General features: G+C 42.3%; 14 protein-coding genes and 1 pseudogene across 22 annotated transcripts in view; 9 read left to right on the top strand and 6 right to left on the bottom strand.

Annotated features, from left to right (window-relative positions):
• Positions 1–2,652: 2,652 nt before the first annotated feature.
• LOC311140696 (SH3 domain-binding protein 5-like) lies at positions 2,653–10,313 on the bottom strand. The gene is made up of 6 exons (XM_084175880.1): positions 9,603–10,313; positions 8,668–8,730; positions 8,323–8,451; positions 7,924–8,088; positions 7,069–7,242; positions 2,653–4,620 (listed from the first exon to the last, which is right to left on the bottom strand). The coding sequence occupies exons 1-6, from the start codon at positions 9,855–9,857 to the stop codon at positions 4,045–4,047; spliced, it is 1,362 nt and encodes a 453-aa protein (XP_084032006.1). The 5' UTR covers positions 9,858–10,313; the 3' UTR covers positions 2,653–4,044.
• Positions 10,314–11,005: 692 nt separating this feature from the next.
• On the bottom strand, positions 11,006–13,995 carry LOC311139915 (alpha-1,3-mannosyl-glycoprotein 2-beta-N-acetylglucosaminyltransferase-like). Of its 2 annotated transcripts, none has more exons than XM_084174912.1 (3): positions 13,762–13,995; positions 12,484–13,416; positions 11,006–12,332 (listed from the first exon to the last, which is right to left on the bottom strand). In XM_084174912.1, exons 2-3 carry the CDS (start codon positions 13,192–13,194, stop codon positions 11,634–11,636), a joined length of 1,410 nt encoding a protein of 469 aa, XP_084031038.1. In that variant the 5' UTR covers positions 13,195–13,416; positions 13,762–13,995; the 3' UTR covers positions 11,006–11,633. The 2 variants fall into 2 exon arrangements, with proteins under 2 accessions (XP_084031038.1, XP_084031039.1); XM_084174913.1 differs by having other exon boundaries at positions 13,826–13,964.
• A 3,480-nt stretch (positions 13,996–17,475) lies between these two features.
• On the bottom strand, positions 17,476–21,141 carry LOC311139153 (uncharacterized protein). The gene is made up of 2 exons (XM_084174044.1): positions 20,917–21,141; positions 17,476–20,348 (listed from the first exon to the last, which is right to left on the bottom strand). Exon 2 carries the CDS (start codon positions 20,237–20,239, stop codon positions 19,310–19,312), a length of 930 nt encoding a protein of 309 aa, XP_084030170.1. The 5' UTR covers positions 20,240–20,348; positions 20,917–21,141; the 3' UTR covers positions 17,476–19,309.
• Positions 21,142–22,551: 1,410 nt separating this feature from the next.
• LOC311140242 (pre-mRNA-splicing factor ATP-dependent RNA helicase DHX16-like) lies at positions 22,552–38,467 on the bottom strand. The gene is made up of 21 exons (XM_084175198.1): positions 38,189–38,467; positions 36,663–36,865; positions 36,328–36,560; positions 35,821–35,989; positions 35,653–35,709; positions 35,239–35,493; positions 34,812–35,048; positions 34,332–34,517; positions 33,952–34,062; positions 33,726–33,841; positions 33,339–33,549; positions 32,838–32,936; positions 31,416–31,568; positions 30,907–31,047; positions 30,519–30,681; positions 30,152–30,270; positions 28,012–28,079; positions 27,586–27,748; positions 26,633–26,794; positions 23,907–24,080; positions 22,552–23,637 (listed from the first exon to the last, which is right to left on the bottom strand). Exons 2-21 carry the CDS (start codon positions 36,858–36,860, stop codon positions 23,509–23,511), a joined length of 3,144 nt encoding a protein of 1,047 aa, XP_084031324.1. The 5' UTR covers positions 36,861–36,865; positions 38,189–38,467; the 3' UTR covers positions 22,552–23,508.
• A 573-nt stretch (positions 38,468–39,040) lies between these two features.
• Positions 39,041–42,210, top strand: LOC311139482 (lysosomal thioesterase PPT2-A-like; the record flags this gene model as incomplete). Its single annotated transcript, XM_084174365.1, has 8 exons — positions 39,041–39,190; positions 40,363–40,516; positions 40,608–40,703; positions 40,970–41,077; positions 41,225–41,308; positions 41,657–41,741; positions 41,905–41,959; positions 42,067–42,210. The coding sequence occupies 8 exons, from the start codon at positions 39,041–39,043 to the stop codon at positions 42,208–42,210; spliced, it is 876 nt and encodes a 291-aa protein (XP_084030491.1).
• A 981-nt stretch (positions 42,211–43,191) lies between these two features.
• On the top strand, positions 43,192–56,940 carry LOC311140856 (uncharacterized protein). Of its 2 annotated transcripts, XM_084176127.1 has the most exons (11): positions 43,192–43,261; positions 44,319–44,546; positions 44,620–45,623; positions 45,987–46,139; positions 47,642–47,719; positions 49,766–49,882; positions 50,086–50,232; positions 50,462–50,629; positions 55,117–55,308; positions 55,573–55,764; positions 55,874–56,940. In XM_084176127.1, the coding sequence occupies exons 2-11, from the start codon at positions 44,375–44,377 to the stop codon at positions 55,976–55,978; spliced, it is 2,328 nt and encodes a 775-aa protein (XP_084032253.1). In that variant the 5' UTR covers positions 43,192–43,261; positions 44,319–44,374; the 3' UTR covers positions 55,979–56,940. The 2 variants fall into 2 exon arrangements, with proteins under 2 accessions (XP_084032253.1, XP_084032254.1); XM_084176128.1 differs by lacking the exons at positions 43,192–43,261; positions 44,319–44,546 and having other exon boundaries at positions 44,633–44,719.
• Positions 56,941–57,459: 519 nt separating this feature from the next.
• On the top strand, positions 57,460–60,318 carry tektl1 (tektin like 1; the record flags this gene model as incomplete). Its single annotated transcript, XM_084174045.1, has 8 exons — positions 57,460–57,723; positions 57,955–58,239; positions 58,422–58,526; positions 58,763–58,928; positions 59,280–59,446; positions 59,520–59,615; positions 59,813–59,926; positions 60,121–60,318. The coding sequence occupies 8 exons, from the start codon at positions 57,460–57,462 to the stop codon at positions 60,316–60,318; spliced, it is 1,395 nt and encodes a 464-aa protein (XP_084030171.1).
• A 5,459-nt stretch (positions 60,319–65,777) lies between these two features.
• On the top strand, positions 65,778–66,591 carry LOC311139991 (uncharacterized protein; the record flags this gene model as incomplete). Its single annotated transcript, XM_084174972.1, has 3 exons — positions 65,778–65,829; positions 66,146–66,265; positions 66,383–66,591. The coding sequence occupies 3 exons, from the start codon at positions 65,778–65,780 to the stop codon at positions 66,589–66,591; spliced, it is 381 nt and encodes a 126-aa protein (XP_084031098.1).
• A 906-nt stretch (positions 66,592–67,497) lies between these two features.
• Positions 67,498–71,006, top strand: LOC311139703 (zona pellucida sperm-binding protein 3-like; annotated as a pseudogene). Its single transcript has 8 exons — positions 67,498–67,968; positions 68,075–68,190; positions 68,370–68,470; positions 68,588–68,763; positions 69,166–69,277; positions 69,477–69,591; positions 69,724–69,797; positions 70,771–71,006. The product of its transcript is annotated as a zona pellucida sperm-binding protein 3-like (transcript).
• Positions 71,007–71,126: 120 nt separating this feature from the next.
• Positions 71,127–85,006, bottom strand: LOC311139916 (Friend leukemia integration 1 transcription factor-like). Of its 3 annotated transcripts, none has more exons than XM_084174914.1 (10): positions 84,846–84,972; positions 79,703–79,908; positions 78,925–79,094; positions 77,746–77,949; positions 77,554–77,628; positions 75,144–75,215; positions 74,801–74,863; positions 74,620–74,667; positions 74,199–74,282; positions 71,127–73,579 (listed from the first exon to the last, which is right to left on the bottom strand). In XM_084174914.1, the coding sequence occupies exons 1-10, from the start codon at positions 84,861–84,863 to the stop codon at positions 73,056–73,058; spliced, it is 1,464 nt and encodes a 487-aa protein (XP_084031040.1). In that variant the 5' UTR covers positions 84,864–84,972; the 3' UTR covers positions 71,127–73,055. The 3 variants fall into 3 exon arrangements, with proteins under 3 accessions (XP_084031040.1, XP_084031042.1, XP_084031041.1); XM_084174916.1 differs by lacking the exon at positions 84,846–84,972 and adding an exon at positions 84,288–84,435; XM_084174915.1 differs by lacking the exon at positions 74,199–74,282 and having other exon boundaries at positions 84,846–85,006.
• Positions 85,007–87,555: 2,549 nt separating this feature from the next.
• LOC311140173 (uncharacterized protein) lies at positions 87,556–91,766 on the top strand. 4 transcript variants are annotated; one of them, XM_084175117.1, is made up of 8 exons: positions 87,556–87,671; positions 87,876–87,957; positions 89,028–89,144; positions 89,314–89,388; positions 89,534–89,734; positions 90,002–90,265; positions 90,523–90,641; positions 90,782–91,766. In XM_084175117.1, exons 1-8 carry the CDS (start codon positions 87,606–87,608, stop codon positions 91,061–91,063), a joined length of 1,206 nt encoding a protein of 401 aa, XP_084031243.1. In that variant the 5' UTR covers positions 87,556–87,605; the 3' UTR covers positions 91,064–91,766. The 4 variants fall into 4 exon arrangements, with proteins under 4 accessions (XP_084031243.1, XP_084031245.1, XP_084031246.1 ...); XM_084175119.1 differs by having other exon boundaries at positions 89,618–89,734; XM_084175120.1 differs by having other exon boundaries at positions 89,061–89,144; positions 89,618–89,734.
• Positions 91,767–93,158: 1,392 nt separating this feature from the next.
• LOC311139155 (apoptosis-associated speck-like protein containing a CARD) lies at positions 93,159–94,839 on the top strand. The gene is made up of 3 exons (XM_084174046.1): positions 93,159–93,553; positions 93,970–94,038; positions 94,447–94,839. Exons 1-3 carry the CDS (start codon positions 93,289–93,291, stop codon positions 94,704–94,706), a joined length of 594 nt encoding a protein of 197 aa, XP_084030172.1. The 5' UTR covers positions 93,159–93,288; the 3' UTR covers positions 94,707–94,839.
• A 6,154-nt stretch (positions 94,840–100,993) lies between these two features.
• Positions 100,994–103,455, top strand: LOC311139109 (dnaJ homolog subfamily C member 28-like). The gene is made up of 2 exons (XM_084173998.1): positions 100,994–101,139; positions 101,683–103,455. Exon 2 carries the CDS (start codon positions 101,712–101,714, stop codon positions 102,882–102,884), a length of 1,173 nt encoding a protein of 390 aa, XP_084030124.1. The 5' UTR covers positions 100,994–101,139; positions 101,683–101,711; the 3' UTR covers positions 102,885–103,455.
• Positions 103,456–105,981: 2,526 nt separating this feature from the next.
• On the bottom strand, positions 105,982–109,485 carry LOC311139440 (sodium channel regulatory subunit beta-1-like). Its single transcript, XM_084174317.1, has 5 exons — positions 109,287–109,485; positions 108,769–109,006; positions 106,588–106,762; positions 106,300–106,357; positions 105,982–106,091 (listed from the first exon to the last, which is right to left on the bottom strand). The coding sequence occupies exons 1-4, from the start codon at positions 109,413–109,415 to the stop codon at positions 106,312–106,314; spliced, it is 588 nt and encodes a 195-aa protein (XP_084030443.1). The 5' UTR covers positions 109,416–109,485; the 3' UTR covers positions 105,982–106,091; positions 106,300–106,311.
• A 7,296-nt stretch (positions 109,486–116,781) lies between these two features.
• LOC311139992 (uncharacterized protein) overlaps positions 116,782–131,396 on the top strand; it is a 17,984-nt gene continuing 3,369 nt past the window's right edge. Inside the window, exons 1-7 of the mRNA XM_084174973.1 lie at positions 116,782–117,337; positions 125,076–125,304; positions 126,978–126,998; positions 127,831–127,915; positions 128,138–128,241; positions 128,611–128,706; positions 130,727–130,854. Coding sequence (XP_084031099.1) covers positions 116,862–117,337; positions 125,076–125,304; positions 126,978–126,998; positions 127,831–127,915; positions 128,138–128,241; positions 128,611–128,706; positions 130,727–130,854 — 1,139 coding nt within the window. The 5' untranslated portion in view covers positions 116,782–116,861. The remainder of the gene's footprint in view (positions 117,338–125,075; positions 125,305–126,977; positions 126,999–127,830; positions 127,916–128,137; positions 128,242–128,610; positions 128,707–130,726; positions 130,855–131,396) is intronic.

Consider the following 131,396-nt stretch of genomic DNA (forward strand, 5'->3'; position numbering starts at 1 on the left):
CTAAACAGTGACCAAACAATGACATAGACCAACCTTCATATGTACACTATTCATCTAGTAACAAAAACCTCACCTAAAGCAGTTCAGTGAGTAGTGCTTCTGCCACTAAAGACCAGTGCATTAGTTGTTACTAATATGTACTGGCTCCATGCGCTGTATAGGGACAGTATGAGAGCAGAACTTACTCTGCCATAACCTGTGCATAATGTACAGATTTATGAGCTCTTCCCACAGTGGAGTGGGATAGGTCAAGATCACTCACTCAGTCCAACAGTGTGCTCTCAGTGCTAACACAGCCAACACAGCAGCCATACAAGTGTGTACTAAAGTATAAATACACCTAAATATAGCCACTCATTTGCTGCGCTGAATAATGAATGCAACTTCATCATGTTGTCACACAGAGAGATGGAGAGAGAAAGACAGAGAGAGAGGAGGGGAGAGAAAGAGAGAGAGAGGACAGGGTGTAACAAAGCTCCACGGTGAGACAGATGGTGGGAAGGAAGGGAAGGGTAGTGGAGGAAGATAGACAGACACTGTTGGATACTTCATTAGCATGATGGTGTATTTATAGAGCACTAACAAGAGCATGCAGGAGGAGACAGACACGGAGAAAGAGAAAGAGAGAAAAAGTGGGGGAAACAATGAAAATGGTGTGTTTGTGTGTGAGACAGAGAGAGAGAGAGAGAGAGAGAGAGAGAGAGAGAGAGAGAGAGAGAGAGAGAGAGAGAGAGGGGGGGAGGGGGGAGGGGGGGAGAGAGAGAGAGAGAGCACAGTGGGAGACACTCCTCACATACTGGGATACATAAAAGCAAACTGTGTGAGCATGGTATGGATCAGAGCTTAAAATATATCAAGCTAGCCAGCTTCATAAATATTATGGTAATGTCAGTGGCCTATTTAAATCAACAAGCTGCGCTATAGCTTTAGGTGCAGCAAAACTAATTTCAGCACCATGGACAGCGGATGTATCTGAACAAAAGATTCCAACTGGGACGAGCGTAGAGAAACAGATATTTCTGGACCGTAGACAGCAGCACCCGCGACAACACAGATACGTATCTAAGCCAAAACCAAAACGTAGATAATGTATTAAGCAAGCCACATCTGACATGCTATTAGAAAACTGATAAAACAATGCAAAAATAGCCATATGTTTACAATGGTGTCCAGGTGGATTTAAATATCGAGACACGTGCACTGGACTGATATCGTCTACAAACGCTTTAATAAGGGTCGCTCTGAGGTTGCCACCAACAGTAGGCTACCGGTAGTTGCTGGTCGTGTTGACGGCCGGGAATCCTTAACGGCTTATCGAGGAAGGCCAGCCCTATATCCGTTTGCACAATTCAGATTTGAGAAGTTCAGATTTCATGTCAATTCTAGCATGCCATTAATTCCCACAGCCTAAATAAATTCACTGAAAACGTGCAAAATATATCTAAAGATAAACTCACGTCATTAATAGGTGGGACTGTGTGTTATATTATGCTCGATAATAAAAAACAATGTAAAGTAATTTACGAGAATACAATTTGCATAGGCTAGAGTAGGCCTGTCATCTGAATACAAATATAATACAGTCAAATCTATGCAAGCTTGCTTCCTTAGAATTATATACGATTGTTTAGGTTGCACACTGAGTAAGAGATTGTAGCATGTAATCATGTGTACTTACAAATACTTTCGACGCGCTCAATCAAGATGACCGAATGTCCGTCGGTTGCGACTCGTTTGCGAACACCCAAATGTCGAATTATTTGGGGAAATGTGCTTCTCTGCAACGTATTGTATGGCTATGTTTTTATGGCTATAAATGTGCAACCCGGTCCCCATGCATAGGCTATACATTAAATGTGAAAAACAACCGTATTAATCAGTCTATTGCCATCTACTTCAAATTCGTATGGTGAAAAGTCAGAAACGAAAAATATACATATAAATACACGCACTATATACAATCGCTTCCCCATGTACGACTAAACACAGATTCCTCACACTCCCTCCCTTTTTTTCTCCCTCCCTACAATCTCCAGCTCATTCACGACGTCATGATGGAGAGACGTACGTTTTCTCACGCACAAATCTCCTTTTCCCAGATGTATGTTCAGGTATTGGCCCACACCAGCAAATCGTGATCATGGCAAATCTTAGAGCTTAAATTTTTTGATAAGCGTTATGGAGTTATTCTAATCGGTGAGTATTTATACAAAAAAAGCAATATGGAAGATTCCCAATATATGCACTTTTTAAAGCCAGAATTAAGCCTTTGTAAAGCCTTCAGATCCTAGGTCAATGAAGCAGGCATAAGTCGATTTTACAACGTTGAGCCTCTATTTTCAGCGTTAGTAAACACAGAGATGTTCTTATACTACAGGCTTTGGTACCCCTCTCCCTCACCCTCCTCCTGACTTCTATTCCGAGAGCACCCGTCTCCTTCATATTTATATCCCCGTTGAATAATTGAAGCAGGGGGATAAAAGATAACTCATCTCTTTTCCTGTCTCCTCCCAACGCTCTAGCTTTTTCTGCAAACCCCACATTCTCCTCTTCTTCTAAATCTGTAATTTAGTATCACATCTTCATCCTTAGATAGTGTTGAAGTACAGTATGAATATAAGACAGATATATTGGGTCTAATAATGGCAAAAATTCAAGATTCCTCTTATTTTATTGTTTAACTGTATGATATTGCATACATGTAAATAACAACAGTGAATTGTACTATATAGCTGGGTGACATTACACTACTGCACCAGAGACTTTACGAATGAGCGGGACAGAGAGGTCAGATCAGGAATACAGAAGATAACCAGCATTAAATAAGATCCCTTTAAAATAACTATACAAAGACGTTCTCAAATATTCAAATAAATCTGTAAATGTCATTATTTTCTCTATAATGTTGTAATTATACACAAACTTACATTTCATCTCTTGAATACATTTCTTGTACCCTCCACTTTGCCAAAGCAGTACACAGACAACATTCAAATTAATAAAAAAATAAAACAAGTCTAGGCAAAACAGTGTTAGGATGAATCATATATTATTCAAATTTCAAATTAATCATATGGTCAAAAGCATGTCCTTCATGGGAGTATTTCTCATTTGTTGACCAGTTTAATACTGTATACACAGATCTGAACAGTATGCTGTTGCAGCCAGTGCTATACTGTCTGTCTGTGTCGTACTGTGTCAAGGGCAAGGCACACTTCAGTTTACGACCCAAGAGGCTCTAAAGAAAAAATATATTCTTGGGAAATTATTTTCTTTTAAAAATACAAAACAAAGGATCTTAAAATTATGGGCTTAAAATGTTAACAAGTAAAACATAATATTATGTCAGCGTGATCTTTTAGCCCTGAATCCTAGTACACAATAAATAGTCTGGAGTGCTTTCTGTCATCAAGCAAGTTGTCAGAAGGGAGTTTGTAACCCTCTTTAGTTTGTTTTGGGTTCCTGTTGATTCAAACCCTGAAACCAGGTTTCCAGAATAAGTAAAAAACCTTATTCTTCTTGCACTTTTTGCAATACGCGTTTGAATTTATGTACTAAAATAATATTTACAGTGCGAAACTAATAACAAATGGTGACGTGCATATGAATTCACACTTACTTTCCTGTTGCACAAGAAGAACATACTTGCACCATAAATTCAGTCATGTCCGTTGTAGTCTCTTACTTAGATTGTTCCTTCATGCACTAGGACATACGTGTCTAAGGTTTCCTTATTGCCAGAATAAGGGAAGTAAAGCAGCTAATCTCAGAGGCATGTACGGTCTAGGAGTTTCCGTAGTGTTGTAATATGATGCAAAACCTGTCAGGCTCCTTATATTGTCAGGTCTTATTTGCCAACGTACCTGTGCTTTGTTAATACTGAGTATCATACACCCCTGTTTAAATGTGTTACTTTAGTTACAGCAGATCTGATTTTCATCATATATTTTATATCATATATTTAGCTATTTTGCCAGGATAATGAGCTAGCTAGACCGGACACTTTCTTTTCAATTGATAAACTATAAGCGATGAAGACAGCTCTCACAAGCTGAAGCTCCTGTGATGTTGCTTCAGGAAGTGCTGTTGGCGCTGCATTTGCCCTTCCCTTCTTTCTCTTTCCCTCCCTCCCCCTCTCTCCTCCCTCTCATTCTCTCCATCCTCCCCAGGCAGACTGCCCACATCGCTAAATTCCCCGAGGTGTTCGATGGAATCACATTTCTCCAGGTCGGAAGCGATGGTCTGCAGACTGAAGACGGAGAGGGAATCTGACCCTGCTCTCTCTCCATGTGTCTCGGGCCTCTCTCGCCCGTTCTCCCTGTATTTCTCCACCAGCCCAATTTTCTTATACGCCACTCCACTTCTGTCCACCCTGTCAGTCTCTATTGCCCCTCCTCCACATGCCCCACCTTCGGCACCACACACCCCACTGTCCGACTCCGCCCCAATAGGGGGACTCCGCCCACCACAGGCCGTGGTTTGTCCACCTTCAGTTTGGCCCCGCCCCCGCTGAGCGTGGATGGCCTCACTAATTTGCTCCAGGTTGCGCAGGGCGACAGAGTAGCGGTTTTTCACTTTGGTCACATGCTCCTCCAGCTGCATCACTTTGGTTTTGTGCTCCTGAAGTCACAGAAAACCCAATATGATGGAGGGAAAAGACAGAGCAACATACAACATTACTTCCTCCTTGGTTTGAGGCCAAAGAGGGAACAATAACCGACAGGAGCGATCATGGATGGACATGACAGCTCTGTATCAATCATTTCCCTGCTTTTCTTACAATAACAGTTTGAAATTACATATATATTAATTGCAACATATATTATATATCACAGGAGGTTGGTGGCACCTTTATTGTGGAGGACGGGCTCGTGGTAGTGGCTGGAGTGGAATGGTATCAAATATACCAAACACATGGTTTCCATGTGTTTGATGCCATTCCATTTGCTCCGTTCCAGCCATTATGATGAGCCGTCCACCCCTCAGCAGCCTCCACTGTTATATATCATATACAGTCCATTCGGAAAGTATACAGACCAATTGACTTTTTCCACATTTTGTTTTGTTACAGCCTTATTCTAAAATGGAATGAATTGTTTTTGTTTTAATCTACACACAATACCCCATAATGACAAAGCAAAAACAGGTTTAGAAATGTTTGCAAATGTATTACAAATAAAAAACGGAAATATCACATTTACATAAGTATTCAGACCCTTTACTCAGTACTATGTTGAAGCACCCTCGGCAGCATTTACAGCCTCGAGTCTTCTTGGGTATGACGCTACAAGCTTGGCACACCTGTATTGGTTGCATCACCGCCTGGTATGGCAACTGCTCGGCCTCCGGCCGCAAGACACTACAGAGGGTAGTGCATACAGCCTAGTAAATCACTGGGGCCAAGCTTCCTGTCATCCAGGACCTCTATACCAGGCGGTGTCTGAGGAAGGCCCTAAAAATAGTCCAGCCACCCTAGTCATAGACTGTTCTCTCTGGTACCGCACAGCAAGCGGTACCGGAGCGCCAAGTCTAGGTCCAAAAGGCTTCTACCCCCAAGCCATAAGACTCAAATGGCTACCCGGACTATTTGCATTGTCTCCCCCCCCCACCCCCCCTCTCTTTTTAACCTGCTGCTACTCTCTGTTTATTATCGATGCATAGTCACTTTACCTCTACATACATATACATATTACCTCGACTAACCTGTGCCCCTCACATTGACTCTGTACCGACACCCCCTGTATATAGCCTCGCTACTGTTATTTTACTGTTGCTCTTTAATTATTCGTTTTTTTATTTTTACTTATCACTTACTTTTCTTAAAACTGCATTGTTGGTTAAGGGCTTGTAAGTAAGCATTTCACTGTAAGGTCTACACCTGATGTATTCGGGGCAAGTGACAAATACAATTTGATTTGGGGAGTTTTCCCCGATTTTTCTCTGCAGATCCTCTCAAGCTCTGTCAGGTTGGATGGGGAGCGTCACTGCACAGCTATTTTCAGGTCTCTACAGAGATGTTCAATCGGGTTCAAGTCTGGGCTCTGGCTGGGCCACTCAAGGACTTCAGAGACTTGTCCCGAAGCCACTCCTCCATTGTCTTGGATGTGTGCTTAGGGTCGTTGTCCTGTTGGAAAGAGAACCTTCGCCCCAGTCTGAGGTCCTGAGCGTTCTGGAGCAGGTGTTCATCAAGGATCTCTCTGTACTTTTCTCTGTTCATCTTTCCCTTGATCCTGACTAGTCTACCAGTCCCTGCCACTGAAAAACATCCCCACAGCATGATGCTGCTACCACCATGCTTCACCGTAGGGATGATGCCAGGTTTCCTCCAGACGTGATGCTTGGCATTCAGGCCAAAGAGTTCAATCTTGGTTTCATCAGACCAGAGAATCTTGTTTTTCATGGTCTGAGAGTCCTTTAGGTGCCTTTTGGCAAACTCCAAGCGGGCTGTCATGTGCCTTTTACTGAGGAGTGGCTTCCGTCTGGCCACTCTACCATAAAGGCCTGATTGGTGGAGTGCTGCAGAAATGGTTTTCCTTATGGAAGGTTCTCCCGTCTCCACAGAGGAACTCTGGAGCTCTGTCAGAGTAACCATTGGGTTCTTGGTCACCTCCCTGACCAAGGCTCTTCTCCCCCGATTGCTCGGTTTGTAGAGTCTTGGTGGTTTCAAACTTCTTCCATTTAAGACTGACGGAGGCCATTGTGTTCTTGGGGACCTTCAATGCTGCAGACATTTTTTGGTACCCTTCCCCAGATCTGTGCCGCGACACAATCCTGTCTCGGAGCTCTACGGAGAATTCCTTCGACCTCATGGCTTGGTTTTTGCTCTGACATGCACTGTCAACTGTGGGACCGTATATAGACAGGTGTGTGCCTATTTCTGTTTTTAATTTTTAATAAAATGTACAAAAATGTACAAAAACATGTTTTCGCTTTGTCATTATGGGGTATTGTGTGTAGAATTAATTAACTTAATCCATTTTAGAATAAGGCTGTAAAGTAACAAAATGTGGAAAAAGTCAAGGGGTCTGAATACTTTCCGAATGCACTGTATATTAAATATCTATGAACCTCAAGTATGTAGTTGAACTGGGCCTTGAGCTCGAAGTAAGGCTTGGATTTAACGATGGCCCTCTTGAGAGATTTCTGCAGGGTCTGGACTCGAGCCTCTGCTGTCTGACAAGAGTGGGTGACACGCATGTGCTCCCGTTCGCTGCGTAGGCGCTCCTCCTCTGCCTCGTTCACCTTGAACACACAACAACACAAATGTTTAGATGGGAAAACACCCCAATCAGTATCCTAACCCCCAACCAACCTAACAAAACGAACTGCCTAACTAATTGAAACCAATCCAATTCAAAACAGAGTTTAGGCACAGGAGAAAATAGCTACCCGGGGGGTGGGGGAATGGTAAGGAAAATACCGATTCAATGTATACCGTATCAGCCACCTCAAATAGCCTACACATTGATCACGTTTGATGCAATGATACAATATAATATAATAATAATATGCCATTTAGCAGACGCTTTTATCCAAAGCGACTTACAGTCATGCGTGCATACATTATTTATTTTTTTGTGTATGGGTAGTCCCGGGGATCGAACCCACTACCTTGGCGTTACAAGCACCGTGCTCTACCAGCTGAGCTACAGAGGACCACGATGATACAGAATGCAACATATAACCTGGAATATTGCTTACACTGGCAGCTGGGGTTGCCAAACAAGGCTAACTGCCAAACTAATTTAAACCAATTTTTGTCATGGGGGAACATAGCTACTTGGCGGTGGGGTGGGGATTATAAGGGAAATACTGATTAAATGAATACCATATCAGCTCGCTCACATACTAGCTGATGAACACATTTAGCATTTGATTTTGTATTGATGCAGTTATAGCGGTAGCTGGGGTTTCCCCTGTTACCTTGGAGGTAGCATGGTTGAGCATCTCCTGCCAGGTGGGGTCCAGGGTGTTCTTGCCGTCGGCCATGAGGCCCTGCTCTGCCACGTAAACCATCTCCCTGGCAGCCGTGTGCATGGAGACGGCCCGCTCGTAGCTCAGCGCCGCCTTCTGGGTCTCCTGCTGAGCCTGTGGGAGGGACAGCCAATCAGATACTGAGAAAACAGGGCATGCAGTTGCACAGCAACCAATCACGTGGGACAAACAATTAAACTGTTGTTGAGATTTGAGAAAAGTGGGACAAGCAGGTGAATGGCAAATACTGCATCGATTTCCATATTTTGATTCAGTGATAAAGATGAACTCTTGAAATGTGTTGTTGCAAATGCCATAAAATCCCACACAGTGCATGTACAACAGTACCTCCTTGGCAAGTCGACGAGCCTCATAGTAGGGCCTGGCCTTCTCGATGCAGGTACCAAGCTGGGAGCTGTGGGCGTTCAGTTTTCTGGCCGAGTCTGTGAGGATCTTCCTGTAACCCGATCTGGCATCCTACACATGTACAAAAGGAATTCCTAATCAGATTTCATTGTAATGGGCATTTCTGCTAATCTAAAGCATATTTTCCAGATTAAGAATGGGTTTAAAGCATGTTATGGGAATTGAAAATGAACTGACGATTGATTCTTTGGAAAAACCTGATCAATATGGAAAGGGGTGATGTATTGGGACAGATTTATCATGGGAGAGGTGATGATATCTATTTACATCCAAGTGCAGTTCTAGTTGGTTGATTTCTACACTGGCCTCGTTGAGGTGTTCCAACTCCTCCTGGAAACAGAAAATATATGAGGGAGCACAGGAGAAGGCAGATACTTTTAATAGTTGGTTTGTAACAACACAATCAGTTAATATTAGCTCTCTTGGCACCACTGTTACATTTGGTGGATAATCCCTGTTGATTTCAACATAGATTAATCACATCATGATATCAGAAAGAGTGGCATGGGGCCTCCCGAGTGGCGCAGCAGTCTAAGGCACTGCATCGCAGTGTTGCGGCGTCACTACAGCCTGAGGTTCGATCATTACCGGCCGTGACCGGGAGTCCCATAGGGCGGTGGACAATTGGCCCAGCTTCGTCCGGGTTAGGTGAGGGTTTGGCCTGGGGGGCTTTACTTGGCTCATCGCGCTCTAGCGATTCCTTGTGGCGGACTGGGCGCCTACAGGCTGATTTCGGTCGTCAGTTGAACGGTGTTTCCTCAGACACATTGGTGCAGCTGGCTTCCGGGTTAAGCGAGCAGGTGTTAAGAAGCATGGTTTGGCGGGTCATGTTTAGGAGGACGCATGACTCGACCTTCGCCTCTCCCGAGGCCGTTGGGGAGTTGCAGCGATGAGACAAGATCGAAATCACGAAATTGAGGAGAAAAGGGGAGTAAATATTATAACAACTAAAAAATATTTTAAAAAGAAAGAGTGGCATGTGCACAAACATTCATTTAATTCTCCTGAATTAGCCATTATGGACTGAGCAAAACATCACTCCCCTGTTGAATGATCAACAGTAGGCTAATTGACCATACAAGACTGCAGTTTATCTACTCATGCATGCAACTCATTTTGTAAACCTTTAGCTATGTAGCATAGACCAGGAAACCCCATTGAGATTAAAATCTATTATAAGGGTTCGGCCAATCTTTCCTCACCTGAATTCTGGGATCCAATTCCTCTTCATATGGGCTGTGTAGTTCACCTTCGTTCTTCTCTTTCTCTGTATACTCTTCTCCCTCGCAGGTTTCTTTCTCTTTGAGCACCGTTTCAGCTGTATCTCCATCAATTTCCTTGTCATTTGGTTCCCCGCCCTTCACCTCGGCATCCCCACCAGGGGTCTCTTCCCTCCATTCACCCACTTCGGGGTCTCCGGAGCCTGCTGGGCTCACACGCAAATCACCTGGCTCCATTCCAGGCCCAGTTAGCAAGCTAACGTTAGCTAACTTAGTTGACCAAATAACGGTACCTTTGCTTTTTAGCCAACTTTGCTCTTTTTAGCCAACTAGCTATGTGTTCTACACAGTTACTAACTGCGTTTTGTATGTGTGAGAATTTGTTTAGTACCATAGGGAAAAAACTATTTTGACAGAGAGCAAAACCAGACTATCATTCAATCCCGCTAGTTTAGCCACAGGAGGCGAACGTGACGATACTACCTGTACAGTAGCTAGCTCTACAGCTAGCTAACGTTAGCACGTTGCATGAAAACAAAACATTATTTAAAAGGGAATTGACTGAAAATAATGGACATTGAAATTAAATCTAATTGCCAATAAATAATTATGTTTTTTCATCACCAGTAGTCTCTCCTCCATCTCTCCCACCTAGCTTTCCCTCCACCGCTTGCTTGCTAGCTAGCTAGCTAACCTCGGCTCTGCTCTGCTCTTAGCTAGCAAAACAAAAGGTAAATAGAGAACGCTTACCTCTTTCTTTGGTTTGAACTCTTAAGGGTTCCGTAGCCATACCTCGTCTTTTGGTTTGAACTCATAAGGCTTCCGTAGCCACAACTTGCTTTTAGAAGTCTCCAACCTGGGCAAGCTTTTTGCAGAAGCAGTCGGTAAACATTTTGTTTATAGGTTAATGTCTACCCTAATAACAAATTAAGTAATTAATTCATTTTAAATGGTAAACCATTAGACATATGTACGGGATACACATGGTATGCACCATCCAACGAAATGCTTACCTGCAGGTTCCTTCTCGACAATGCAACAATAAGAAATAATACAAGATAAGAATACGACCATAAAGTACATGGCTAAGTAGAATATAATAAATATTTTAGCATAAGTATAATACAGGAAGGCACAATTTATAGTCCAATATTTACGTGTTTTGGGGGGGATTGGGGGGGAAGGGGGGATTGGGTGGGCAATTGTTTAAATTGTTCAGTATTTAGTAGCCTTATGTGAGGTGGTCATTAATTTAAAAAAAGATATACACTGGGTATACCAAACATTAGGAACACTTTCCTAATATTGAGTTGTTTTGTATACTCAGTGTCTATATTAATATGGTAAAGGAACCTAGGCACAAACAAATATGTCACAAACAGCAGTTGATTGGTAGAATTTAATTCCGAAAGTACATAACATACAGAATTTGTGATGAGTGTCTTGCATTTAAATAAATACACACTTCAGTAGCTGTCTCTTTGGGAAAAACATTAAGCACTATTCTAACCAGCTTAAAATATTGTCAAAACAGTTCTCCAAAATATGAAATGTTTTTTATTGTGAAGCAATTATACTTTAGGACAAATCACTAGTAGACCACCACCATTATTGACCACACCACAGATCATATATTTTTAATCTGAAATAGATTAGTAACATAAATTGCATACAAGATTGAGAATAATCAAAGTGGATGTTGCATTGAATTTCATGTGCATGATTAGAGTATATAAAAAATATCTGAAAATAATGACATATCTCTACCTACCTTACTATCCCAACCCCACATTGCAAAAATATATTTATTTGAGCGTATGAAAAAACCTGAGAAGTATGGGGAGAAAATCAAACATCAGAAATGGAAGAGAGAGGATAGGCATCTGTCATAACGATCTCACTATAGCTTAAAGTCATAGGTCCACATCTGGTATTCTTTGGTCTCACTTCCATTGCCATAATACTAGATGTAATGTGCAGAGCCCTTTCCTCTTCAGTCCTTTGTGTTTGTCATCAACTCCAGGTTGGGTCATATTTGCTCCATCCCGGAGGGGGCGCCAGGAAGATTCTCCTTCCCCTTGACAGGAAACTGACCACTCCCCGATACCCTGTCCGCGGGACCCCTGACTTCAAGTCCTCCATCACGCCCAGGTTTTTGGCCAACACTTTGAAACCATCTTTGCTTGAGTAGTGCAGACAAAATGGACCTGCTCCTTTTAACTGTCCCTGTTGGACCTCTTCATATTTGACCAAAGGCGCACTGTAAACCTGCTTCTCAAAGATCTCCTTGTATTTCTCCTCCTTCAAGTAAGACAGATCCAGCTTGGTGAAAGGCACAAATTCACTATTCAGTTTAATGTAGCGTAGGTATTTGTCATAAAATTGGCCAAGGCTCACACCTTTCCGTCCAAAGGTTAAAGTTCTGGATATTTCGGGTCGAATACAGGCTCGATCAGTGCGCTGCTCTGGCTGACGCATCCAGTCGTCCCAGAATGCACCAGGCCACTTGGGCTCCAGCTCTTCCCAGAGTTCCTTGAGCATCATCCAGCCCAGCCCAGGGAAGAAGTCTGTCCTGTACAGGAGGTCTGCTTTACCAGGGTCGACGTAGCCTTCCCGACCGTTGTCATTCCAAGCAGACACACACCACAGCGACGGGTCAGATTTCAGGATCGGGTGAAGGGATCTGAAGTACTCAAAGAAGTCTGGTGCCACCTAGTGAAAGAATGGAAAACAATGTTTTTTTAGTTGTTCAACTGGCAACTAGAGAGGATGTAAACAATGATGAGCACAAAACAAGTGGATTTAACATTTCACTTTATCACATTCAATGCATATTTCAAGTAAGAGTAGATTAAATTATTACCTCCAAATCATCTTCCACAATAACAACAGAGGAATGTGAAAGAGAGTTGAACACTTGGTTGAGAGCCCAGCGATAGTGCCTGGAGATTTTGTAGTATCCCTGGAACTTCTTGTGTTCTGGTCTCACGGCAATATCTGACAGGTCTGGTTGTTTCAGGTGAGTTACCTGACTGCCATAAGAACCAATCACCAGTGCAGTCTCCGCATGCCCACAGTCCTGGCTGACTATAATTGGGTAGAGTTCAGCTGAGGGGCGGTACTCTATGAGTTTGTCCAGGCAGCGTTTGACAGTAACCCTGTTACAGGCTATAACCAAGATGGGAATGACCATTTGAGTGGGGCCACCTCTGCTGGCGCCATTCTCATTGGGTTGTTCCCATTGTGACCGATGACCCTGTATCTGAAGCAGGATTTTTCTCTGCATTTCAAGCTCTGCCTCAAAGGCTTCTGCCATGTGGATCACATCCCCAGCCAAATCAGCCCCTCCTCGTCCTCCATCCATCTCCCTCTCCTCTCGACCAGACAGGGGTCGGCCCCACAGATAGAGGACCACGATGGCATTCCAGGCGACAAAGAGAAAAGCACCACAGAGAATGGCAGAACCTCTCTTACGGAGCATGGCCCAACAACTTAGGAGGGAAAGGAAGTCAGGAGGACTGGGTTTGTAAAAAAATAAGTAGCGCCAAAGGAATGCAGAACGCAAAAAGGACATGTGGAGAGGTTACTTGGTTAATTTAAATCTTATTGTATTAAAGTAATGAAGACATAAGCAGGTTAACAGAATGAGGTAAAGCCAGAGTCAAAAAAAGACAAGGAAAATGTATAAGGTATGAGGGAAAAATTGAGGGAGAGCTGGATTCATCTTGGACAGGAGGTAGGTGAGCTGGTTAGAGGATGAAAGCGCTGGTCTTCAGTTCATACCATCCATGTCAATCTGATAATAAAATGATAAAATGGATATACATAAAACACAGGGTTCAAGAGAGTCATTTAACAAAGTCACCGTCACTTACATTAATCGAGTATAAAAGTATGAACTATAGGCCCACTGTAGATAGTTGAAGGGAAAGGCATATTGGAAAGGTGACATTCACAGGCTAATCGATTTGTATATCACCTGTAGCTAGCTCTCGTCACGCACCCCCGAAATGCGACACTTTCTTTTCTGAGTAACTCATCCATTGTTTGATAACCATATTGGACCTTGGTAATCTTTCGACCGAATTGCTTGGCAGCTAATGTTAGACAGAACATTTCATTCCCAGAAATTAGCACTTACCTCCAGCTTCCTAACGTAGAACACATTCGGTCTCTGTAGCCATTTCTTAATTCGTTTCACTAACCTCTTCGATGACAATATGCAGGATCAATAAGCAAGTGAAGAGGAAATAATGTATCGTCGTTGTCACACTTTGATTTTGATTGTTTTTATTATCAAATCAACTTAATTTCGACAGTTTCCTTCTTGCCATTTGTTTTCTCAAGATACAAGCGTGCAGACTTCCGGATAGCTAATTTTCACCGGAAGTCCCGCCTTAACCGTCACCTTGAGAATTTATCCAACTGGACCAAGTAGGGTTGTCCAAATACAGTAAAATTCATAGTCATCAAACTGTATCACCCTGTGTACTAGTCTTAAGCCTATCTTAGATACATGTATTTTGGAGAAAGGTTTTCTGTCATGTTCTTAATGTTCATTTATTTTCCCCAAAAATATTTATATTCCAGATATTTTCATATTTCATGAGTGTCTTACATGGTAAAAATAATCCTTTATTTTTACAGGAGTTTTTCCTGTTTACAAATGCTAAAATACTGCATTCAGCACAAGGGCTGTAGGCCTTTATTGATCATAGGCCTACTTACCATTGCATTTCCAGTAACTAATGGAAACAACAAGCAGTCAATTGTCATACATTTCAGGATCATCTAAATTTGCATAGGCTATTACATTCTAGATCACAAAATATGCCATTATTCTTGGTTATTCAGCAAAAAGGCAAAATGTGGCTTCAGGCCAATAAAGATAAATATCATGTTACTATACAATCACAGTTGACACCTGTCTAGAATCAACAGAAGAAAGTTGTCACTGGGCCTATATCTCATTCTTGTAAGGCAACCTGGCATCATTATGTAACGTGATAGGCTTACATAGCCTATCACACACCCATTTCATAGCCTATCACACACCCATTTGTTTGCACCTTTAGTCGTTTGATAATAGATTCCTAACTCCTTTGTGTCCGTGATAATACATGGAACATTTTGTATTTCATAAGGGGTGAAATTATACACTGAGTGTACAAAACATTAGGAACACCTGCTCTTTCCATGACATAGACACTTGTTAAATCCACTTCAATCAGTGTAGATGAAGGGGAGGAGACAGGTTAAAGAAGGATTTTTAAGCCTTGAGACAATTGAGACATGGATTGTGTATGTGTTCCATTCAGAGTGTGAATGGGCAAGACAAAAGATTTAAGTGCCTTTGAACAGGGTATGGTAGTAGGTGCCAGGCACACCGGTTTGAGTGTGTCAAGAACTGCAATCACAGTTTCCCGTGTGTATCAAAAGTGGTCCACCACCCAAAGGACAACCAGCCAACTTGACACAACTGTGGGAAGCATTGGGGTCAACATGGGCCAGCATCTCTCTGGAACGCTTTCGACACCTTGTAGTCCATGCCCCGACTAATTGAGGCTGTTCTGAGGGCAAAAGGGGGTGCAAATCAATATTAGGAAGGTGTTCCTAATATTCTGTACACTCAGTGTACATACAACGCAACCTGCGGATCAATAAAAGACCACAAACAATTTCAAGTATCAGGTTAAATCAAAAGGGTGTTAGATTTATTTGATGGAGTTTATAGCATGATTATTCCCTGAACAATATTGAAAAATTCTGTCAGATTTTTGGTTTATTTCTAATAATCATCAGAGCTAACAGAGATCTTTGGCTTTCATACAGCAAAGCAATTGTCAAAACAACTGAGTGACTTATCAACTGATAAGAAAACATGTCATCATGCAGCGTGTCTCAAAGTCAGGTGCTTACAGTTCATCGCCTTTATGGAAGTCAGTTCCCCATACAAAGTGCTTTGAAAATATTAAAACAGCATGTACACTACAGTGTGTTTTCACATTCCACTCTGGGGCCTGGGAGAGTCGCCTATGCATATGTGTGTGTGTGTGTGTGTGTGTGTGTGTGTGTGTGTGTGTGCACTGGTGTTCAGGCCCTAAGTTGTGCCTGCCCTCAGGTTCTTTGTTCAGGAGACTGGGAGGTGTCAATCAAAAGCTGTTCATCAAAGGGATTTCCACTTTGTCCATTCAATGACTCACCCTGCAAAATGGAACAAAAATAGGCTACAGTTTGATGCATATTGTTTTGGACATATGTGTCATTTCATCAGGGTATGGTTTTCATTGGGTATGGTGTACTTGTCAGCACACCACTTGTCAGTGGTTCAGGCACAGTAGTCGATGGAAGAGGCTTAATTAGTAGTCTATGGCAGAGGTTTAATTATGAAATCTCATTGTTCTTCACTCACCTGTTGAACAGTACAGTAGGTGCTTTTTCCTCTGATCAGGTGTGTGGTCTGTTCCACCCTGGCAGCTTCACCTACATCATTTGGCCTGGACCTACAGAACACTCCCAGTTTCCCATGCATTATTTCGGACACAAATAGGGTGAAAAATAAGCATCTGTTCTTCAGAGTAGACCAACAGTTTTGAATAAAATCAGGGATCATATTTTCCTCTATTTCCTTATTATGCAAAGTTATGGACACATTCATAACGCCAGGGGAGGTTTCTCTGATTTTGTCCAAAAATATGTTCTCATAGTTCCTACGAGTAATGTCATTTTTAAATTCTTTCATTTTGGGCAATCTTTCATTTTGGCCATTTGACACATTCATGGAGCTCCTGGCGCGCAAATTCTTGGCTCCGAAATCTTTGCTTGATAGGTATAATGTATAGACTCATAATCTCTCGTCTTGCCGTTCGACTCAGGTTTATATGCCACAGACACTCCATTTCCAAACGCAAGTAGTTGTTCTTGAAAAAATGATTTCCATATTGAGGGAGTTCGTTTTGGCCGCACGGAGTCATATACCGCTCCGCAAGCCAGTCCTAGGCTGTATCCCGAGGTGCCAGGCCGCTTCTTGTTTGCTTGATTCCTGGCTAGGATATTCCCACGACACCGTAGAACAGCGGACAAAGCAGAAGCAGAAGGGGTAGAAGCCATCGTTGTCGATATTCTAGTGGTGACTCTGTCCGCAACGTTAATTATATTCAGTCACATATCTACCATAAACTTATGCAAGCACTGTAATTCAAGAGGAAAACATATCCATGTTTGGCGACATAGCTATTCAACCTGAACACTCGCACGGTTAGGCCTATATCCAGTTTGCGTCAGGGGTCTTTCTGGACCGGGGTCTGGTTCACCCAAGCAAAAGCTCCGTCCGGGCCGGGGTCGTGAGTGGACTTTGCCAATGAGGGTGGGTCAATGTCCAGAAAATGCATAGGCTTCAAACTTTTTTGAGAGGAATGGGAACGAGGTTTGGTCCCCGCACGGAATTGAAATAGATTGCATAAAACGGTTTTAAATGTATTATAATAAAATAGCCTATGGATAATTGACACACACACACACACACACACACACACACACACACACACACACACAGAGAGAGAGAGAGAACAATGCTATGTAATTACAATGTACCTGCCTACAGTATGTGCATGTAATTACTTTCTTTAGCATTACTAAATAGGCCTATAAAGTGGGAACCAATAATTAATGTGTTTACCATAAGAATAATGTACCATAATTCATTTACCATAAAAACATCAAATTAAATACAGGTTGGGATATTTACATAGGCTGGTGAACAGTGGTTGAAATAGACTTATGTCAATGCCAACACCTGCTTGTAAAAAAGGCGAAGATATACTTGCATAGCCAGATTAGGTCATGAAGTCGCCCTAGCATCAGCAAAGTTTTTATTGTTTCTGCCCTCACCACAATATTAACTTTTAGGTAACCATTCAAATTTTATATTTTAATGATTAAGAGCATATTCCTTAAACAATTAATAAAAAGCTTGTATGTTTTACAACACATGCAGTTAGTCATGCTTTCAAATGTCACCGCCTACTTTCCATTATGAATTACTTGCATGCAAGGTGCACTGAAAGACAGGTTTGTCTGTCACACTGACAACCATATATTGGAAAAAATAGTTACTACAACCAGAACTAATCATGAGTGACACTGTTTCACTGACAGATACACTGAGTATACCAAACATTAGGAACACCTTCCTAACATTGAGTTGTACCCCTTTTGCCCTCAGAACAGCCTCAATTCGTCGGGGACATGGACTCTACAAGGTGTCGAAAGTGTTCCACATGGATGCTGGCCCATGTTGATGCCAATGCTTCACACAGTTGTGTTAAGTTGGCTGGATGTCCTTTGGGTGGTGGACCATTCTTGAAACACACAGGAAACTGTTGAGCGTGAAAGACCCAGCAGCGTTGCAGTTCTTGAAACAAACCGGCGTGCCTGGCACCTACTACCATACCCAGTTCAAAGGCACTTAAATGATTTTGTCTTGCCCAATCACCCTCTGAATGGCACGCATTCACAATCCATGTCTCAATTGTCTCAAGGCTTAAAAATGATTATTTAACCCATCTCCTCCCCTTCATCTACACTGATTGAAGTGGATTTAACAAGTGACATCAATAAGGGATCATAGATTTCACCTGGTCAGTCTGTCATGGAAAGAGCAGGTGTTTTTAATGTTTTGTATACTCAGTGTAGCTTTCAGTAAAACATTAAAACAGTACACACACACACACTGAACTGGTCAGGAAATAGTGTATTAAATAAAAAGAAAAGAAAACTAAAAGAAAATGATTTTCTAATGGGACTAAAAGAGGAAGTTGCGACCAAGTTGCACATGCCATAGAACGTTCCGCCAGGCAAAGATCTTATCAGAAATCAAATCAGCACATTTGGATTTACTGTAAGGCAACGGCATGTAACATGGCCCTGGTCCTATTGGACATGTCATTCATTTCAAGGTGGTAGGATACCCCTGCTATGGCAAAAGAGACTTATTCCATTTTATTTTATTTTAACAAATGTATAATTCTTATTTGAACTCTATATGAATATTCATATTGTTTATGTAAATATTCATTAGTTAGACATTTATGAATGTAAAACAAAAATCTTCAGCGGACATTTTTTACTTTGCAATGTAAAGAATAAGAGAATGCTCAGTGTAATCAAATAATCTCTAACTTGTAATAATTCTCCAAGGCAGACTTCAGTGTAAATACATGGTCCATGACTTTATAATGAATTACATTTCCCCAGACAATGTTAATTGTCCTCTCTAACTTCACTGCAATAGCTGTCCCGTTTACATTTAGGGTAAATGTTCCATGTTCATGTTGTGTATACTGCAGGAAGGAAGACAAAATGGTGGATAAAAAATAACTCTTGCTTCACTTTTCCCATGAGTATTTCTTGTGCATCTGTCATTCATAAACAACATGGTCCTTTATTTCCTCATTAATCAGTTTGTCACAGCATGTTATGTATTGATCCCAGTTGAGTGTGCTCTAGTGCTTTCAGGTTCACCTTTCTTTTCAGTTCATTCATATTTTCTTCGTAACTGAGTATCAGTAAAGAAAATGAAATGACCGATATTTGGATCACTGACAATCACTGTCCTCTCAAAACATCTGAGTGATTCTCTCCTTCTCTGTTCTTACTTCCTTTCATCCCACCACCATCCCCTCTTTTCCTCAGGGTTGACTGGTCGGTGGTTGGTTGGAATTCCCTTGCTGCGGTTTTTTGCCGTTGAGGACCACGTTGGGCATGACCACGAAGGCCAGGATGCCCATCAGCATCAGCGCCACAGTGATGGTGATGATGGACGCCATCACGGTGTAGTAGCACTGGTCTGTGCGGAACATCCTGCGCAGGCGACCTCTGACCCTGCTAGGGGGGCGACCCACATCCACGACAGTGGGGAGGCCCTGATCCATGGTGCCCAGCTGGAGGTCACTGGAGGCCTGCCGGTCCTGCTTCTTGGGAGTGGGCAAGGTGAGGCTGGACTTGGCCAGGCTAGTAGTACCAGGAGGGGGCTTCTTGACGACCAGCTTGCCCTTGCTGCGCTTGAAGCGCACGGACAGCGCCCTCTGCATTTCTGGAGGGAGTTTGCGGAAGATGTCCTGGTTGTTGCCCAGCTGGGGCAGGTTGCGGCCGTGGGGCAGGTTGGTGAGCTCTCGACACACAGGGCAGGAAAGAGACTTGAGCTCTGAGGAGGTCACATTGATCCGGGCCAGGCACTCCAGACAGAAAGTGTGCCCACAGGAGAGCAGCTTGGGGGTTTTAAAGACGTTGTCGTATTTGCAGAAGCACACCACGCACTCAGTGTCCTCCATGTCATTTTTGTGGGGGTCAGACTCCTTCTGGTTGCTGTCATCTCCATCCCTGTCTTGTCTCTTGTTCTCCTCGCTCCTACCGCGCTCCCTCCTCGACCTGTCTCTCTTTCTCTCCCTCCTTCTCCCAGATCCCCCTCCTCTCTCAGAGTCAGTGCTCATGGACCTACGCACCTGGGTAGATTTCTCTCTTTTCTCCTTCTTGATGCTGTCAGGTTTGGGTTTGACATTGGGCGGCTGTTTGGCCCCGCAGCCTCCATCGGCACCCTGTCTTTCCCTGTCGTCACTCATGGTGGACAGAGGCAGGCGGACGTGCTGTGGTAGTTGTAGCTGTGATGGCTGGAGTCAGATGGAGAGTGACGTCAGTGAAGTTCTGGTTTTTCACGTCTCTCCAGAGGAGCTGTGGAGGAATGTGGTTGTCGGTTAGATCATTTGTTTGTCACAGAGTGCTAATTTAGTTCAGACAACAGAAAGAGTATAGGGATTCATTTCTAGCCATGACACAACAAAAAGTACCTCTTGTCGATCTCAAATAGGTAAAGACAGGGAAATATAGTTTAGTTTATGAATATACTGTAACTCATTACTTGCCATACAATCTATTGACTAGAATTCCATTTACACAACAAGCCAGTGCTATTTTTAAGTTGTCATGGTAGGTTCCATGCCGTCTGTTTGCTTGTGGATGTGGATGAGCCATCAACAAACAAGACATAGCCAATGGTCTGTACGACTTATTGACCAGGAACATGTTCAGTCTTGGTGTTCTGAAATGTAGAGCTGAAAATGCTGAGCTACTGAAATGTTAAATTCACATACTTTAACACATTATCTAGTAGAGTCACAATGGCATTTTGTATCAGTTACTCAACAAAAGTTGCATTAGTTGTAACAGTCATCAACAACATTGCAAACTATGTGCAAATAGTGATACGAATCACCAGTTCATCATGACCCTGAACACTTACCTGTGGAGGTAGCTGACATGTACCAGTCCGTCAGAGATGGTCCTTCATAGAGTACTTTCCCAGTGGAGAATATCCCATTCAGTGAGTCCACTGCATTCCCATTGAGACACACTGAGACACTAACATGCCAAGTGGACCTTAATCCTCGTGTTCTCATCTCTTCCTGGTTTCCCCCTCTTCTCTTAGCTGTTTATGGCTCTCCTTTCCCTCTATCTGTACATCTGTGGAAGGTATTTCCTCCTCTTTATTTTCCTCCCTCATACCTCCCTTTTCCATCTGCGGTCTGTCACTCCCTCTCGTCTGACCAGTCGGACCAGTTTAAGTAGTATTTAAACCACTGCTTCAGTGTCTGTGGAAAGTGAGGGTCAACTCAATACTGTTATCGTGGGATGTGTTTGTATCTCATTGTGTGTATTTGTAGTTTCTTGTACCTGTAGAACTACAATGTGGGTAGTCTGGGTTCCGCTGCCAGATAGTGTTTTCCATGTCTGCATGTGTAAACATTCAAATCTTTCATGACATGTCAATCTTTACATAAACTGTATTAAAATGTCCTTAATGCTCATTTATTTCAAATGGCCACTACAGTTGTTTATCATCTAACTTTAACTCCCATATTCCAAATTACTGTTTAAAATTCTACAGACTAGAATGTGGAATGTGTTTGTTTCCTTGTCTGCTGTAGGACAAGGAAGTGACCAGCTGCATGGAAAACTCCACTAGGGTCTTGAAGCAGTGCACCGACCAGTACACTGCACTGCAACTCATGTCAGGATGCTTACTTGTCATACCTACAGTGTTTTTTGTGGCATTAGACTAAAGCTTCAAATGCAGGTTTACCATTATGACAAGATGAACAGGATCCACCCAAAAGCACTCAAGGCTATCTGCAATGATTCAGCAACACCATTATGCGGTTTATATGAAAACATTGAGTTCCAATTAACCTCACCCAGAACTAAAAATGTGTAAATAATTTCATTCACAAAGCTCTTTTAGGTAAACTAATGTTTAAAGGGTTGAAAAATCAGCCAAAGAAGTGCACGTAATCCTGATTTCTCATTTCATTTAGCAAACTTCACAGAAAATACTAAACAACCCACTAACTACAGCAGATGAAACTTCTGCGGTTTCTATGACATTATGTTTAAAAGTCCCATGAACATCAGCCAGATTGTTAGTGTTCTAAATAATTCAGTTTAAAACACTCTCAAAGCCACTATAGTCAAACTAATGTGCACATAATCCTGAGATCCTATCATGCTTCAGTTGTTTGAAATGCATATACTGTAACCAAATAGTATTTGTTATATCCTTTGGCTGATCCCAGAAAATACTAACAACCCATAAAACATACATTTCAACTAACAAACCCTGATCCCAGGATGTACATGTTACTGGTAGAAAAACAGTATCCTGTGCCATTCAACAGGCAAAGCAGCAGCCTAAATATAGCCCTGATACTCTGAACTTCCTCATACAAGGAAATCAAAGGCCAGAAGAAGTAGGCTTTTTCTATGTATGGCCTATCATACTGTTAATGAATACATGGGGACAGGCAATGACAAATGTTTGTGTTAGCAACTATGTAAACTGTCATACACTCCCATGTTAATAAAAACACATACTTAGTGCCTAAGCTAGTCACAGGACAAGTGCCTGTAAAACGTTTATTCCAATAGAAAAAAAGAGGAGGAGATAGTGGAACCACACTGAAGTCAAACACACACAGCATTGTTGGCTGTCAGTCTGTTAGGTGTAATTGGGACAAAAAAGACATTTACAACCCCAACAACACCCAGACATTGGGCAAAACAGTTAACTATTTAGGGAAAGTAAATAGGCAAACTCTCTGGTAGTCACGGGCCATTACATACAAAACAGTAGCCCCTGTCATTTGGAGTAGTCATTTGTTTTGATCTGTCTTGCCTCGCTTGCTGCTGTTTCTGCATCGTGGAGTAGGTAGTTACCCCTAGACGCTGATATTGGGTCAGTTTTCCATTTCCCCCACTAATGGTTAGGACATGGGGAGGGGAAGCTGATCCTAGATCTGTACTTAGGGAAAACTTCACCCCGGACCCTGCATCATACCAGACACAGAAAACTCAGTGACAGTCCAAGTGCAAAACATTTCCTTATCATCAAGCTAGTCTAGCTCTGATAGGTGGTTTATGATAAATAAGCCCACAAACATGTGAGTTTTTATCCAGTTCCTTTTGTTGTTGTTGCTCAAGGGCCCCTAACGATTTGATTTCAGTTCCTTATGGCAGCCCTGCTTGGCTGTCTATCTCTGAGGGCAGAAAGTCTCTGTCTTTTCTAGTTCCTGTCTTAGCCCAGCTCTTCCTTGGTCTTGCCCTATCCTTAGCCCAGCTCTTCCTTGGTCTTGCCCTATCCTTAGCCCAGCTCTTCCTTGGTCTTGCCCTATCCTTAGCCCAGCTCTTCCTTGGTCTTGCCCTATCCTTAGCCCAGCTCTTCCTTGGCCTTGCCCTATCCTTAGCCCAGCTCTTCCTTGGCCTTGCCCTATCCTTAGCCCAGCTCTTCCTTGGCCTTGCCCTATCCTTAGCCCAGCTCTTCCTTGGCCTTGCCCTATCCTTAGCCCAGCTCTTCCTTGGCCTTGCCCTGTTTGCGAGGCATCTTCTTGCTGCTGCTGTCCTCCAGCTCCTTGTTCTTGTAGTAGTGGGGAGCCACCTCCAGCAGCCAGCCGCTGTCTATCTCAATCACCTTGAGAGGCAGAGAAAGAGGTTTAAATAAAAGGGGGGGAAAATCTTTACATTCATTCAAAGTAATGTAAGAATAACAGCACGGCCCTTCCCCTTAAATCGTATTCAGTCTGCCAACAACAACAAGTGGCAAGACGGCAACAACTCTCCCCTAAAGTTTTACTTTGTCCTTCACGGTGGTGGATTGATTCCATCTGACTCCAGGTCTGCCTCACACGGAGAAAAATACACACAAACATGACCACAAGTCTACTAGTACTGATCCCAGACCTGTCTCATGAACTCCTTGGTGGTGAAGACCAGCTCGTGGTAGATGAGCCAGCGGGGCTGCTCCTCGAACAGGGAGCTGTTGGGGTGGACGTAGACCGTCTGCTGGTGCTTCACCGTCTTGTAGCCCCCCTTGCTGAGCCGTGCCGTGTGGTAGAAATACCCTGCCGTCACTGCCTGAGAGAGGGAGAGATAATTTATTTAACCTTTATTTGACATGGTTGTCCCATTGAGGTCAAAAGACATATTTTTATATGAAGTATCAGTGAGAGAGAGGATGTATGAGTGATTGTGTGTGTACACTGTGAGAGAGAGTATGAGTGAGAGTGATGATGTTGTTACTGAGATGGTGAGAAGGGTGTAGCACAGGGGTCTCCAATTACATTCAGCCGTGGGCCGATTTTTCTTTGAGCGGATGGTCGGGGGGCCGGAACATAGTTATAAATAATAAATCATTTGTAATAAATAATTGTTGTTATTAAATAAATAATTTGTACACTGAACATTGACCGCAAGAATCCCAAACAGATATAGTATGACAAAAACAGAATCATTTCAAACCTTGATTACACTGGGATACGATCACATATGCCTCTCTATTTATGTGTGGGAATACTTGGGAACAGATTTCCTAACTAATCCCATCACCTATAAAGGGTCCATTCAGTCCCTCAGATCCAGTGTGAAGTGACAGGCTTGCATCTCCATTGAATACTGCTGCTAGCGCAGTGCTATCTAAATCTGCACAGTCAGTGGTTTAAAGGGGCATTCACACAGATGTAGTGTGAAGCATATTCACACATTGGCTACACATGTAACAAAGAGCTTGGTGTCAGGTAAGTGTTCACACAGCAAATTAGAAGTGCAACAAAGTGGTCTCGGTCAGTGTTTCCCAGCTTCGGTCCTCAAGTACCCCCAACAGCACACTTTTAGTTGTAGCCCCAGACAAAAACACCTGATTCAACATGGAGGGCTTGATGTTAAGTTGACAAGTAGAATCTGCTGTGCTGTTTGGGAGTACCCGACGACTGGAGTTGGGAAACACTGGTCTACACTCTAGGAGGGTGTTTAAAAAAATACATGGTTAACTAGATGAAGCGGTTTTATTGTGTGTTCATGGTCAAGTGGTTTTAAGGTGTGTTTATGGTTTAGCGGTTTTAAGGTGTGTTTATGGTCATGAGGTTGATGGGTTCTTACTTCTAAATTGGAAATATGAAATATCCTTATTCATGTTACTGAGGGAGAGAGGGGAATGCAGAGGGTTTACATTCTGTCAGAACATGTTATTGTTCGACATCAGGTTTCCTATGGAGAGAAGGGCCACAGTGGGGTTTCAGTTGTTGGGTTGTAATTGGAAATACTTGCTACACCAGAAGTTAATGGTTATATGTAGTAGGAATGTACAGTTGAAGTCGGAAGTTTACATACACCTTAGACAAATACATTTAAACTCAGTTTTTCACAATTACTGACATTTAATCCTAGTAAAGATTCCCTGTCTTAGGTCAGTTAGGATCACCACTTTATTTTAAGAATGTGAAATGTCAGTAGAGAGAATGATTTATTTCAGCTTTTATTTAATTCATCACATTCCTAGTGGGTCAGAAGTTTACATACACTCAATTAGTATTTGGTAGCATTGCCTTTAAATTGTTTAACTTGGGTCAAATGTTTCTTGTTGCCTTCCACAAGCTTCCCACAATAAGTTGGGTGAATTTAGGCCCATTCCTCCTGACAGAGCTGGTGTAACTGAGTCAGGTTTGTAGGCCTCCTTGCTCGCACACGCATTTTCAGTTCTGCCCACACATTTTCTATAGGATTGAGGTCAGGGCTTTGATGGCCATTCCAATACCTTGACTTTGTTGTCCTTAAGCCATTTTGCCACAACTTTGGAAGTATGCTTGGGGTCATTGTCCATTTGGAAGACCCATTTGCGACCAAGCTTTAACTTCCTGACTTATTAGGGTTAAGTGCCTTGCTCAAGGGCACATCGACAGATTTTTCACCTAGTCGGCTCGGGGATTAGAACCAGCGACCTTTCGGTTACTGGCACAACGCTCTTAACCACTAAGCTACGTGCCAATTGACTCAAATGATGTCAATTAGCCTATCAAAAGCTTCTAAAGCCATGACTTCATTTTCTGGAATTTCCAAGCTGTTTAAAGGCACAGTCAATTTAGTGTATGTAAAGTTCTGACCCACTGGAATTGTGATACAGTGAATTATAAGGGAAATAATCTGTCTGTAAACAATTGTTGGAAAAATTACTTGTGTCATGCACAAAGTAGATGTCCTAACCGACTTGCCAAAACTATAGTTTGTTAACAAGAAATTTGTGGAGTGGTTGAAAAACGAGTTTTAATGACTCCAACCTAAGTGTATGTAAACTTCTGACTTCAACTATATATGGTGGGGTCAGATAAGGGTGGATTAGTGAGGAATGGCCGCCGAGGTCAGGTCAGGTCACATGAAGGGGAAGGAACAGTTTATTACCCACATAATTTAACTTCCTGCCTAGCAATAAAGATGTAATGTTTAGAGAACGGGAGGAGACACCACCTAAAGTGGGATACATATACACTTGTGCTGGTGGGAACATGTATTTGTCTTTTCAGCTGATTGACCCATTGGGTGAATAAACTTGGTTTGAGCTTTTCCTAGTTGTCCGTTAGTTTTTACTCTGTTTTGTCAGAATCTAACAAGGTTAAGGTGCGTTCAGTCACACTGACCTTGCGGATGGGCACAATGTCTCCGCCTGAGCTGCACACCTCCACCTCGATCCTGTCCATCAGGCCCTCCAGCTGCTCCCTGACATCCCGCGCCCGCTTCATGGAGCGGAACTGGATGAAGTTCTCGTAGCACCACTGGGTGGAGTAGCCACTCTCCAGCCACTGAGGGACAAATAATGCAGTCAAGATCACAGACTGACAACAAAACATAGAACAGCGTTTCCCAAACTCTGTCCTGGGGACCCCAAGGGGTGCACGTTTTGGTTTTTGCCCTAACGCTACACAGCTGATTCAAATGATCAAAGCTTGATGATTAGTTGATTATTTGAATCAGCTGTGTAATGCTAGGGCAAACACCTTGGGGTCCCGAGGACCGAGTTTGGGAAACCCTGACATAGAACTTTGAGTTTTGCTCCAAATCAGGACAAAACAGGGTTTTATTCATTAGGGCAGGGGGGCTTTTCGGCCCCCCAAATATTGTGTAAGTTTTTTTAGGATTTTAGTTTTTGGTCAAAAAATACTAAATTCACCAGGGATTCAGGAGACGTGATCATGCCTCAATGTAATCAAGGTATGAAATTATTATTATTTTCAAATACAACCTCTTTTTGGGCTTAGTTGTTTTCAATTTGCAGTGTACAAATAATTATAATTATGTTCCGGCCCACTGACCAGCCACTCCGACAAAAATCAGCCCGCTGCTGAACCTAGTTGCCTTCCTCTGCATTAGGGCATTACCACAGCAAAATGGTTGGCAACAGAAAAACAAAAATGAAGTTCTTATTGGACAAGTTCAGGTAGCCCCTGCATGTTTCAATCCGTTTTTGTACAGTTGGTGCCAAATGAATATGACCCAGAACTGCTACCCTGAAACCTTACATGAAACAAGTGGAAACAACAAAGTGGGGTAGTATCACATTTTTATCCTAACTATCAAACCCAATCCTCCTGACCTGTGTGTAGACGTTGAGCAGCACCATATGGTCTCCTCCGGGCACCACAAAGTTCTGCCTGGCGTTGTCGGCGTGAACCACCTTGTCTTTGGGCCGGTAGAAGATGGAGTTGTTCACAGACAGCATGGCCGCGATGGTCAACACCTCCTCAGAACACTTATACCTGTGGAGAGACAGAGGAAGATGGGAATGTTCAGTGAAATACATAAAAGGTATTTAATGTCCTGTTGAATAATTGGCACTCAATAATATTGAGTGAGAGAGGGAAAGGGTAAGAAATAGTGAAAAAAAGAGAAAGGAGAAAGAGGGGAATGATGAGCAAGGTAACAGAATAATAATAATAATAATAATAATAATAATAATAATAATTTATTCCAGGATGATCATTTATTCCAGGCCAGTGCCAGGATCGCCATAGAGACTCACTGTTCTGAGGCCAGGATCATCTTGCTCAGCATGGGGTCCACCGGCAGCTCAGCCATCCTGCGGCCCAACTGGAACACAACACACATTACATGACCTTTCACATCAAATATTCTCACCTTTCTAAGGTATTAGAACAAAGACATTCACCTGTCTCATGGTGATGGAATAGATTTGACCTATTATATATCCTCCCTTCATTCCCAGAGGTAATTTTCACTTTTAGGTTTTATTTTTCGTACCAAAGAATAAAAGGGAAAGACAAAACAGTACAGATAAAAATAAAACAGAAAAAAAAAAGAATATGTGCAGGTGAGGTTGGAAACCACAAAAACCAATACACAAATAGAAGTACAAAAAAAGTTTGTTCAATCAGTTAAGCAAAGCATACTAATTATAACTGTACATGATATAGTCAGTATACAAGAAAAAACATGTTTGATTATGTGAGAGAGAGAGAGAGAGAGAGTTAGGCTACATGGAGGAGACTACTGGGTAGTTTGGTTCATCAGGCTGACCCCTAATCTACGCTTGAAGTTATTGAGGGATGATGATGTTGTTTTGGCAATGTGAAGATAGGAATTCCAGAGTACTATGTGAGGTGCGGCAGTGGGGAGGGTGACGGTTATCACAGTGTCTTGTGTTGTATGCATGGATTTGGGAATTAACCTGAATTAACCATTGAAGGGTTTAGGTAGGCTGTCTGGGAGGTATGTGTATTTGTAGATGAAGGTGCATAATTGGAGTAGATTAATGTTGTAGATAGACAATATATGGAGTTTCTTAAAAAGAGGGACAGTTGGAGCCAAGTAGTTAGAGGAGGTGGCTAGTCTTGTACATTTATTTTGTGTGATGAGTCATTTGTGTAGGTAGGAAGCATATGTACTGGCCCAGACAATATTGCAGTAAATGAGATCTGGGTAAATGAAGCTGTAGTATAGAGTTAGGAAGCAAGCCTGATGAACCAAACAGGAAGCAAGCCTGATGAACCAAACCACTCATCTTTCTGATGATACCAAAGGACTTCACTTTGCTGCACACAAAGTGAATATCATCTTTCCAGGACAACTTTTCATCAACTAGATCACCTAGGAATCTAGTGGATGAAACCTGCTCCATTTCATTCCCACCAATTGAGATTCTGGCTCTTAAAAAAATAAATAAAATAAAAAATAAAAATATATATATATATATATATATTTCTTATTCTTACCAGTAAATACAATGAAGTTGGATTTATTTTTACATTTAAAGATCATTTGTTTATCTGGAATCATTCAGAGAATTTGTCCATGCCTGAGTTGGCTTCGTTGATCAGTGAATTGAAATTCTTGTGTGATAAAACCTACCTCTTTAAGGAATACCTGGAATAGTATAAAGCAATCCTTCTACCCCCACTCCCCCACCCCCCCCCCATAAAAAAAGAATAAAAAAAGTGGTTGTCCCACTTGCTATCATAAGTTGAATGCACCAATTTGTAAGTCGCTCTGGATAAGAGCGTCTGCTAAATGATGTAAATGTAAATGTAAATAAAATGAAGTTGGTACCCTCAGCCAAAACAATGGGAAGTATGGTAGAAGACAGAGCAGCAAGGTCATTGACATAGATTAGGAATAACAAAGGTCTAAGGATGGAACGCCACAGGATATCTTGGCCCTTTTAGATGAACAACCATTTGCATATACAACTTGTTCTCTATCATAAACATAATTATACAGCCATTTATATGTATAATCATGAAAACCGTAATAATTTAATTTAGGAAGTCATATTTCATGATTTCCGTGACAAACACTTTGGATAAATCTAGAAAAATGTCAAGAGCGTATTCATTGTTGTTCAGAAGAGCCACATTTGTGGAGTAGTTTTACAAAAAACATATTGGTGCTCATATAATTAGAATACAGTGTTGGTTTAAATGTTTCAACATTATTAGATTTACATGAATCATTGAAGTTATTAGATTAACATGTAAACATCAGGATCACTATAGGTCTTATTTCCAACATTACATTGAGATGGGATAGCTGTAGAAGCCTTATTCAACTGATCTAACAAGGAAGGGAGGAGGGAACGGTGACAATGCGATTTAAAAGTATTGTAATGGTGCTGTTGTTTCGATAGACAGTCAGACGTTGGTTACCTTGGTGAGCTCTCCGAGGTGGTTGAGAGCACCCAGTGCGTACAGCTGCTCCAGGGCTAGCACCAGGGTCTCGTGAGGGGGCGGGTCCATGAAGTCAAAGTGGATGAGGTCATTAATTCCTGTCGGGTAAAAAAAGATATGCGACTCTAATTTAAAAATAAATCGACACGTGGGTTTGCTACACTCACAATGAGGCCCAGGCCCTTTGCTCCACTAGGAGCTCAAAGGAATAAGTCAAGTCAGTCAAACTCATAATAGTGAACTACAGACTATACTTAAGTGGATTACTTCAAGAGGACTTCGGTGCTTTTTAAAACATGTTTTCTGATTTATCACTAACATATTTTATAAAGCGTTTGTTCCATACCCAAGCTCTTGAGCAGTAGCACTACATTGCCCAGGTTGGTTCTCTGGATCTCAGGCACGGTGGACTCCTCCATCTCGTGTTTGAACGCCCACGCAGTGTAGAGACGGAAACACTTCCCAGCAGCCACTCTGCCTGCACGACCTGCTCGCTGATTGGCTGAGGCCTGTGGTGGATCAAAACACAGATGGAGTCAGCAAATGATCTGAATGTTGTCCAGAGAACAAACATAAAATCTACAAAAAGACAGTCAAAGAAACGGGTGTTTGAAATACTGGCAAGAGGCATCTTCCACAACTACAGTACAATAACCCCGATAAGAGCCACATAAATGACACTTTCTCTGACAATAACAAAATGGCTTGTTTGAAAACCAAAGCTAGTATGTTACCCGTGAGCAAGGAGTGACAATCAGAGATTCCATCCCAGTGCGGGCGTTATAGCTCTTCTGCTTGCAGAAGCCTGGATCTATGACATATATGATCCCATCGATGGTTAGAGAGGTCTCTGCAATGTTAGTGGCCACCACCACCTAAGGACACAGAGAGAGGACACTTTGTACATCAGATAATGTGTTTGTACATAACAACACAAGAGAATGAGAAACATGGAGGCAGGAATCTGAAGAATAATGTCTGAAGTGATCAAATTACATAATAGTAGAATAGAATCTACTACATTGACATAAGTGTAGCATGAAATCTACAATAACCCAGATTGGATTGGATTTCCATTTGGGTAAAGAAAATAATGCATACATATTTTTAAACATTATTTGATCACAGAGGATAAAACATATTTTTTATTTTATTTATATTTCCAAAGTGGTCCTTGAGCTTTGTTGGGAGTAGAGCACCCCCTAGTGGCCCAAATTGAAATGGACAGAAGAGGTCCTCTCACCTTGCGTGAGCCAGGGGGTGTGGGGCTGAAGATCTTGGCCTGCATGTCTGAGGGTAGGTTGGCGTAGATGGGAAGCACCAGGAGCTCAGAGATCTTAGAACCCAGACGCCTGCATCTCTCCTGCAGCAGCTCACAGCAAGTCTCAATCTCCTCCTGTGGAAAGAGACGGAAGAGCGGTAAGGACATTCACTTTGGCAGAAATGTATGTGACATTTATTGATTTTACCAGGTAAGTTGACCGAGAACACATTCTCATTTACAGCAACGACCTGGGGAATGGTTACTGGGGAGGGGAGATGAATGAGCCAATTGGAAGCTGGGGATGATTAGGTGGCCATGATGAGGGCCAGATTGGAAATTTAGCCAGGACACCGGGGTTAACACCCCTACTCTTACGATAAGTGACAGGGGATCTTTTAGTGACCACAGAGTCAGGACACCCGTTTAACGTCCCATTCGAAAGACGGCACCCTGCACATTAAAGAGCTGCATACAGAATGAATAGACTTAAGATGGATGCTGACGTAGTGTGATTTAGCAGATGTAGTGTGATTTAGTACATGAAGTGTGATTTAGCAGATGTAGTGTGATTTAGTACATGTAGTGTGATTTAGCAGATGATGTGATTTAGCTGATGTAGTGTGTTTTAGTACATGTAGTGTATTTTAGCAGATGTAGTGTGATTTAGTAGATGTAGTGTGATTTAGCAGATGTAGTGTGATTTAGCAGATGTAGTGTGATTTAGCAGATGTAGTGTGATTTAGCAGATGTAGTGTGATTTAGCAGATGTAGTGTGCTTTAGCAGATGTAGTGTGCTTTAGCAGATGTAGTGTGCTTTAGCAGATGTAGTGTGATTTAGCAGATGTAGTGTGATTTAGCAGATGTAGTGTGTTTTAGCAGATGTAGTGTGTTTTAGCAGATGTAGTGTGTTTTAGCAGATGTAGTGTGATTTAGTAGATGTAGTGTGATTTAGCAGATGTAGTGTGATTTAGCAGATGTAGTGTGATTTAGCAGATGTAGTGTGATTTAGCAGATGTAGTGTGATTTAGCAGATGTAGTGTGATTTAGCAGATGTAGTGTGATTTAGCAGATGTAGTGTGCTTTAGCAGACGTAGTGTGCTTTAGCAGACGTAGTGTGATTTAGCAGACGTAGTGTGATTTAGCAGATGTAGTGTGATTTAGCAGATGTAGTGTGATTTAGCAGATGTAGTGTGATTTAGCAGATGTAGTGTGATTTAGCAGATGTAGTGTGATTTAGCAGATGTAGTGTGATATGTAGTCGGCCTAGCTAATGTGCAGTGACTGATGTAGGATCTGATGTTGTGTGAGAGCAGATGTAATGTGACGTAGTAGCCGAGGTAGATGATGTAGTAGCTGATATAATGTGAATGTCAGTGTTGAGGCGAGGCGAGTGTGTCAGACCTGTCCAGTGAGGAAGACCAGACAGTCTCCGGGGGGCTGTGTGACGTGGATCTGCAGCACCGACACAACACAGGCCTCCAGGTAGTCTGCCTCAGGAGCCTGAGTGAGAGAGGGGAGCGAGAGAGAGGGGAATACTAAACAAACGATACCAGAGAGCATAGAGTACAAAAAAATAACAGATATTTGGCCTACATCTTTCACGTACATTAGTATCATCCAGCACTTCTCACGAGTGAAATGATTCACATTCTAAAGGTATTTATATTCATTACAAGTTATGCCTTTGGCTGCGTTCCGTTTCTTCCGACTTGTCTCAAAGAGCGCACTTGCTCACTTCCTTTCACAGATTTAAAGGCTCTAGACTGGTTTAAACATTGACTGGAGGGAGTTTTCATGTTAAATCCATGGTTGGAAGTGCACATTTCGGGAGAAGGGTGGAGAATGGGAATGCAACCTTTTGTCCTGAGGCCATTCCACTATACAGATTGTCAGCAGTGGTACCTTCGTGTAGAAGATGTCCACAGGGAACCTCCTGCCAGGGATTCTGAAGACCGGCGCGTCGTCGAAGAAGCAGGAGAAGCGCTCTGTGTCCAGGGTGGCGCTGGCCACCAGCACCTTCAGGTCCGGACGGAACCGGGCAATGTCCTTGATCAGGCCAAACAGGATGTCCGTGTGCAGTGTCCGCTCGTGGGCCTCATCAATGATGACCACACTGAGAAAGAGAGAGGGATCATTGATCATTTCTTATTCATACTGACCATAAACAATATGGCAGGGAATTGTTTCATTTCTTATTTTTCTAAAACATCATATACCACTTTTAAACATAAACCTCTACATATGGAAAACATGCCTAAAGATAAGGACAGACGGGGCATAGAGTGGTACCTGTAGCTGGCCAGATCAGGCTCTGTGAGGAACTCTCTGAGCAGCATTCCGTCAGTCATGTATTTGAGGACCGTCCTCTCTGACGTACAGTCCTCAAAACGGATACTGTAGCCTACCTGAGGAAGGAAAGGGTGGTTGGACAAACAAGGTGAGTTTATGTTTTCTACCATATACAGTAAGAATGATTTATGCTTCATCGGAGTGAGAGAGAGCGAGAGATATTCACCTCATTACCCAGCTTGACGCCCACTTCTTGTGCCACCCTGGATGCTACGGACATGGCTGCCACTCTGCGGGGCTGGGTACAGCCAATCTTCATGCCTCCATCATTGTAGCCCTAGGAGATGTAAAGCCAGACCACAGGTCAACAAAGCTAACATACACAGAAAAACATAATGACAAAAATGGATCAGGGTGGAAAACGACAATTCTTATTTTTTTTAAGTGAAAAGAGTGAATAAACATTGAAGATTTAAGATTACTTTACTGACTGTCAAACGCACTAAAAACGTCCAGTGGAAATGTGTCTTCTGCTTTATTCCAACCCCTTTGAAATGTGCCCATAATAATGTTTATGGACGTGGCCCTTGAGTAATGTGTACCCACCGACTCCATGAGGTACTGGGGGATCTGGGTGGTCTTGCCAGAGCCCGTCTCTCCCTCCACGACCAGGATCTGGTGCTGCTGGATAGCCAGGAGCAGGTCTTCTCTGTAGGGGAACACGGGCAGGCTGCGTCTCACCTCCTGGATGGACTGCTTCTGGACCTCAGCCTGGGACAGGGCTGCTTGCTCCTGGAGACACACACACAGCATACAGAGATGAAGACAATATTTGAATTGTACTTTATTGTTCATTGTGAAACGGAAATGTGTTATTTGCACATTTAGAAATGCTACAGAAGCTCAGGTGTGTATTGGTTGATTGCTATTGATTATGTTTGGAATGTAAAATATTTTATGAATTTGAATCATTGCAATATTTTGTTCGACTAGCCTTTAGACACAATATCCATCATTATAGCTCTATTCCTTGCAACCGATCAGAAACAAATGCTTTAACGATAAAACTTAGTGTCAACAACACACCTTCTCATCCTGGGTTCCCTTCATGATGACGGCACTGCTGACAAAGTTGATCATCTCATCCTCCTCCAGGATCAGCTGGTACTTCTCCCTTTCTGCCTTCAACCCTTTCTCCCTCTCCTTCTTGGCCCCGAAGCTGAGCGAGGCGGTCTTCAACCTCTCCTCCTCCCAGCGGCCCTGCTCTCCTCCACCCTCCATCGGCATCTCCAAGTCCAGCTCCATGTCCCTCTGAGGAATATCCTGGAGAGATGGAAAGAGGGAGGTAGAGAGAGGGGAGAGATAGAGGCAGGGATAGAGGAAGAGGGAAATAGAGAGTGAGCAAGATATGTATAATCAAGCCCCGGATCCTAGTGTTTTACATATCTCCATTTCAACAAGAGTACTGGCTATCCATGGCAGGACCATTACCATCCAACTATCTCCTCCTTACTTTACTCCTCTTCTCCTCTGGCATGTAGTATCTGTTCTTCCTCTCCTCCTTCTCCTTGGCGCCAGCTTTCTTGTAGTCCTTGGCCAGGTCTCTGAGGTTGCGCTTGTACTCCAGCTCCTTCCGCTCCCTCTCCGTCAGCGCGTCCGTGGAGAACAGGTACTCCTCGTCGGCTATCTCTGCCTCCAGGTCCTCCAGCTTCTCAGCCTCTCTCTTGGACAAGTAGTTCCTGCGAGACTCCTTCCTCAACTCTGGCAGCTATAGAGAAGAGGAGAAGATAGGTGGTGACCATAGAAATATAATGAGTCTGAGGGTCTCTGCCTGTTCTAGTAATTCTATTTCTACGGTGTATTTCTATACCTAGACGATAGTCTATTATACGATAACAGTTACTGGGCATTTTAATCATGTGCTCACGATTTTCTTGTGATCCTCCTCTGCCATCTTTAGTCTTTTCTGAGCCTCCTCATAGCCCTGGTGAAAAGGTCATGGTAAAACATTTAGCCAACAGTCAAAACACACCTACAAGTACACTAGTAAGTAAAATAGACTGGGTTGGGTTCCATCATTGATAGTTAATCCCACCTTCTTGTCTGTTCTCTCCATGATGTTCCTCGTCTTGTCTTTGTCCTTCAGTTTCATTCGTTCGGCAAAGGCATCCCTCTCCTCCAGATCCAGTACGCGTTCTCTCTCTTCCTTCTCCCACTCCTCCTCCTCCTCTTCATCCTTCTGGTCGCCATGGCCCAGTTTACCACTGAGAAAGGGAAAGGGCCTTTTAGAAACTCAAATCACACAATCTAAGTGGAGGCTTGTTCAAGCAGGCATTGAAGCCACAGAGGAGTGGCAGCTGAAAAATGAATACTACACAGCATGAAAGCAATCAAAATACTCTAGGGTAACTGGCTTCATTGTTGTAATGTATTTATGGTTGTAATTCAGTTAACGAGACCATAGACTCCCGAAGCTGAATCCTATCTCCCTGAAGTCCATGGCGACAGTTCAAATGCAACAGCTAAAAAGCAACACAAGAGAGAAAAGCAGGTAGAATGTGTAACAAGCAAGCAACATGAAACCCCATTCCATGTTGATTACCTTTTAGGGGTCTCCTCTTCACTAGATGATTGACTCGCCTCTCTTTTCCTGAGGTGCTTTCTCTTATCGCCTCGGTCTTTAATTTTCTTCTTCTCTTTCTCCCTCTCTCTCACTGCCTCTCCGTCGCTCTCGCTGTCCGACAGTAGGGTGTAAGTTCGATTCTTCCTCTCAATCTCCATGACATGTCGCTCTATCGCTCTGGCTGGCTTTTCAACCACTTGTTTACGAGGAATCTGAAACACATAGATGAAAGTCATTACTAGACGCTTATAATAACCACGGTCAAAATTAGAAACAAGCACGCAGTTAAATACAAAGAAAGCAAATCATTTGACCTTTTCATACAGTTCCTGTGCAAAGGCGATCACTCTCTGATTAATGTCGATGGTGCCCGTCGACTTGAGGTGGGCCACAAAGTCTTGAGAGCTCGAGGATTTACGTGCGGAGCCGATCATGAACTGGGCAACATATCTGTCACTCAGGCCGAGGATGTCGTGCAGACTGTCGCTCACCCATTGCTCTAGGTTTGCCATGTTGCCTAATTGGGAGACAAAATCAGTTAGTTACGGTATAGACGTAGAGTTGCATAGTACTAGGTATCACAGGAGGCTGCTGAGGGGAAAACGGCTCATAATAATGGCTTATCCCACTCCAGCCATTACCACGAGCCCGTTCTCCCCAATTAAGGTGCCACCAGCCTCCTGTGCTAGGTACAGTTGATGTCGGAAGTTTACATACACCTTAGCCAAATACATTTAAACTCAGTTTTTCACAATTCCTGACATTTAATCCTAGTAAGAATTCCCTGTCTTAGGTCAGTTAGGATCACCACTTTATTTTAAGAATGTGAAATGTCAGAATAATAGTAGAGAGAATGATTTATTTTAGCTTTTATTTCTTTCATCACATTCCCAGTGGGTCAGAAGTTTACATACACTCAGTTAGTATTTGGTAGCATTGCCTTTAAATTGTTTCACTTGGGTCAAATGTTTCGGGTCGCCTTCCACAAGCTTCCCACAATAAGTTGGGTGAATTTTGGCCCATTCCTCCTGACAGAGCTGGTGTAACGGAGTCAGGTTTGTAGGCCTCCTTGCTAGCACACGCTTTTTCAGTTCTGCCCACAAATCTTCTATAGGATTGAGGTCAGGGCTCCAAAACCTTGACTTTGTTGTCCTTAAGCCATTTTGCCACAACTTTGGAAGTATGCTTGGGGTCATTGTCCATTTGGAAGACCCATTTGCGACCAAGCTTTAACTTCCTGACTGATGTCTTGAGATGTTGCTTCAATATATCCACATCATTTTACTTCCTCATGATGCCTTCTTTTTTGTGAAGTGCACCAGTCCCTCCTGCAGCAAAGCACCCCCACAGCATGATGCTGCCACCCCTGTGCTTCACGGTTGGGATGGTGTTCTTCGGCTTGCAAGCTGCCCCCTTTTCCTCCAAACCAACGTTTAATGGGTAGTAAAAATAAATGTTTTATCAAACCCGTGGTATATGGTCTGATGTCCCACAGGTATGACAAAACATAAATATTTACTGCTCGAAGTTTATAACAGCAATAAGGCACCTCGGGTGCTTGAGGTATATGGCCAATATACCACGACTAAGGGCTGTATCCAGGCACTTCGCGTTGTGTCGTGCCTAAGAACAGCCCTTAGCCATGGAATATTGGCCATATACCACACCCCCTCGTACATTATTGCTTAATTATAAAAATGAATAGATTCACTGCATGATCTCAAGACATAACATTCGAAACAATAGCCCTCTAGCTTTTTTTCCCCTCCTTTATTTGCTCTTTGAAGATCTGAAGAGAAAACTATTCATAACATAGATGGTAGCTAGCTAGCCACCTTACCTTGTTTTCAAACCTTCACGCAATGAACATGGGATGGGGTGATATATGAAAACAGCACAACACGCAGCAGCTAGCAAGCTTAGCAAAAAACGAGCTCAGTTTAGGTTAATTTGCTTCACGCCTGGCTAATAAATGGACGTTTAACTAACGAGCGAAGTTAAAATTAGCTCTCTCAATACTAACAACAATCATGTTGGTTTGAACGACACTTATTATGCAAAACATATCCACAACTTTTTGCTAGCTGATCATTACATCCATGGTGCGATAACCGGAAGCGGAATTACGTATTTCAATAAGTCTCTGGTCGGATTCTGCATTCTGGCCCCTGGTGGCTGGTGTTCAGAACAACTCAATCAGAACAAGTGTGCACTGCGTATTTAGTTTGTCCTAATGATGGTACATTTGCATCTGAATGAAGTGCCTGCATTATAAACATATTGTAACGACCCAGTATTGTGTTCTGTGTTCGTGGGTATGTTATTGTCTCATGGGTGCTAGCAGGGGTTAAATATGCCAGGACAGACGGAAAGGTTGGGGGGGTATGATGGGTAATCCCGCGGGGTTTTGAAATGCATATATCACAGTGATTTAAATTGATGGCACCAAACATTAAAAGTCAAGTGAGGCTAGCATGCACCTGACATTGAATTAAGATGATAAAGGAGGAAGAAGGAGTGTCTTCTTCCGCGATCCCCACAACAGATGTGTAATAATGAAAGTAGGTAAACATAGTAAACTGGAACTTAAATGTCCGTTTCAATTTGAATTTATGCTAGGGTGATGCAACCAATTGTTCTCTCCTGCACGCTGAAGGAATCAAACTTTTATTTATCGGTGGTTTAATTGAAAATGAGAGCATCGTTGGACATCAATGTACTTCTGCTGCTCTTGTGTGGAGTTAACCTGGCGGACACGCTTGGGTACAAACCTGTCATCATTGTTCACGGCCTCTTTGACGGCCCTAAACAATTCCTTATGATGAGTCGTTTGATACAAGAGGTACGTTTCAAAATGCAGAGAGCCCAAGCCTCTACAACACACGTTGAACCGTAATTATATACTTATTAAACAGAAAAGAAAACAACTATGATGTAATTTGAGACTGATTAGATGATTGAGATGTATGTGGGGAAAAAAAGAAATTGAGGGTACTTTATACAGTCTATGAGTGATAAAATATAGTTTTTGGGCCACCAAAATGTTTTACACGTAGTAACTCATAAATAATAAATATTCATATTAAAATGTTATCCATAAATAAAAGCACTAAGAAGGCAAAAAAGTATCCATGGAAACAGTTTCACATGAAGTAAGAATGTTATAAGATCCTGTTTTAGTGCACCTGTGATACAAATGTATATCATACATAACATTCTATTCCTCTAAAAACCTGTGGCCATTGTCCTGTTAAACATTCTCCAGAGAGAAAAAAGCAGATGTTCAAGTCATCCATCCATCATTTCCCCAATACCAAGAGCAAACACAACGTTTTCAGCCTATAATATTGGCCCATCATATCATTATACTTAAGCAATAAGGCCCGAGAGGGTGTGGTATATGGCCAATATACCATGGCTAAGGGCTGTTCTTATGGATGACACAATGTGGAGTGCCTGGATACAGCAACGTGGAGTGCCTGGATACAGCCCTTAGCCGTGGTATATTGGCAATATACCACAAACACCCGAGGTGCCTTATTGTTATTATAAACTGCTTACTAACATAATTAGAGCAATACAAATAGATGTTTTTTCATACCCGTGGTATATGGTCTGATATACCACGTATTTTAGCCAATCAGCATTCAGGGCTCGAACCACCCAGTTTATAATGTATGTTATAATATGATAAGATATAAAAACAAAGAGAGTCGCACACTCCATATGTATAACCTTAAATTTATTGGGTAAAGAAGGCACAATGATGCCGAAACGTTGGTGTTTTTTTACCCAATAAATTACTGGGAGGTTCTACATATGGCGTGTGCGACTCTCTTTGTTTTTATAGCTTACAGTTTATTCCACGTTAGTCAGCACCTCTACACTAAATATTTTTATCTGGGTGTGCGCCAGCTCATACTTTTTAGTAGAATAATATGATAGGATAAAATGTTTCAGGTACATTGTTTTTTCTTGTATTTTGCAATATAAGCTGATGTATTCTTTTGACAGGCCCATCCAGGTACCAACGTGTCAGTGATAGATCTGTATGATAACATGGCCAGCCTGAAGCCACTGTGGGTGCAGGTGCAGGGCTTCAAAAAGGCGCTCTATCCAATCATGCAGGAGGCAGAGAACGGCGTCCATCTTATCTGCTTCTCACAAGGTCTTTCTATCTCTGTTATTTTGCATTTTTGGAACAATACATAGAGATATAGCTCTGTCCGCTTAATGTTGTCTTCCCCTGCTTCTCCTAGGTGGTCTGATATGTCGAGGACTTCTTTCTACACTTCCTGACCATAATGTCCAGTCCTTCATCTCCCTCTCATCACCACAGGCTGGCCAGTATGGAGGTCAGTGATGGTCACTTTCTTCTCGGAAGTCATATTTGATCAGGCAAGGCCTGCGTATAGGTCTTGTTTTTATTATTTTCCCCAATAAATTCGAACACAATGAAGTTTTGCTTTTTGTCATGCAACAAAGTTTCATTTTTTCTATCAATATCTCACATTTCAAATAAAAAGTGAAACTTTGCAAGCTGTGTGAAAACTTGGAACACATGATATGTTCCACACACCTCACACATTTTACTAGCCTTTTCCTTGTGCTTCTTCCACAGACACAGAAATTCTGAAATGGGTTTTTCCTCACTATCTGAAGGCCAGTCTTTTTCACGTGTGTTACTCTTTAGTAGGACAGAAATGGTCCATCTGCAACTTCTGGAATGGTAAGAGAGAATTGGGTTGTTAAAGGGGAACTTCAGTGTCAAACAAATAGAGAACCAGAACATTTGTTTGTAGATGTGTGTCTGAGTACAGTAAAGAGGCTTATGACTGTTCCTTTGTGCTTGCACCAAAATGTTTTGTCCTACCAGACCCACACCAAAGAGAACGCTTCCTGAAGAGCAGCAATTATCTGGCCCTTCTGAATGGAGAGAGACCGCACAGTGAAATGACAGGTACTGAAATTCAATCCTACTGCAGATGTCTCAGCATCCAAAACTGAAAACCTAGATTAGATTAGTCATCATTGACTGATAAGGGCCAGACAAAATCTCCAGCAAAGTTCCTTACTTCTCCTTTCACACTGCCTTGTCTGCATAATGAACAAAACTATACATTTTGTAGCAATAGGCCTATTTAGTTTGGCTTCCATTTATTTCTCAATATATATTTGATAAAACTGCAGATTCAGTCTGGCCCTACTGACACTGTTGGCCTAAGTAGTTTTAAATTCGATAAAATGTGGAGAGACATAGTTACTCTCAATCTCAGAACAAATAAATGTATCTCTCTCTAATCATCAGAGTGGAGGAAGAACTTCCTGCGAATCAACAAGCTGGTGTTGATTGGAGGACCAGATGATGGAGTGATTACACCATGGGAGTCCAGGTATCCATGGTCACCATCACCACCATTATTTTACACTAAATTAATTGCCCTGTTGTATATCCTGCATTCTTACAAACACATTGGTTTCATCTGTGAGACGTGAGCTGGACACTAGTGACACTCTATACCTATTGCACTAACCATATCTGTTCTCTCCAATCAGTCACTTTGGATTTTATGACATTAACGAAACCATTGTTGAGATGAAGAACCAGGAAGTAAGTTACTTTAATGGTACCATCTACCATCATTGATAATGTTCCTAATGTTCATGTCATAATGTGATGGGTAACTATGTGCTTCTCTGTCTCTCTCATTTGAATAGTGGTACGTTAGGGATTCGTTTGGGCTGAAGACACTGCATGCTCGTGGAGACCTGGCTGTGTATGTGCTCTCAGGAGTGAAACACAGTTATTGGCATTCTAATGAGACGGTGTTCAGAGGCTGCATAGAGGAGTGGCTGACATGAACACGCGCACACACACATTCACGCTGAATATAATGTTAATAGAAACAGCCATAAAAGGTTATGCAAGTTGTCTTTGATTGACATATCATAGTTGTATGTAGTGCCTATTTTATAGTTTTATACAGTATTGTTTGTCTGTGATTATGAAACAGCGGAATCAAGTGTTTTTTTGTAAAGTAATAGGAAATACACACCGAATTTTCCTGAATTTCACATGATGTGTTCTTGCACAATGCTTTCACTCTACTCCTGGTGAATCAGACTTGTTTCTCTCTTGGAATAAATCTGTGTGATTGATGATAGTGTATAATCTTTATATTTGACTGAATCTTCAAAATGATTACCAAACATTGGACTACAATCGCCCAAGCATGCACATTTCCCAGTTCCATAGATTACCATAGATTACAATGATCTGAGCAGAAATGAAAAACAGTAGACTAAATGTGTTCAGGGATCAGTTGGGGGGGGGGGGGGGGGGCTATATTCTGGGAATGATTGCCATCAGAATCAGAAGTAACCTATAATGTTGCATAAACTTAAATACATTTACATTTTAGTCATTTAGCAGACGCTCTTATCCAGAGCGATTTACAGGAGCAATTAGGGTTAAGTGCCTTGCTCAATGGCTCATCGACAGATGTGCTCGGGGATTAGAACCAGCGATCTTTCGGTTACTGGCACAACGCTCTTAACCACTAAACTACCTGCCGCCCAATTACATTCCATTGTAGCTATTAGTTGAGGGAGGAGCTCTGGCACTGTACATTACCAATGAAAAGTGTGTCTATGAAAATAATCCAATGGACTGCTGACATTCGGCCATTTACTTCTCAGAACGGGTGTAATCATTAGTCCAAACAGAGATTTTCTATTTGACTAATTCAAGTAGGTCCCTCCCCGTTTCGTTCCGTTTACGAAATGTTTTGCAACAGAATCGGCGTAATGAATACACCCCAGGTATGACCAATGACGTCAGCAAGGTAGCGCACACTCACAGCTCCTTTCCGGTGTAGGCTACTGCAGCGCGCTCGAGTTCCTGGTTGATATTGTAAGACACTTTTTAATGAAATTGTATTTCTAATTTTTTACTATGTGGTCATTGGTAAAGTCATGAATGTTTTTAGAAAATGTTGATGGGACTCGGTTAACTTCACCGAGGACGCCACCGGGATTAAAAGTTTGTGTTCAAGATTTACCAACTTTATCGGGTTCAGAGCGCGAAACCAGATTTAACTTCTAGAGACAGATAAGCCATACTCATCCAAACTATTTATGCATGCAGATGTTCTAAAAGTGCAGATAAAGAAAACAAATATGTGATTTTGGCAAACTCCAAAGGACGAAATTAATTTGGTAAAGTCATACTGCTTAACTTGATTCAGACAGTGAACACGTAGCCTAGAATTTTCGTGGTGACGGACTCTGCGTTGTCGGAATGGAACTTATTTACACACCGCTGCTGCTTAAAATAGGACTGCATAGACAGGTCGATGGTCTTGGTTATATAGGTTGTGTACCGCGGGCAACAGAAAGAAACGTAACTTACACCAGCAGCTGTCGTCTTTCGAAATTGTAGAGGAATGGACAGCAGCCTATTATAAAGTTCATAATGATAGGTACAAGCGAGCAGTGAGACGAATGGCGGAGAGACCGTGAAAGTTTGCGAGACTTGTTTTTTGCTTTGACAGTTTGCGTAATGTACTGTCAGCGTGGCTCAAGGTCGACGTGTAGGCGGCTGTTGGTTGCTACTGTAAACACTCTCAGATGTGTGCTAAAAGAGCCATCGCACTGACAAAAACATCCACACTATAATATTAAAGCACACTGACAGGCAAAGCAGTGAGAGCCGATAACTGAATTAGGCTAAACAGCCAAGGATAATCTTTATTTTTATTTTTTATAAGTGGGCCAAAAGTGAAGCCAGCTTTTGAAAATCCAGTTCTGACTTGGAAAAACTACTTTGAATGTCACTGCCAGCAAGTGCAATTATACAGAATTGAATTCTAAGATTAGATATCCAACCATTCTCAACATCATGATCAAAAAGTCTAGAATACATTTAGTTAAGACTGCAGCTTAGAATATTTTCTGCTTTATTCCAACAGAATATTGAAGAACATTCTGTGGACATCGGGGGGATTTTCTAGCCCTTCCGTCTACTATGTCCTCCAGAGGCAAAGGCGAGGGGTGTCGGGTGTGTGGGGGTGACCTGCAGGGTAACCAACGGCGATGGCTCTTTGGGGGTCAGAACAAAAAAGATGGTCAGCCTCAGACCCCATCAGACTCACTGGGCAGAGGAAATCTCTCCAGGTCTTCTCAAAGCAGCCCCTGGGGTGAGTTGTGTGTGCACTTCTGTGCGTGTATGCACGTGTGTGTGTTCTAATGTTTTCCTTTCCCCTTTTGCAGGTAGCACCATGTCCCTTGGCTCCACAACATCTCTCTCGTCCCTGTCCTCACCCGCTAAAGCAATGGATCTTCTCTCTGTACTGACACACATACTAGGCCGGTCCGTACCACGGGGCAGTGGGCGGGGGGAGTTCTTGTGTGGCAAATGCGTTTCAGTTCTAGAGCGGGTTTTCAAGTTTGACTCGGTAATTTCCAGAGTGAGGGTCTTATCCTCTGAGAGGCTTCAGAAGTTGACCCAGGAGAGGGACAAGGTCAGGCAGTGGGTACGCAGCGCTTACCGCCAGCGACACCCTCAGGATTTCAGGATGAGGAGCAGCACTAGTGAGGAGGATGGGGATGGAATGGGAGACAAAGATGGCTACATGGAAATGTTGAAAGAGAACATGGCCCTGTCAGAGTATGAGTGCTGGTCTGAGAAATGGGACGCATGTCCATACTTCAGGAGAACGGGGAAAAGATGCTCAAAGGGGAAAAATTGTGAGGGATGTGATTCTTTGAGGGTGTCCGACTCCGCTTATGAGTCCGTTTGTGGGGTTCCTCGCCGCCTGCCCTTCCAACCCTTTTCCCCCTTGGCCCTATCGCGGGACAAGTCGCAGAGCATGCCCCTTCATTGGTCGAGAGTGCCGTCGCTCAGCTCTAGCCCAGCGTCATTGGCTGGATCCACTCTCTCCTTAAGAGGGTCCTCTCGCACTGAGTCCATCCAATCACTGGACTCGTTGGGTTGCCGTGATCCATTTGATTTTCCAGATGATTTGTCACTCCTGGTCCTCAGAGAGTTGAAAGGTATTGAAGGAAAGCCTGTCAGTTCACCACCAGGGAGTAAGATTCCCGTTTTGGGAAAGAGGGAAGGGCGATATTTAGGAGAGGTAGGTGAGACATCCTCCCCTGAGGTAACAAGGGTGCTGAATTTTGGAGAGCGGGAGAATGGAGGAGAGGAAGTGGATGGAGAGACCAATGATGTTCTGACTGAATTGAGGGATGAGTTTATTCCACTACACAGAGAGGTGAGATTTCTCTTACATTCAATCAAAATCCAGCATACCAAATAACGATAGGGAGTGATTATGAGTAGGGCCAGGAGTTTTTCCTGACAACACTTTGGGTTTCCATTGCCTATAAATCAGCCCTTTCCCTGGTCAGGAAAATATCTCTGCCCTAAATGAGGATTTTCTGACAGGTTGCCTTGCCTTGCCTGTGGATCGCTCCGTCTATCACTGAGTGTAAATATTTACTTAGTTGTCTGTAATATGTCATCTAGGATCTAAAATGTCTGTAGCCAGTGCAAAGTTCCTACTTATGAATACAGGAATAGGACTTCAACAGAATTGAATGTGACAACAAAATGCCATTTTCTTATTTATTTTCAGAGCACTACAGGTCGAGTGCACCTTGCAGTCAGGCAGTTGCGAGGACAGCTTGATCAAGCTATGGCACGCATCAAGACCCTAGAAACTGAGCTTGAACACGGGACCAAAACCAAACCAGATACTAATGTCAATGGACCAGAGGATTGGCTTAAGGTAAGCAATGAGTAGTTTATTGATTTGATACTCCACATGTTTCCCCCTTGTATTTAGACACTTTATTAAGCCACAAATTAAGCCTAGTCATGGACTAAAAAGCATTCCCAATGGAGATTCTCCAATTAAATCGTATTTTTGTTGTGTGCTCAATTCTGCTCACCAATTGAAACAGTTTTGTCATTTTCAATTGAGTTACTATAAATACTATGGACTGGTTCCCCTGACAAAGCTGGACTAGGCTGGTCCAGGTTTAAATTGGTGAGCAGAATTGAAGTGTCATGATCATTTGGTTGAGCACACAACTAAGGTTGACAGTCCCTGTCATGGTAACTGACTGATGACTTTTTCTACAAGATCAACAGGTATAGGCCTAGTCAGCCGGTGCACAGCAATATAATGGCCTGAACATAGTGTCCCTAACATGCTTCCTCTGCATGTACTTGCGCGCGCACACTCACACACGTCTACAGAATCACATGGATAGCAATGTCTTTAAGCCGTGCTTGTGTTGACTAAGCACAAATAAAGCATTATGCAAGGAATGATGGGTGTGTTAGTTTGTTTGGTCTCTGGATGAGGGAGTGTCCTCTTTCCTTAATGCAGGTGCACTCATGTAACCACACACACACCTCTCCCTGGAATCTCCCCCAACTAGAGGAGTTTGCCCTGCAGCTCAGGATTGCTTTTCATAAAGAGATCATTAACATGCTTCTCAGCTGCTGAGTGGCATCTTTTAACCTTATCTCCTTACGGTAGACTCATGTTATCCAACCCTGCACCTACCTATGGTTATAGCATGTCTAGGCCTCACCCCCAGCTGTTAAGGCATCTTACCTAAACTGATTCTCATTTCATGAGGTTCACATCTGTGATTCAGGTCTGGCTTGAGTTCTAGTTGTTTTGATATTTTAGGAAGCCCTATTAGCAAGTTCAGTCTGGGAATGGGAGCTGTAAATCCATGAAGAACTTTTGACGATTAAGAGCCCCACAGCCAGCTCTACACAATCAAATATTTTAATTTGCCTGGAATCTGGCATTAGCTCCACCCAATCCTAGAAAAGTTCAAATAAGTCAATAGTTGCGATTAAGTATTTGTGTGCTCTGTGTGAGGTCTTACAGTATATCAAGCTTTTGTGGTGGGGAACTTTCACACTTGGCACTTACAGTATAAGCCTATAATCTGCCCTGCATGTTCTAAGTTTATTACAAGTATACAAACTGATTGCCTGCATTCTTTGAAAGCATCAACTGTAACATAGTGGCATATCACCCACAAGACACTGGCTTCAAAATGGAGAGGTCTGCTGCTCTAGCCTGGTCCCAGATCAGTTTGTGCTGTCTTGGCAACGCCTATGGTCATTGTCATGAGTTTGAAAGACAACACAAACCGATGTATGACCAGGCTAAGCTGCTCTTCTATCGCTGCAGCAATGCTAGTCCTGTGTTGACTTAATTCCTTAATCTAAGTGCTGTGTATGGTGTGATTATGGCTTTTTCAGTTGCCACAGAAGGACGGGGGAAACTTCCTACTGCAGAGTTTGGGGCATTCGCTGCACAGCAGAGACCGAGTTATACAGGTGAGTGATTCATAGTGATTCTATGAGAGGAGACAGTGTAGTCATGCTGAAATCACAGGGATCCACTACACTCAGAAATGAGACACTGGCTGAACTAGTGGAATGTTACCATCAAAACATGGACACACCACGCTCTTAAACTCCCAGAGTTAACTTATGATATAGTGGTATTAGCAGATAGGAATCCATCACAAAAGCCAAACAAAACTGCTTTATCTCTACTGAAGATTGTATGGGTGAGCAAACTTTCTCAGCTTAACATACTGACAGTTAGACAAATAGATATATGAAATTGGTTTAATATACAGTATCAGTCAAAAGTTTGGACACACCTACTCAGTCCAGGGTTTTTCTTTATTTTTTACTATTTTCTACATTGTAGAATAATAGTGAAGACATCAAAACTATGAAATAACACATATGGAATCATGTAGTAACCAAGAAAGTGTTAAACAAATCAAAATATATTTTATATTTGAGATTCTTCAAATAGCCACCCTTTGCCTTGACAGCTTTGAACACTTTTTGCATTCTCTCAACCAGCTTCATGAGGTAGTCACCTGGAATGCATTTAAATTAACAGGTGTGCCTTCTTAAAAGTTAATTTGTGGAATTTCTTTCCTTCTTAATGCGTTTGAGCCAATCACTTGTGTTGTGATTAGGTAGGGGGGGTATACAGAAGATAGCCCTATTTGGTAAAAGACCAAGTCATATTATGGCAAGAAAAGCTCAAATAAGCAAAGAGAAACGACAGTCCATCATTACCTTAAGACATGAAGGTCAGTCAGTATGGAACATTTCAAGAACTTTGAACGTTTCTTCAAGAGCAGTCGCAAAAAACATCAAGCGCTATGATGACACTGGCTCTCATGAGGACCGCCACAGGAATGGAAGACCCAGAGTTACCTCTGCTGCAGAGGATACATTTATTAGAGTTACCAGCCTCAGAAATTGCAGCCCAAATAAATGCTTCAGAGTTCAAGTAACAGACACATCTCAACATCAACTGTTCAGAGGGGACTGTGTGAATCAGGCCTTCATGGTCAAATTGCTGCAAAGAAACCACTACTAAAGGACACCAATAAGAAGAAGAAACCTGCTTGGGCCAAGAAACACGAGCAATGGACATCAGACCGGTGGAAATGTGTCCTTTGGTCTGGAGTCCAAATTTGAGATTTTTAGTCCAACCGCTGTGTCTTTGTGAGACGCGGTGTGGGTGAACGGATGATCTCCGCATGTGTAGCATAAAGCATGGAGGAGGAGGTGTTATGGTGTGGGGGTACTTTGCTGGTGACACTGTCTGTGATTTATTTAGAATTCAAGGCTCACTTAACCAGCATGGCTTCCACAGCATTATACAGCGATACGCCATCCCATCTGGTTTGGGCTTAGTGGGACTATCATTTGTTTTTCAACAGGATAATGCCCCAACACACCTCCAGGCTGTGTAAGGGCTATTTTACCAAGAAGGAGAGTGGAGTGCTTCATCAGATGACCTGGCCTCCACAATCACTTTTTTGTTTACTACATGATTCCATATGTGTTTTTCATAGTTTAGATGTCTTCACTATTATTCTACAATGTAAAAAATAAAGAAAAACCCATGAATGAGTAGGTGTGTCCAAACTTTAGACTGGTAGTGTATATGTATGTTTTTATAGTCACATTTATTGGTCGCGTACACAGTTTAGCAGATGGTATAGTGGATGCAGCGAAATGCTTACGTTACTAGCTCCTAACAGTGCAGTAAAATGTCAAACAGGTACACAAATAATCCATTTAAAAACAAGAAATCAAGAAATGTTGGTTATAAATCCAAGTATCAACACACATAGCACTGTAACAGCAATCCAACAGTGAGTGTTTGGGGCAAACCCTGTTTTCTTAACGATCATTGTCTCAATATTTATCATTAAGACATTGTTTTAAATGCAGTTTTTCTATTCTGGTGTAATTTTTTCATACATCAAGTCCTTTTCTGAAGCCATGTGTTTTTGTGTTATTCCATGATCAGACATGAATTTCCTGTCTCCCTGTCTGCCTCAGGAGTGCATGGGTCTGATCAGGAAGATGTGTGTGGAGGTGGGGACAGGGACAGACGTGGCTGACAGACTGACACAGGCACTCACTGACAATCTGAAACAAACGCTCTCCGACAATAAGGTGAGGGCTAAGATTGATCCCATTTGATTATGATTTGAATAAGCTATTGGTTTACACAAAAAAAAAACTTGTGCAGACTGTCAAGGCATGGACAATAAAACGTGTGAATTTGTCCTTTTTTTAATATGACATTACTATTTTGATATAAAACATTTCTGTACAATGTTATTTTGCTGATGTCTTATGTTCTACTTCTTCTTTAGCAAGCTCTGGAGACTCTGCGCTCTGAGATGAGTGAGAAGAAGAGGATGGAGAGTGAGCTGGAGGCACTGAAGAAGGCTGGGAGAGACCGGGAGAAAGACCTCTACACACTCAACACTGTGCTCCAATGTAACCAGGACATCATCAATGTGAGTCTGAAGTTGAACACACATGTGATTGCTGTGCTACCAGTGTATTGCAGTTCCTGTAGAACAAGTACACACACACACACACACCCTCATACTCTTTCACTTAGATGTATTCACTCACATTCATTTAACAAATGTAACATTGTACTGCATACCCTATATAAAGTCACTCAGTCAAAGGTGTTACAAGTTTCACACATAAGAGCCCTGTTTTCCTTCTAAAACCCAGGAGCTGAGAGTGGAGCTGGTTGAGAAGGAGCGAGTGCAGCGGGAGGTGCAGAAGGAGAGGGAAGTGTGGCGACAGCGGGACCAGGCCCTCACAGCATTGCTAGAGGAGAAAGAGTCACTTCTCCTCTGCCTGAAGGAGGCGCTAGAGAGCTCTCAGAAAGACATGCAGGTGAGAGCATTACCTAAACATACAGTATCTCCATAGGTTGAATTAAATTAGGAGTGCTGTAGGATTTAGATCAGGACTCTTACTCTGAGACTCTTTGTGAATACAGACCCAGATGTCTTGAAAGATAGTGTTTTGAGTAATTTGAATATCTATTAGTTTGACCATTCCTGATCTAAACAGAATTGTGTACAGGTATGTCCCTTTTTCCAGTGTGCCCACAATTGTTTGTGTCAGGTTCAGTAACCAGTGCTGCATGCACTGACCTCTGTTCTTCAAGTTAAAGGTGCTACATGTCGATTGTCTCACCCATGTGGAAGCTAGGTCAATTGCAACAATACTTAGGCTGAATATAAACAACTCTTTCCCACTCCCATGCATTCCGTTTCCCTGCAATACGGTGGAGAGGTTAGTGCTGTTCGACATCCTAAGGATCCCGGATAGCATAGACCATGGTGGAGACTATTTTACTTTCAGTTTCGTCCACCAACTTCAAACAGCTGTAGATATTTCACTGCGATTTAGATCGTACAAAGATTCTCTACGCTATTCAGTGCATGTTTTCTCACATAAACTGAAATAGTTCGAAGAGTGTAGAATTTTAGCAACCAGGAAATGACAGAACGATTTCTACATTGGCCGCTTGCCCCAGTCTGCCATTATTCCTTGTACTCGGGGAGGAGATGACCATGCCTTTTAGTGATGCCGATGTAAGGGGGGGGAGGGGGACCAAAATCCATATCACGATTTAAAAAAAAAGCTATATAAACTCAGCAAAAAAAGAAACGTCCCTTTTTCAGGACCATGTCTTTCAAAGATAATTAGTAAAAATCCAAATTGTAAAGGGTTTAAACACTGTTTTCCATGCTTGTTCAATGAACCATAAACAATTAATGAACATGCCCCTGTGGACGGTCGTTAAGACACTAACAGCTTACAGACGGTAGGCAATTAGGTTCACAGTTATGAAAACTTAGGACACTAAAGAGGCCTTTCTACTGACTCTGAAAAACACCAAAAGAAAGATGCCCAGGGTCCCTGCTCATCTGCGTGAACGTGCCTTAGGCATGCTGCAAGGAGGCCTGAAGACTGCAGATGTGGCCAGGGCAATAAATTGCAATGTCTGTACTGTGGGACGCCTAAGACAGCGCTACAGGGAGACAGGACGGACAGCTGATCGTCCTCGCAGTGGCAGACCACGTGTAACAACACCTGCACAGGATCGGTACATCCGAACATCACACCTGCGGGACAGGTACAGGATGGCAAGAACAACTGCCCGATTTACACCAGGAACGCACAATCCCTCCATCAGTGCTCAGACTGTCCGCAATAGGCTGAGAGAGGCTGGACTGAGGGCTTGTAGGCCTGTTGTAAGGCAGGTCCTCACCAGACATCACAGGCAACAATGTCGCCTATGGGCACAAACCCACAGTCGCTGGACCAGACAGGACTGGCAAAAAGTGCTCTTCACTGACGAGTCGCGGTTTTGTCTCACCAGGGGTGATGGTCGGATTCGCATTTATCGTCGAAGGAATGAGCGTTACACCGAGGCCTGTACTCTGGAGCGGGATCGATTTGGAGGTGGAGGGTCCGTCATGGTCTGGGGCAGTGTGTCACAGCATCATCGGACTGAGCTTGTTGTCATTGCAGGCAATCTCAACGCTGTGCGTTACAGGGAAGAAATCCTCCTCCCTCATGTGGTACCCATCCTGCAGGCTCATCCTGACATGACCCTCCAGCATGACAATGCCACCAGCCATACTGCTCGTTCTGTGCGTGATTTCCTGCAAAACAGGAATGTCAGTGTTCTGCCATGGCCAGCGAAGAGCCCGGATCTCAATCCCATTGAGCACGTCTGGGACCTGTTGGATCGGAGGGTGACTGCTAGGGCCATTCCCCACAGAAATGTCCGGGAACTTGCAGATGCCTTGGTGGAAGAGTGGGGTAACATCTCACAGCAAGAACTGGCAAATCTGGTGCAGTACATGATGTGGAGGTGCACTACAGTACTTAATGCAGCTGTGGCCACACCAGCTACTTACTGTTGCTTTTGATTTTGACCCCCCCCTTTGTTCAGGGACACATTATTCAATTTATGTTAGTCACATGTCTGTGGAACGTGTTCAGTTTATGTCTCAGTTGTTGAATCTTATGTTCATACAAATATTTACACATGTTAAGTTTGCTGAAAATAAGCGCAGTTGACAGTGAGAGGATTATTATTTTTTTGCTGAGTTGATGTGATAAAGATAAATCAGCTATAAATACTTTTTTGGGTAGGTGCTAGAGCTGGGCGATTATGGACAAAAAGTCACATTGTGATGAATATAACTAATTTGCTTGATAACAATAAATAGATTACAATGCAATGTTCCCTCTAAGTTGCGCGCGTGTGCAGCCGCGCACCTCCTCCAGGACTGCCGCGCAGAAGAAATACCATGCCGCGCAGAGACGCAAGAGATTGAACTTCACAGAGTTCACCCAATTAGTTTACACTATATGGATCAATGTTTTTTCTGTGATCGAATCAACATTATTTCAGCCCCTTTTCAATACAACAAACGAAAACAAATCTAATTTTGCTAAATTGAGTCTGTGATTTTGTTGTAGGCAGAGCCAGAGCGCAATGGAGTAGAATTCTATTGGCGGGTGTAGCCCACCAGCGGTCTTGAGCTTTTCAGTTCAGATCAGACCGCAGAGCTGTGCGTCTGCACATTTGTTGATATTCTTTGCTAGTTAGCAAGTTATTAGCCCAGTTATAGATAAGTATAGGTCAGCAATGGGGAGTTACTGCTTCCTACAAGAGCACAAAACGTGTAGGTTACATTTTAAGCTGTCTTGGTAAAAAGCTAATATCTTAAAGGGACAGTGTAGTATTTTGAGACAGGCTTGAATATGCAAATAAGCCAATAGAGGGGTAGCCTACATTGTCTAATTCTCTGTATGGTAATAGTAATTCATTGTATTTTGTAAAGTGGTTTATTGCATCATACAACACAATAAAATGCAATTTACAGTCACATGTTTGGTCCATGTTACAGACCAAGTAAAAAATCGTGAATTAATGTCAAGCATTTCATAATGTAAAAACGTGTTTAAAGTCTCATGCAATGTAGGCCTGCATTGAACACAACATATAGGCTACTGTAGGCTATATCATGGAAATCATAAGCTATTTCCATGTGAAAATGTTATGGGATTTGCGCCGTTTTGTTGGTAGGCCTACATTATGCTCAAATAGCCACAATAGCCTATTGGCTACTGTCAAACTGTAAGGGTACAGCCTCAGTGTTCACTGCGCCGGAAGTTGCACAAAATTCTCACAACATTCAAGTTTCCGCTCACAAGACCAAAAATGTCCTCAATGCCCCCAAAAATTAGAGGGAACATTGCTACAACAATAAAACATTGTTTTAATGGACAGTTACTTTACATTAGAGGCAGGGCTCAAGACACATTTTTACAGTGCCATGTAAGTCAACTGAGATGGTAGCCTAATATTTTAAAAAGGAAGCTATTTCTCTAACATATCCAGGGAATGCATGATTAATATTTTTATGTGCAACCTGTCAAAATAGGATCCAGAATGATCAGATGTATTTTTGGCTCTGTGCATATAGATAAAATATTCCAGAAATGTTCTCTATTTCAGCTCATGAAACATGGGACCAACACTTTTACATATTGCGTTTATATTTTTCTTCATTGTACAACAAGATCTCACGGTTTTACCAATTTGACAACAGATTCTGATGTTTATCCACATTTCTCCAAATGTCAAATTTCAAAGTTGCTCCAAACGTCAAATTTCTTTATCATTCCATTTCTCCTTGCACACAGCAGGGGGAGGGAGGGAGTGAGAGTGGCTCACTCTCACAGCAGGGGGAGGGAGGGAGTGAGAGTGGCTCACTCTCACAGCAGGGGGAGGGAGGGAGTGAGAGTGGCTCACTCTCACAGCAGGGGGAGGGAGGGAGTGAGAGTGGCTCACTCACACAGCAGGGGGAGGGAGGGAGTGAGAGTGGCTCACTCTCACAGCAGCCGACAGCACAACAGGCAGATACTTTAAAAAGCAGGAATCAACATAATGCATAGGCTATTACTGTTGACCAAATAATCGCTTTACAACAACCTAGAGGAATGTTCTATAGCAAAATCATAGAATATTAACGACGTACGCAAAATGCTTCGGTAGGAGGAAGGCAATGTCGGTGTCGGTCATTTTCGCTTTATCGTCCCAGCTCTACAGTTTTCCCATCTTGACTACAGAAACCGGTCTGGCTTTTGTTTGCATTTTAGAATGGGATTTTGTATTGGGCCAAAATATTTTGGGGGTGAAAGAATATGGTGAAACACTATCATTCCACTATTACTGCAGAAATATTATGGACGTTTCTGAAATTACAATGCAAAAATTCTACATGTAGCTCTTTTGACTTCACTGGCTTCAGGGAGACTTTCCTCCTCATAACTTGTTTTCTTTCCCCCAGGCACTGTCGGACTCTGTGATTAGCCAGGGGGTGTCAGGAGGCGGTGCTGAGGGAGCTCTGGCCTCTCAGCTGAAGGAGAAGGAGAGCCTGGTGAGAGCCTGGCTACAGGACAGAGAGGAGCACAGCGCCACCATGTGCCGGGAGGTCTCCAAGCTCACCGCCGCCCTGCAGGACTATCAGGGCATGGTGCAGGTGAGCGCAAGTGAGGATGGGAAAGTGGATGCTTTCACCAATCCCTGTCTTTCATATCAGTGAAGAAGAAGACAGTAAGACTGTTAAGATACTCCTTTATACTGAGATGTGCCGTGATTACATACGGTCAGTCTTCCATTGTCTTTTACACATTTCAGGTCATCTTCAGTTACCAATTCCGTGAATTACCAAGCCTATAATATGGTTAGGTAATTAGAACCCATGCCTTTCATCTCTTCTAATCTTTCCCCCTGCCTTCTCAAGGAGCAACAGCAGAATCATAGTCAGACGGTGTCTTCACTGTCAGAGCAACTCAACGACACACGCAAAGACCTGAGGGAGAGGGGGAAGGAGAACATGGAGGCACAGCGAGCCTGGCGGAGCGAAAAGGAGGAAAAAGAGAGGGAGGAGAGGAAATTGAGGAAGAGCCTGGAGAAGAGAGACCAACTCATTGAGGTATGTCCGTACATGAGCGAGGTATGTCCATACATGACCTTTAGAAAAACACTAAAGATCGGACCAAATTAACTCTGAATATTTTGATTTGTGAACATTTTTTATTTAGCAAGTTCTCCTGGATTCCGAGGAACGGGATCATCTACTCAAAGAACTTCAACAGAACCTGCTGAACAAATTTGAACCCATGACTGCTGTCAAACACACACTATGAAAGAGACAAACAAGATAGTGAGAGAGCAAAAAACGTAGAACCATGAAGGTACAATGCACATTTATATAGATGAGCTGCATGAACCAGCACTTTCTTGCACCACAGGTAGTTTACTTCTAATTACAATTATATGTAGGCCTATTAAAAAGGTTGTGTTGATGCGCATTTGTTGCATCAAAACTCCTGACTGGATATTTGTCAATAATGATAATGTTTTTGCTCCATTTTGGCATCCTTCATATTTGTATATTAATATTGCAATCATGTTAAAATGACTGATTTAATTGATTAAGTATGCTAGTAGTTAATCCATGTCTAACATGAATTTAGAATTTGCTTAAATGGTACTCTGTCAATGAAATGTATCAATACAGACAGTTCAATCAAAAAATGTAATTGACTGAGAGTACCATTTATGCAAATTCAAAATACACTTTGGTCCAAGTCAGACATTGATTAACTGCTAGCATGGGACATGGGGAAATGTAGATTGTATGATGAGATTTGTTAATGTATCCTTAAGGGCATTGTGTAGTGCAGCCTTCTTGATAAGTGCAAATATCAGAAGGGTGATTATTATTGTGTTGAATTTGGATAGTTTGAGGTTGCAGTTTCCCAAAAGCTTTCTGTATTGGTGTCCTGCTGTAAATTATGTATGTTTTTTCCAGTGTCTGTTGTCCAAATGTGCCTTTTTGCCTTTTTCTGTTCACGCTGCCAAATTCTTTACACATTAGCAACATGATACTGTTTGGCACTGTGATTGTCATAAAGGGGTTTACATTTTTGACCCCCAAAAATGTATTTATACTTTTATTTTTTTTTATTTTTTTTTGGGGGGGGGGGTAATTTTACTACAGAATGGTTTGATACATTTATTTTTGCCTGTCTTTTGGGGATTTGCTGCCATGTTTTCATTTTTAAGTCTGAGATTGAGAAATAAACCTCTTTGTATGATCACAATATTTAATGTAGTCTGTTTTCATTGCATGCATTTTGCTGCCTATGTCATGGATGATCAAAGGGACTTTCATGACCCGCGGTTGTCTCATTTGCTCTGTACTTCACACTTGGAATATGATCCCCAGTAAACGGTTATGGCTAGAATGGATCCAACATTTGTCAGAATGTACTTTTCGTAGCAGGTGTCGGAGAATTTAAGCAGCAGGTTAGGATAATTAACGTGGCAGGTTATGAGAATTAGGTTAAGGTTAGGATTAGCAAAAAACAACTTTTGACGTAAATCTTACAAAAGCTGGATCCCATCTAGACATGACCCCAGTAAACCCCAATACTGACTGACCTCATCCATCCTCTATTGTCCAATCACAAGCAGGACTATGGTTTCTGGTTACTTAGGAACTGTTGCTTTGGAAATGATACTTCAACACTAGTTTATTTGGCCCTCGGGGGTTGAGGTGAACTTTGCGTAATTTAGTAGCCTAAATTAATTAAATGTATCAAAAGGTTTGAGTAAATAGAAAATGCCTGTGCGGTTAGTTCCCCTCGCCTCTGTGACGATAGGACCGCAGTCTTGGCGGGATGATACGATGCTCTCTATCCAGAGAGCGGAGCACTTGGTGCGGCAAACCCACGCAGGACGGTCGGGGTCTATCAGCCGTGCACGGAACTGTAGCGCCGCCGCGTTTACCCCGAGGCGCACAGACACAATTGAAGTGGATGGAGGCGGTGATACTCATGATGCTTTGTGCAAGCATAAACTCAGACCACAAACCACAGGGACAATGGTGAGAGTGTATTTTAAAGTTATGATGAATGAAATTAATAGTGAATGTGCACTATTTTCAATCATGTAGGCTATATAAGCTTTAGCCTAAATTAAATGTATTTTTGTGGTAATTGCTGTTTTGCTAAATAATGCACAGTTAATGAAATTAAAGTTTAATTATATTTGTAAGTTTTATATATTGTTGTATGTGTAGACTTCAATGTCATTCTCTGTCTTGTGTCATGTTTAGCTCCGAAATGCTACCCCCACCACATGTGTGGTTCCGTTTCCACCTCCCTGCTTTCGAGAGCAATGTGCGGAGGCCAGTGTAGGTGTAGCAGGGGAGTACATGCGCGGTGTGAGGGAAGTGGAGGGCGAGATACGTAGAAAAGCTGTCCGGGTGGCACAGGAATGCATTAAACTAGAGAGGGAGAGAGGCCTCCTGGAGAGGATGCTGAGGAGTCTGAGTTGTGAAATGCTGATCAACAAGAAGAGTGTGGAGGGAAGGACCATGAGACCAGCTACTACTGAGACTGTGAGTTCAGTGTGTGTGCATGTGTCACAACTGAATGTATTTGAGTTATTTTCATATTTCCACCTGACCCAAAGTTTTTCTGCCCAGTACTGCTTTGCTGGACTACATTAGGCCTATATGTATTATAATCTACTGTATGGTTATGAGAAAAAAAAACACAGATGATTGTTCTCTGTTTCCAGGGCAGAGACGGAGCAGACCATTTGCTGGAGTGTGAAAAGAGAGAACTCACTGAGCTGAAACAGGAGCTGGAGAGCACTCTGAGGAGCACATTAGCACAACTACAGGTGATGACATCTAACTGCTATAGGCCGGGTTACTGTAAAAACACTATGACAAATGCTAATGTAGACAGGGCTTTATAAAATAAATGTGATCGCTTTCTCTCTTTTTATGGTTTTCAATGGATACAGGTGCCTAGAGTTATGCGTATGCCTATTCAAGAAAGTTGTCAAGTTGATTTGCTATTGATATACCTTTAAAAAAGCCTGTATTTCTCTCGCTCTCTTCTTGCCATGTATAGACCCTGGGTCAGTGCAGTAGGCAGCTGTTGGACTGTGCCAGTGAGAGAGCCCGTGTTCTGGAGCTTCTACCACACACTCGCTCTGGCTCTCTCTCTGCAGGGGGACAGGGAACTCCCTCCCAAGGCCTCATAAAACTACCAGAGCCAATCGGCCCCTTCACTCCAGGTGCTATGTCAATAACATACTGTACTAATGTAACACAGTTTATGGCACTGCGTTGACGTCACCTTGTCCCATATAGCGCCTATTGTGCTTACACTTTGTTTTATTGTCAGTGATTTGCCTAGTTTTTGTCTTAGACACTACATGGTGACAGTGTAATTACATAATAGTTACATAATAGCCACTAATTTATTTATTTGGGATTTATTTAAACCAGCACCTGTAGGCTTACCATTTGCTAGTTAGTCCCACAAATTGCCCATTTCTACTATACACTCTTAGTAGATACTAGGCAAATATCAGCTGAAACAGGTCTGTAAATTAAAGGATTACCCACATCTTTCCTTGTCTCAGAATGTAAGCAGGTTCTGGAGTCTTCCACTCTGGCTGTGAACCAATCACAGCTGCTACGAGAGAACATCAGGCAGATGATTGGCAATGCCATCACCAGGCAAAAAGCTGCCCACCGTACTGTCAATGAAGCTCTGGTGAAGAAAATAGCTGAGACAGTCACTCTGAAGGTACAGCATGGGACATACAATAGTATTTAACATTTTAAAGTCAAACTAGTAAAACTCTCATTCTCTCGCACAGCAAAATCTCACAATTATGTCTGCAGCCGCCAGGCAGGCCATTTTCCGCAAACAGAGGCAGCTGAACTGCATTCGTCACAGCCATGACAGAGCACTGGTCAGTATGTGAGTGGAACTGTCTGTAGGCTTTGTCATGCATAAGAGTGTGCATTGGAGATAGTGTCTGTATCTGTGCTTATTTGGTAAAGAAAGAGCCACTAATGTTGGTGTAATGGTTGGTTGGTTGTAATAATGTTGTAGTGGGTGACTTCACTACTCCACCCCTATCTTCCTATGTTGTCATGTGTTTTCCAGGGCCCTGAGTACAGTGGGGATATACTTTCCAGAGAGAAACTGAACAGGCCTATAGTAAAGGTTTACCACAGACACCCTGGGACCGAGTTACCTGAGGCTGCTCATCTCATACTGGTAACTAATGACCTTCATCTAAAAACGAACATGATTGACACTCTTTCTCTTATATTATGTACTTGGCCATTTACTGTAGTAGACTAAAATGTCTGTGCAAGTCTTCCATTGACATCAATGCATGATTTATGCAATCGTAGAGTTAAGTTCTCATGTTAGAATTCAGCCCTCTGAGTCTTGTGTTTTTCTCTCAGGGTAGTTCTGTGTTGAGACGCCGCCTGCTGTCCTCTGAAGAGGAGCTCTCCAGGCTGCAGGGCACGTGTCTGCAGCTGGTGGACAACCTGCACGGCAAGAGGGTCGCAGAGCAGGTGGACTCTGCTGTGGTCAGGCTGCGGCGGCAGCTGGTCGACAGACGAGCAATGCCCACTTTCCTGCAACAGGAGGTGTACTAAACTCATTATGTAGTGCATGACTCAATGAATCTTTCCTCTCTCCTTGGCTCCTTCTCAAAATGAATTGGAGGAGAAGCTCAGAGGGAAGACGATTTAAGGTTCCTCCCCTCTGATCTTCTCCTCCAATGCGTTTTGAGAAGGAGATGGGGAGAGAAATCAAGGAAAGAGAAGAGCCCATATCTATAGTTATATACAAACGGCACGTGTGTTTTATCCTGGATTTGAAGTGAAAAGAGGGACCAATGTGTTGAAAAGGGACCATTTAAACATGATGATTAGGAAGGTATGTTTTTGAACCTAGTCATGTGTGGCATCCCAACCCTCGATTAACCACATTTCTGCATTACACCATTTAATGCAGGGGTGTCAAACGTCCGGCCCGCGGGCCGGATAAGGCCCGCAAACGGGTTTAATCCGGCCCGCGAGATGATTTTGAAAAAAATAAAAAAAATAGTTTTTTTTTGTTTTTTTGTTTTTTGTAAAGTATAAAAATGCGCTGCAATTTTTCAATAAAATAAACTGCTGTTCCAATTGCGTCCACTGGATGGCGCAATAGCAATTGTGTTAAGCAAGCAAACTGTTTATACCGGGGCAGAGCAAGTAGGTCAAGCACGTGCAGCCAATGAGCTACTTTGTTTTGCCCGCGATATTTATTACGGCTTCTACTTTTAACATTATGTGCTTTGGCACCCTCATTGCCCCAATATGTCTCTGTCAAAAAAGAGAAAAGTGGACGCAGAGTGTTCCAAGAAAAATGGTCATCCTATTTATTCACGGAATTGAATGGGAAAGCTGTATGTTTGGTGTGTTCAGAGCATGTTGCAGTGCTGAAAGAATATAACCTTCGTCGCCACTATGTGAGTCTTCATGCCGACAAATATGACAACTTTCAAGGACAGCGGAGATGAGAGAAGGTGAATGAACTGTTGGCGGGTCTGAAGAAACAGCAGTCTGTGTTTACTCACAGCCGAGACATCAGTGACGCTGCAGTGAAAGCTAGCTACCTCATTGCTAATGAAATCGCAGTGGCTTCAAAACCATTTAGTGAGGGTGAATTTGTAAAAACATGCATGATGAAGGCAGCGGAGATTGTGTGCCCTGAAAAGCGGCAGGCTTTTGCAAATATCAGCCTGACAAGAAACACAATTGCAGACAGGATTTCCGATCTTTCAGTGGATTTGGACAGCCAGTTGAAGCAAAAAGTAAAGTCATTTATTGCGTTTTCAGTTGCAATTGATGAAAGCACGGACATTACAGATGTTGCACAACTGGCCATTTTCATCCGCGGAGTTGATGACACATTGACCGTCACCGAGGAGTTCGTGGAGTTGGTGCCGATGACAGATACAACGACAGCAGCTGATATTTTTACCGCACTCGTCGGTGCGCTGGACAGGGTCGGAGTGGTCTGGTCCCGCGCTGTCAGCCTGGCTACAGATGGTGCACCCTCAATGATCGGGAAAAAAGCAGGCGTTGTGACAAAGTTCAGAGAGAAAGTGCAATCTGCAAATGGAGGACGTGATTTTTTGACTTTTCACTGTATTTTGCACCAGGAGGCTTTGTGTTGCAAGTCATTAAAGATGGATAACGTCATGAAGGTGGTCATCCAAACTGTTAATTTCATCCGATCCAGAAGCCTGAATCACCGTCAGTTTGACAGCCTTCTCAGAGAGAAAGACCACATCTATGGCCTGCCATACCACACTGAGGTAAGATGGTTAAGCCGAGGTGCTGTGCTGAGGCGTTTCTTTGATTTACGAGAAGAAATTGAACAGTTCATGGAAGAAAAGGGCAAACCAGTGTTAGAATTTCATTCCGCAGAATGGATGCAGGACCTTGCATTTATGGTGGATGTTACAGAGCACCTGCATAACTTGAACAAACAGCTGCAAGGGCGCAACAAAGTTGTCACGCAGTATTATGACAGCATACGTTCTTTCAAGTTGAAGCTGTCATTGTGGGAGACGCAACTTGCCGGTGGTGATGCAGCTCACTTCCCCTGTCTGAAAAATGTGTGCGCGACCCAACATGTGGCAGACATGAAGCGGTTCAAAGATAAAATAACGGGACTGTTACGGGAGTTTGAGCAACGCTTTCAGATTTATGTTTATATGTTTTTATGTTGATGTGCTATTGTTTTTAATTGATTTTATTTTATTTGTATATTTAACCTATTCTTGACTCTGTGGTTCTTGCACTTGTTTGGGGAACAGGATTTCATTATTTTTATCTACATTTCTGCCTGAGAAATGACACCCTGATATAGTTCTGTGATCTGTGAAACAGTTCTGTTAATCACTGAGGCATTGTGTGTTTGTGTGTTCTTTGTCCTCAGAACTTTCAAATAACTTGAGGTGTTTTATGATTAATAGTGATGTTGTGCTTTTGGACACTGTCCTCAGGCTCCAGCTTTATGTTTATATGTTTTTATGTTGATGTGCTATTGTTTTTAATTGATTTTATTTTATTTGTATATTTAACCTATTCTTGACTCTGTGGTTCTTGCACTTGTTTGGGGAACAGGATTTCATTATTTTTATCTACATTTCTGCCTGAGAAATGACACCCTGATATAGTTCTGTGATCTGTGAAACAGTTCTGTTAATCACTGAGGCATTGTGTGTTTGTGTGTTCTTTTCCTTTAGAATTTTTTAATAAACTTGACGTGTTTTATGATTAATAGTGATGTTGTGCTTGTACTATTTTGGACACACTGTCCTCAGGCTCCAGCTTTATGTTGTATGTTGATCGTATTAAAACAAAGAAAACAATCTGAAGTTGTTGTTTTTAAGTTATACAGTGGGGAGAACAAGTATTTGATACACTGCTGATTTTGCAGGTTTTCCTACTTACAAAGCATGTAGAGGTCTGTAATTTTTATCATAGGTACACTTCAACTGTGAGAGACGGAATCTAAAACAAAAATCCAGAAAATCACATTGTATGATTTTTAAGTAATTAATTTGCATTTTATTGCATGACATAAGTATTTGATACATCAGAAAAGCAGAACTTAATATTGGTACAGAAACCTTTGTTTGCAATTACAGAGATCATACGTTTCCTGTAGGTCTTGACCAGGTTTGCACACACTGCAGCAGGGATTTTGGCCCACTCCTCCATACAGACCTTCTCCAGATCCTTCAGGTTTCGGTGCTGTCGCTGGGCAATACAGACTTTCAGCTCCCTCCAAAGATTTTCTATTGGGTTCAGGTCTGGAGACTGGCTAGGCCACTCCAGGACCTTGAGATGCTTCTTACGGAGCCACTCCTTAGTTGCCCTGGCTGTGTGTTTCGGGTCGTTGTCATGCTGGAAGACCCAGCCACGACCCATCTTCAATGCTCTTACTGAGGGAAGGAGGTTGTTGGCCAAGATCTCGCGATACATGGCCCCATCCATCCTCCCCTCAATACGGTGAGTCGTCCTGTCCCCTTTGCAGAAAAGCATCCCCAAAGAATGATGTTTCCACCTCCATGCTTCATGGTTGGGATGGTGTTCTTGGGGTTTTACTCATCCTTCTTCTTCCTCCAAACACGGCGAGTGGAGTTTAGACCAAAAAGCTCTATTTTTGTCTCATCAGACCACATGACCTTCTCCCATTCCTCCTCTGGATCATCCAGATGGTCATTGGCAAACTTCAGACGGGCCTGGACATGCGCTGGCTTGAGCAGGGGAACCTTGCATGCGCTGCAGGATTTTAATCCATGACGGCGTAGTGTGTTACTAATGGTTTTCTTTGAGACTGTGGTCCCAGCTCTCTTCAGGTCATTGACCAGGTCCTGCCGTGTAGTTCTGGGCTGATCCCTCACCTTCCTCATGATCATTGATGCCCCACCAGGTGAGATCTTGCATGGAGCCCCAGACCGAGGGTGATTGACCGTCATCTTGAACTTCTTCCATTTTCTAATAATTGCGCCAACAGTTGTTGCCTTCTCACCAAGCTGCTTGCCTATTGTCCTGTAGCCCATCCCAGCCTTGTGCAGGTCTACAATTTTATCCCTGATGTCCTTACACAGCTCTCTGGTCTTGGCCATTGTGGAGAGGTTGGAGTCTGTTTGATTGAGTGTGTGGACAGGTGTCTTTTATACAGGTAAAGAGTTCAAACAGGTGCCGTTAATACAGGTAATGAGTGGAGAACAGGAGGGCTTCTTAAAGAAAAACTAACAGGTCTGTGAGAGCCGGAATTCTTACTGGTTGGTAGGTGATCAAATACTTATGTCATGCAATAAAATGCAAATGAATTACTTAAAAATCATACAATGTGATTTTCTGGATTTTTGTTTTAGATTCCGTCTCTCACAGTTGAAGTGTACCTATGATAAAAATGACAGACCTCTACATGCTTTGTAAGTAGGAAAACCTGCAAAATCGGCAGTGTATCAAATACTTGTTCTCCCCACTGTATATACCATGATTTTTCCGGTCCGGCCCACTTGGGAATAGATTTTCCTCCATGTGGCCCCTGAGCTAACATGAGTTTGACACCCCTGATTTAATGTGTACTTGAAATAAGCATAAACAGTATTTCTCTGCAAACTCAGCCCCATTGCTTATTGTTTGCGAGTTCCTTAGAGCAGCAATGTGCATGGGTTTCATTGGCCTGGACTTGATCTCCTTGCATTAATCCATTGTCATATTGTACAGCTTGGCATCTATAACGCGAATTGAATATGTTCAGCATAGACTGCATTAGAATCACAAACAGTTTACTGTACTATGATCAACTTCACCTGTGAATAAATGTATACTGTTATAAAGCCCAGTCTCCATCACCCCCTCCTCTTCAGTCCGAGTCATAAGACTGCAAGTCACTTGACAGTCCTCCCTCTAAACTTCAAGTCTTTCATTAAGAAATAAGGGATGACTCAATAAGCCTCTTCTTTAGTGAGTGGTTACAGAAGCACTGTATAAAGGCCCTCTATACACGGCAAAGCAGTACTGTAGATTTCAGTAATATATTTGTGTATCATTGCAATACACTATTAAACTGAATACTCAAATAGTTTGTTTCAACAATAGTATTTATGCAGATTCCAGTGTAAACTTTACAATCAGCCATGGCGGAGGAGAGACTTCAGTCTTATCACTGGACGGCTAATGTCCTAATTGAATCAGATGTGTGGCGGGTTGGGGAGACGTTTGAAGATAATTAAGGTAGTATCAAGGAAAACAGGAGGCTATCTTCAGATCTGTGCAGACGATTCATGAAGAGAGAGAAGACTAAAAGTACTGGGATAATACCACAAGTTTGTACAGACGCATCCCCAAAAGGACTATATCACACATTTTACTGGATAAGAGAAGGTTGCAACTAGTTATTGTTTTTTTAGACAATCATTTATCTAAAAACATTAACTAGATAACGAGAAAATAGAAAGGTCTTGAGGCGCTGGTAAAGCAGTCAAATCAAAGGGAATATAGGATATTGTCTTTGTTTGGAGAGAGACAAAAAACAAGTGATGTCACAGCTTCTATGCCCTCTGCTTTTCCTGTGTCTGGTACCATCTGTGGGTAAGTGGAAGAGAAAGGAGTTACAAATTGAATACCCTAAATTGCAATGTGCAGATGTATCATATACTGTGTGTTTTTGCACGTGTTTATGTGGGAAGCTAATTGGTTAATTGGTGTTTACCTTTGTACAGTGACCTTTGCATTATTACATTAACAACATTGTTTAAGCCCCTCCCACCCATTTCCCCCAACTGTCCATCATAGGACATCAGCTCATTTCCTCTGATAATCTTGCACTGACAATTGTACCTATTAAAAATCTGTACAAACTTTCATTTTACTTTGTTCTTATGTAATCAATATCTTTCTCTTTCAGTTGCTCTGTTTTGCTTCACCTGTGTCTTCCCTGCCATATCCCCACTGGACTGCATCAAGTTCCCTCAGAAGTGTCCTCCAGGTCAGCTATGTATGTCCAGCAAAGCTGTGGGGAAGCGTGGTGAGAGCTCCTTAAGTTACATACATTGTGTGTGCCTGCCTGCATGTTCACCTGAGTGTGTACAAATAACACCATTAATGTAACGCTAACTCGGTCATAAACACATTTAATCTACAGGAGAGTTCAGTGTGACGCTGTATGAGAAGAGCTGTGTCCTCTCCGCCCTGTGTGGCCTGACTGGTGAGAAGTACGCTATGGGCCTCAACTTCACTTTCACCAATGAATGCTGTTCCACCCACCTGTGTAATGGAGCTGCAGCCCCCGCTGCCCTCTACTGGACTGGCTCTGCTCTCTCTCTCCTCTCATTCACTCTCTCACTGTGGTGATTTACCCATCTTTAAAGAAAATGCTACTGTCGGTAAATGTATAAGGAAAACATGACCACATTTAGTTGCCTAGCGTCGTCGAAACGTTTCAAATAGAAATGTGATGAATAGAGCTGGCATGATTCCTTGTTCTAATTTTCGGAGAGGCATGTTTGTTCAACATACCGTATTTCTATCTGTCCGTTCCAAAACGTTGTATTCTGCTGAACGTGGCCCAGGTGTTTAACGCAATAAAGGTGTGCTTTCTGTACATTAAATATGGACAGAGGATATATTTTCCATTGAACTGACCATTTTCTAGAGTTGAGCAAAAATAATGTGCTTAACACTTTTTTTATTTTACATCTAGGCATAGAATTAACAATATCCCACATGTATATGTCATTAAAGTTGAAAATGAGAGCTAACAACGTACAAAGCATTCACTGTATGGATAATAAATTGTCTTGATATAATCTATAATTGTCTATTTGTATTTTCTATATTTTCTTAATTTTTATAGGCCCTGACTATTTTTGTCTAGCCTATCAAAACTTATAGGCAGGCATAACCATCTATTATAATATTTGAATCCTATTGATCTAATATTTTGCCTGCAGTGCAAATGGCCTCGGTGGCACGAGCGTTGTGCGCACCAATAGTCTACTACGTCTCCAACAGGTGTTTTTGATTTTGGCGCATACTGCAAGGAATACTGCCGTGTTCACGTTCTAGTTGGAACTAGGAAACTCGAAAATATCTGACTTACTAACTGGTTATACTTATACACGTGCCGCGATCAACGAATCAGCCAGTCGGAAATGTCCAAGCTTCCTAGTTCCGACTAGTATTTGAATGCGGCATACCTATGGAGATTAATTGACGCAGGGCCTGATTTTGCTCGAGTTATTGTACAGGAATATAGATATGTTTTATATTTTCAACTTGGCCTTTTTGGCCCTTTTGCATTCTCTAAGAGCAGAGGGAGGCTCAAATGAACGCCAGTCATTTATAAAACCTTTTGTGAAGGTATTACTCGCCGAAGACCAACCATCTTACCTCGTACTACCTGTGTTCCAGCACTCAAGGGTGCCGCTGGTAGACAAGGAACATTTCTCTCCAGTCCGTGGTACTGGACACGAACAAATACCGGATAAAGTCAGGAAAATACTGCCCCTTGTGTACGCAACACAGAAGCCCTCTGGTCCAAAAAGTCAAGCACGCGAAGTGATAACACTTTGTAACATCAACAAGATGTTGGTGCAGGTAAAGAAAAACATTTTGGTCTCAGGGGGATCACCGTCGCAACTGACACTCTGAACATGCCAAGCCAATAAATCTACAAATGATTCCCTCATCTTCGAATACGACCTCGGCCTCTGTGGGAGCAAGCGCTCGGTAAGGTTTTCCAGTGAGTGTGTTTGTCAACATTCATAGGCCTATATTTCTCAGAAATACCATCTTGTTGATATTGATATTGGCCTACTTATCTTCAATAAAACAGCTAGTAAATAATCGTGTGGCCTACTCCAACACACTCCGATATGACCCTCCGAAGCTCCAAGGGCCTATCAGGCGAGCTGCACCATTCACCTTGCGAGTTGTCTGTCACTTCAACAGGTGAACTACAGTATTTACACTATTTTATGATGGGTTGATGTTTACCATGAGTGCATGTCACTGGAGGAGTTATCATTGCATACTAAGAAAACTACATAAATGAGAGTAGGTTGGCACAACATTTTAAAAGTTGATTTATAGTCAATGCCAGTTATTTAGATTTGCGTATTTCTTTCCAGATATCATTACTCCTACAAAGTAGGCTACATGCGGAACATGGTACACAAGGTCTCCAAACCAATAAAGAACAGAACCCGTCCCATGCTCACTGCACGTAATGGTAGGGTATAGATGAGTCATTGATCTACAGTAAATGAGGAGTCCTCATGTTATAGAATGTACTTAAATGAGTCCTCAAGTAATTGAAAGATCTGACTACTCATTCTCTCTCCCTCAGCTCAATGGGAGAGACTTGCCCCATCCTATGGGTACTCTATGGGAAAGCCCATGTACTTTCAGGCTGACACGCCTTCCATGTCTAAAGATGGACGTCTCTATGTCCACTCATGTAATGTGACCATCAAGCAGTCACACACCTTCTACGCCTCACTTTACTGTCATTGACCATTTTGGGTAATGTAGACATACAGTATGCCAGATCACTTCTATCAGTATCATTTGCACAGTACTTTGCTTTTAAAGAGGCAATCTGCAGCTGAAACAATAACAAAGAAATTCCCTGCCCCAGTTTTGGCAAAAATCAGAGGGATGGGGCTGGAGAAATGTAACCACTCTCAAATTCATAGACCGAGCTATAGATGCAAGTACTGGCCATCTATGATATCCAAATTATAGTTTTGGGTTCTGATGTTGTACGACAGTTGAACTAGGCTCATGCAGCATTTATAAGTTATATTCTTCAATAATCAATGGGTGCATATCATTTATTTATAAGTCCAAAAATGAATGTAGCAATTGCAGATTGACAGTTTTAAGGAACATCTTGGATTTAACAGTAATCGATTTTCTGCACAGGTGCATGGTTGAGAGCAAAAACAACAGTGGCTCCAGATTCATCCCATATAAAAGGAATGTTGTGAGGTTTACCATGGATGCCTTTCTGTTTCAGGGCATGACAGCAGGGCAGGTATGTTAAGGATGCACATACTGGAGATGCACTAGATTTCCTATGCAATACATGGACTTCATCAAGCATTATAACTACTGAGCTTGTATATCTTTTCCTTTCCCTTGTCTATGCAATTGATTTACTGAGGTCCGCTGACTCTACATTGCATTGGAAGTAGTATGTACAAACTGTAGATTCTGTGCCACATTTCAATCAGCCCAAGCCTCTCTTCTTCAGCCACAGGAGCTCTACATGCACTGTGCCATGTCTGTGGGGAGGTCTGTCCCCTCTTCAACAGCCAAAGCCTGCACTTACGATTCCTCAGCAAGAGAGTAAGCCCTGATCATACTGAAGCTGTCTGATACTTTATCCATAGAGGCCCTGCAAAAGATGATGGAAAACCACTAATAATAGAAAAAAAGTATTTCATATTGCTCACATACATCTTGGTCTGGTCCTATCAGATGGAAGGAGCTGTATGGAGCTTCTTCAGTCTGCTCCTGTTGTGAGTCCACATGTAGCTCTGCTGTCCCCTCTGGTGAGTACCGTGCCTACAAGTCAATCAATCAATCAATCAATTTTATTTTATATAGCCCTTCTTACATCAGCTAATATCTCGAAGTGCTGTACAGAAACCCAGCCTAAAACCCCAAACAGCTAGTAATGCAGGTGTAGAAGCACGGTGGCTAGGAAAAACTCCCTAGAAAGGCAAAACCTAGGAAGAAACCTAGAGAGGAACCAGGCTATGAGGGGTGGCCAGTCCTCTTCTGGCTGTGCCGGGTGGAGATTATAACAGAACCATGCCAAGATGTTCAAAAATGTTCATAAGTGACAAGCATGGTCAAATAATAATCAGGAATAAATCTCAGTTGGCTTTTCATAGCCGATCATTAGAGTTTAAAACAGCAGGTCTGGGACAGGTAGGGGTTCCATAACCGCAGGCAGAACAGTTTAAACTGGAATAGCAGCAAGGCCAGGCGGACTGGGGATAGCAAGGAGTCACCACGGCCGGTAGTCCCGACGTATGGTCCTAGGGCTCAGGTCTCTCAGTTGGCTTTTCATAGCCGATCATTTAGAGTTGAAAACAGCAGGTCTGGGACAGGTAGGGGTTTCGTAGCCGCAGGCAGAACAGTTGAAACTGGAATAGCAGCAAGGCCAGGCGGACTGGGGGCAGCAGGGTGTCATCATGCCCGGTAGTCCTGACGTATGGTCCTAGGGCTCAGGTTCTCAGAGAGAAAGAGAGAACGAGAGAATTTAGAGAGAGCATACAAGTGTATCTTTGCAGTTACTTACTGTTGGGTGTGTGAGGTTATTTTGGTCAAGAGTACTTTTTTGCACTTGTAAAGATGGCCTCATTATGATGATATGAATCATTTTTATTTAGGAAGGCGTTTTCAAACATTTATGCACAAAGCTTTGCCTATCCTATGTTATCACCATCAATGAGTATCAATTTATTTAGTCTGTGTCAGTGAAGAAGTTTGGCATCTAACTCGCTCTGTGTGCTCCAGCCACCACCAAGATGGTCACCAGCAAGTCATGGTCGGTGGAATACAACACGAAGCCTGCTCCGGCCCAGGAGGTGACGACAACCTCACAGCCCGAGGCCGTGGTGGAGGGGCAGTTAGGTGTGAGGCAGGTGGAGAGACTTAAAGAGAGGCCTGTGAAGGGATTTGCTGTTGTGGAAGTAGAGCAGGTCTCTGAACCACACAGAACATTCGAGGAGTTATTTGGTTTGGACAAATAGACAGCAAGTGTGGTCACTGCCCAACGTTCATGTCGATAATTCACTTTGGAAATAAAAAATAAAATAATTACCATCTTGTTAATATTTTTGTCAGTTAAAATGAAAAGAGAGGAGACCAACTGAAATATACAAGTTCCTTTATTAGCATTACTACATGGGTCAATGTTTTATTGCTACAATTGTATGAAACATTCTGTACAATTATACTTTTACAAATGTTAGATCGATTAATATAATAATTGATATAAAGACCTCATAACACAGTTTCACCACTTCCCACACTCAGTGACTTTCCCCTTAAAACCTCTTAAACGTAAAGGCCCCATATTTGGGGACCCTATTTGATTTTTTTGGTTTATTCAATTCAGTCTGGTATGAGAACGGTAGCCCCTATCTACAAAAGCATGGTGTCTGCGGAAAGCTGATAATCTTGGTTATTGATCGGTGCCTTCAAATCTTCGGTATGACGTACTACCATATATGGGCATACGAATTTATAAGGGCAGGCCAAGCCGATGACCTCATTTCAAGATGGCTGTTACCTACGTTCCGGTTAGCTTTGTGAAGCATAAACAAAATTAACACTGAATACATTGATATACATCGAAAGCCGGGACTGCACAGATCATGAGGATATCTTATTTGTCTGTCGTTATTGATCACCAGCCCCGAGAGTCAAAATGTTTATTTTACACATTGTTTTCACCAAACAGCAAACATCTTACAAGGTAAGCTTCAATTTGGTCTGTGTTTGAGCTATAGCTACATGGGGGGTATCAAATGAATCCTTAGGTTGGTAGGAACACATCTAGCATATTGTCAATGTAATCTGATGGTTTTTGACATCTAATGTGCACTGAGTGACTATCGTTGCGGATCAAAAATATGTTGCCTTCTTATGCGCTGTAGGCATCCATATTCCCTGTATGTCCCCCGACACCACCACAATGTTTGAGAGAGGTTGGTGTTGTTGAAATTTAGTTTTTATAGTGAACAATAACTTTTAGGCACATCCAGTGTGCAAAAACAGTGCAATTATCACATTCTGATACTTTGGAGAGGAAATGACACTTGAATGTACCCTGGATACCCCATAACACCACCACAATATTTGCGTGAGGTTGATATGGTAGAAATTGTGTTTTTGTACTGAATAAATGGCATTTAGTGATTGCAAATATGTAATAGCACTGGGATTATCGAATTTACAGACAATATGCCACTTTGGAGAGGTTTAGGGACACTTGGAAACGTCCCGTGACCACACCTGACACCACTTACTAAAACATCTGCCCATTTCTAGTTGTTAGGTCTATTTTTTTCTGATACTGCTCACATGTTGTGGAAGCCATCTGATGTGATTCCAGCTCTAGTCATCAATAATTCACTTATAGCTTGTCAATGAAAGATGACTTTCAAAATAAATAAAATTAAAAAACGGTTATTTTGTCTGTACTTGATCTTGTGTATTTTGAACTATGTAACTCCTATTTATCTTCTGATAATTTCCCCATAATCTCCCAGATGTCTTCTTTCCAAATATACCAAGTTTGTGCATGTCAGAATCACGTAATTACACATGAATAGCAGTTACTTTTGGGTATGTCTATTTAGGCGGAAATCTACATTTTGCCATTACATTTGAGAGGTTTTAAGTCCTTCAATGACCTCAGTCACATATTAAACAAAATACTTACATAATTGAAAAACGTGGTTTTCAAACAACCGAATCACAGGATATAATATAAACTAATTCTCAACCTCCATAATTGAGAAATTGAAAAAGGCAGAACGTTCATGGCAATCCCTTTGTCTCTACTAGTCATCATTGCTTCTTCACATTGTTTACCCTCTTCTCTTTTTCTATCTTCTGGTGCCTCTGCTTTAAGATGTGACATGAGCATGATTGTCCATTGTACAACTCGCATAGCGTTACAACAACGTAATTTAGACATTTCAGACCAGATACATTGTGGATGGTATCTTGGATATCAGTCTGTTTCAGAAAGCTCTGCCAGCCCAACCAGTCTAGTGCAACACACCCAGGCCTCAGTAGTATGAGCTCAGGTGGGAGTGAGTCCCCGGGTGCCTTGGCATGGGAGACCCTGGATACATGGGGCTGGTTGTTGAGTTCCAGTAATTTGTAGGCGGCCCGAAAAAGTTCCCAGGGGACACGGGCATAGGGGCGGCATGTGTGTTCATGAAGTTCATTTTTGGCTGGTGGCTGTGGTAGGACTGGGCATAAGACACCTCAGTCTGATACTTAACAATGCCCCCCTCCCCTCCGTGGCTCTGGTGGGCCTGTGAGATCCCCTGGAAGTCAAACTTGTAGGCGTAGCGCTTGCCGTGCACCTTGGTCATGATGTTCTTGTCGTAGTAGTAGCGCAGGGCGCGGCTCAGCTTGTCGTAGTTCATGTTGGGCTTGCTCTTGCGCTCGCCCCAACGCTTGGCTACCTCATCCGGGTCGGTCATCTTGAACTCGCCATTGGTGCCCTCCCAGGTGATGATGCTGGAGTTGTTGCTGTCCGACAGCAGCTCCAGCAGGAACTGCCACAGTTGGATCTGTCCAGAGCCTAGGAAGAGAAATGGGACAGGGTGTGAAGGGGATGGATGCATCAAAGGGCTGGGTTCTGTTAAAGCAAGATCTGGTTCTGAAATGCTCCTCTTAAGAGTAGGATTGTTTGTAGATTAGTGTAGTTTTATCCATACACACATTTCATTTTTCTGTATTTGTATAGATGTTTTAAATGTTTTTTGCTTGAATATCCTTATCTACTATTATGTATTGATTTCCATTTCATTCTTTATGCGATGTGCACTGCACAGAACACCGGAATAATTATCACCAAATTATCACTGTGAATCATTGTCATTCTTGTTTGTTTCAATTAATCCCGTAAGGTATGGGTTGCCAACTGGCAATTTGACACAAAAATACAATTTAACTCATTCACATGCAGTTTCATTCACGCACCATTGATATCTCCTTCTCGTGGACTATTTTGCTATTGTCAAATCAATCTATGTCCCATGGGTGTCTGTGTCTGAGAATATAACTTGAATAAGAGATGCCACCAGGATTCTAAATACACTTTCAAGTTTGAACTTGTGGTTCTACTTCTGCAAATGTGACCTTTTTCACTGTGTGCCATTGAGAGAGACAGAACGTGGGTGGACCAGGCAGAAACCTACCCACAGGCCTGTGAGCGCTGGGGTCAGGCAGCCTGTATGAACTGTGTTTGCCTGTTCGGTTCTTGGAGTGGAGGGCCTGGCCTTCTGTGAGGAGATACAGAATTCATTCTGTCAAACAGGGTCATTCTGGTCAACGGGAGACAATAATTCAAATGTTTCAGCCTAGTTTTGCTGAGGGCGCGAATGTATAATGCTATCATCTAGGTGGACGTTTTTGTCAATGTGCCATCCCAGACAGGGAATGTATGACTATTAATTGTTCTCTTTTTAAGGAATACCTCTGCTCTCCTCTTTTCTCCTATTCATTCTCTTTTGGTGTGTTACAGTTCATGACACAAAAGCGGACAGTGTAAAGGCCACATTTATCTCCACCTATTTGGTTCACCTGTTTAACATGGTGCATTATGGGATATGCTCTCACCTGGGTTGGCTAGACGACTGCTGATGGGACCTAATGCTTGGTATGGGTCTGCAAGGAAATTAAGGGTTGGAAAGGTTAGATTGGTCTATTAAGACATTGTTGACTTGACTGGTACAAAGGTTATACCACTGTTACAACAAACTAGGATCAGGAAACAAGAGAAAGCAGTACAGATGCACACCTTGCACAATTCTCGGCGGAGGCTCTGTGACTCTGGTGCTGTTTTGATGCTCCATGGGAGAACCTAAATCATAAACAACATGATGTATTTATCAGCACAATGAAAACATGTCGACAAAGTTCTCTGTTTACTCTTAATTTGCTTTATCATTATTATTCCATCTTTAACTACAAAATGCTTGACTTAATGAATGTATTCTGTCTCCACTGTGAAACACTGTGGTAATAATTTCTAGAAAGAAGTTGCCTAACTAATATCTGATACAACTATTAGTATGAATCTGCCTTAGTGCTCACAATAAATGTAAAGCACTGAGAATGAGATGTGACGTCTGTTATTGTACCTTTGGGTACTGCAGGCGGCATTGGGTTCGATGACCAGCTGTTCCTTCTGCCTATCTCTTCATAGCTGTTCTCTGCTCAAAAAGAACGGAGGGTGAGACGAGGTATCCACAGGAAGAAAGTTCAGAGAGTGCTTTTAAGCATACAAGACAGACAGGGTAGCAGGGTAAATAAATCCATTTGAATTCCATCACTTTTTGACAGCATCCCTTTTGATTTAAACAAAACTTTCCATAAAATGTTTTTACATGGAAGAAGTAGTCAGAAAGTGACTTTTTGGACCTGAATGCCAAAACATTTAGGAGATAAAAGGTGCTCAAAGTTGACCCATTTTGCACACCATCTATGAGACATCCATGTCTTCATCACTGGAAAGGATAAACAGTTGAGTTTGATATCAGTTAAAAGCTTATAAAAAGGTTTTTCAAACTGTTTTCAAATAAATGACTAAATAATAAATAATACCTTTAACGTAAATTATCTAAAAACACGTCAACTCTGATTATTTTCTTCATATTTGCATATGTTGTAGCTTAGACCCTACTTTATATCATCTGAGGTTTTTGTGTTGTGCCTGCCATTGGTTGAGACACAACATGCTCTTGAATACAGGGTGGGTGTCATTTCAGTCATAGAAAAATAATGGACCTATCCTTTCAGACCACTGCAATTTAGCTGGTACATCATTGAAATTGAAATGTTAATGTTTACTTCTAATTACTACCACAAAGATGGCCGCCGGTCCACCCACCGTCGAATGCAAACTTAAATGGTCATGTCTATTCTATTATCTATATTTCTATGATTTCAATAGGTTTCCTATGGAGGATTAACAGTATAATTTAAAACAACATATATTCCCATTCAAGTCAACATTTTCTGATGTGTGGACCTCCAACCATCTTTGTGGTACCATTTGAAAGTTGAACTTTCAATTATATTCCCATTTTTGTACATTTACCAGAACATAACACCCACCCTGTATTCAAGAGCATGTTGTCTCAACCGATGGCGGGCACAACACAAAAACCTGAGAATATGTGAAATAGGGTCTTAGCTACAACATATTTGAATATGAAGCAAATCGGAGTTTCAACGTTTATAGATAATTTATGTTTAAGGTTAAATTACATTTTATTTTCAAGAAATTATTAAATAGTTTGACAACACTCTTTGTAAGCTTTTAAATTATAGCAATCTCAACCGTTTATCTTTTCCAGTGATTAAGACATGGACGTCTCATGGTATGGTGGGGTATGCAAAATAGGTCAACTTTGAGCACCTTCATCTCTTGAATGTTTTTGCATTTGGGTCCAAAAAGTAACTTTCTGAGCACTTCTACAATGGGAAAATATGTATGGAAGGTTTTGTTCAAATCAAAAGGGGGGCTGTCCAAAAGTGATTGAATTGAAATGGATTCACCCAGCAGCCATAGAAGGAAGGCAGCATTTTTTTCCGAACACAATCATGGTATCAATAGTTGCTTCTATTTCACCAGATGCATGTCCTTGAGCTGATTACTTTAAAATCACACACAGACGAAGTTATAAGGATCATTTAGTTGCTAATGTCAGCCTGCAGTACCTCGGAGGGCCTTCAACTTGACATACTACATGAGAGGGGTCAACACTGAGCTAACCTGCAACGTCACTTCCTAGAGGAGCTCAAACTACGCATGCAATGTATCCAAAAACTCCTCCGTTTAGCAAGATGGTGACACGCTGAAATCATACTTCCTGACCATCAAATGCGCCACTGAGCATTCCCATAGGAAACAATAGGGTAACGTCATCGATGCTTCATCCATATATTTTTTTTACAGTCTATGGAAGGAAGCCCATAAATGGAGACTCAAAAAGGGTGATTTGAAGCAGTCAGAAGACAAAGGAGAGCTGAAGATTGTCCAGTATTCCTTGGGGTGAGTGTCCTTTTGTCCTGGCCACCTCTGTTGCCACTAGATTGTCAATTGTGTCCCAAATTGGGACCCATACCCCCCCATTTTCCTCTGCCGGTGCAGCTGTTTCCTGTCTGAAACTGACTGTTGAGTCGTGGACTCGTCAAAGAGTCGTCAACTCAGGGAAACACTCCGCCAAGAAACTTTAAAGCGCTCTAAACTATGTAATCTGGAATGGCAACTCAACACTTCATTTTGAATCCATTAAATTAGTCAAGTATTTGATCTGCCTCAGAGAGAGGTTTGAATAGATGATTCCTTCCACAAAAACCCTCCATTTTAATCCCCTTCTCATTTTAAGGCTGTATATCTCAATGCTTGCTAGCTCCAGGTTCTTTATGCATGCAGTTTAAGGATTTTGCACTAAGTCACTATGTTCTTGGTAATGCAGTTATTGTTTTAATGGGCCCAAAATTGATGTCGGTCTCAAATATGAGTTGTAAAGTTAATTGTCTTACCTGATTTAACCTGTAGTCTGGGTTGTTGCTGTGTGTTGTTGGTTGGAGTTGTGGGGTAGGAGAAAGTAGGGCTGCCTAAAAAAGAGATTCAAAGAAGGTTACAAAATGGGATACATAGATCAGATATGTCCTCATGGAGTATGAAAATAGTCATATGAAATGTTTCTACGAGTCCCAGGCCGTAACCCTTACTCTGCCGGAGGTAATTGAGGTGGCCGAGCAGAATGTCTGTGTTGTAGGCGGACGTGAGGCGCATCATATCCTCTTTGGTCATCTTGCAGAGGGCCTTGCCCTCCAGTGTGTGGAAGTGCATGATGTCCACCTCCTCCAGGCTGTACTCCTTGATGGCCCAGTCCAGCCACTGGCGCACATGGTCTTGGGTCCACACCTCAGGGTCTGGGACCAGGAGGAAGAGGAGAAGGACGGAGAGAAGGAAGAGAGATTGGTAAGTTGTGGTAGCAGGAGTTTGTTGTAACTCACACAGACCAAGCATCTCATAAAGTTGAGAAGTTACTCGTTTTATGGAAGTTAAATGGAAACGTTTTTTCTCCTCAAATGAAATTAAAGGTATTTTTTAAAGTACAGTAAGAACCCAAAGATGACGTATGGACCTCATGAATACCCCAAAATATCAGACAGTAGTTGGGAGCTGCCTCTGTCTGTACCCTAGGGCAGGGGTTCCCAAACTGTTTTGCTTTGTGACCTACCAATTGAGGTTTCTTTTGAGTCGCGACTCACCATAAGGGTTGAGCGGTGAAAAAACAGACACAGACCAAATAATAAGTCAAACATATTATCTTGGCAGCGGAGAGAAAATGTTGCAGCTTCAAATCTAATCTCCTACAATTTCTTACAATTCTATGCATTTTGACAAGGCTAATGCTGTGTTCTTATGCTCAACCATGACAAAATCAATGGGGGCCTGATTGTGTAGCTTTTATTTGGTTGATTGTAAATTCTCAAAGATTATAGGGCCTAGGGTCTTCATTGTCCTTGTTTAACACAGCTGTGATGTCATATCCTTGTATTATCATGGCCACTAGAATAGCTTGGCCTGTGTGACTCAGACTAAGAATCAAACCTTGTAGTCTTGTCTATTAATTGTATAGATTTACCACACCTAACGATGTCTCATGTTTGGAATGTCATCTTAGGTGGAATCTCCCAACAATGACTCATTGGCTGGATTCCATTCCAAAAACATGCTCACTTCCCCACAATCTGCTCTTAATGGCTGACTCCCAGATAATGGAAGATAATTTAACAGGTGAAGGCAATATGATGGGAACACCATCCCAGCCAATTCTCTTTGCAGATCTTTGTGTGTCATAGGATCTGGGCACCCCTTTGCTGAGTGTGTTGGCACCTCACCTGCGGGCACTATGACTCTCTTCTCCTCTGTGGCGCTGTTGGGCGGGGTGGCAGTCTGGGGGCTGGCGCGGGGCTCGGGGTACGAGGCCTGGTAGGCCAGCTGACCCCCATCATTGCTGCTCATGTGTCGGGAGCGTTTGGTCACACTGCAGTCCACAGGGGACTCACGACTGTCGAGAGAGGGAGGGAGTAGGGAGATTAGTAATATTCTGGTATGATTCTGTGTTATCCTGTTTCAGTATTATTATGGTGACGGTAAACTCTCTTGAATGTGATAAATATAACATTTCATGAGTGGGAATGTGGTAAATATAACACTAAATGAGTGGGAATGTGGTAAATATAACACTAAATAAGTGGGAATGTGGTAAATATAGCACTAAATAAGTGGGAATGTGGTAAATATAACACTAAATAAGTGGGAATGTGGTAAATATAACACTAAATAAGTGGGAATGTGGTAAATATAACACTAAATGAGTGGGAATGTGGTAAATATAACACTAAATAAGTGGGAATGTGGTAAATATAACACTAAATAAGTGGGAATGTGGTAAATATAACACTAAATGAGTGGGAATGTGGTAAATATAACACTAAATAAGTGGGAATGTGGTAAATATAACACTAAATAAGTGGGAATGTGGTAAATATAACACTAAATAAGTCGGAATGTGGTAAATATAACACTAAATAAGTGGGAATGTGGTAAATATAACACTAAATAAGTGGTATAACTTCTCTCGATGACTGCTAATCCTGATGCGCCCTCCCTCACCTGGTTCCGTTGATGTGCTCTCCTCTCTTCCCAGGGTTCTGTGCTCCCGGCCCGGCCCACTCCGGCTCGGTGGGTTCTTGGCTCTCTTCGGAGGCCTGGCTGAAGCTTCCCGGTGACGTCATCTCGCCCTTCATGTGCATGGTCGTGGCAGCAGTGAAGGGCGGCTCGAAAATGGACTGGTCCTCGCTCACCACGGACAGCGCTTCCTGCCGGCACAGACAAACAGTGGAGTCAGCCGTTACAGTAAGTATGGGCCTCAACTAGTAATGTGATGATGGTAGCCAGGAAACTGCCCACACCTCTGTGAGGTTTTTCCACACTACGTTGAATGGAACACCCATGACGAGATTTCACACCTTAATGAGTCTTGTTCTATTGATGAAGGATTTATTAATTCCTGTTTCTAACTTTGTCATGTGATTGGTGGCTTGAGGAACATTATATGTAAAATAGGATATTGTGGCATGAGGCTTATAAATCACTGTTTTTATTTGATCAATTTAGCTGTATCATAATGTTTGATTGCGGTTACTTGCGGTACATTGGCATCAACGTTTGGAGAAATGAGAGCTTCCGTGATCTTTGTCACAGTTTTAATTCGTTGGGATTGGGGTGGTGGGGGGGAGCTTGGCGGAGTCAGATCAAGATTTCAGACGCTTTCTTTGTGCTGCTTCCTGTGTTTAACGCTGACAAAGGCCCCCAAACTCCAAACCATTCTTCAAGATGGCACTCTTCTGCGCGCGTGTGCGTGTGTGTGCGTGTGTGCGTGTGTGCGTGTGTGTGTGTGCGTGTGTGTGTGTGTGTGTGTGTGTGTCTGTGAGGGCGTGTTGTGTCTATACGGTGGGTAAGGATAGGCCTTGTTGTTGAGTCTTTGTGTGGGTAAGTATATATGTGTAGGTCTAAGTGGGAGTAAGTGCGTGTATGTTTAGAGGACTTCACTATTGTCTTTGCGACTCGTACGTCAGTGCCAGGCTTTTTCGGTGGCCCACAGGAAATCTGGCCCCCATGTGCAGAGAAACCTTTTGGCACAGGCCAAGGGAAAGGAAACAGAGGGGGGCCACAGTGTAAAGATGTGGCTCATTTAAAGCTGGAAAACAACCTAGGGTTGATGAAGGTAGGGGGAGGATTGGGTACGTCGGACAGCAAGAATACACAGCCTTGATTGAAGTTCAAAGTGCCGCTCTTCCATTGTGTTACCTGAGCATTGTAAAGCGTTTTATGCATGGTACACATTTAGTGGAATTTCCTTCTCCAGACTAACACTGACAGGACTGTTAGCTATAGAAACATTGTAGCTTAATTGAACGACATATTAATATATCAAACTGACAATATTATTTCAGTCCTGATACTGAAATGTTAGTACACGTGATAAGTTTGTATTCAGTGGTAAAGGAACAACACATCACAGGTCCTCCACACTTTCCTCCCTGACCGTTACCCTCTCGCTCCTCTCTTTCTGTCACTTTCCTCTGTCTCTTTCCTCTCGCTCTCTCTTCTACTCTCTTTTTTCTCCCTGTCTGTCTCCCTCCTCCTCTCATGTTCTGCTGAGGCCCTGACTGCAGAAGTGAAACTAAGGGCTGAGCTGAAAAGAGGTTGAGGCTGGGCAGCAACGATTCATGGAAAGGGTCATGAGCGCCATTCTCATATTGTAATATTATGCATTAGAGTGATTTGATCAATTGTTGAACTTCTTATCTTTCATTAGGCTCATTCATTGTTTCAATGGCGTGTTTGTGCATTCTCAGCCACAAGCTCATACACCTGCTCTTTCTTTCTCGCTCCCCACCCCCCCTCTCTCACTCCCTCTCCCTCTATAGCTTGCAAACTGACACAAATATATTGAATGCGGCCTGACCGCCAATGCCACAACTGACTTCCTGTTCAATGAGTTTCGTAGAAGCTAGGCCCTGTTGCTGAGGGACACAAAATAGTTTTGAAAACAATTTTGTCTGCACACGCACATAGCATACACACTACAAACACACATTTTAAAGTCCTGTCAGTTCTGCTGTCAAAGTTCAAGCATACACACTACAAACACACATTATCAAAGTCCTGTCAGTTCTGCCGTCAAAGTTCAAATCTTTATTTTCAACATATTTGTGCATTATCACACCTAGGCCATTTTGATCTATTGAAAGGTTTGCACTGAATGTACTAAGCCCACCTAAGCCTAATACTAGATGCTGCCATAAAAAGGGCTGTTGAACAAAATACAAAAGCCAACTAAACCATACACAGGCAGAAGATGTAGGACTGTAAGTTAAAGTCTGTCGTCTCAGGTTCAGCTGCTTAATGGTTGATGGTTAGCAGCACATCAGATAATCATCTTATGAATCAGCCGCATAGGGTGGTGCTCACACAGTTCACGGAATGCCATAGTAACCGATAGTGATACATCCTTGTACCACCACCATGTACAACCAACTGTTGTGAAACATCCTCACATTCACAACAGAGCTCTAGCTCAAGAACCTTCTAGGAGAACTCAAACACAGTGCAAAAACAAAACCAACATTTACTTGTCCAACTCCTGCTTCCCACCTGCTCTCTCTTACAGTTCCTAGATATATCCTTGATTCACAAGGGAGACTGATTATTAGTCTAAACCAAATGCATTGCAGCCTACATGCCTAACTATCATGGTTAGATTCACTTTTGTTCCATATCATTGCTGAAGTCGATTTATGTTGTGAATTTATTTTAGCTTTGATCTGTGCTCATGGTGCCTTTCCATAGAGGCCTCAAATTGCAAAGAGTTTGTCTACCAAGGTGAATGTTAATTGCCAAACAAGAAAAGATTAACTCTGCTAAATATTCAATCATCTATGATTTAAAAAGTAAATGGATAAAAAGTGTACATCTAAAAAAAGTTAATTATGTTATTGTTTATCACATATGAAATGAATAAATAACTGCCTATTGAAACAAGAGTCATATATTAAGAAACTGTTTGTTTTGCTTATTGCATGGGTTGATCACTAATTCACCACAGTGATCTATGTAACATGTGACCAACTCTGTCCTCAATATGGTATAGAGGCCAAGAAAGCAGAAGTAGAGCTGATTTTGCAAAGGCCTGCTGCAGCTGCTCCTTCAACATGCAAAAACGTGGTTTACACAACTTTTGATATGGCAACATCATGGCTTCTATGACATGGCTTTTAGACAATAGAAACTTAAAGCATGTAGCTGCCAAGATAAAGGATACACATGGAGTATGAGCACGGTCGTCTTGGTTATATTCAGAGTTAATTTATTCACATCTAAAACAATGCAGTGCCTCGACACATCCAGTGACTTGATTCTGTTTTGCAAAGTCTCTGTTGCCTTTTTCGTGTCGAGGGAGCGGAAATGTGTGCGGAAAGTCTGAGGTTTGAGACAGGAAGCCTGCAGAGTTCAGATAACGACACCTGACAAGCGCTCCTGTTTGCAGTTTAGGCCACTATATTCTTTAAATAACTTTGTGACAAAAACAATTGACTTTATCTGGATGTTTTAGTAAATATCCATGTTTCAGTAGATGGGCCGTCATATTTAAGTTGTAAAAGTGTGTGTTTGTGTGTTTGTGTGAGTGCGTGCATGCGTGCGTGCGCGCGCTCCTAAATTACGCTCTATATGTCACTGTAATAACATCCATTTTCAGTAACCAGAAGTAGCCTATTTATTCCCCCCCTCAGGTTATCCAAATAGTAGCCTAAGTATGTTAGGCCTATGTGTTGTAATAGCTGTAGGGTATGAAGAAAAGTAATGATCATTTCGTTAACATGTTTCTGGAAGAGATTTGACTTCAGTGGACGAGAAACAGGATGGACACCTGCAATGCGTGTTAAAATGTAGGCTAAAGTTGTTGGTCCAAAACATATACATTTTTATCAATTTAATCAAGTTTAATACAATTACATTACAATTGTAATGTAAATGGTTTATTCCAATGCGTTAGCTACATCAATATATCATCAACATGGTTCCTCAACCAATTTCAAAACCTGTTAACTCATTTATTTCGTTTCGTTATTAGCTTCTAAATTGATGTTTCGTTCTGCAAATAGACTGAATTGATCGTGAGCTTTATAACCTTGGCAGATCATCCATTCGTTTTAGTGCATTTTTTATTCAAAGCTGAAGGTCCTTGTTGTTTTATAGAACAAGCTATTTAATTAGGCTCTACATATTTTTGTCGAACTATTTGTTAACTGTTTGGTTAAATTCACCCTATTATGTGAAAATAATCATCATTATTGCTATAACAAGGAATAACTCAATACGTTATATTTGTAATTGTTGCTGTTCGGTTGTCTTTGTCAGGGTTTGTGCCCCACCTTCATGAGAAAAATGAACAATTGGATAAGTCAATATTTTATCTATTCCAATAACAGTTAGGCTGCAGATAGTAGCCTAATTATTCTCATCAATTTCGGTAAACTTTAGATCATCTTTACATTACCCCATTTTAATAATTCGATTGAAGAAAAATAATTTATTGAAGTCCTTTTGTTAATTGGATAAGATAATCCTAACAGTTATTCATATGTTGTGGTAATGATGATTAATGTTGAAAGAAATGTAAAATATAAAATACCTGTCATCTCACGGATTTCGATCCTCCACTCTATGGAAAGTGGCCTTATATTCCAAATACTTTCCATGACGCCAAGACACCTACCACGAGCGCGCTCCAATAAATTTGTACTGATCAAGATTGCTTATATGCTGTGTAATGTGCCTCAATTGTGTCGTCTTTATCATCAATTGGGACAGGTGCATCGCTTCTTTAAATTACCTGTAACTTTCTTTAAGCTAGCATATTTGCTTTTGACCCAGGAACGTCTGCATAAAACTTGATTAAACGAAACAATTAAAATCGCGAGTTTTGCGCGCCCCTTTTTACGCGTGCAGTGCTGGACACCATTTCGTTTTTATCGGAGTGTAAAGATGTAGTGGTTACTTGTGTTATTAAAGAGCCGACATACAACCACGAACGGGAAGGAAGAGGAAATTTTGTACAAGAAGGAAAGAGTGGGGACCTCGCATCACCGCTTTGCCTCTCTCACTCAACAAACAGAGACGTGCTAACCGACTCAGTGGGTGGCTGCGTATCGTTTTCACAAGCGACAATAAAACCAGTTCAATCGCCTACCTTTATCGTACAGTCCATTGTAGCAGTCACTCAGTCGTTGTTTCTCATTTAGTCATTTAAACACGTTATAACTAGTCTGGAAAGCCTGACTGAATCGCATCAACCCATGCACAAGCGCATTTACCCTTTGGCGCAAACCATTGCAGCAACAATTCTCGCTTAGTCCATAACCGGATGGCAGCTTTTTTTCTCTCTCTCACTCTAAATTGGGAAGTGAAGTCACTCTAACAACGCATTAGGGCTGGGTCCCTACTGGTGAAACGAAGTCCTTTTTAATTTCTTAGAACATTGCACACAGAAACCTGCTGATTAGCCTACAAACCAACGATGACAATCTTCCTAATCTGACTGTGCGTAAAAGTTGATCAGGCTGATGATTGGACACAATTAAGGTGCAGAGCTGTTGGGCTTCTGTAGGCTTTGCTCCGAGTGTTGTTATCGTCCAGTAATGTTTAGAGAAATATTTATTGCCATCATGCATTTTGCGGTGCACAAACACATTGCATCATGTGTGTTCCACGCAACATGTCATTTACAAATGAATGTAGGCCTATTTCTAATTTGTTCATGGACATTGTTGAGATAAACACATTAGTTTGACATTCAAAAGCCTGTTGCTGGCAACTTTCTAAACTTGAATAGCCTCACCATAATAACCATAGTGGTAATTAACATTGTAGAGCCTTCCTGTAGTTTTTCTAAATATGACTCCGGAAATTGCAACTGATGTCAAAAAATCTCTGACCGCAAACTTGCACACTGTGATAAAAAGAACCTCCTCACAAAGTATGTTACAAAGTTACACCATGTTCCCCTTAGAAATGTTCTCTGACAAATAACCATCTATCGTCGATGTAGGAAAGTGCATATTTTAAGGCCTATACTTTTTTAGTCTGCAAGTATAGATGGAGACTATAGATATGGCTATAATAGACCCAATGCACTTCATTGAGGTTGAATGTAAACGGTGACTTTACACAATTCGTAATACATTGTTTTATGATTTAATTGTGTGCAAAGATAGACAAAGTGAAAAAGAAAAAGTGAGTTTCTGTATTTTCATAGAAAATATTTGTTTTTAATTATCAATTTCCATGGGTTTATCATGAAAGCTATCACACATTGCTTATGCCTCAATCTGGCTTTAACGCATGCATGGAGTAGGCTATACCCACTTTATTTTGTCTATCACCATAACGTGTTCAGAACATCGAAACTTTCTTTGGACTTTTTATGTAAAAATAAATACAAATATATATAGTCTAGATGAGATTAACCCAAGCCCGGTTACAAGGCACAGCATTAATAGCCTACTAGTATACCTAGATTTATTATGCATTTTCTGTCTTATACGTTTAAAAGTTTTCTTGTTTGTGCAAGGAAATAACGAAATATATTTTAACTTTTCCTTCAGTCCACTGAACAATGTTTAGGCCTATTTTTATTTATTAAGATCGTCTATGAGATATTTTGATTGAGGTTATGGTATTGTTCAGCTTTATAATATTCTGGAGTTTTTCCATTGTGTCACTATTCAGTTGGTAAATGAGTTGAGTTGATGATGGACTCGTCATCATTAGGCCGGCCAAGAGGTTGTGTAACTCGAACTCCCATGTGTCCTTGTCTGGAGACAGGGGGGGTCCCAATCACGACTCGTGCCTCCCACACCGTACACGACTTGGCAGCTCACTTTTCCAGATGTATTTTTTTCTCAGACGGGGAAAATTGCGGTGTTTGTTTATACAAGGCGCTTGTGCCGCCCTTATCTGCTCAGGCCACTCACGCCGTGATTTCGGAGCTTCAGCATGTAGTTTACGGGCTATTGTTCTGTTGAATGGCTTCTAAAGATATGCTCATGGCCTCCCACCTCATTATAATCAACTTGGAAGTTCTGATTTTAAAACACCCTCTCTGTCCCCAACCCTGGCTGGCATGGGGTTGTGCTTAGTCTACGTTACCAAGCATAGAAAAAGGCCATGATTTACATAGATTTTTTAATGACAAAATACAATTGCCTTTTTTCTTTAAAATGTCCACAACCAATAACTTGTCACCACTGTTCAAGGTCTAGCGGCCTGTTTGATAGTATAGGCCTAATGTGTTTTGGTCTATGTGCATGCGTCAATGTCAACGTAAAAATATATTAAAGGTGAGAAAATAAATATAAGATCAAGTTCAAATAATTGAACCTTATTTATTTAAAGTCGGCCTAGCCTATTGATAGACATACCGGCGTTTTGGTGTAGCCTATTGGGCATTCGCTATAGACCTAATTGGGGGGAAACATTTTCTCAATACATTGGCTAGTTTCTATAGGCCTAATTTAAATAAAATAATTTGTAGATCAAGCTGTATTCCTATAAAATAATATATCTAGGATTACACTAATAAACTATCCTTACATTATCTGATCATGAATGGGATGTCAATTTATCATGGGAGTAAGATAGCCAATTGGGCATGCAATGTTGATTAGATTTTCGGCGCTCAATTGACCATTTTATGATAGATTTTTTGTGAATGAGTGTGTGTGTCTGGCTACCAAATCTGTGTTCGTGAGTCGTGGCTGACGTCACAGCCAGTTAAACCGCAGTTTTTTGGGACCGGGGAGTCACGAAGCAAGAGGACACATTCCTTTGCGCCGGGGAGCAGGCACGCCCCTCCAAGATCCGCTGCTTTATAACGGGACTGGGCCGGGCAGAGGGAGACAACACAATTGTAACTCTGAACTCCAAGTGGACACAACTGTTCCCGTCAAAGATGTACTGGGATACCATCCTGAAATCCAACGAGAGAAACATAGACACCAAAGACTCTAAAATAAAGGTAGGATTTTGCCTCCTGCGATTTTAAGTTTGTTTATGTATGCAGCCTGCACGAACACTTAAAATGCATTATATTATATTTACATCTTCAGAGACCATTTTAAAGTATCCGATTATACATATCAACCAAAGCTGTATAATTGTATGAAAAATATGTTCCACAATAAAATGGTTATGACATATGTATTCCAATTTTTCCACACAGATGGAGATGTACCAAGCTGGATATTTTATGGAAGACTTCAGGACACAGGAAGTCCCTGCTGGTTTTGACTTTGCATCATATGGTAAGTCATGTTCTCATTGGATAACTTATTGATTAACACTGGTCAATGTATCAGTTCAGATTTAATTACACCCCAAACCAAATAACTGCCACCAACGCCACTTGAATTATGATTAATCATCAACTTTATTAGTTATTTTTTTATTTTACCTTTATTTAACTAGGCAAGTCAGTTAAGAACAAATTCTGATTTACAATGACGGCCTACACCGGCCAAACCCGGACGACCTGGGCCAATTGTGCGCCGCCCTATGGGACTCCCAATCACGGCCGGTTGTGATACAGCCTGTAATCGAACCAGGGGGTCTGTAGTGACGCCTCAAGCACTGAGATGCAGTGCCTGAGGAGTCACTAGTCATTTAACTATGATAAGATTTTGAGCTATGTTTCCTGTAGCTCTGTGTAGTAGTTGAAGGACAAAGGAAATGTTTTGCAGAGTTAGTATCTCGTCAGCCCTGTCAGGAACTCAAAATGAGACCTTGACATCTGCTTCTTCTACCCAACCGAGGGCTGCGTCAGGAAAAGGGGTGCTGGGGTGTTTGTCCATACACTGTTTGTAGGAATGTCAGTCTGACTGAGAGAGGTAGAGCGAGACGGAGTGGTCGGGTTAAAGACCCTCCCTCTCTCTTTCCCTAATCCTTTCCTCCAGACTTCCTTCTCCAACAGATTTAGAGCCCCTCTCCTCCCCCTTCATCACTACTCTGTCACACTCCCTCCTCTGGTGTTTCCTCCTCTTTCCCTCTGTTTCCCCTTCTCCCTCCATTCAACTAAAATGGGTACGGTTGAGATTTTGTTCTGGGTGCTGCAGAATAGTTGTTGAATAGATATATTAATGTATTATTATTACTATTATTAAACATAAATAAGAATGAGGAGTAATAGTAGTAGACCGTAACATATTATCCCTTCTATAAGTTAGACAGTCTTTAGAGATAAGCTTGTAACCCCTTCGTATCATTAAAACCTATTACATTCTAAACATATTGTATTTCTATTCCATTTTGAGTTCTATTTAGATCTTTATGCCTTTTGACTTATGCCTATCCTTCTCTTCCATCTCTGTGAATCCAGACTACAGTGATGAAGACCTGTCTTTTCTATTAGACGGTAAAAGACCTGGGCAGCAGCAGCAGTATCCAGAGAGTTACGGAGAGCCGCAGAAGAATCCACTTCCGTACGACAACAAAGGTACACATATAAAGACTGTTATAAAGACTCTTTAACAACCACTTTATTAGACCACTCTGATAAGCATTCTGGGGAAAAAATCACTAGATAGGCCTGTCAATGACCATTGACTAACTTCCAATGTTGCTCACGTGTATTTATTTTTGACGTCTTTCATTCTTTTTTACAGTAACCTCCAGTGACTCTGTCCTGTTCAACCTGGATTCATACCCAGAGTTTAACTGTTGGGCGTCATACCCAAGTGGTGAGTGTCAGTTGCCTATTCTCCAATCCATATGTTTCTATCATTTTGAGAATGATTCTATTATCAACACCTGTTGTAGTATTAGAAATGAATGAATATTGTTCATGATTGTTCATTCCTTTTTTTTTGCTCGATCTATTATTAGATGGGCTGACTTTGGACCAGTGTCAAGTGGGGTTCCAGGATTCCACCCAGACTTACCACAGCCTTGTACCCCTGTGTTCCCCAGCCCAGAGTGGACAGTTCAGCCCAGGCATGGAGGATGCCAGCACCAGCAACTCCTTCCTCGCTGGAAAAGGAACGAGCCACAGAGGGACCCCCAGCACTGTCAGCCTGGACCACCTCGGTAGGAAGAACCACACATTTGAGACATAATGCAAAAAAAATGGAATTAACCAATGCATGACCATTAGGCCTATTTGTGTTTAAAAACATATTGCCTGTTTTTTTTGTAGGCTGTGTAACGTCTGATTCATATACTTTTTCAAGCTGTTTGTTATAACCAGCTCTCCTTCATTTATTTAATTTATAAAAAGAACCACACAGAGAAATCCATAGGCTATGATTACTTGGATAATATATGCAATGTCTAACTCCTCCTCCTCTTCCATAGGTGAAGCTGAGCAAAGCCACTCAGGTGGAAAACTGTACGACTCAGAAGCACAGAAGAGGTCCCCCTCCTTCTGGCCGGACTACCCCTCTCCCAGCTATGGCGTACCCCTGCCGCCTCCTCACCACCCTCCATCTTGTTCCTCAATCCCTGGACCACAGCAGCCCTCAGAGCAGTACTGCCACCGTGTGGCCAAACGCAAAAGTACACACTCCCAAAGACCGGAGAGGGAAGGAGGACAAGTGATGGGAATGTCAGCTTATCCAGGTGAGACTAGTCTCTTATCATGACTTATCATTACTGCTGTTATACAAGTGTGTGTGAGCATGGGTAGTGTGTATATATTGGAGCCTGATTGTGTGTTTGCTCTAGAATGTGCTTTTGTCATTACTGTGTCTTCTTTTAAATAGAAACAAGTTCATAGTATATCTTAAAGTAGCAGGCAAAAAAAAAAAAATGTATCCAGTCTAGGGCTAAAGATAATACAATTCAGAATTTTTAATGCGTCTTTTCTCTCTATTCAGGGTCAGGGCCCATCCAATTGTGGCAGTTCTTACTGGAGCTGCTTTTAGACTCCGCCTGCTGTACCTTCATCTGCTGGACAGGAGACGGCTGGGAGTTTAAGATGTCAGACCCAGCAGAGGTGAGTTTCTCTACTGATTGTGAGAGATTTTAACCACTCGTAGTAGGAGTTGGAAACCAGCATAGGATTGAGCAATGGAAATATGCTATCAGGCGTTTGTGGTTCTTTTTTAACAACCACCCCCTTTGTGTTTGATCCAGGTGGCCAAGCGTTGGGGCCAGTGTAAGAACAAGCCCAAGATGAACTACGAGAAGCTGAGCCGCGGCCTGCGTTACTACTACCACAAGAACATCATCCACAAAACGACAGGCAAGCGCTACGTCTACCGCTTCGTATGCGATGTGCAAGGGATGCTGGGAAAGACGGCACATGAGGTCCTGGCCAGCCTGAACATTTTACCCACGGGTACAGAGTCATCCTGGCAAGGCCAGGGGGCACCAGTATCATCACCAGAGTCCAGCGAAGCATGGGCGTCGCAGTAGGGGGAGTGTACCAGCAGCACTGGTTCTTATTGGTGCTATTGGCTCTTGATACTGTTATTGCTACATCACTAGAAATATGCTATGTAGAACAAACATACCTCTTTGACATGTAGAAAAGGAATCAAGTCGGCTCTATTCATGGCATTTCTATGTGCGGTGTTAGACAACGTTTGGTGTAACACTTTTATTACCAAGTGATACAGTTCTAGCCATAGCTGCGGGAAGTAGGGGTGCACCACCGCCTGAAAAATCAGAATAAAAAAATTCTGTAGTAGCCTTCAATTTGATTTGGTTTTAGTGTATGACTTACCTCCTATAAACCACATGACTTATTAACATCAACAGAATAAGCGCTCAATGAAACTGTAAGCCGAGCTGTCTCCAATACTGATGCTCTTTATGGTAATGACATGGATAGTGATTAACAGCCCCCCTCCATCCTCAAGTACTTCGTGCCCCCTCTAAAATAATGGGTTCATGACGCCCCTGCTTACCACACATGCTGTTGAACAATGTTTGACATTAACTTTGGCTATGAGGATCTGTTTGTTTTTATACCCTTACATATCTACCTCTTTTATTGCTGACAAAATAAAGCGAAGAGGGACAATGCTTGTTCTGTTGAATATAATGTGTGTGATTTACATGATTTAGGGAACAATGTTGTTTGTAAAATGATTGTAAATAAACTGTACATAAGTAGAAAAAAAGTAATATTTTAAATGTTCTGTATTATATCGAAAGGTATAAGGCCTATAGGCAATAAAATAAAAAATAAATAAAAATGAGCAGGCTAAAATATATACAAATAATATAATAAAATAATACATTTGTGAAGATAAATTCTAAATGACATTTCTGTAAAAATGTAATGGATTAGGTTATTTTGAGTGTGCGGATGGACCGCCCCTTGGCCTATGACATGCGAATGTATATACAGTATCTCGAAGAGAAGACAGCCAGTAGCCTATAGAAAACATAGAATAGAAGACATGTAGCCTAATCTCACAAAACCTAGTAAAAGTTACAGTTTGGCATAAAGAATGCAGAAAACTGTCGGCGATACATGAATTGGTGTCCTTGATGACTTGGGAGAGGTTGAATTGAAGAGGTTCAACCGTAAAGTCTGTGACCCCAAGCAGGAGCAGGGGCCACCAATTCGCAAGGGCAGGGTTGAAAAAGCGGACATACTGGACTTGATTTTGTCTGATCCGCAACTTCATTGAACCCGGGACTTTGGATGTGGCTATAGAGGTCTTGGGGGCAATTGACTGCCAGGATGTCACAGAGGAACTGACGGATTTCCAGAAATGTAAGTCGAATAAAGTAGGAGGCACGTCCATGCCACACCTGTCAGGTGGATGGATTATCTTGGCAAAGGAGAAATGCTCACTAACAGGGATGTCAACAAATGAGTGCACAACATTTGAGATAAATAAGCTTTTTGTGCGTATGGAACATTTCTGCGATCTTTTATTTCAGCTTATGAAACATGGGACCAACACTTTACATGTTGTGTTTATATTTTATTCAGTGTACATAATAGACAATAATATATTCTCAATCGGAGCAGTCTGTGATGTTGCACCCTCCTAAACAGCCCCCTGACGTGTTGCTGGGTATTATACTGGGGTGTGTTTAGTAGGACGCAACATTTTGGAACGTTCAGATAGAAATATGTTATGTAGAACAACATGCCTCTCTGACATGTAAAACAGGAATCACGTCAGCTCTATTCATGGCATTTCTATCTGCAACGTTCGACACCGTTTGGCTACTGAACATGTCGCTAGTGTTACACTTGTATTACCAAGTGATACAGTAGCCTAGTATCCTTCAATTTTATGCTGTTGAACAACGTTTGGATCTACTTTTATATAAATATTTATCTACCTTTCCATTTTCTGTAGCGTATTATTAAAAAAGGTATAACGGCCTATATATAGAAAATAGCAATCTCAAATATATAAAAATAATATGATAATAAATAATGAATTCGTTATGATAAATTCTAAATGACATTTCTGTCAAATGTAGTGGGGATTAGGTTATTCTGTTTGTCCTGGAGTGCTGATGGACCAATGACGAGGCCTATGACGTGCGACGGTGCGATGGAGTAGCCTATCTTGGAGAGAAGACATTCAGTATCCTATAGACAACATAGAATAGAAAACACGTAGCCTAATCTCACAAACCCTAGTCTAAATTACCGTTTGGCATAAAATATGTCGAAAACCATTGGCGATACATTAATTAGTGTCCTTGATGACTTGGGAGAGGATGAATTGAAGAGGTTCAGACGTAAACTCTGTGACCGCAAGCAGGAACCAAAACTTCGCAAGGGCATTGTTGAGAACGCGGACCAAGTGGATTTGGTAGACCTTCTAACCCGTACCTTCACTGAAGACGGGGCTCTGAATGTGGCTATAGAGGTCTTGGGTGCAATTAACTGCCAGAATGTCGCAGAGGAACTGATAGAATTCAAGAAATGTAAGTCGAATAAAGTAGGAGGCACGTCCATTGGACATTTAAAAAATAAAATATATATTTAATTTCATATCTTTGACAGGTTTAAAAACCACTAAAGTTAACGCAAAAGTCGGCTAGAAAACGGTAGGGCCAAAACTTTAGGGCCAAAATAAATTGCATTGAAATGTCCATAACGAATGGAAGGAAAACTATAAGGAAGTTGACAGTTTTACTTTCACTTATGAGTGCATTCTATTTTGCTCATCTGGGCTGAATGATAGCATACAGTAGCATATATTCCATTTGCAACTCAAAATAAGCATAATACATTATGCAATAAACACACATTTCGATTGCTTGCTGATTTTGATTCATCTTTAGGCCTACTATTCATATTTTTATTCGATTGATGGTGTCTCATGAAGCCTATTTTACAGCTCAAGGATCTTGCGTAACATCGGGTGCTGCAATGGCAAGTGCACATGGACCAAAGAACACGACCAAAGGTAAACACTAAACCAGGTGTTATATAGTCTAATGTCTCAAATAGGCCTATGTTATTAAAATTTATATTTTACTGTAATTAATAATGGTAAAGTATTTTACCTTGATGAACAATCACAAAAGTCCTTCCTTTTCATTTATTTTCCAACGTACTGTAGGTGCAACTGCTGCCCTCTAGAATCTTCAACAGCGTTTTTCACTCCCCATAGCCTAGTTAATCCTGTCTGAATTAGAAAAAGTGCATCACGCCTATCCTCCAATTTGCACACCCTACACACATGCACGCACACACAGAAACAAGCAACATTAAAGGAGGCGTGTAGAGATATAGGCCCCTATCAAATACATGATGTATGCTTTGCATTCCATCACCTCCAAAAGTCCTAAGCCATGTTCTATCTCTACCTCAGATCAACACTTTGTGGATCTTCACCGGACGGCCCTGATCAACAGAGTGAGCCAGGTGGAACCCATCTTGGATAGACTCCTGGAGAAGGAAATCATCACCGCAAATGCCTACAGTGACGTGAGGGCGGAAAAAACCAACCAGAAAAAGATGAGGGAGCTCTTCGATGGCCCTTTGAAAGGATGTGGGCCCAAAGGCAAAGATATATTCTTAGATATCCTGATAGATCTGGAGCGATTCCTAATCATTGACCTGAAGGGGTAATAATGGCCATTTGAGATTTTTTTAAAGGCAAGGGACAAAAATGTGATGATAATAATTTACTCTGTTTTACAGTATATTCTTAAATTGGAAAAATGAATTGTCTCCAAAGTTTGCAATAAATGACAGAATTTTCTATTGACTGCAGTTTTTTCTTTTCATGAACAAATACTCAGTTGTGAATTCTTACCAGCTAGCTGTTTTGAACTCAACAATAGAAAACATACAAATACATGAAGTAACATTGTGTTATGCAGGGCCGTGCACAGACCTTTGGAGTGGCAGGTGCGCAAAGTGAAAAAAGCCCCATATCTTATTATCTCATGCTAATTTAGCTATATATATATATATATATATATATATATATATATATATATATATATATATATATATATATATATATATATATTAGTATATATACAGTTGAAGTTGGAGGTTTACATACACTTAGGTTGGAGTCATTAAAACTCGTTTTTCAACCACTCCACAAATTTCTTGTTAACAAACTATAGTTTTGGCAAGTCGGTTAGGACATCTACTTTGTGCATGACAACAATTTTCCAACAATTGTTTACAGACAGATTATTTAACTTATAATTCACTGTATCACAATTCCAGTGGGTCAGAAGTTTACATACACTAAGTTGACTGTGTATTTAAACAGCTGGAATTGTGATACAGTGAATTATAAATGAAATAATCTGTCTGTAAACAATTGTTGGAAAAATTACTTGTGTATATATATATTTTAGCATAGGCCTTTATTTTCTGCAAAATCCCACTCATCCCACTGTAAGCAGGCTTATAGCAATAGTCCCGATGTGGCAATGCTTTCCATTGTCTGTCTAGCATAGCCATGCATTATTACATAGAAGAAAACCTAAACGTCCCTCATCTGTCACGAATGTGATTGTTACTGTGATTGTTACTCTGCCGATAGTTTCCACAGGAAAGCATTATTTACTCAACTTTTTAGAGCGCTGGTACTGCCATTAAGATTTTTATCACCTGGCACATGCACAAAACCATGTAAACACCTGCAAGACTTCGGTTAGTATGCATGCATTGGGTGCATGCACTTCCAACTTGTGCACGTGCCTTAGGGGATGAGCAAACAAATCTTGATTGCCACACACAGAGACCCGCGTTTTGAAGTCTGTTTAATAATACTTTCCTGTGGATATTTTGTCCAAAATGTTGAAGAAAACCCATGGACATTCGGCAGATTAAGTTAACATTTTATTTTATTCAACAGACGCTTAGGTTTCTTCTATGTAATAATGGTGGCTATGCTGGACATGCCTACTGCTCAAAGAGAGAGCAAAGAGGGATGGGATATCAGCTGATCAATGCTAATGTAACTAGATAATGTAGGCTAAATCAGCTAGTTAGCTAGCTAGCTACGCTGTTGAAACAATCTAACTAGTCTGTTTACCTATGATTGAAATGTGTTCTGCTGCTGACATCTGCCTCTATAGGCCTACTAACAAACAGTCGAGTTGAAGCCTTCCCTGTTCCTGACTGTGAGATGACACATGCAACTCAGAAGGTAGCTACTACTACTACCACAGAGTTTCTAAACCCAGGGGCCCAACATGGCGATACTTCCTGGAATGCTTCACAAAGCAGACCCAACAGACCATACAGGGGTTTGGGAAGTCAATGAGAGTAAAACAGTCTACCTTAGTTGTTCATTTTCTCGATTTCTAAAGGCACAACCTATGTAGATTCGAGCCCATGTCTTAAGTAGCTGAACATGTTCTTACTCCAACCTTGTGAAAATGACAAACTGACACGTTTTCATCAAAAACAACTGTATATCAAAGGAGTGCCTTTGATTTGACGGCATGCACATGCGCAGTTCAAAAATGAGAAATTAGCTAGTTTGATGGGAAATTCATTTAAATGACAATGTTTGATCCATGTGGCCAAGCGCTGGGGCCAGTGTAAGAACAAGCCCAAGATGAAATACGAGAAGCTGAGCCGCGGCCTGCGTTACTACTACCACAAGAACATCATCCACAAAACGACGGGCAAGCACTACGTCTACCGCTTCGTCTGTGATGTGCAGGGGATGCTGGGAAAGACGGCACATGAGGTCCTGGCCAGCCTGAACATTTTACTCACGGGTACAGAGTCATCCTAGCAGGCCTGGGGGCACCAGTATCATCACCAGTGAAGAGTCCAGTGAAGCATGCGTCTTGCTGTGGGGGCAGGGCCGGATTAAGAAATCGGGACTTTGTTTTTTTATCGCGACACAGATTGTACAACATTAGGAGGCAATATATAGGCCTACAATATACACTGAGTGTACAAAACATTAGGAACACCTTCTTAATATTGAGTTGCACCCCCTTTTGCCCTCAGAACAGCCTCAATTCATCGGGGCATGGACTCTACAAGGTGTTCAAAGCGTTCCACAGGGATGCTGGCCCATGTTGACTTCAATGTTTCCCATAGTTGTGTCAAGTTGGCTGAATGTCTTTTGGGTGGTGGACCATTCTTGATACACACGGGAAACTGTTGAGCGTGAAAAACCCAGCAGCGTTGCAGTTCTTGACACACTCAAACCGGTATGCCTGGCACCTACTACCATACCCCGTTCAAAGGCACTTAAATATTTTGTCTTGCCCATTCACCCTCTGAATGGCACACATACACAATCCATGTCTCAATTGTCTCAAGGCTTAAAAAACATTATTTAACCTGTCTCCCCTTCATCTACACTGATTGAAGTGGATTTAACAGGTGACATCAATAAGGGATCATAGCTTTCACCTGGATTCACCTGGTCAGTCTATGTCATGGAAAGAGCAGGTATTCCTAATGTTTTGTACACTACATGACCAAAGGTATGTGGACACCTGCTCGTCGAACATCTCATTCCAAAATCATGGGCATTGATATGGAGTTGGTCCCCCCTTTGCTGCTACAACAGCTTCAACTTTTCTGGGAATTCTTTCCACTAGATTTTGAAACATTGCTGCGGGGACTTGCATCCATTCAGCCACAAGAGCATTAGTGAGGTCGAGCACTGATGTTGGGCGATTAGGCCTGGTTCGCAGTCGGCGTTCCAATTCATCCCAAAGGTGTTCGATGGGGTTGAGGTCAGGGCTCTGTGCAGGCCAGTCAAGTTCTTTCACACCGATCTCGACAAACAATTTCTGTATGGACCTGTCACGATCGTCGAACACAGTGGACCAATGCGCAGCGTGATATGCGAACATACTTTTTTATTTAGAGTACCACAACGAACAAAACAACAAAACGATACGTGAAGTCCTTAGTAACAGACACAAACCATACACGGAACAAGATCCCACAAAACACTGTGGAAAACAGGTTGCCTAAGTATGGTTCCCAATCAGAGACAACAAGCAACAGCTGACACTCATTGCCTCTGATTGAGAACCACCCCGGCCAACACAGAAACACATGAGCTAGATAAAGAACCTAGAACACAAATACATAGAAACTACACACCCTGGCTCAACATAACAGAGTCCCAGAGCCAGGGCGTGACAGGACCTCTCTTTGTGCACGAGGGCATTGTCACGCTGAAACAGGAAAGAGCCTTCCCCAAACTGTTGCCAGAAAGTTGGAAACACAGAATCGTCTAGAATGTCATTGTATGCTGTAGTGTTAAAATGTTCCTTCAATGGAACTAAGGGGCCTTTCACGAACTGTGAAAAACAGCCCAAGACCAAAATTCCTCCTCCAACAAACTTTACAGTTGGCACTATACATTCGGGCAGGTAGAGTTCTCCTGGCATCAACCAAACCCAGATTCGTCCTTCGGACTGCAAGATGGTGAAGCGTGATTCATCTCTCCAGAGAAAGCGTTTCCACTGCTCCAGAGTCCAGTGGCGGCGAGCTTTACACCACTCCAGCCGACGCTTGGCATTGCGCATAGTGATCTTAGGCTTGTGTGCGGCTGCTAAGCCATGGAAACCCATTTCATGAAGCTCCCGATAAACAGTTATTGTGCTGACATTGCTTCCAGAGGCAGTTTGGAACTTGGTAGTTAGCGTTGCAACCGAGTTTTATAATCTACGTGCTTCAACACCCGGCGGTCCCGTTCTGTGAGCTTGTGTGGCCTACCAATTCGCGGCTGAGCTGTTGTTGCTCCTAGACGTTTTCACTTCACAAAAACTGCACTTACAGTTGACCGGGGCAGCGCTAGCAGGGCAGAAATTTTACGAACTGACTTGTTGGAAACGTGGCATCCTATGACAGTGCCACATTGAAAGTCACTGAACTCTTCAGTAAGGCTATTCTACTGCCAATGTTTGTCTATGGAGATTGCATGGCTGTGTGCTTGATTTAATACATCTGTCAGCAACAGGTGTGGCTGAAATAGCCGAATCCACGAATTTTAAGGGGTGTCCCGACTTTAGGCAACTGGCAACTGCCATATTATAAAATAAAGGAAACACTTGAGTAAATGAGCGATACAAAGTATATGTTATGGTGTGGGGTGCATTTTCCTGGCATGGTTTAGGTCCACTTGTCGAATCTACGCCAGTGAGCATTAAAGCTGTTCTGGCAGCTCGTGGTGGCCCAACACCCTTCTAAGACACTTTATGTTGGTGTTTCCTTTATTTTGGCAGTTACCTGGATGTGCTTGTGATAAAATTGAATCCATATTATTTTAGTTTTTTGGTACCTCTTGGGCCCCCCACGGTCCAATGCCCTTGGCCCTGGGCCCTGGAAAGCCCCTGCATTAAGCCGGCCCTAACTGGGTTGAATTCAGTTGAGGTGAAATGTTCAGATATAGAATTATGCAAATAGAAATGTAACATAGAGCTGATCAGATTCCCTATTCTATACTGAACAAAAATATAAACGCAACATGCAACAATTTCAATGATTTTCCTGAGTTACAGTTCATATGAGGAAATCAGTCGATTGAAATAAATTCATTAGGCCCTGATCTATGAATTTCACATGACTGGGAATACAGTTATGCATCTGTTGCTCACAGATACCTTTAAAAAATTGGCCTCACAATGGGCCTCAGGATCTCGTCACGGTATTTCTGTGCATTGAAATTTCCATCTATAAAATGCAATTGTCTTCAGTGTCCGTAGCTTATGCCTGCCCATACCATAACTCCACCGCCAACATGGGATACTTTGATACGCCCACACGACGCCATACACGTGGTCTGCGGTTGTGAGCCCGGTTGGACGTACTGCCAAATTATCTCAAATTAAGTTGGAGGCGGCTTATGGTAGAGAAATGAACATGAAATTATCTGGCAACAGCTCTGGTGGATATTCCTGCAGTCAGCAAGGGACAGAAATATGATGATAATAATTTACTCTGTTTTACAGTATATTCTTAAATTGGAAAAATGAATTGGCTTCTAAGTTTGCAATAAATTAAATTCATTAGCAAATACTGTGTGGTGAATTCTAATCATCTAGCTTTTTTTTTACGCAACAGTAGAAAAACTTAAGAATACACTAAGTAACATTGTGTTATGTAGCCTATACGAATGAGTGAACAATACATCTGTGCATTGGCTATGTCGTTTCTTAAACATAAACAAGCATACGGCCATTTCAATGTAAACGTCTGCTTAACAGAGCCATTGATAGACTGGTCCCAGATCTGTTTGTTCTGTCTTGTCAATTAGTTGTCATTGTTCGCATGACAAGGAGCGGCAAGGACTGGCATGACGACGGCACAAACAGACTGGTACCCAGGAGTGTACTTTTTAGTCGCATTAGAGTTTCTATTGGACACTTTCAGGTAGGTCCTTCCGTTTCGTTCCTTCGGCTGTTGTTTGCATCAGTCTCTTCTGTTTGGTTTCTTTTACCATTCACATTTGGCTGTTTGTAGATGCAGATGCGATAATACAGCGTTCACGTGATAGTCTGAACTAGGAAACTGAATTTTCTGACTTGCTAACTGGTTGTAGTTATTCACGTGCTGCGTTCTACCAGTTAGCAAGTCGGAAATGCAGTTCTAAGGAATTCTGACTGTCTTTTTAATTTTGGGGGAGGACACATCATCCATTTAAAAAATGTAGGCTACTTGCACAAAATGTTATGTTTGTAGGCTTGTGTGACAATGGTTTGTTTGAACAAAACAAATTAATATTGAACAGTCAACTCAATGTATTTGAAATAAAACGTAATACAAAATTATAAAACAAAAGCAATACACTGCTAGCATATTCAAAAGCCACATTTGTTCCCATTAAGTTTATGTCTTCAGTGTCTATCTGTAGCTAAAAAAACAAACAGGATTAGGCAAAAACTACAACTCCCTGCATTCATTGGGAGAGTTAGCTAACAGCAACAAACAAGCATGTCCGACCCGTTCTTATTATACGTAAGTGATCCGACCTGATTGTCGTCCGACGCTGAAACTAGTGTGAAATAACACTGTCTGAAACTAATGTGAAGGACGAATCAATTTGAGTAAGGTTAGTGCAATTAGTATCTTGTTAGCTAGATACTGTGTTTACCTAAAACGCGCCAAGAACGATGCTGTAAGCCATGGAGCTCAGCTAGCATGAATTAGCTTAGCTAGCTTCTAGCTGTCCGGGTAATAAAGATGACAGCTAGCCACTGGTGTTCTTTCATAACACGGGCATAGTTACTGTAGTCACCGATTACATGTCTGTGAGGTAAGGTGCTGTAGCTTTAATGCATGTGACAGTAGGTGTCAAATTAAGAAGTGCATAATTCCATCAAATAGTGGACCACTACCAGCCTGGGTACCACCAATCTGTTTCTGCTATCATTCCACTCCTTACCAATCCTTGGCAATTTCACGGAGTACAAGGAGGGGCATGTTAGCAAAACGGGTTCTGGATTTCAGGCTAGACCACTACCAACAAAATGTAAACAATGGATCAAAAGCATCTATTACCTTTTCAAATAAATGATTTGCATCCCTATGCTAACAATTAAGTGTGGGAACAAATACAACAAGCAACATCATGTTTCTTGTCACTGTTGGGCAGGGGTGTGCCTCTGTGTGCCACCAGCAGAGATGATGAGTTACGCCATGCAGCTGTTGATTCACCGTGGGGATTTCTGTCATGGCTGCGCACTGCTCCCCCTGGCCCGCATGTTCCTTCTCCGCACGCTGAGTTCAGGTCCCCGTGTGAGCCGCAGCCTTCGGGAGAGCTACCAGCTGCTACAGCTTGAGCTTCCGGATGAGGGCGAGAGTAGCCCTGCGCAGGTGAAAGAAGCCTACCTACGCATGGCCAAGCTGTACCATCCAGACTCGGGCGCTGCTACGGCAGACAAGGCGCTGTTTGCACTGGTAGAGGAGGCATACCGTGCCGTGCTGGCACACCAGTCCCAGCTTCAGAGCCGCGGGGGTTCGATGGAAGACGAGGAGGACGAGGAGAAGGTGAAAGGCGTGGCTCCTCAGCACCGCCACTACCTGAGCTACGAGGGCGTGGGCTCGGGGACGCCCAGCCAGCGTGAGCGCCAATACCGGCAGTTCCGAGTGGATCGGGCAGTGGAGCAGGTCCTTGACTACCGCCAGAAGGAGCACGAGACGGCGGCTGCAGCCGAGGGGGCGCTAGTGGAGAGGGACGTCCGCCAGCGCAGCCGGCAGATCAAGGTCACGCAGGCGGTGGAGAGGCTGGTGGAAGACCTCATTCAGGAATCCATGTCCCGGGGAGACTTCCGCAACCTGAGTGGCGCCGGGAAGCCCATCAACAAGTTTGAGCACAACCCGTACGCCGACCCCATGACCCACAACCTCAACCGCATCCTCATAGACAACGGCTACCAGCCACCCTGGATTGTCACGCAGCGCGACATCAGAGAGGACATTGCGCAGATCCGAGAGAGACTGCTGCAGGGCCGGGCGCGGCTCGCCGACCCCATGACCCCCAGGGAGCATGCTCAGTGGCAGCAGCTGTGTGGGGCGGTGGCGGAGGACCTTAAGAAGCTCAATAAGACGGTGGATAACTTCAACCTGATTGCGCCCATGCTCACCATGCAAATGGTCCACTTCAGTTTGGAGCGCGAGATCGACCGTGCAGAGAAAGCAGCCCTTCAAGGCAGACAGGAGAGGAAGATGGAAAGAGTGAGGGAGTGGGAGGAGCAGAGAAGAGAAAGAGAAAGGGAGAAGAAAGATAAGATTAAAACACCTCAACACTCTAGGCAAGGCGGCCTGCTGGCATGGATGCAGAATTTACTCAAATGAACAATGGACCATGAGGGCAAAATGAGATAAAGGATATTTCAAATCAAACTTTTATTTATAATCCATTTACACAGGTGTCAACACACTTTGAAGAGGATAAGACAGAGGCGTTGAATCCTTTGTCTGTTATGTCATTTGCAGTGTTTATGCTACATTAGATTGATTACAGTAGCGTGTTATAACACACAGAAAACAAGAATAAGCCCTACTACAGCACTGTTACTTGACCTTACTGGAACTCAACTGTGCTTTACAATAATGCTACACTGTGTCCGTGTCTGGACCTTAGGACACAATGGTAATGGTATCAGACTACAATAATCAATCTAATTAAATACTGTTTATCTACGTTTATAAGCTAAGTGATTCTAATTACATGTATTTGTTTCTTTGCTGAATGAAGGAATGAAAGCATAGCCTACTCAATGTTCATTATGAATGAGCAGTTGACTGAAACTGCTCTGAACTCAAATACATTTGCATTTTGCCTCCAGCACCTTCACTAATTGATTATGGGTGTGCGGTAGATTCTGCCTATGATTGCATTACAATAAAAGAGGTACTCTAACTCAATCTCTTTCTCACTTGTCATCGTGACTATAATATGTTATATTATGATTGAGAACATCAAGACTATTAACTCCTCACTATCCATCCCAACCTATCCTGGGAGCTCCAATGCAGCAGGGTTGCAGATGACCATGGGGTTCTTCCCGTTGTCTCCAATACGTGTGTCTGCCCCATGCAGTGCCTGTGTGACAGCCCGTGGGAGGGTGAGTCCTTTGGTCCAGTCGTGAGCAATGTACTGGTGATACGGATCATGGGAGCTCTCCAGCTTCTTGGAGCGGATGTAGCTCAGCATGATACCAAACGTGAAGAAACTAAACATACCTACCATAAGTAGAATATACACAAATCCCTGAGCTTGAGCCTTAGGTATAGCTCCGCCCACTGGGAGAACGGCTTGCTGGGTAGTGTAGTTCTGAGGGAGTACTGGGCCCAGTAAACCTGTGCCATTCAGACAGTGCTGTAGGAAGGATAGCAGGAGAGTCTGCAGCTCTGTGCCGTTCAAGTGCAGCATTGCTGACCTCTGCTGGTTGTGGAAGGGAACTGCCACTCTGTCAACTGATGAGGGAGGAGAGCTTTGGTCAGTACACTCGCCCGAGACACACACAAAAACACACATTGCAGAAAGTCTAACACAGACACACCACAGCCAATTCAACATGCGCACACACACACACACACACACACACACACACACACACACTAATGTTGCGGACCTCACCTCTGTTCTCTTGCTGTGGATAAAAGTATTTTAGCTCTGGTTGCTCCTATGGCTTCTGCTTCAGTTTCTGTTGACCTGCCTGAGAGAACTTGGTGTCACACATTTGAGACACAAGTCTAGGACAAATTTGCAATCTTTGAAGAAAAATATAAAATGAAGAGCGCAAATACCTTTGGAAGCTCAAGCTATTGTTGCTCATAAAGGCGCTGGTAGGAGATGATGATGATGACCTTTTGAATAGAGTACTCCGTTGATTTCGAGGTCTCCAGATCCCATAGGGGTATGAACTGTAAGGTAATCTGTTTCCACATACACTTCCACTCCAAGCCTTCTCTCTCTCGCTCTGTCTCTCTCGCTCTGTCTCTGTCGCTCAGTCTCTCTCCCTCTCTCCCTCACACACATACATACACACACTGTGACAGACACAGAGAGCTTATCCATGTCAACACGTTTAATGAGACATAGATGTCATGTCAGAGGTCAAGGTCAGAACCTCCACATGGTCTAGTAGTGGTGCTGTGTGGTTTACTCGTATGACTGCAGGATATCGTGGTTCAGTTACGGACACTCCAGTACAGGTAAACCTGTGTCGTAATAACTCTGTTATAGTTGTGTCTCCATAGCTATGATCACCTGGTCAACATGCTTCAGTGTTGTAAGGTGTATGGTCAGTTTGTGGTCACGTCTGTATTGTCATATCTGTATGGTCAGTCTGTGTTCATATGTGGTTGTGATGGAGCTAGGCTGTAGAACAAAGCAGCATTCAGACAGGAGGGAGAGTGGCGAGACCACTGGGCTGCTCAGACAAGATTAAGTTACAACAGGAGCAAATCACAAATCACCTCCAAATGTCCTTCTAGCTATCCCACTGCTCTTTCCATGTGTGTCTGTGTCTGTGTGTGTGTGTCTGTGTGTGCGTGTGCGTGCATGTTACCTGGAGACTCACCTTCAGGGGCCTAAGCAGTGGAACGAACACTCAGCATTGCAGACAAAATGTACAACATATAATTGTGTCAATACTCCATTCTGCATGATAAACACATCCCAGTGAGTAGACCCCAGGCAATCTGATCCTAAGGAGTCCTTGGGACAATCTCATAATTTCCAGATAAAATATTGTTTGACTATGCCTTTAGATGTTTGGTGTAAGCCTATACAAAAATAATATCCAATAATCCTATTGTATCTTTCTCTGTGACCTCTTATCATTATTGATAATATCTTACTATTGCCGACTGCGATAAATATGAAGGTTGTGTGGTCTGAATTCTCTTCCGTTAGCAGAGTTTGCCACCTGCTGGTCGTTTTGGATTAGTTTGTGTCAGAGGACCGCTGTCTCTGTTGCAAATGATCAAAACAAGACAGATCCATCCTTCATACACAAGCCCGAGTGTGTGAGCAAATTTTATTTTATTTTGACTTGCTCCATATATGACAGTTACAATTCTGCCTACAAACACTACGAAGAAATATACAGTTGCAGGTCTAGACGTTAACACAACACTTCAACCTGCAACTCAACATTCATTACATTCCTAAAACATGACATGCTTAGGCAAGCCAAAGTATAGGTTGATCATGTCAAATAATAAGATGGTTGCAGATGCACGGTTGTTCCTGCCAAAGAGTTCTATGTAGCTCAGGTGGAACCATCTGTAATCAGAGCTTTGTCCGAACTGCTGATCTATCACATGATGACATTCTCTGTTGTGTTGACACGCTAAAGGCTATTCGGCACCACCTGTCAATCTAATCACCACTCACACCAGCTGCAACTACCTCATACAGTAAATCAAGAACATTGTAAAATGTGTTACACACTATGCTAAGACATTCCAATTATATTTCTAAGATGTAATAGCCTTGTAGTGTAGTGGTAACAGTTGCTTGTGACAGAGTTCTCCACCTTTGATGTTTACCTGTTAGAAACACACAAACAAAATACATTAAGATCGATGATCTGCTTTACGAATAGCAATGCAAAAAAGCTTTTGATTGCAGTGAAATGTGCCCTTATTTAGAATAGGGAAAGTAATTCAACTTATTCTCTATAGTCAGCGAGCTACAGTCATATCTACGATACAATCAAGCCTATAAGATCATGAGAGGATTTCAAAACAAACTCACCGTAACAACAAGTCACTCCAGAAGCACTCCATCACAATTGTCCTTTGAGTCCAAAGGTCTGGAAATGTCAAAAGATAGACTGAGTTAATGGTCAGGAATGAAAAGAGACGGAGGAATGATGAGAGAGAAATAGTAAAGACATAGAAAGTGAAAAGTTACTGTATCTGGTATAGAGTAGAATGGAGAATATGTACCATAGACATCGTTTACAAATTGTACAATCTCTATGGTATGTATATTTGCACAGTATAAAGTATACATTAGCAGATACATAAGACTGGCTCTCACTGGTTTATTAGGGCCCGTTTTTGGGCCCTCAGGGCTTTGCGGGCGTCCCGCGCCTCGTGTTCAGCCCAGATCTTTTTGTAGCAGTGGATCAGCACCACGATCATCCACAGCTGCAGCACCACGATCAGCACGTACATCATGATCTCTGACACCACCGACAACAGCTCCCGATTGGCTAGGAGGAGCAGAGGGAGTGCTTTGCAGAGATCATGTGTACTTTACAGTATACATTCATTTCATTTCTATAGAGCGCATGTACAGTGAGGGGAAAAAGTATTTGATCCCCTGCTGATTTTGTACGTTTGCCCACTGACAAAGAAATGATCAGTCTATAATTTTTATGGTAGGTTTATTTGAAGAGTGAGAGACAGAATAACAACAAAAAAATCCATAAAAACGCATGTAAAAAATGTTATAAATTGATTTGCATTTTAATGAGGGAAATAAGTATTTGACCCCCTCTCAATCAGAAAGATTTCTGGCTCCCAGGTGTCTTTTATACAGGTAACGAGCTGAGATTAAGAGCACACTCTTAAAGGGAGTGCTCCTAATCTCAGTTTGTTACCTGTATAAAAGACACCTGTCCACAGAAGCAATCAATCAATCAGATTCCAAACTCTCCACCATGGCCAAGACCAAAGAGCTCTCCAAGGATGCCAGGGACAAGATTGTAGACCTACACAAGGCTGGAATGGGCTACAAGACCATCGCCAAGCAGCTTGGTGAGAAGGTGACAACAGTTGGTGCGATTATTCGCAAATGGAAGAAACACAAAAGAACTGTCAATCTCCCTTGGCCTGGGGCTCCATGCAAGATCTCTCCTCGTGGAGTTGCAATGATCATGAGAACGGTGAGGAATCAGCCCAGAACTACACGGGAGGATCTTGTCATTGATCTCAAGGCAGCTGGGACCATAGTCACCAAGAAAACAATTGGTAACACACTACGCCGTGAAGGACTGAAATCCTGCAGCGCCCGCAAGGTCCCCCTGCTCAAGAAAGCACATATTCAGGGCCGTCTGAAGTTTGCCAATGAACATCTGAATGATTCAGAGGAGAACTGGGTGAAAGTGTTGTGGTCAGATGAGACCAAAATCAAGCTCTTTGGCATCAACTCAACTTGCCGTGTTTGGAGGAGGAGGAATGCTGCCTATGACCCCAAGAACACCATCCCCACCGTCAAACATGGAGGTGGAAACATTATGCTTTGGGGGTGTTTTTCTGCTAAGGGGACAGGACAACTTCACCGCATTGAAGGGACGATGGGCGGGGCCATGTACCGTCAAATCTTGGGTGAGAACCTCCTTCCCTCAGCCAGGGCATTGAAAATGGGTCGTGGATGGGTATTCCAGCATGACAATGACCCAAAACACACGGCCAAGGCAACAAAGGAGTGGTTCAAGAAGAAGCACATTAAGGTCCTGGAGTGGCCTAGCCAGTCTCCAGACCTTAATCCCATAGGAAATCTGTGGAGGGAGCTGAAGGTTTGAGTTGCCAAACGTCAGCCTTGAAACCTTAATGACTTGGAGAAGATCTGCAAAGAGGAGTGGAACAAAATCCCTCCTGAGATGTGTGCAAACCTGGTGGCCAACTACAAGAAACGTCTGACCTCTGTGATTGCCAACAAGGGTTTTGCCACCAAGTACTAAGTCATGTTTTGCAGAGGGGTCAAATACTTATTTCCCTCATTAAAATGCAAATCAATTTATAACATTTTTGACATGCGTTTTTCTGGATTTTGTTGTTGTTATTCTTTCTCTCACTGTTCCAATAAACCTACTATTAAAATTATAGACTGATCATGTCTTTGTCAGTGGGCAAACGTACAAAATCAGCAGGGGATCAAATACTTTTTTCCCTCACTGTAGAGTTCAAGGTGAATCTGAATACTTTTAAGTAGCAGGTTAACGGGCCTCATTTTAAAATTGGTAGGGATGAGGAAGTAAGAAAAGGAAATGTGGATATTTAACAGTATTTTTGGATTCATCCTATCATCACATAAATGTGTGTGACAAAAGAGACCGAAAATAGTCTAAATACACAGCATGGTCAGACTGACTGAAAAACTAGAAGGAAGAACTTCAGGACTTTGTCTATACACAACAAAGACCATTAAAGAGTGATTGATTTAAAAATCCATAGATAGAAAAAAACATCGTTCACTGGGAGGGATCCCCATTACCTTCCGCCACCACAGTAAGCTCCACCTCCTTTTCCACGGTGATATATTCATTATCCAATGGGAGGAAGAGGGTGCGCTGGAAGGTGCAGCGGTAGGTGCCTGTGTCGTTAAATGTGACGTTGTGAATGAAGACGGCTCCTATCTGTACATCCTTACTCCCCATTGTTCCTTGCCACTCTAGCCGGTCATTAAAGTCCTCATGGAGGGTGTTGGGGTGTGGGTGGTCATAGTGAAAGATCTAAAAAGAAAGTAGAACACCCACACAGTGTTTATACACTACCAGAGTATAAGTAATGTAATATTTCAACCATGGTATTACATATGCATTCCTCTATACCAATTTGTTCCATATTGTCATTTTTAGCCTTTCTACTGTCTTGGTAGTCAAGTCCATTTTATTTACAGTGCATTTAACAAGTCTCATTAAACTTTACCAAAAAATTATATACTTACATAATACACACTAATTAATACACAATACACTTTCCAGCCAGTCAGTATGTAGTAGGCCTACTCACGTGGATGTACTCCTCCTCTCCTGTAGCTCTGAAGTGCCAGTCAACCGTGGCATGGGCCTGGACCTCCTCTCTCCTCTTACAGGAGATGCAGCCCATGAGGAAGCTCTCCCCGGCCACGGCCTCGGTCATGGAGTCCACCTCCGCACAGCCCCCATGACAATGTGGCACTTGGGTAACCAGGGGATCATGGTGCCAGAGGCAGAGTAAGAGGAGCGGGAGTTGGGGTCAGAAGAGAGAAGAGCAAGGAATTAGACAGTCGCCAAGATCAATGGGATTATAAACAACAACAACAACACTAACAGGAACAGGAACAATACATCGTATTGATAATCATAATCATGTATATTATAATAACCAAGCTAATATTGCAATTTTTGTAGGCTACATATCATATTATAACGACAGTACACACTTGACTTTTGCATTAGGCCATAGCCTTATAATATTTATGCAGGCGGATATGTTATCTTTTTGGTCTCAAATGTAAGGGAAAACTTACCACGAAGAACAAAGACCAGGAGTGACGATAATAACTGTTGTATCATTTTTCTTCCAGAACTCGTGCCAGCAAATGAATAGAATGAAATACACCTTTTTTTTCTTTTCTTTTTGTTTTACTCCCCACGAGTTTCTTCTTGCATGAAACGAAGTGAACTAATTTCCAATAGGTTGCTATGTTGTTAACTTCGCCATTGTTAATCAATACTTGTTCTACCTTCTTCTGGCAAGTTCTGATTTCCGCTTAATCAGAGTTGGTTTGACATTTCCAATTGATAACTGTTCCGATAAAGACGGATTGAAGTTTATGTATGATCTCTATCAATTAATCGGAGTTTATTACCTATTAATTTGCTTCAAGCTACGCGAATAATAACAATACAGAAGCTACCGATGCAGTTTTCAGCCTACACTCTACAGTATGAATTCGTGTTTTGCAATGCTATTTTTAGACGGTGTGAATCCATGCCTGTCTTGAATGTCCAACAGTTTTAGCGCGTCCAGGCCAAGGCGAAATAGGAGAAGTTGAAATCAATGTACTATTGCATGATAGCCAAGCCAACCAAACTTTTCTAATGCAAATCATACCCAACTAAACACCATATGGTGCTGTTTTTTGCACACACCATTTAAGCTTTGTTTTAACCAGCAACCGATTGTTATTTTATCAATCAATTAAATTGTTCTTTGTTTGGATTCTTTCAGTGGCCTATGGTTTTGAATGAATGGTCTGTCAATGATCAGTCTGGTTTTAATCTCTGAGAATAGATGGACCCTATAGGCAATAATGAAACTGCAGTTGTAATGCACATTGCCCAAATAACAGTTTGGTTATGAAGGATAATTATTTTGATAAACATGTTGTCCACACTCTAAATTGAGAGAAAAAAATAAACAAATAAGTATTCAGTTTATTATCACTGACAAGGAAATGTGACATAAGGTCAAATTTGTTAAGCAAATGAAGCAAGATACAGACATGCATATGTGTATTCCAATGTGTGCCTGTCTATAGTTTGCTTATACAGTAGGACAAACATGATGCACAACTCTATAATGTTCCAGAATATCAAACAATCCATGAATGTATTTGTCATTGTTGGCCTTTCCTATTAGTGTCAGAAGTGGGATGGAAAATGAAGTTATTCTATTCTATTGTATTAGATTCTATTCTATTTCTCATAACTCCTTTGGCAAAAGCAAAAATGTATTCAACTGTCAGTCTGATGCACATGCAGTGTTGAGTCAGCATCAACAAGATGTATCAGATGTCATCAGATATCTGTTATCAGGATTCTGAAGCTCATTCAATGCCAAATTACTTGGAAACACAAGGCTATTGCAATAGAAAGCAAGGTCAACAAAACAGATGACTGAAGGACAACATGATGACGAAAAGACCCAAGGAGCAGATAGCCTATGAGGATCTAATAACATGCCATCCAGCACCTCTTTACCTTGTCTGTATGTAAACATGTCTACCTCGCATGTTTTCAAATGTCTTTGATATGTGATGAAATCTCAGCTGGTTAATGAAATGTGCTTAACGATGTACTCTGTAATTTGATATGCACAATAACAAGAGATGCAATTAATCTCTGTCAGGGAATGTCTAGGTCATATTTGTATGTTCTGGAGGTCTAGGACATTATCATGTGATGTAACCACGCGCGCGCACACACACAGGTATACTTAGACCTTGACGGTAGACAACACGTTGGGAAAAACAACTTTAAAGCAAATATTGACTCATGATCAATACAGTTACAGTTGTGTATGAAAACTGATGTCTGTTGATGTAGAAGGGGGCATCCATTTGTTATGTTGCTTTCACCACTGCTCCTGTATAGGACACACACCTCCCCTCTCTTTATTCCAAACCACACATGCTGGTGTTTTTTATTTTTAGCCCAGATCGGGTTTCTAGTTCCCCATTCTGCGACGGGAATCGTTCAGCAACCCATCTCTCCGTGACCTGAAGTGGTTTGCGCAGGCATAAACTCAGATTCTCGTTGAGTTGTTGGCACAATGGAACTGGACCTGTCCCGGTGTTTATAACGGGATGTAATAACCATAAAGCACGAAGATGCAAACCAAAGGGGGAATTCTGAAAATGCAAAGTCATTGCGACCACTACTGGCTATTCTCCGGGATAATTATCTTGTGAAATAGTTTAATAAACTGAAGCTCGAGTGAAACTAATAAACACCTGTGAGAGGAGCAGCTTTTACCAGCAACATAATTCAGGTATGGACGTATAATAGTGTGATTGATATGTTTAATTTTAAAGTGGTTTATTTATCATATTAAATGTACCAAACGAACATACCAACGTATTTTTTTATTAGACTATTTATTTGATCTTTATGCATTTTACATACAGTCCTGTAGCCCACCTGTCCCTGCAGTAAAACTTTATCACAGGTTTTTGAGGTAAGGGCTAAGACAGCATTACTTATTTGTGACGTTATAGCCTAGTTAGACATGCACATATACAATATAGGCCTACACATTGAAACTAGGGTGAGCAGAGAGAGCATATTGATTTTACTGGTGTAAATAAATATTGTCACGTGCATGAACACTGCCCCTGTCTAGATGCCCTAAACATTTACATTTTAGTCATTTAGCAAACGCTCTTATCCAGAGCGATTTACAGGAGCAATTAGGGTTAAGTGCCTTGCTCAAGGGCACATCGACAGATTTTTCACCTAGTCGGCACGGGGATTAGAACCAGCGACCTTTCGGTTACTGGCACAACGCTCTTAACCACTAAGCTACACAAACATTGATCTGTTGTTGACCATTGCACTTTCATAGTAACCTAAATATTATACCTTTATACCATACATCTTGTTAGGCTACTACAATTATCATTATTATTTATTATGTATTATTATTATTGTTATAAAAATAGGTTACTGTATTGTGTCTGTTGTCTCTCTGATATAACGTCCATGTGGTGAAACCAAATGCTCTTGTTCCTTGTCAATATCCCCTTCTTGCATTCAGTCTTCTACCAGAACAACGTGACCTGTCCTTCGCCCAGGCGCCTGCAGCCGCGAAGTATGCGACTGTATGGCTATCATATCTCTCAGCTCCGCCCGAAATTAATCAGTTTCAGCGCAGAGAGAGAGAGTAGCCTATAGCAGCATACTGTACACACACGCGTTGCAGCAATGGTGGGCCAGTGTGACCTACTTCATAAAGGTGAGATCCGGACTAATACACCTATATTAATCAATAATAACGAGGTTGTTTGATAATAATTTAAATATTTGTGTATTTAGTTGTACTTTTGCTCTGTGTGAAATTTAAAGCATGGTTAAATCCATAATGTAGCATATCATTATTGTGACTGCAAACATTTGAATCACAAGAGGGCGCAACAAGTCTATTCCCTACCATTTTCTATACATTTGCATCTGCATTATTCGATATAGTTTAAACAGCTCCCTTGGTATTAAGTCATTAATTGAGAGGCATTACAGATTCACAGATTCACAGATTGTTGTGGGCGCTATCCTGGAATTTGTATTCTAGTGTTGATCGTTTAGATGGCGTTGATTCATTCAGCTCTGACTGAATAAAGTTTCACAGTTTTAAGCCCGCCCTACTAGGATATAGCTTCGTCTGATTCGCTTAAAGTGCTTCCCATCATGAGAACCCTTTATTTTTCCTCCAGCGTTCTTATCACGAGACTGTACCACAAGTTTTGGGGAAGGGGTTATAATTTCAAAGTATTATGTACCAATGTATTATTATTTAGCAACATTTTAACGCATTTAGAGGAACATCAACCCACAATTGGATATTTTTGTTGCTTCGGAACATAATGTTACATTTTAGAAGTAGTCAGGAAATATACGAACATATATTACTTTTGATGCCCCCCTCTTCAAAGTTTTTGTTTGGCTCTGTTGAGATTCCGTTTTTCGGTTCGATCGATTTCTGTCTTGCAGAAGTTATTTAGCCAACAACTCAAGTGCTAGACACAAAAATGGGAAACATAAACGTTTCCCATATAAGACATATCAGCGATGTTTAAGACAGCAAGATAAAATGACAAGAAATACCAGCAAGCAATGTAACTAGCGTTAGCAAGCCAGTCAGACCAGCAGACAACAGACCGCTTTACCCGGTGTTTAGCTAGCTAGCTTACGACGTTGTTAGTATAACTAACTAAGGGTGTTGTTGGTGTTAGCTAGCTAGCCAACAACAGTTAGCTGGCTACAACTAGGCAAATGTCGGAATAAACAATAAGTTGACTGCTTCTATGTTCCACCAGTAGCTAGCTACGTGTAGCCAGGCGGTTTGGTTAGCTAACTTGCAGTCTTGTCAGGTCTCTGTCGGCGAGCTGCCTGCTGTGTTGGCAGCAGGAGTGGAGGGTTTTACATCTCAAAAGGATGCTGCTGATGGGATCCTGTGAAAAAGTGGATTTTAATATCACTCCTCGCACCGTCGCTCGGCTTGTCTTCGAAGCCGAGCAAGATAATCGAAATGGGGGAAATTCATCAAATGGGAGGTAGGAACTGAATGTAACGGTTAACCGTTTAGTTTCTGTTGTACAATCAATCACATTTATTTACACAGCCCTTTTTGCATCAGCAGATGTCACGAAGTGCTTATACAGAAACCCAGCCTAAAACCACAAACAGCAAGCAATGCAGATGTAGAAGCACGTTGTTGGCAACTTACTCAGAGGCTCTAAATATATTATAAGCTTGGCAAGCCAGTTAGCTAGGCTAACTAGTTACAATACTAATTTACATTTTAGTAATTTAGCAGACGCTCTTATCCAGAGCGACTTACAATTAGTGAGTGCATACATTTTTTCATACTAATGTCTTTGTATTGTACCGACCAAAGACATCGAAGGAACTAGCTAACTAACGTTAGCTAACTAGACAGACTGAATTGAATACAGACTGGATAACGTTACTGTATTGAAAACCGTAAGAAGTTGACGTGACGAAGTTGTGAATAATAGCAACCCAACTGTTACTGGATAACTTATTGGCCCTGCCTGAACAGAATTGTTGTCATCCATGCCATGATCCTATTTTACCCATGCATTTGTGTCGTCATAACTTTTAAGTCTGGAGCCAGGTAAGTATTGCACCTATGGAAACATGATTTGGGGAAGTCCTTGCTGTTAATGATTGTTTATAGCCTATCTGAATCTCTCAGTGGTGTGTTTTATTGCTAGTTTACAAGATATGGCTGTGTGTGAAGAAAAGACAGAGGGTCACACGAGTATTACCATGGTTTACTCTGAGCAAACAAAAGCATGCCAAGATTTCTCTTGTGCAAACAGATGAGTAAATACATTGTAGGGCTTGGGCCTTGACTTCAACAGGTGCCTGCATTGAAGTGGTCAAAAGCAGCTAGACAATAGACACAAACACACACACATATTATCCTGTCTGTATGTCTGTGACAATATAACATATGTTCTGCATCATCAGTGCTGGCCATGACAGGCTGAGATGGTTGATCTTTGTGTTTGTCTTTGTCGATTTCTGCACTAAAATCGCTCCGCCATTTTCTGGTTGCTACAATTCTAATAGTTTGCCTAATTTGAGTTTGTGACAAAACAAGCGAGTATAGTGTAGAGAATCATTGTACCATCTAACCGCTATGAAGTATATTTTCCATAATCAAAAATATTGTTATTTCAGCTGTTTGAAGCTGGTGTAGAAAACCGAAAGTAAAAGATGCAAAAACGAAACGTAAGAACGGGAACCATAGAAATAGCGCACATAGAACATATCTACCGCTTCTTAGACTTGCTTTCAGTGGGAATGACATAAATATACATTTCTATGTGATTTTGGTCAGGTCGCCCAAAAAGTTACATATTGCAGCTTTAAGAATGAAAAGAGGGGATGTTAATGTGGTTGTGGTGGTTGAGCTGGACCTTGAGATTTGAAGGAGGGGAGATGTTGACGTGTTGTTGGGGTGTTTGAGCTGATCTTTGAGATGGGATAAAGGATTGTTGTATGTATTGTGTATGTTTTTAGTTTTTAAAAAGTACTTGAATAGCTTAATCTCTCAGCATTCGACTCCAAGTGCGCACTATAATCACTTTTACTGACTTAATACCAGAAGGGAGCAAAGCTGCAAAATCTGCCTTACAGCAATTTACAACCAAACAATGCGTCAAAAGCAATCAGACACCACTGATATTGGACACGGAATACATCACTTCCATCGATCTGTCTGTGCCATGCAATACTTCCTGATACCATTTGAGGTCAGATCACAAACCAATAGAAATAGACATCAACATGTATCAAAATAACTGGGATCATCTTTTGACTAGAAAATGTATCTTCTACAATGTTAGTTTTTTTCTGTCTATTAAGGGAGAATTAGACTGTTAGCCAATACTACAGTCTCTCTTCTTCTCAGCCCCCTGCTACAGCCGGACATAGATCGTTATCTCTCCCACTGCAAGCTCAACTGTTGCTATGATGAAACCAATTGTGAAACTGCATGTCATGTGAACTTGGCTCAAGGTAAGAGGGAGAGCAGGCACATCGAAGGAGAGACGGAGACATCAGAAAGAGGGAGTGGTGTGGAAGAGGAGGAAGTGAGGAACAAAACTATGCAAAGAAACCCCATACACAGAGCACGAGGTGGATAGTTGGAAAATATTAGAGAGGGAGAAGACGGCATTGTATTAGCTTTTTAAATTCTGTGAGGGCCCCACCCCTGGTTTCCTGCTGCAACATTATTGACTGGCATTAGCAGGAGAAGCTAAACGGCTGTAACCTAGTGTAGTACTGTCATGCCTTGCACTACCATGGAGAATAAAACCTGCCTTCCATAAAGGGATCTTTCTTACTGCACCATCTGGATGTCACTGGAAACGTGAGGTACATTCACAAATGTTAGCCTGGCTGGTCTAGGACCAGTCCACAATTTATATTTACCAAAAAGCAGAAGTTTTGATCGACTCTCAGACCAACTTCCTCAACATCCTGGCTTGGTGTTAGCATCATTTGCTTTGCCACAGCAAGCCTTCACCGGGGTGTTTCGAAGTAAAACAATTGGTCTGAAGAAGCTCTGAGAATGATGACCATGTCTGTGCTGGACACCACCGGACCAGAAAGCGGCGGCTCCATGACCCATCTCGTCCCCATCCCCACGCTGAACATCCTACCCCCGTCCTCAGACACCGAGGCCTGGTCCCGCTCTCCCAGCCCCCAGCCTCCCCGCCGCCGCCGCCGCCACCCTCGCCCCCACTGGAGCAGAGCCCGGACCAAGAAGAGGAGTGACGGAGAACAAGAAGGGTCACCCAAACCCCGGTGGGACGGCACTGAGGAGGAGAGGGTGAAGGGGAGCGCCACTCCTCAAAGAAGCCCCTCACCTCTCCCTTCACCCCTCTTGGCCCACCATGTGGAGGACGCGGTCCTGGGCCCTTCCCTGGACCTCTTGCTGCCCCCGTCGTCTCGCACCTCCTGGTCACGTAGCTCGTCTCTCGGCCGGCGCTCACGCTGGTCCCTCAGGAGTCTGCTCAGCAGGGAGGCTGACTGGGACAGCTGCAGGTCAGTGCTCTGCTCTCTCTCTATCTCTCTCCTCTCTAGGACAGCCAGGCAGCCAGAGGCCTCAGCAGCCCTGCAGACTCACCTCAGACTCCCTCAAGGCCCTCCCATCTAGGGATGGGCTCAGTTATCTGCTAGCTGCAGCACTTTGGTTCATGGCCTTGTCATGTACTGAATCAGGGAACTGTAACTCAAGGCACTTAGTGCATTTTATATCTAAGCATTAGGTTAAATGATCATTCACAGGCTACATACTTCACTGATATTACATTAGATAAGATGAGGAGACTGATATAAAATAAATGTTACTGTTGTTTGACAGCGATTGGAGTGGAGTTTTCTGTAATGGCACACCACAAGCTAACTATTTGGAGAGGGCACAGCAGACATGACTTATTGGTTAAGCACTAAAACCCGCAGAGGGCAGATTATGCTGTTAAAGTCCTGGTGAACTCCAATCTGGGTTATGTCACAGTTTGGTCAGGCAGGCAGAGGAGCATGTTCATCATGCTCTTCTAATATTTCAGATAGTATTTCAGAGAACCAAACCATTAGCCCATGTCACAATATTAAAGGTCTTACCTCGCCATAATTGAAGTAGGCCTGCATCTTAAATTCTATTCTAGATTAATTGTAAAATGTAGAGAGGGACTGAGAAAAGCATATGAAAACAAAGGCATGAGGCTGGAAAGAGAGTAGGCTAAATGAAGTTGTTAGGGGAAACGAGAGGTCTATCTGTAGTAGCTGACAGAGAGAGAAAGAGAGCTCTGCTTGGTCAGTCACAAGGAGCAGGGAGGCGGGATTGCGTGCACCGCTCATCCTGCTTAGAATGCATGACATCACCGCCGGCCAATAGGAGCCCACGCTTCATCTGATGATGTCACCTCCGTCCAATTGGAGGGGTCTCTGGTGGTGCTGCAGAGCCTGCAGTGTGCTCAGTGGGCCTGTTTTAAAGGGCCATCCAGGCAGGCAGAGGGTTTTCCTCTCATTTCCACATGAACAGCTGTGCCCTTGTCCTGTTCATTTACCAACCAGTTTTATTGACCCAGTTTTGTTTAATGAAACATATTACTTAGATAGACCTCTGACATAATTTTACAGCTCCTTAATGATATTGCCTGTATTTTCTATATAAGGTGGTTAAAGCTATATTCCTTAGTTGAAACAATAACAAAGCGGGAACCCAGCCTCTGTTTTGGTAAAAAGGGATTAGCCAGGATAAATGTAACCACTTTCAAATTCATAGACTGAGCTATGGATATAAGGACTGACCATCAATGCTATCAAAATGATCTTTTTGGCATTTACAGTGTTTACAGCAAAAAAAAGGTAATGTTTTGGGTTCTGATGGGGTACGACAGTTGAACTAAGCTCATAAGTTATATTTGTCAAGAATCAATGGCTATATGTAATTAATTCAATGCTTAATCAATGATTTCATTGATCATTGAATCATTAATTCAAAAATTAAGTTTAAAAAAATTGATGTAGCAACTAAGGATTCTAGTGTTTAAAAAATGATGGATTTACAGTTGGAAATGTTAAGCTCCATACAGTGCACTACAGAAAACATAAAATGCAAGTGTACAGGCCGAAATGAAAACAGTGTACCGCTATTGTTAGTTTGAACGACACCCGTTCTCTGCAAACACACCTGAGTGTTGTTTGTTTAGGCTACATGCATCACCTAAAAGCAAGGGCTTTGTTTATCTACAGTACACACATCATAATGATCTATGCACTTCTCCTACTCCTGTTGTTACCTGAATGTTGCTATTGTCTAATGATATACCACTGTTGTATTTGACAATACAGTAGGTTCTGAGTGAATCCATTTCTAGATGCAGTCATAGCATCAGGCAGGTAATACAACAAGTGAGAAATAGGAGTGCTGATGGTATTCATATATGCAACAGAAAAGCCTATGGCTGTGAACGATACAGTCATCTTGTCATCAACACTTCAGTGATCAAGTTGTGGTGAAATCCAGACATTTTCTGTGTTTTGTAACACTGACTCTAAATGTGAATCTTTTTCTAGCCAACCCTCTCTGATGTTTGAGAGGACACGTGAAATTATTAGGCCTGAGACTCCTTGGACTCATTCCCATTTAGCCTGGACGCATTAATACAATGAGGCACAGTTCTTATATCATTAAAACACTAGCCAGTTCATTTCATGTCTTAGGTTACCGTTGTTTTTGTCCTGTTGCATGAAATAAACCCATAGTGTAGATGAGAATAATTGACCATTGACAGCCACACACACACACACACACACGGGAACTGACGATGAAGGCCAATGAAGGGGTTTAGTTATGGTTAGGCTAATGACTTCTGTGTGACAGCTGTGGTGGTCTCAACAGACGACTGATTTCCATGGGGATCTGAATAACGATTTGCATTGGAACAACATGGAAGAATTCTGATGCAAATAATGAGTTTTAATACAGTCGAGTATTCGGGGTGTTTAGTGTGGGCAGCAGTTGATTTGAATCAGAGGCCAACAACTCGTGTGTGTGAAGTAGTCTGCCGTGGAGAAATGCGAGGCATGTTCCTACAAGATGCTGTGTAGCCACATCTCCCAGTCATTCTATTGTAGAGACTTGCTAGTTAGGCTAAATATTAGCCTTAGTCTACTAAGGTGATATTACCTCTACCTTAAACCTCAGACAGGCTACATAGACTATAGGATAAATCTTTTTGGCTGACTCCAACACTTTGTTGGTTGGGGACAGCTGTGTTGTGCGTTTGTCTATCAGAGACCAAGTTGGATTTCGCAGTGGTTTAAAAGCACTTGTGAGTGATCAGTACTAAAACCTCACAATCACTTGCACAACACTGACTGCACAACTGTCTCAGCAGTAGCATAATTGGAGCAATGGTCTGAGCGATGGCGCGGCAGCCTCTTCCAATATAAGGCTAGTGTTGAATGCACACTTGATGCTGAACAACTAAAACCATCACATTTAAAAAGTAGGTTAGGCATAGGTTCTGCACCCTTGGGCTGTTTTTTGTGAACAGGTTGTCAAGCATTACTTGCAGACTGGGTTTAGGCTAACTGAGGTGAAGGGAAAACTACTAGCTGATACATGTCCTCCCTGTCTGTTTAGGCCTGATCTGCTTGGCAGAGGGATATCTAATTGAGTAATTGGCGTTGTTCCGCCCCCCATTCACCTCTCTGCTGGCCACATAATCCCAGTTGATAATCCACTGACACACAAAAACAACTGCAGATCAATTGTCTGCAGGCCATTGTCTCTCTGTAGCCTGTATTTGAGATTTTTGGCGTCGCCCCCAGTTCGTCATATTTATGTTTGGATTAACGTTGACTTGTTGACCAATGAGTTTTGGCTCAGGTCTCCCACTCAGCAGAAGGGCTGCGACTCAGACATTTTTCTGCTAGATAGTTTGGAACAGGGCCTCACCTGAAAATGTGCTGAGTGGGAGACCTGAGCTAATAAGTAACTTTCTGTTGAATGGGCCAGAGATCAGAGTTGAGCACCATATTTTTTGACCCCCCCCCCCCCCCCCTCACTCTTTATCTTTCTCTCTCTGTCTTCACATGTTCTCGTTCTTTCTCTTGCTCCCTTCTTCACCCTCCCCAATGAATTGAAGAGATTACAGCATGCACTCCTGGACCTCAGAAAAGCAGATTACAGAGAGAGAGAGAGAGGGAGTGAGCAAGAGAAGGAGGGGATCTGCACAGCATGGATTATGATGTAGCCTACTCAGTGGGTCTCTAATCCAGAGATGGACAGAGCGATTGAGGGTTAAAGGCTTGGGTGGGCTTCGGCCAGGTGGACACTGCGGGCAGTACTGTTTAGAACTGGATAATTACAATCAGTGATAAACCATGTTAGCAAACCGGCTGTGATATTTCATTATTACACCATCTTATTACACCATGTTAGGCCTATATATAATCTGTTTACAACTGGCCCTAATTCATGGTTGCATTTACTCCTCTTTCATAACCTTTCCCAATACCATCTTTATTGATTTTAAAATAACTCGCACATCCTCTAAAATGTTATTTGGCTCTCCCAGTTCAACTCTACACTCTTAGAAAAAAGGGTTCCAAAAGTGTTCTTCGGCTGTTCCCATTGGAGAACCCTTTTTGGTTCCAGGTAGGACCATTTTGGTTCCATGTAGAACCCTTTCCACAAAGGATTCTACATAATATGCCATTTAGCAGACGCTTTTATCCAAAGCGATCATGTGTGCATACATTTTTACGAATGGGTGGTCCCGGGGATCGAACCCACTACCCTGGCGTTACAAGCGCCATGCTCTACCAATTGAGCTACAGAAGACCACGGACCATGGAACCCAAAAGAGTTCTACCTGGAGCCAAAAAGGGTTGTCCAATGGGAACAGCCGAAGAACCCTTTTAGGTTCTAGAAGAGCACCTTTTTTTTCTCCAAGAGTGCACTGCTACTGTACATCCGTGCATGGCCTCTCTTGTGCCTCCTCCTCCCCCCTCTGTCTCTGCTGCCTGTGTGTTCAGTACGGATTATTTATGGGCGCAGCTTGTCAATGCTAGCTTGCCCAGACACGGAATAGGAGACTGGTTGAGGTCGGGCTACCCGCCTGGATGCGAGGGAAGGTTGTTGGTGATGGGGAAGTGAAACAGGTCGCACATGAAGTGCGCGTTTCTATTAGGGGACCCCTGTGCGTTTTTATATCCGACAAAAAAGACATCGGGATGGACAGTGTAGCGTCGGCTGGCTCGGCGCAGTGCACACAGGACCGGTGCCATAGTGATACAGATACTATAAAGCAGCGTGTGGACATCACGTCCAAATTGAAAACATCTCATGACATGTTCGAGTAAGTGGCAATATTATTATTTACGTAATAGGACTGTCTGCCCTCCAAATGGAAATATTTCGCCTGTTCTCGTATTTAAATGCCTTTCATAAAGGTATAGGCTACACTCGTATCCCTGTGGGTGGGAAACTGGGAGGGTCAGTGGTTGTGGGCAGTCAGTGATTGCCTATTGAAAGATGGGCTGGTAGAAAGGATATGAACGTCGTTTGATTCGAATGACCAGTTCGGCACCCGTGGCTGCCGTACTTGTGCGTCTATAGGAGTCGGAAATCAGCGATCTGATTTGGCTAATTTCTGACAGCATCTGTTATTGTGCTTGTATTATTCATATCTCCCGTAGACAGTGCGAGTTCGCGGAGTTGCATTCTAACCAGGTCGTTGTTTACATTCTGTTGTCTGACAGGCGCTATGAATGGTGGTAGCGTTGATTTCGCGTCTGACTGTCATTGATAATAGTGCTTGGATGAAAGTAAAAAACAGCGCTCTAAATAAAATGAATGCAATATTGTGGTAGTTCCATTTGACAGTTGTTTGCATCTCTACATAGCATGATGTGTGATTTTAGTTTTTTAAACGCGCGATACTTGTCCGGTTCGGTCACACCAGTGACTGTATAGGAAGGGTCAGACCCCATAGATTTAGAATACTAGAAAGGACATTAACCTTATTATGATGAGATAAACATAAGCCATTTTGGTCAGGGAGTTAGTCAACAATGGTTTGCCATTTCCGTGATAAGATATTGTGTAAAATAATGAATTTGAGGAATTTATCTGCACTGTATGTTAGCTAGCCAGACAGCCTTTTTTAAAGGAATGATCCCATTAATTTGTCAAATTAACTGCCAATATTGTAACATCCCATTCAAACAATGCAGTCAATCCACAGCCATGCACTGGCTGAAATCAGTTGATGATAAGATTTAGACAAGTTGTAAATGTAACACGTTGGCCTACTGATATTATATCATATAATAGCACTCTCAGCTTCCCAGGAAAACAAAAATGTCGACATTTATGGTTGTTTATATATATATTTTAGAGGCTATTTATACCGAAAATGTCCATAAAACCTTTATAAACTGTATTTATAATTATATTACAATATTTTAGGTTGACAATTCTATCACACAATTTATGATATATCACATACCTTACTTGTATTTTCCTGTATAAGGAAAATCAGGATTATGCCTCTACTGTCATTCATTCCAATTAGACTGGTTTGGAATTCTCCCTGGTTAATATGGCTGCCATTTTACATTCTGGAACTTTGAGTGTTCAATTTCATATCCCCTCTAGTAATTTAATAGGATCTCTATAGGTCACATTCTCCCAGACTGAACACAACAACAAGCCTATTAGTGTAGGTAGGTAGGCCTGTATGTGGATATAATTAGGCCTACTGTACTTCGACTGTACACTAAATTAAGTCGCCATAATGCCACTGAATCCTCACCCAACTGTACTGTACTGCAGGGTCCTGGGGCCTCCCCTGGGTGCATGTTTTGGTTTTTGCCCTAGCACTACAGGACTGAGTTTGGGAAACCCTACTGCACTGTACATAATTTCTGAATGCACAAATCTGGCAGCAGGCATCACCCCAAGTGTTGGCTCATTCCTATGATTTAATTATTCCGAATTACAGCTACGATTGGTGGGTTATTTCACAAGGGGGTTGTTACCTTGGCGAAAATGCCGATATTTACCCCTAGTCCCTCCTCCCCCCTACCTCTGGTTACCATGACAACCGGCAGTTGGACCAGTGTGGTTTCAATGCATTTTGGCAGTAATGAGAGAAGAGTTGGAGGACAGGGCAGAGGAAAGGGAAAGGAGACTGCAAGGGAGAGGGGGAAGATGACTGAACTGAGGCTATGGATAGAAGCAATGCTGGAACAAAAGAAGAGGGGAACACTGAGAAAAGGAAAGAGGAACAGAAGGTGCAGGAAGAGAGAGATAGAAGCAGACACAAAAGAAGGGGTGAACAATACGAGCTAGAGGTTGGTGGTAATGTGTAAATGCTTTCGGCTGTATACAGTGGAGTGATTACTCAGCATCTGTGTGTGGGCTATGAGTTATTGTTTGAGATTAACAAAATGATCAAATGAGCTCACACAGTAGACCACAGTGTCTGTTGAAAGAGACTCTTTGTTTGTTTGTGTGTTTATAGTTATTTAGTACGATGTGATTCTGAGAGTCCAAACAGAAGGTGGTTGTCAGTTTTCACTGAACTGCAAATGAAGCGCAAGTCTGCAACCATGGCAACTTTTGTTATGGCATCAATATAGCCATTTTTACGGGGCCATTACCTGAACTTTGAGATGCACATATTATGGCAGCAATATAGGTTTGACCTTGTCTTTGAGTTCAGGATGTCTGCTTTCACTAGAAGGAAGACAACAGCATGGTCGTGTAAGCATACTACACACCTAACTTGATAAAAATGCTCTTAATAAAAACCAGTGAACATTTTCTCCCCTGTTGTGTTTCTCATGTAGGCGTATTCATTTTTGCTCCAGTGCCTTGGAAATAAGATCAATTGAGAAACAGCACCTACCTACTGTAGTATTACCAAGCAGTGCTTTTTACATTTATGTTAATGGTAGAGGAAGGATCCACAAGGTTCATACCACAGCACTGCCACAGGTAGGATATCTAGGCTATATAGGAATGGACAGTGACTGACCGCTATAATCGCCACCAATCACTTGGGAGAAAGGTTAGAGTTGGTGATTAGTGCGTTTTTAGCTAAATACAAAGCACAGTACTTCCATCCTTTCCAGCATGGCCAGATAGGCTTAAGTACTTACGTCTCTGGCCAATCTTGATGATGAAATGAATATGAATGTCCATACTCTTTCACTTAGCCTACCACTAATCTCTCCTCCTCTTCGCTCTCTCTCTCTTCAGTACCGCCAGTAACTCTCCGCGCAGCACCCCTGGCAGCTCCCCCTCTCTGCGCCGGCGGGTGCTGGGGGGTAGTGGTGGGGGTGGAGGCAGGACCAGCGACGCAGAGGGTGGCCCAGGGGAGCGCAGCGGGGAAAGGAGGGGTTCGGACAGCCCCCTGCCCTCCTCCTCCACTGCCGCAGCCGCCTCCGCCTACCCCATCGCCTCACGCCATTTCAGCCGCAACGCCAAGGTAAGGGTGCCCCGTCTAATGCCACTTAATCATTTTGTTATGTCAACAATATACCAGGGCCATTTTGGGTAGGCGAAAAAAAACACTTATAGTATGTAATATGTTGTGCTTTAAATGCCAGGATGTCATACTCATTTCGTCATTTCATCTAATAGAATTCGCTGCACACTATTGAGGAAGAGAATCGTCTTTCAAGACCCACGTGTGTCTGACAACAGTTGATAATCAGCTGATGGGACGCGCTGTACCAACATTTATGAATGACAGGAATCAACGCAATTGCCATTTGATGATACGTTCTCAGTAGGATGAGCCTAGTATGCTGAGATTTGTTGCTTACTGCATTTGTTTTTACTAAACAGTATGTTCTAAATAGTATGTAGTTTAAGTAAAGGCGTCAGCATGCTTCAGTTCGGCTGGCGCCTAGCTGAACTCGGCTAGCCAAACCGAACGAGTGTGCTTGCCGACTCCCTTAAAAGACCTTAGCTTGAAAAGCTAGAAAAAAGCACCAAAGGTACTGTTTGTCCATTTTGAAACACTGTAGCCAGTATACACTTCCTCAAAATAGTCAGAATTAATCTAAGATAACTCAAGAAATCTGTCATTAATTGAAGTTTTTGCTGAGGCGATCTTAGTCGCGCAATTTGACATCTAACTAAGATATGTTTGGTGCCGTACTTCTTAAAGAAAAAATGTGCATGAATACGAGTCGTCTCTCGTTGAATGAGAATGACAACAAATACTTTATTGAAGAATCCCTTCTGTTGACCAATCACCGACGAAGGGGCGTAGACTTCGTCTCCGAACTTCGCCTTGCCTCCAGAAAAAAATGTGTGCGCCTGAACAGCCGAAGTCCCCTAAAAAAACTCACAAAGTCCAAAACGAACAAAAACGTCACAAAATGTCGTCATAATATATGCACAAACTGTTTAGGCTGGGAAGCATGCGGACGCCTTAAGTAGTAGGCAAGCCAGATTTTGGACACGGCAACAGTGTAAAATGTAGTTGTAATAGATTGACTGTGGGCAGATTGTCAGTGCATGAATCATGGGCTAAAAGCCAAACATTAAAGGCCCAGTGCAGTCAAAAACAAGATTTTCCTGAGTTTTACATATATTTCCACAAGGTTGGAATAATACTATGAAATTGTGAAAATGATGATAATGCCCTTTTAGTGTAAGAGCTGTTTGAAAAGACCGCCTGAAATTTCAACCTGTTTTGGTGGGATGGAGTTCCAAACCCCTCTACCAATAACAGCTAGTTTTCTGTTTTTCCCTCCCCTCTCCCAGACAGTCTTAGCAAAATTCTTGTTTGAGGAATTGCTCTTTGCTAAGAAGCTATTTTTGTTTATTTTTGACCATTTTGATTCAAAACGATCACAGTAAGGTACTTAATTTTTACCCAGAAATGATTTAATATTGAGATACAAACAGCTGCGTTGGACCTTTAAACGCATAAAAGTCAGAGACACAGCAAGGTTGATAAATGACCAGAACATCAAGGAACACCATATAGACCTAATAGCTAGTTTTTACGCAGTGTCCCTTTAACCTATTCCCGAACTACATGAATGTCAAAATGTATAAGACTCTACATTTACTGTTTTAATGTTGGAGAAACCTTTTGGATGCTGTTCATCACTGATTATGTGCTGTTCTTTCTTTCCCTTGCAGAAAATGCAGAGCTGGTACAATGTAAGTATACACTTTAAGAAATTGTTCATTAGGCGCTCACACTCCAGTGCACTTCATTCTGCTGAGGGTAGCTACACTGTTTCCTGGTTGGAGTGCACAGTACAGTATGAAATTGCACTTCACAGTGAAATGGCACCAATCCATGCTGAAAACGGTTTCTGTTAAATTGCCACCCCCCTCATTTAACCACTTCACTGAGCTTTGAACTTTAGCTGATTTAACTGTTCAATCACCTTAGTGGTCTTCTCATTTACCTACTCAGTCTGTCAGTTTTACCTCAGGGACATAGTATCTGATGTAATCTCACATGCCAGATGTACAGTGGGGTCCAAAGGTATTTGGACAGTGACACATTCTTAGTAGTTTTGGCTCATATCATTTTGAAATGATACAATGACTGAGGTTAAAGTGCAGACTGTGAGCAGTTTTGTAGAGTCACAAGCTTGTTGTAGTCATTGCGTGCAAGGAATATGGGAACAAATATTACACTTTTGACTACTTTAATACACATATTATTGAATTTGTCCAAATACCTTTGGTTCCCTAAAATGGGGGGACTACGTACAAAAAGTGCTGTATTTTCTAAATGGTTCACCCGATATGGATGAAAATACCCTCAAGTTAAAGCTGACAGCACTTTAACCTCATAGTCATTGTATCATTTCAAATCCAAAGTGCTGGAGTACAGAGCCAAAACAACAAAAATTGTTACTGTCCAAATGCTTTTGGACCTCACTGTATATACAATATTCATAGACACACGTCTGGTTCTGCAAGCTTATATTTGATAAAGCATAGAAGAGCAACAAAGTAATCTTTATTTCTCTCTCAGGTTCTCAGTCCCACTTATAAACAGCGCAATGAGGATTTCCGTAAACTCTTCAAGAAGCTGCCAGACACGGAACGCCTCATAGTGGGTGAGTGACGCGCGTGCACACACACACACACACACACACACACACACACACACACACACACACACACACACACACACACACACACACACACACACACACACACTTTGTGTGTGAGTTTGCATCTCTGTGCTGACACTGTGGAAGTGAAGGGCCGATGCTGTTGCTTTGTCAGCCTGATGTCGCTCCTCTTCATCCTCCTCCTCCTCCTCTCCTCCTCCTCAGACTACTCGTGTGCGCTGCAGAAAGACATCCTACTTCAGGGGCGACTCTATCTGTCAGAGAACTGGCTCTGCTTCTATAGCAATATCTTCCGCTGGGAAACCACTGTAAGTTATAGACACACACACACACATCTTGTTCTTCTATCCTTGTCGGGCCCTAAATTTGATTTCCAATAAAAATCCTATTTTCCCTAAACCTAACCCTAATCTGAACCTTAACCCTAAACCGAACTCCTGTGCCTAAACCTAACCACTAACCCCTTACCCTATTTCTAAGCCTAATTGTAACCCTAAACCTAACACCTGAGCTTAAAATAGCCTTCATCCTCATGGGGATATTGGAAATGTTCCCACTAGGGATAATTTTCCTTTTTTACTATCCTTATGGGGATTTTAGGTCCCCACAAGGATAGAATAACCAACCCCCCCCCCCCCCCCCCCCACACACACACTAACCCTCCCTGTTCTGTTCAGATCACAATCCTGCTGAAAGATGTGACCACCCTGACCAAGGAGAAGACTGCCAAAGTCATCCCCAACGCCATTCAGATCAGCACTGACCACGACAAGGTGAGCCAGGGGGCTCGATATTCAGTCACACAGCCCACTATGATGGTTCAGAGTAGTGTAAGAACAGTAGGTAACAGGTGTCAATGATATGTAAAGAAAAAGGAAAATAACTTTTATTATAGATTGTTGTAGACAATATATATATACAGATCAGTGATTCTCAACTGGGGGGTGGGGGTCACGAGAGGAGTTTAAGGGGTCGCGGGACTAAAAATAATAAAAAATAAAAACCTTATTTTGAAAGGATACTGCTGCAACGCTTATTGTTGCTGACTTTACACGTGCAGTGCGTCCGCAGTGGTGAAATGGCTAGCTACGTTTGGAGTGTTTTCGCGCTGCACTAACTCACTGACCAATACAATAATGTTCTCGCCCCACACACACACACTGATCCAATGAAATGACAGATTTCTCGACACACACACACACACTGATCCATTAAAAATGTCATTCTACAACTTTGTTTTGTTTTAAATGTGACACTTCCAATCAGATAATACAGATCTTCTGACAGCTAGCTTGATTGACGGCTAACTATGCAGATGTATTCTGCAGGCATTGCACATGTGGATAGTTAGCTGTCATATAACTCATGTAGGCTAGCTGTCAGAGTGAACTCATGGACACGTTTTTAAAATGTGCAGCTCCCTCTTCATCTACTGCTGCTTCCAATGTCAACAACAAGGCAGACAACCCGTTCCCTGACATGAAGAGAAAATACCACCCCGACTTCATCAAATATGGTTTTACATAGGGTGCGTTCAGAATAACTGATGAATTTACGAACGCACACATATATAGAAGACAGGCAGGGGGAGTGTAGACCGTAGTGCGTCCTATGCAACGAGCTGTTAGCTAATGAGAGCATGAAACCCTCCAAAATGAAAAGTAATCTGGGCACCAAGCATCTAGGCCACAAAGATAAGACAGCTGACTTTTTAAAAACAAAACGTCAATATCTGGAGGCCTCACAAGATGAATTGAACAAGGTATGCACGGTACAAGAAAAGGCACTTCGCGCATCATACCTTGTGGCCCAGCGCATTGCTAAGTGCAAAAAAGCCCACACCAGCGCAGAGGATCTCATACTCCCTGCTGCGATTGAGATGTGCACTGAAATCTTGGAAGAGTCAACCGCCAACCACCTTAAAACCATATCCCTATCCAATGACACCATGAGGAGGAGAATCCAGGACAGACATCAGAGCGCATCAGTGCAAATGGCCATTACGCACTGCAGCTTGATGAATCCACAGATATGGCTAACCATGCAATTCTAATGGTCTATGTCAGACACTTCTGGGATAATAACTTCGAGGAGCAGCTGATTTGCCCACCACCAACACTGCAGAGCCTGTCTTAACACAATGGATATGTACCTGGGCTCTGTGGGACTGGCCTGGGATGGGTGCGTCGGTGTGACCACTGATGGGGCAGCTGCCATGACGTTAAAGCACTCCGGGGTAGTAAAGCGGATCCTGGAGAGAGCACCAAGTGCGACGTGGAACCACTGCTTCCTACACAAGGAGTCATTGGCAGCAAAGGACATGGTGCCTTAGCTCCACGCCACTCTCCAGGATGTGATCAAGTGTGTCAACTATATCAAAAAGAGTTCCACGAAAAGCAGGTGTTTCCAAGCCTTCTGCGGGGATATGGGGAGCGAGCACCAGCAGGTGCTTTATCATGCAGAGGTCCGCTGGCTTTCCAGGGGTAAAGTGTTGTCGCTTTTATAAGCTTCGAGCGGAGATTGCTGCGTTTCTTTCTGAAAAAATGTCATCTCTGCCCAAACATTTCGATTGTAAGGAATGGCGGATATTTTTGATCATCTGAATTCTCTCAATGTGTCAATGCAAGGGAGGGGGCACAATCGTTATGAAGCTTACCGTTTGGGCAAATCATGTTTCTAACTGGAGGATTGACATGTTTCCCAATGCTGATTTCGAGATTCAGAATCTGATCAACAAAGCGCACAGGGACACACTGAAAGAAACCCGTTAAACAGCATCTTGTCAAGCTGCAGGGAAAGTTTTGCGACTACTTCCCAGAGGAGAACAGGAGACAAGATGACTGGCCATGGGACCCCTTTCGAGTGGAGATGGGAAGCGTCACGTTGCCAAGCAACGAAGAGGATCAGCTGGTGGAGCTGTCGTTTGATCGCAGACTGAGCTGAGCATGCACTTCCCGGAAATGACAGTGACACAGTTCTGGTGCAGCGTAATGGGAGAGTATCCTGCTCTCGCTTGTCTTGCAATCAGAATCATGCTACCGTTCAGCACTACCTATCTGTGTGAAAGTGGCTTCTCTGCTATGGCCTTGCTGAAAACTAAAAGCAGAAACAAACTGGACAGCCAGCATGACCTCCGAGTTGCCCTGTCAACCATCACCCCAGACTTCAACTTATCAAACTAAGGAAACACCCTCAGCTTTCTCACTGATTGGCGCCACACACACACACACACATACATACAATAAATAAACAGGTTAATTAGTTATTGTTAGTTAATTCTGATGTTCATATTACTCTTTATTGAACTGGTTAAACTTACACCTTTTAAAAAAACGTAAAGGTTGTGAAACTGTTGACATTGTAATTGATTAAGAATCCCTAATGATTGTTGTTTTTTCTATTTTAAACACTGGTATGTGTTACTGTTCATTAACATTATTGGACTGGTTTTGATGTCATGTTC

This window comes from Coregonus lavaretus (assembly GCF_964263955.1).
Source record: "Coregonus lavaretus genome assembly, chromosome: 13".
NCBI lineage: Eukaryota > Metazoa > Chordata > Actinopteri > Salmoniformes > Salmonidae > Coregonus > Coregonus lavaretus.

Bases quoted from the DNA above. Each gene is read 5' to 3' on its own strand.
- LOC311140696 (XM_084175880.1), bottom strand. From the start codon at position 9,857: ATGGAGCCAGGTGATTTGCGTGTGAGCCCAGCAGGCTCCGGAGACCCC. The intron at 8,731-9,602 runs GTGAGGAAAGAT...TTCTGTTTCCAG, and splicing joins AATTGGATCCCAGAATTCAG to GAGGAGTTGGAACACCTCAA. The intron at 8,452-8,667 runs GTAAATAGATAT...GTACATGTGTAG, and splicing joins AACTAGAACTGCACTTGGAT to GATGCCAGATCGGGTTACAG.
- LOC311139915 (XM_084174912.1), bottom strand. From the start codon at position 13,194: ATGTCCTTTTTGCGTTCTGCATTCCTTTGGCGCTACTTATTTTTTTAC. The intron at 12,333-12,483 runs GTAATAATTTAA...TTCTTTCACTAG, and splicing joins TTGTGGAAGATGATTTGGAG to GTGGCACCAGACTTCTTTGA.
- LOC311139153 (XM_084174044.1), bottom strand. From the start codon at position 20,239: ATGAGTGACGACAGGGAAAGACAGGGTGCCGATGGAGGCTGCGGGGCC.
- LOC311140242 (XM_084175198.1), bottom strand. From the start codon at position 36,860: ATGGCAAACCTAGAGCAATGGGTGAGCGACAGTCTGCACGACATCCTC. The intron at 33,842-33,951 runs GTGAATATCTCT...TTCCTTCCTCAG, and splicing joins GCGTCAAGCTGGGTAATGAG to GTAGGCTACAGTATCCGTTT. The intron at 27,749-28,011 runs GTGAGTCTCTAT...GTCTCTCCACAG, and splicing joins ATGATCCTGGCCTCAGAACA to GTATAAGTGTTCTGAGGAGG.
- LOC311140856 (XM_084176127.1), top strand. From the start codon at position 44,375: ATGTCCTCCAGAGGCAAAGGCGAGGGGTGTCGGGTGTGTGGGGGTGAC. The intron at 55,309-55,572 runs GTGAGCGCAAGT...TGCCTTCTCAAG, and splicing joins ACTATCAGGGCATGGTGCAG to GAGCAACAGCAGAATCATAG. The intron at 55,765-55,873 runs GTATGTCCGTAC...TTTTTTATTTAG, and splicing joins AGAGAGACCAACTCATTGAG to CAAGTTCTCCTGGATTCCGA.
- LOC311139916 (XM_084174914.1), bottom strand. The intron at 79,095-79,702 runs GTGAGGGAGGGC...CTCTCTCGACAG, and splicing joins GAGCACATCAACGGAACCAG to TCGTGAGTCCCCTGTGGACT. The intron at 77,950-78,924 runs GTGAGGTGCCAA...TCCTGGTCCCAG, and splicing joins GAGAGTCATAGTGCCCGCAG to ACCCTGAGGTGTGGACCCAA.
- LOC311140173 (XM_084175117.1), top strand. From the start codon at position 87,606: ATGTACTGGGATACCATCCTGAAATCCAACGAGAGAAACATAGACACC. The intron at 87,958-89,027 runs GTAAGTCATGTT...CTGTGAATCCAG, and splicing joins TTTTGACTTTGCATCATATG to ACTACAGTGATGAAGACCTG. The intron at 89,389-89,533 runs GTGAGTGTCAGT...ATCTATTATTAG, and splicing joins TTGGGCGTCATACCCAAGTG to ATGGGCTGACTTTGGACCAG.
- LOC311139155 (XM_084174046.1), top strand. From the start codon at position 93,289: ATGTCGAAAACCATTGGCGATACATTAATTAGTGTCCTTGATGACTTG. The intron at 93,554-93,969 runs GTAAGTCGAATA...CCTATTTTACAG, and splicing joins ACTGATAGAATTCAAGAAAT to CTCAAGGATCTTGCGTAACA. The intron at 94,039-94,446 runs GTAAACACTAAA...TCTCTACCTCAG, and splicing joins ACCAAAGAACACGACCAAAG to ATCAACACTTTGTGGATCTT.
- LOC311139109 (XM_084173998.1), top strand. From the start codon at position 101,712: ATGATGAGTTACGCCATGCAGCTGTTGATTCACCGTGGGGATTTCTGT.
- LOC311139440 (XM_084174317.1), bottom strand. From the start codon at position 109,415: ATGACCGAGGCCGTGGCCGGGGAGAGCTTCCTCATGGGCTGCATCTCC. The intron at 109,007-109,286 runs GTGAGTAGGCCT...CTTTCTTTTTAG, and splicing joins GAGAGGAGGAGTACATCCAC to ATCTTTCACTATGACCACCC. The intron at 106,763-108,768 runs GTAATGGGGATC...TGCTCCTCCTAG, and splicing joins GCTTACTGTGGTGGCGGAAG to CCAATCGGGAGCTGTTGTCG.